Raw genomic sequence first — 144179 nt, forward strand, 5'->3', positions numbered from 1 at the left:
TCAATTATTCGGTATTCAAGATTTAAGAGGATGATACATGAATTGGTACAAGAAGTACCTAATATTTCTCAAATAGTACACAATTTGGTCCTATAAATATTCATATTCGATTATTTTTTGTACAAACAAAATTGGGATTTAATCTTGATTTCAACAAAGAAATTTGTTCTAATTGAGACAATGAGCTTGAAATTTACACTTTAAGCATATCTATCGATTCTTAGATTAAAAATTAGATGTTGGTTGTGTAATTGCAACTGGGAGATACATTATGAAATGATTTATGAATTAATCATCAAACTATTATGTTTAATATTAGTTTCATATATGTGTGATTTGTTACAATTACAAATACATTTTGCAAATATTTTTAAAGGAGTGGTTTGAAAAAGTGCTCAAATTTAGGCTTTCGGTACTTAATTTCTCCCAAGTGAAACCCAATTAATTTTATAAATTGATAATAAACTTTCTAAACTCGATTTCATGTCATTCAACAAGTACCTAATTTTTTTCATGTGATGATTGATGTTGCCCTTAAATACTAAATTTTTTTATTTGTTATTTCATGAATACCAAATAAGTCATTCAAGATTAAATTTCAAGTGTATACAGGAAAAATACACTTGAAATTTAATCTTGAATCACTTATTTGGTGTCTATGAAATAACAAGATGATATATAATGATATATAAAGTACCTCATTTTTGTCAGGTGATACTTGATGTGGCCTTTTTAAATACTAAAAATAGTTTTTTTCAGTGTCAAACATGCACTTGAAATTTAATATTAAATGACTTATTTGACGTTCATGAAATAACAAAATGATACCTAAAGTGATATAACAAGTTCTTAATTTTTGTCAGCTGATACTAGATGTGTCCCCTTAAATACTCAATTTCCGTTGTTTGTTCAGTCAAAAATACATTTGAATTTTAATATTGAATGATTTATTTGACATTCATTAAATAAAAATATTATACCCAAATTGGTACGTAAACTACCCAATTTTTGTTATGTGATACCTGATATGGCCCTTTAAATATTAAAATTTGTCAATATTATTTTGTCATTTATGAAATTAATGAATTATAAAATGCTCATTAATATTAATTCACAATATTTATTGATATTCATTGAATGACTTATTTAACAATTATGAAACAAAAAGAGGATACCTAATTTTTTTTAAAAAAAATAGCTTTTGTAAGGTGATACTTGATGTGACTTTTTAAATGCTAAAATTTGACAAAACTATTGGCATTTATAAAATTAATGTTTTATAAAATAATCATTAGTATTAATTCACAATACTTATTGGTATTCATTTAATGACTTATTTGGTGTTCATGACACAACAAAATGATATCTAAATTGCTACATAAAGTACCAAATTTTGTCAGGTGATATTTAATGTGGCTTTTTAAATACTAACATGCGTCAAATTATTTTGTCATTTATAAAATTAATGATTTATAAATGCTCATCAATATTAATTTACTTTTGATATTCATTGAATAACTTATTTGACAATCATGAAATAACAAGATGATACCTTATTAGTATTAATCCATAATACTTATTGATAATCATTGATTATACTTATCAGTATTATTTCATTAAACTTGTGAGTGTTCATTTATAATAATCATTAATATTCATTAAATAACAAGAGAATACTTTATTTGATATAATTCTTATTAGTATTCATACATAATACTTATTAGTAATTATTCATTATACTTATTGTTAAGAAATTATTATTACCCAAGAAGTTTTGGTGATCGACAAAATCAAAATAGCACCGGACTGTTTCAGGAAACAACTGCAATGTTTATGTATAACAGGTACATGTGAGAACCCGAAATTTTGAGAGTGAAATTTTTAATTATAGATGTAACGTCCGAAAAATCAGTCCACGTAAACCGCATGCATGCAAAATTATTTTAATTGCTTAATTGTTTTATTTAATTGATTTTATATGCTGGCATGATATTTATTATATGATTAAATCTACGATTGCATGATTAAATGATTATATGACATGATTACATGAAATTAAGGATTTCACCCTAATATTCGATAATAGGCAGGAGAAATGAGACCGGGGACGACCAAGACAAGAATATGTATTTTTATTTAAATAATGACAAGGCTTCCTAATATGATTAAAGATGATTTAATTTTTCTAAAAACGTTAGAGTTCGAATTATTTTATGAGTCGAGCTCGATTTTTCTCGGGAAGCCGGTTTTAGGCAAACAAAGACTTTTAAAAGATCAAAAATATTATTTTTGAGAAAATTATTTTATAATTTTTTATTATTTAATTAATTAAGTGTTATTGAGCCCAATTTTATTAATTTTAGTTGGCCCAATTACGCTTAAGCATGCAAGCCCAAAACCAAAGCCTATTAGCATATTAATTATTTATAAATAAGGGTATTAGGTCTTCAAACCCTCACAATTCACACCAATCAGCCGTAAATCACACCCCTGCACACACAATTCAGATTTTCGAAATTTAAGAAGAAAGAAAAGCTTGTATTCTTCGTCGTCCGTTTATCCTTTCTCGCCGACGATTGAAAATTCAAGCGTTATAAACGCAGAGGCACGTTTCTAAACTATCTTAAAACATCATACAAATCGTATTATGCATGATTTAATTGGTTTTGCATGAAAAAATAGGTGTTCGATAATTTTTACGGTAGAACGTTTATACAACGTTTTTATGAAAAACGTTTTTGAATCCAACGATACGCTGCCAAGGTAGGATGTTATATTATTGAAATATGATCAAAACATGATGAATATTGAGGGAAATAAGGCTGGAACCGTAGGACACAAGAAAGAAAAGAAGGGCCGAGAGTTTCTTTTTAAGAAAAAGTGTGTGTATGCTTATTGGGGTTCAAGGGGCTCGTTTCTTTGCATGGGGTCTTGGGGCTCGACCAGGGCTGGGGCTTGGGTCCTAAGGGTTGTGGCTAGGTCCTAGGAAGAGTCCTAGCATGGCTTGGACTCGTGGTTCAGGCTGGGGAAGAGTCCATAAAAGTTGGGACTCTCCCCAAGCAACTCCCGATCAGCTGCAGTGCAAGGGGGCTTCGGCTCAGTAGGGGTGCGGGCTAGGTTGTCTAGAGGGTGCCTTAGGAAGGTCCGGGGAGGGTAGGAAGGTCTGGACTCAGGAGGTGGCTCGGTTGGGTCTGGCTCATGAAAAACGTGAGGGTGGCAGCAGGGTGTACGCGCAAGTTGCTGTCCTTGGTTCAGGAGCTTCGCTGCTGGGTTCTAGGGATTGGGCTGGTCTGGGCTGGGTCTGGGCGTGGTCCAGGGATGGTTAGGGTCAGGTGGACTCGGTGATGGCTCGGCTGGAAGGGTCCTGGTGTCACTAGGAGTCTTTGGGCGTGAGTTTGTAGCAGCAGGGGCCTTAGTTGCGTTCAGTGAGAGTTGCGAGGGTTAGGGGCTTGTCCGAGGGCTTGGGCTGGTCTGGGACCAGGCTGGGCATGGTCCAGGGTCAGTGAGGCTCCGAGGTGGTCGCTGGTTAAGTGGCTGGAAGAGTCCTTGTTAGCTAGGATGATGGGCGAGTAGGCATAGCTTGTGCGCAGGTTTGGGGTAACTTTCCAAGAGGTTTTGAGCGAGCTAGGGCTAGGTTCTTTGGGCTAGGCTTGGTCAGTAGGGTGCATACGTGGGTTGGCTTGGGTTTGGCTAGAAGTGGCTCGGGCGTGGCTCGAGTAAATTGGAAGATGGCTAGGTGGGTTCATTAATGTGTCAAATTCGAAAATAATAAGAGAAAAATTAGAACCATGGGTCCACGGGCGTGGCTCATGATTTGAAAGAGTAGAATAAATAATAAAAATGTTATGTTTAAAATTTGGGATAAACATAATGAGTTTTTGAATTATCCCGGATTTAAGCGCTGCACAAAACATTAATTAAAGAATTAATTGAAAAGCCTAGTTTTAAGCTTTATAAAATTATGAAAAATTATATTTAAACTTAAATAATTATTTAGAATAATCTCATGTCATTAAAAGTGAGAAATATATATATATATATATGAGAATTTTTACGTCCAGAGACAAAACGATAATTTTACACATAGGAAAATACGAAAAAGCTTGGCAGCGTACCGAAGGATCATAACGCATGTTAAATGATATTATATGATTTAAAATGATGATTTTGATGATAATATGTATTTTTATGATTTATGGCAAGCTGTGCAATTTTTACCGTTGTCAAATGCTATTTTTGGAAGTTATGCTATTTTATGACTTTAAAAGAAAATAAAAAATATTTTGAGGGATGTGAATTGACTGTGACAAAAGATATGATTTATGATATATGATTTTATGGGGATTTCGTGAGGGGAAAGGCCCCAAACGGAACCCATTTACGGGAAAAGGTCCCTGAGGAAACCCACTTGTGGGAAAAGGCCACCGAGGGAACCCGTTTATAGGAAAAGGCCTCCGAGGAACCCCGACGATCGTATTTCCATGGTGGAGCCTAGTGCACACCCACATGGGCCATGTGGAGCTTAAAACTGATCAGTCGACCGAGAATAAAAGCTAGTCACTTTCAAGAATCAAACTTCACCCAGAATGATATATGACTGAAAGCTTATGATAAAAAATAATTCTTATGATATATGATTTATGATGAGGATTAAAGATATTTTTAAAATTATTTATTTATGCTCAAAGCTTATTTTAAATGATTTTTGAAGGATTTATTTATGCTTAAAGTTATTTTAAAATGATTTTACGACTTATGATTTAATTATGTTAAAGTGATTTTAAATGGTTTATTTATGTCCAAAAGCTATTTTAAATAAAAATATGATTTTAACGCATGTGAATGTATATGTATTATTTGTTATCCATTTTTAGAACGTGTTGAGTCTTTAGACTCACTAGGTTTGTATGATGTAGGTTTAAATGATTTATGGGATGTGCTGATGCTTGAGTGGATCGAGACCAACAGTACACAACCGATGGCCTTTATGTTTCTGCACTAGCTAGATAGATTAAGGATTTAAAGATTATGTTAATAATTTTTATTAACGATATTTTTATGCTTAATTTTATTGTTAGCCGATATTTTTAAAGATCAATTTAGGAATTTTGATTAGTCGATGATTTAGGATTTTACTTTATGCACTTGAAATTTAAATTGTTAAATTATTATGATTCATGATTATATTAAATTATTTTATTCAGTAATTTAAAATTTATGATTTAAGATTAAAAATAAAAAATAAAAAATAGAGGTCGTTTCAATAGACATGTATAAGAATTTACTTTCAAGTTATGGTATTATTGTAAAAATAATAAATTCGAAAATATTAAATAATACATGGTATCGAAAATTTCAAGCCAATAAATACATGAAATTTGAAATCCAGTGCAAGATACACGATAAATTAAGGACGGATATCTATCTAATCGGAAGAAAATATTACATACAAGGTAATTTTTCTCAACAAGAAAGCATTTCAATATTTATGGAAGGAGCATATCCAAATTATGGAAGGATATCAATCGAATTATGGTAAGATTTTTACCACCTCTCTATAAATAGTAGAAGCTTTCATGCAAAATTTACACCTCAATTTTCGAGTTTTCTCCCAATATTTTCGAAATTTCCTCTCCAAAATTCTGCTGCAGCCATCAAAGTTCTTTCCAAGTTCAAAAAATGATTTCTCTAGCCCACGTGCTCAGATTCCGATCTCCACCATTCATAATATACTTCATATGTTTGAATAACATATCAAAATTTCATCCAAATTCAATGATTAGTTTTTCGTTATAGTTTTCGCAAAACAATTACTCAGATTTTAGACGAGAACAGTATACCTACGATTTTTCGTCCATAAGCATGTTAAAACGACTTTTAAACCCGATCTCCACCGTTCATAATTTATTTGACATACTTATGAACGTACTGTAAATGTTTGAGCCCGATCCAACGGTTCAATAAGGCACAAGTAATTTTGTAAGGCGGCTGATTTTTCGGTAGATTTGCTGCTGCGTTTTCGAAGTGTCGGTTGCATGATTATTCTATGGTTTCCGAGTTCTTCACGTTTTCTTCCATTCTAAGGTAAGTGGGCTTGTTTTAAAATATCTTGTATATAAATTATTTCGTTTTCGAAAGTTTTGGTCGAACACCGTTATTCTGTTTCTACACCTTCTTGTTATGATAATTGTATGTTTTATGTTTTGGGCACTGTGAGGATTCAAATGGATATGGGTGGGAATCCTAATATGCATGATATGTTTATGACCCTTACAAGGTGGGATTGTAACCGTTATATGGCCTCGCCTCCTTAGAGGAATAAAAATTAGGGACTAATATCAGTAAACCATGGAAAATAGAGGAATCTCAGTGCCTTGGCCAAAATTATGTTTATGGTTATGATAATGACATGTTATGAGAAACATGTTATGCATGATATGATATGTGGTTTTTGAAATTCATGTGTATTTTTTATGTATGTGCTCGAACGGCCCCCGCTTACTGAGTGACGACCATATCACTCACCCTTTACTCTACTCTCCCCAGATAAGCCAGAAAAGAAAGTTGAGGAAGATGCAAAAGACCAGTTTTGAAGCTGATATTAAGATGAATCAAGAAGTTTATTTTACTTTTCGCTTAGTAAGTTGTAAACACTTTTGCATATTTTTATCGTTTTAAGAATTTATGTTGTTAAGATAATCTTATGATTGATTTGAGTAATAAACTTGTTTTTGGTTTATACTGTACTACGAGGCTTGTTGTTTCAATTGTGTGGTTGTAAAACAACGCCGGTGCCGACTAACACCGGTCCCGGGGCGTGACGGTACCAGTTCAACCGCTTGAACTTAAATTGATTGAACGGAACTTCAACCGCTTAAAGAGTTCAGACCGCCTATCAGCTCAACCGTTTAAAGTAGAAGAATTTCAATATTCTCAACCGGTTGTTCGAAGAACCTTATGTCGAAGTCATTAAAGAGCCATTTAATGCTCACTTAATGGAAAACATTCTTTGACCGGTTCATATCATTCAAAGGGCTTTGCACCGCTACAAGTCAACCATGTTATGCACAAATCCCAAGATTGATATGCATTTAAGTCACTATCCCAGAAGAGAAAGATTACTTATGTCCTACAAGTTCTGATGGTAAAAACAGTTGTCATAAAAAGATACCCAGCAGTAACTCTTCAAGGCACGTGATTCAAAGCTATGTTACCAAAGATAACATTAAATGCTTTGCTGAAGAACATTTAATGAAGTTGCAGATGATAGTGACACATCATTCCAAGGTTATAGATTTACGTTACTCTTATTTTTCCGACTGTTGGAATGATGACCTATATAAAAAGAAGCTGGAAGTATGCAAGCTAGGACGGGCACGATAACAACTTAATACAAAATCATCAAGCTTTCAACAGCGTGAATCATTTCAAGTCTTCATACTTAGAGAATCTAAGTGCAATCAAAGATCATATACCTCAATCGCTCATTCAAACATGCACTCAACAGAAATATATCTGATCTTTCAAGGATCATACTCGTGCTACCAAAACAAGATTGTTTGTCTGCATCAATAACCTTTTGGTTATCTGATTTATGGAAGTATTTGGTAAACCGAGGGTTCTTAAAATCCAGAAGTATAAAATGATCAATAAGAGTTCCAAAACAGGCAGTGTGATAAGTACTGATTGGAGTGGACAGTTGCAAAGAGTTTTGTAAAGCCAAAGTCTTTTAGTGGAATCCTTCCTACAAAGGAAGAAGGGGTGACGTATGAGTTTCATCTCCGAACATCAATAAAAATCTCGTGTCTTTACTTTTCACAAACCTTTACATTTCAAATTAATTCCTGCTGTTTAGTTCGTTAACTAGTTGAAAATATCATTAGAAATATTAAACCGTCTTCCGCACTTTTTTTGCGGTTCATATTTCTAATCGTTTGAGAGAAAAACTTTCAACCACCTAAAAACGGTTGAAAACAAATTTTAAAAGCAAATATTTTCAAAGAGTTTATTCACGCTCCCTCTAAACTCTTTCCCGATCTTAACAAGTGGTATTAGAGCGGGATTTTCTCAAATATCGATATCTACAACTTATACATGACATCTTTCAAAAAAATTCCTATGTTTTCTAAAGAAAATTATGATTACTGGAAGATTCGTATGCAGTCACATTTAGCAGCCCAGAATGATGACATGTGGTATATCATCTACCGACGGGCCTATGAAGATTTTGAAAGTTAACACAGCTGCGATTACAACTGAAGGTGATCCCCAAATGGTGGAAAAACATTGATTTGAATGGACAGCTGAGGACAAGAAGAAGACAAATCTTGACAACGTCACAAAAGATATTCTTTATAAAACTCTGGACAAGAACATGTTTGCCAAGATCAAAACTTTCTCCACAGCAAATGAGATATGGGAAAAACTCACACAACTATGTGAGGGCAATGATCAGACCAAAAAAAACAAACTGACAGTTGCTATCCAAAAATTTGACAATGCTAAGATGAAGCCAGGAGAAACTCTCACTGAGTTTGATGAAGTGCTATTATCATTGAACTGACCTCACTAGGAAAAGAATACTCTAAACGTGAAATCGTCCTGAAGGTAATGAGAGCTCTTTCCAGAGAATGGGATGCAAAGACAATAGTGATTCGAGAATACAAAGATTTGAACAAGCTGGACCTCCACGATCTCTTCGCTGATCTTAAATCATACGAGTTCAAGCTTGGTATACGAACTGAAGAAGAACCATCCACTTCTCAAACAAAGGCTCTAGCAGCTATCGCAGTCGAAACGACCTCGATTTTTTTTAATCATAAACTCAAAAATACTGATTAAAATAACTTAACATTTTCATAAATCATAATAATTTAACATTTAAACCTCAAGTGTATCAAAAGATCCCTAAATAATCGATTAACAAAAAATCTTACGTCGACCTTTAAAAGATCAACTAACATAAAATTAAAGCATAAAAATATCTCTAATAAAATCATTAACATAAATATTTTAAATCTTATATCTAACAATCTAGTGCGGAAACAAAAAGATCCCTCGGGAGTGTACTGCTGCACTCGATCCACTCAATCGTCAGCGCCTCCCATAAAATCATCAAATCCTGCATCATACAAACCTAGTGAGTCTAATGACTCAGCACGTTCTAAACATGAGTAGCAAATAATACATATACAATCACATGCATTTAAAAATCATATTTTTATTAAAAATAACTTTTAAACATAATAAACCATTTAAAATAATTAAAAAATAATTTAAGCATCGATAAATCATTTAAAAAGCTTTTAAACATAAATCATATATCATAAATCATTTTAATCGTAAAGCTTTCAATCATTTATCATTTTAGGTGAAGTTTGATCCTTGAAAGTGACTAGCTTTTATCCTTTGGTCGACTGATCAGTCTTCAGCTCCACATGGTCCATTGGGGTGGGCACTAGGCTCCACCGTGGAAATATGATAGTCGAGGCTCCCTCGGGGGCCTTCTCCCATAGATGGACTCCCTCTCGGCCTTCTCTCATAAATGGGCTCCCTCTGGGGTCTTTTCCCCTCACGACATCCCACCAAATCATATATCATATGTCACAGTCAATTCACATCCCTCAAAACATTTTTAATTTTCCTTTTTTTTAAAAAAATTTTTCATTTTCTTTTAAAAGCATAAAATATCATAACTTTCCAAAAATAACATTTTAAACAGTATAAATTGCACAGATTTACCATAAATCATAAAATATCATATTTTCATAAAAATCATCATTTTAAATAATAAAATATCATTTAACATGCGTTATCATCCTTCGGAACGCTACCAAGCTTTTACGTATTTTCCAAGAGTAAAATTACCGTTTTGCCCCTAGACGTAAAAATTCTCGATTTTATCTTTTTCTTACTTTTAATGACATGAGTTTATTCCAAATAATTATTTAAGCTTAAATTTAATTTTTCATAATTTTATTCGGCTTAATTCAAGGACTTTAAGTTAATTCTTTTTAATTAACTATTTGAGAGACGATTAAATTCCGGTTAAATTCAAAACTCATTATTTTGATCCCAAATTTTAAACATAACCTTTTTATTACCTAATATACCCTTTTGAGCCATGAACCAAACATGTGGACCCATGGTTCCAATTTTTTTTCATTAATTCTCGAAATTGACACTTATGTGAACAACCAGAGCCATCTTCTTATTTACTCGAGTCATGGTCGAGCCACCTCAAACCAAACCCGAGCCAACCCATATAGGAACCTCACTGACCAAGCCCAACTGTAAGGCCCGAGATGTAATTACTGTAATCAGACGTTGATTAATTGACATGATTGAGGTTGTACGAACTTGAATGGAGAAGCCGGGCGTCGTTGCATTGTGAGCCAAGATTTTGGACAGAATCTCTGGTGCCCGAACGGTAGCAAATAACCGCCCGAGCGCCAGTGTCACACAAGAGTAGGGTTTGGACAGAACCTGTTGCGCCCGAGCGGTAAAGAGTTACCGCCCGAGCGCCAATGGACAATAGCTAAGTATTCGGGCATAGTGTTCCGCGCCCGAGCGGTACATTTTAACCGCTCGAGCGCCGCTGAAGTTTTGTGGAAAATCAGCCACGTTTCAATTTCATGCAAAGTGATATATATATAGAAAGTGCACGTCATTCCTCTTCAGTATTTGAGAAAAGGGTTGAGGAGGATTATGAAATAATCCTTACGCCTTTTACCCTATAGATTTGTGATTTGCGAAAGATCCGCTCGTCTGATTTTCAATCCGACTTCAGTATTGTGTTCCTATCAACGCAGGCTACAACTGGACGTAAGTTTTGTTACGTTTAGACATGATTTGAAATTATGATATTGTCATAATTGAATATGAATCAGATATGATGTTTCTGCTACAGTAGGCACTATAAAATTGAAGTTAGATTAAAGAATAGACTGGTTACACAATTGTTATGATTTTCAGAGTTGAATTGATTGAGATTTGATATCAGAGTTGAGTTATTACTGATCTTAAGTGTACCGATATTGAGATTAGGAATTGTATTGGTACTGATTATGAATTCTGGTAGTATCTCTGTGATGTTGAGATTGACGGGGTTATCGAGACTCTATCGTTATGCCGTCGAAACATCCGTTGATTTAGATTGGTCAGATTCAGTAATGATTTCGATTGCATCGTGATATCGTTGATATGAATTAGATTATGCCTAGTTCAGATATGGATCAGAGTATGTATTGATTTGAGTATTGATCAGAACAAGTCTTGAATTGATTTGTATACTGATATTGTATTTATGCGATTGTCATTGCCAGACTGAGTATGGATAGATTGGAATACGAGACTTCGTCTTCATCAGACTGAGAAGAGAAAGGTATAAATTAATGTTGAGTTGGGATTACACAACTCGAGTGAGGTTTGACTCGAGTTTCCCTAAATCACATACTTTACCTTATTGTATTGATTTGATTGACGTACTTGTTCTCTTGATTTATAGACAGCAGGTATTAGACGAGTAATCTTGTGACAGAAGTGCCTGATAGTGGTGGGATCGCCACGGGCACATTGCACAATGTCACAAGATAGTGTATTGGCGATTGTGCCAAAGTCTGTCACCGGATGTTTGGCTATCGATGTGGATAGAATTGTAGCTTCTTCTATTACTGGTGATCGGTACCGTATCGATGTGGATAGAATTACAACTTCTTCTATTACTGATGATCGATATTATATCGATGTGGATAGAATCGAAGTTTCTTCTATTACTGGTGATCGATACTATACTGATGTGGATAGAATCCGAGCTTCTTCTATTACTGGTGATCGATACCCTATCGACGTGGATAGAGCTGGAGTCTTTTCTATTACTGTTGGTCGATATGGGAATACCCACATCTGGAAACCGGGATCCCTAGACTAGGATTGAGTCTAGTCTTAAATGTGGAGTCATGAGTCTAATTGACAGTTTATATTGAGTTATGTTGATTATGTTCCTGACGATGGTACATGTTTAGAATAGGATCTACTCTTGATATGGATTTATATTCTGATCTGAATACATGTTAGAAATATCTGTTATATGCTTTTATATTGTTTTTATGATTGCATGTATACATGATTTATACTGAGAATATAATTCTCACCGGAGTTATCCGGCTGTTGTCTTGTTTGTATGTGTGCATGGCAACAGGTGGGATAGGATCAGGGTCAAGAAGAGAACGAGGCTGGACTAGATAGCGTGGAGATCTGGGCTTCGAAGCAACTTAGGATTCAGCACTGATTTACAGTTGAACCTAGTTGAATTCTTGTAGATAATACAAGATTTGTATGTTTATGTTTAATATGTAATTTGAATTGAATTACATTACGTTTCCGCTTTGTATTTTAAAAAAAAAATTTAGACCCTGTTTATTATAATTGGTTGAATTATTCTAAAGACGATTAAGGAATGAATTAGCATCCGGGTCCCCACACCAACCCTTAGAACCAGACCCTAGCTCGCTCAAACACTCCTGCCCCTCAACCCGATTGCATGCATGTGTTTATGTGTGTATCCTAGTTGCACTAGGACTCCTAGTTAGCCTAGGACTCTCCTAGACGAGCCACCACCGAGCCCACCTGACCCTAACCATCCTTGGACCATGCCTAGACCCAACCAAGCCCAGCCCAGACCCCTGACCAGCACCGCGAGCCCCCTGCAATTGCCATCAACAGCCGCGCGCCTCAATGCTTCCTCACGTTTCCCACGAACCAACAGCGCACCCACCTGCACCAACCCCTGACCAAACCCCTACCCATCTCCTTTGGACCCTGATGGACTTACCCTCAGCCACCTAGCCCCAGCATCGAGCCCCCTTGGCCGCTGCTACACTTCCACCGCCGCGCGAGGAGTTCTTGCTCTAAAGGACCCCTCCTCGGCTGCAACCAAGGAGATAGGACTCTTCATGACCCTGACCCACGTCTATCCCAGGCCCCAAAGCCCTGGCCAAGCCGTGAGCCCCCATGAAAACCCATGAACCAAGGAATCAAGCCAACAAGAAAATTGCACCTTATGACACCCCTCGGTCCTCTCCTAGCCTTCCTACGGTTTCCAGCTTGTTTTCTATTTGAATTTTATCATGTTTTGATCACATTTCATTCAAATAACATCTTAATTTGGCAGCGTGTCCATTTGATTCATAAAGTTGTTCATATAGACGTAAAATAGACGTGTTTTTGAAGATATACGATCTACCGTAAAAATAATCCCACAATCATATTTTTCATGCATAAACAGTTAAATCATTCATATTATGATTTGTATGATGTTTTAAAAAGTTTAGAGAACGTGCATTTGCCTTTAAAACGCTCGAATAATCGATCGTTGGCGAGGGTGCGACGTTTGGACGACCAGACAACGAAGAACACAAGCTTTTCTTCTTCCCCAAATTCTCGAAATTATTGTGTGTGTGAGTGTGTTTTTGGCTGCTATGGAATGAAAAATATGGTGTTTTGAAAGCCTATGTAACTTATTTACAATTTAATCAACATGCTAATGGACTTGAGTTTTGGGCTTGCAAGGTTAATGGTAATTGAGCCTACTTTAAATATTTAAATTGGGCCCAATAACTCTTATTTAATTAAAACATAATAGTTTATAAAATTAGTTTCCCAAAAATAATATTTTTGATATTTTAAAACTCCTTGTTTGCCAAAAATCGGTTTCCCGATAAAAATCGAGCTCGACTCGTAAAATAATTCGAACTCTAAAATTTTTAGAAAAATTAATTCATTTTTAATCATATCAGGAAGCCTTGAAATTATTTAATTAAAATAATTATTCTTGTCTTGGTTGTCCCCGATCTCTTTTCCCCTGCCTATTATCGAATATTCGGGAAACATCCTTCAATTTCATAAAATCATGTCATATTATCATTTAATCATGCAATCATATTTTTAATCATATAATAAATATCATGCAAGCATTTAAAATCAATTAAATAAAGCACTTAAGTAATTAAAATAATTTGCATGCATGTGGTTTATCTTGGTTGGTTTTTCGGACGGTACAGCAGTGACTCTGTTGGAAACCAAATTTCGGAGTGTGAAAAACTGGGCGTGAAAATATTAAACAACTGATCAAGGAAACTAAAGGTAACTGAACTAAAAGTTCATTAACTGATAGTTGCCTGAACTGAAGATCAATATATAATCAAGGGCAACTGAACTGATACAAGCTAACTGAATCTCTTTAGTCAACTGAAGGATCAGTTGGGAATTGATCAGTCACACACATCAATTTATCCTATCGGCTAAAAAGAGTAAACTAAGTCATCAGCTTTACACGTCATCAGTGAAAATGATGTAGCCCAACAACCGATAGATTGTACAAAGAGCAGCAGGAACGCCGCATTTCAGAAATGCTACAGTGTACGACTGTCAGAAGAATGTTGATGTGGCAAACAAATGATATAAAGATTCAAAATGCATTCATTGTTACTATTGGAAGCAAAGACTATAAATAGTCAATCAGATCAGCTGAAGAGAGGTAACCGAATCAGTCACCAAGTTATCCATCCACTAGCTTAAAGAAACTCTGCACAAATTCTTTCAAACTCACTGTCAAAAAGCTCACGCTTATTATACACATCAATTGCTTTCAGGCTATACATTTTGAGCTAAAAGCACAAAACACTTACTGTTTTATTATTCGATCTTATCGAGATCAGTTGAGTACTGATAAATTGTATTGATACTAAGGGTTTCAGTCTTGGCAGTGTTAAGTCCAAATTGAAGTGGTTTTGTACAAATTTTTGTATAGATCAAAATTTTTTAGTGAATATCATATCTTCGAGATAGAAGGGGTGACGTATGAGTATTTGAAATCTCCGAACATCCACAAAATTGTGTGTTCTTTCTTACCTATTATATTTTATTTGTCTTTTGGTTATTTCCGCACTTTTATTAAGTTAACTGATTGACATTGACAACAAGATTCGTGAACTCAGTTTTTAACTAAACTGATTCAACCTTAGAAGAAGTTGTGAAAATTGTAGAGTGTTTATTCAACCCCCTCTTCTAAACACTCTTTTCTCACCTAACCGATCGTAACAAGTGGTATCAGAGCAGTTGAATCTTGTTTCTGAATATTTCTTACTTACTAAATCTGATTACCATATCTTCTTTCAACAAAATTCCAATGTTCTCGAGAGAAGAGTTTGACGACTGGAAGATTAGAATACAGGCTCATCTAGCTGTACAAGATGATGACATGTGGTACGTTATCACTGACAGACCCATGAAATAATGAAAGCAAATACTGCAGTGTCAATAACTGATGGTGCACTCCATCGTATTGAAAATCCCAGAGAAGAATGGACTGCATAAGATAAGAGGAAAGCCAACCTAGACAATGTGATTCTGTATAAAACCTTGTATAAGGTGACATTCAGTAAGATCAAGCTCTGCAAGATAATGAAGAAAATTTGGGAGAAATTAATCCAGTTGTGCGAGGGAAATGAGCAGACTAAAGAGATTTGGAAGTTTGATAATATCAAAATGAAGACTGGAGAGTCTATGCTAGAATATGATGAGAGAATCAGCGGCATAATAAACGAATTGAATACACTTGGAAATGTGTATTAAAATAAAGAAGTAGCGCTGAAAGTGGTTCGAGGTCTTTCCAAGGAATGAGATGTTAAGACCATGGCCATGCGAGAATCAAATGACTTAAATAAGGTCGAACTTCATGATTTATTTGCTGATCTAAAAGCCTACGAGTTTGAGCTACAAAAAAGAGAAGGAGAACCTTCTACACCAGCAGCTATTACCACTCTAAGTGCTCACAAACTGGACCCAACAGGTTCAGTTGAGAAATCTGTTGATCAGCTAAGTAATGAAGCAATGTCATTATTTGTAAGGACATTTGGAAAATTCATGAGGAGAAATCAGGGCTCTTACCAACGAAACTATCAGAAGAGAAATTCCAAGGAAGAACATAACTCTTACTTCAACTATGGGAAGCAAGGTCATTTTATTGCTGATTGTCCAAAACCAAAGAAGGACATCAGACATTCAACTGATAAAGGAAATAAATCAGTTGAGTACAAGAGAGACAAGTATGATAAGAGATCATTCAAGAAGAAGCATGAAGTTCTACTTGCTGAAGAGAGCAAATCTAAATGGGCGGAAACTGACAGTGAAAAGTCAGATTCTGAAAGCTCAGTCAGTTCAAGTGATGATGAAGAAGAATTTAAATGCTTAATAGGCAAATGAGGCAGAACTGGAGTCAACAAGCGAACAAGTATTTTACTTCAGCTCTACTGACTTTACACGAGAAGAACTCATAGACACTTTGCACGATATGGTGAATGAGTATCACAAGCTTGCTCGCTCCTTCGAAAAAGCTAAAATTGAGCAAACTGATCCCATAGAAAATAAAACTGAAACTGACGAGTCAGTTGAAATGTTGAGTCTAAAAAGGGAGATTGACAAACAAAAAGCTGAAATGAGCAAGATGCAATCTTTGATTCATCAGTTAAAAACTTAAATTTCAAAACAAACTGATTTGATTCAAGCTTGGAATAAGTCATCAATCACGCTGACTGAAATGCAGAGTCTACAAAAATCAATTACTGATATAATTGGTTTAGGCTTCAATTGCATTGAGGAAAACTCTGTAAGTGATACCATGACCAAGTTGAATGAGCACAAAGGTAAATTCATTAACTTTGTGAAATCAACAGTGGTACATGAATTATTTGAACCAAGTAAACCAAATGTCCAAGCGATTGAACCTAAGAACAAATCAAAGCGATTAGGAATTGGGTATAGCCCGAAGAGTTCAACTGATTCAAAAATCTGGACATTCAAGAAGTTCAATCAAAACTCTAAGGATAGCTATTACAATTACTATAACTGTAAGCCAGCTCAAAGAAGATATCAAGTAAACAAACAGTTAAAAAAGGTTTACAATCATACTATTTCATCCACATACCACACACCTAACACACACAAACAGGGAAAAGTTATTTGGAACATAGCAACTGGAAACTTAGTTAGACTGATCCAAGTTTGGGTTCTTAAAGGACTAATCAGTTTAGGACCCAAATAGATGTGGGTACCAAAATTATATATTGTGTGTGATTGAAGGTGAAAAGTACAACAAAAGAATCAATCTGGTACTTGGACAGTGGATACTAATGTCACATGATAGGGGATGCAAATTTGCTATCCCAACTGATCAAATACACTGGTCCAAACATCAGTTTTGGAGACAACTTGAAAGGAACTATGGGTAAGGGTAAGCGTATCCATGGTAACAATATCATTAAAGATGTCTTACTGGCTGATAATTTTAAGTATAACTTGATTAGCATCGGTCAGTTATGCGACAATAATTTATCAGTTCAGTTCAACAAACACACATGCACTTTTAAGGGCTCAACTGATGAAATAATTATAACTGGAGATCGTTGTGGAAACACTTATAAGTCAGTTGGACTAATCAACCTTATGCACCAGTATGTTTTGTAGCTTCAAAATCTTCCAAAAACTGGTTGTGGCATAAAAGATTGAACCACTTAAACTTTAAGTCTATTGCTCATCTGAGTAATCATGATCTTGTAACTGATCTGCCTAAAATAGATTTTTCAAAAGACAAAATTTGTTCAGCATGTCAGTTTGGTAAACAAGTAAGACAATCAAAACCTTTCTCAATTTTTATAAAATACTGAAATTAGGCATGAGTTCTCAGCAGCTAGGATACCTCAGCAAAATGGTGTAGCTGAAAGAAGAAATTGGACTCTTGAAGAAGCTACTAGAACAATGCTTGCTGATTCTGGTATTTCTCAAAGATTTTGGGCAGAAGCAGTAAACACTGCATGTTACACTCAGAACAGATCAATGATTAATAAAAATTATTTGAAAATGTCATATGAGATCTGGCATGGACATAAAAGTGTGGTATCTTACTTCATAATATTCGGCTGCAGATGTTTTATTCACGATAATGAAAAAAATTATTTGAAAGCATTTGATGCAAAATCTGCAGAAGGAATATTTCTGGGTTATTTTTCAATTAGTAAAGCTTATATAGTATTTAAAAAAATGCAATTTGAATGTAGAAGAGTCAATTCATGTTGTATTTGATGAATATGTACTAACTGATAAGCCAATTGATCCAATTGAGCTAGTTGACCGCTTTACAGATATAAGTTTGGATGATGATAGTGAAGAAGAAGCTCATATCAATCGAAATATCCTTCAAACACCTGAACCAGAAGTACTGGATCAATCAATTGAACAAGAAAGTATTCCTGAAAATCAGTTGATGGAGCAAAATGATGAAATTCAAATACCAACTGAAGCAGCAACAACTGAAACTGAAGAAAACGTTCAGTTACAAACTGAACCAGTTGCTGAAATCGATCCAATCAATGCTGAATACAGATGGAAGAAATCACACCCACCAGAATTGGTGATAGGTAATCCATCTGATCCGGTAAGAACTCGAAATCAAATGATTAATTTATTTATTTATTCACCTTTTGTTTATCAACTGGAACCAAAGGAAACTGATGAAGCTCTTGCTGACCCTAACTGGATAAATGCTATGCAAGAAGAGCTAAATCAGTTTACCCATAACAATGTCTGAAACTTAGTTCCAAGACCAACTTCTAAAACCATTATAGGTACAAAGTGGGTCTACAGAAACAAACTGAACAAAGAAGATTCAGTTGTGCGCAACAAAGCGAGGCTTGTAGTATAAGGATATAGGCAAGAAGAAGGAATAGATTACGACGAGACATATGCACCAGTTGCATGACTGGAAACAATCAGAATATTTCGTGCTTATGCCTCATTCAAAAACTTCAAAGTCTACCAAATGGATGTCAAGAGTGCATTTATAAATGGTCAGTTGCAGGAAGAAGTATATGTTGAACAACCACCAGGTTTTGTTAATCACACTCTTTCTGATCATGTTTATCATTTGAACAAAGCTCTATATGAAACACTTTCAAAATTTCTAACTGATCACGAATTTACTGTCGGATCAGTTGATAAGACTCTGTTCAAATTTTCAAAGAATAATCATATTTTACTTGTACAAATATATGTTGGTGATATTATTTATGGGTCAAATAACCCCAAATTATGTGAAAATTTTGCCAAGTTAATGCAGGAAAAATTTGAGATGAGTATAATGGGTGAACTGAAATTCTTTCTTGGACTGCAAGTGAAGCAACCGGAGGCTGATACTTTTATCAGTCGGACAAAATAAATGAAGGAATTGCTTAAGAAATTTTGCATGGAGACATGTTCACCTGCAAATACTCTCATGAGCTTATCAATTAAATTAGATAAAGATAAATGGGGAATATCAGTTGAGACGGCACTCTACAGAGGGTTAATAGGTTCTTTATTTACCGAACTGCTAGTCGTCCTGATATTGTATTTGTTGTTTGCATGTGTGCTAGATTTCAAGCTGGCAGTCGCATTATTTAGCTGCCAAACGCATATTCAAAATCTTAAAGGAACACAAAATGTGGGCTTATAGTATGCTAAAGACTCAGCTTTCGATTTAGTTGGATATTCAGATGCAGATTATGCAGGATGTAAGCTTGATCGTAAAAGCACCAGTGGATCATGTCAGTTTCTAGGAGATAGACTGATCTCATGGTTCAACAAGAAGCAAATATCCATAGCCACTTCCACAACTGAAGCAGAATATCTAGCTGCTGGAAGCTGCTGCGCTCAACTGCTCTGGATTCAGCAACAACTAAAGGATTATGGAATCATTGTAGAGGAATCACCAATCTTCTGTGATAACACAAGAACGATTGCAATTACATACAATCTAGTTCTTCACTCCAAGACAAAACACATTGATGTCAGACATCACTTCATCAGATATCATGCTTTGAAGAAGGCAAGCTGGAGTACATTTCAACTGAACAACAAGCTTCTGACATCTTCACCAAGCCACTTCCCAAGACTGAGTTTTATTACTTTTGAAATATTCTTGGTTTAATTGATTTGTCTTAATTTTATTCGTTTTATTTTGATATCTTGTTGATTACTCAGTTATTACCAGTTTGTATGCAGAATCTAACAATGCAGTAAAAGAAAGACAACAATAAACATAATAAAATTTTATTTATTAAAATAGCAGCGTACATGGGAGATTTAATTTTTAACTGCGAACCTCCAGGAGGACAACCAACAGGTTAATCCTCTAATAGAGGTACTTAGAAAGTCCTCCGAGATATCAATCTTTCTCAGAGTCTTCCGCTCCTTGAGGAGCATCAGAAGGTAGACCCCTTCATCAGTAAAGAAGTCTACATTATCTGCGATGCGAAGACATCGCCGATACTTTCTTAGTATTGCCACCCTTTTGGGGTAGCAACAAGTTCTTCATCTAGGAAGGACTGGAGGTCCTGGATTTTCATCCAGAACAACAATATCTTCTCGAAGACACTGTCCTCCATTGCGATCTTTCTCTCAGCAATGGCGGACTCCACAAACTCTGCTGCTAGATCGGGCTACTTTGAACTTCCTGCATTGTCATTGCTACTTCCTCAAACTGCTTTATCTGCTGATACTTGATGACTAACCATGTTACTCTTATTTATAGCCAAGTTTTGAGGCATCTGAAGAGACGAAATCATTATCCCTGACTATTCATCTTCTGATAATGAGATTTCTTTTATAATTACGCGATTATTAACACCATCGTTTCATTTTCCAGAATATAATTTCTTTTATTTATGCATCTATTTAGGGGGAATGATGATATTTAATTGATTAACTGATAAGACTATAGTCGGTTCGTCTTGAACTGAGCTGATTCAGTTCTCAATTGATAATCAGGTATTGACATAACCGATCTTATCCGTAAGTTAATTGATTTAACAAAATTAAACATTCCATATTAAATTATGGGACTGATATGATTACACATTTAATTATGTCTTTCATTAAATAGTAATTGAACATGTGGCCCCACGAATTCCAAGCATTTTTTTGGTCACGATTACACACAAGGTACACACGTTTTTAACTCAATTTATCTAGGACTGACAAATGTCCAAAAAAAATTCGAACATTCATCAACATAAGAAATAAACCCGCTTCATTTCAGTTTCTTACAAGCATTTTGATTTACAGAGCATATCAACTATCAAAGTTTTCTTTATCTTACGCAGATACTCAAACAACTCAAATCCCCTCTTACATGCTGAATGCTATTACCATTGATTTCGATTCAGTCCTTTCTATCAAGGATGAATCCATTCAAAGCATATTTCTGAAGTTGGAAGTTGCTGGTTTAAGGAAGTTTCTTGGGTCATCTATCCAGGAAATCTACTCTAAAGAGATTCAAGATTTCTACGAGAACAGTTCTGTATCTACGAATGGAAAGATCTCTACAACTATCGGCACCAAATTTCTGATTATTGACGAATAATCATTCAGCACATTCTTCGAACTACCTTCAGATGGTTTTTATTATTTCTCTGAAGTAAAATCTGCTGATATTGAGGAAATGAAAACACTTTTATCTGCAGATGGGAATAAGATAAAAGTCTCTGACCCCAAGAAGGAGCTGAAGCATAAATATCAGTTGTTAGTTAATATTGTGACCAAGGGTCTTCTCGCCAAGGCATGCTCTTTTGTTGCCCTAACTCTTGAAAAGTTCCAAATCATGGCTGCCAGAGAAAATGGACACAAACTGAACTGGTCGACCATTATTTTAAATTTTCTGAAAAACATGGTTCAGTCGACCAAGCAGTCGAAAGGGTATGTTGTGCTGATCAGCTACCTTCTCAAGGACAAACGTTTGGTGGATGATTCAGCTTTGAAATCATCCAAGTTCAAAGTCTTCACTGCGAAGAATGTACAGCCACCCAAGACAAAGCTGGACATATCTCCTGAGCAGTTCTTAAAAGTCAAGAAGGAGATTGGGCCGCAGGCAGCTCCCAAAAAAATCAATAGGCCAAAGGGCTTGACTAAGTCAAAAAAGGAAATCAAGAGGAAATTGATTGTAAGTGAATCTAAAATTGAATCGGAGAAAACTCCTTCTCCAAAAATCATGAAAAAGCCAAGGACCCAGAAAACCAAACCAGCTGCTGCTGTAGAAGACATCCCAGCTGAAAGACTGAAGCCAGCTGGAGCTCAACAGCCCATCAAAGACATACCAATCAGGGCCTTTCCCGTTTCTTCGTTAGCTGAATCTCCGCAACCTCCTCCAACTGGTCCCTCCAAGAAAATTATCACTGAATCTAGTGATAAACCAAAAGGTTGGAGTAAGTGCACTACTCATCACTATCACCGGTTATACTGCACTACCTGCTCCCAGACCAAAAGGTACAGTGATACGTGATAATGTGGATTCAACAGAATCAGGGCTGAGCCTTGCTCATGCCCTCACTGACCCAAAATGAAAGGGCAAGATGATTGAAGAGCCCTGACCAACCAACACGATTCAGGCTCATATTGACTTGATATGGTAACAGATACATGTGTTTTCTGAATCTAAGCTGAAAGCCTAAAATGAATGGGTCAGATTCAGGACTGAAGTGTTTGCCAAGCGGTTGCAAAAGGCCAAAGTTTTGGATAAATTCATCGCTTTGGAAACAATAGTCATGAAGGTAGTTAAAGATGCCACTATTGCTCAGGCGATGGAGAGGAAAACATACTTCTTTGATCAGACGCATGTCAAAAAGCTAGCTCAAGTCATTGCTCAGTTACGCACAAACTTTGATCCTACCAGTCCAACTGCCTTCAATGACAAAGCAGTTTATGACCAGTTGGACTCGAATCTTCTCACATTGCAGATGAAGATCAAAGACTGGGAAATGGGTCAACAATTAATTATTTCATCAAGTTCCCAGAGCTCATACTCAGAAGAGCAAACTGAACCTTCAACTCATCAGCCAGAGTCATCCATGGAAACAGGTTGCTGAAAAATCTGACCAAACAACTGACCCTTCTTCCAAGGATGCTCAACCATCCTTTTCTGCTCCTCCATTTCCTCCAGCAGGTCTTCAACTCTATACAGATGCTGAGTTGTCCTTGGCAAATATCGATGAAGTTATACAATCAGTTGCAGCTGACATTCAGCTAAATGTCTTATCTGCACAAACAGTTGAAGAACATAACAAAAGTGAGCAAATAGCCTCAGAGGCTATATTAGAAGAAATTGAAGAACCAGTTCAGTTGCCTGCCACGACTGAACAAATGGTCCAAACTGAAGCTTACATGACTCAGTTGCACTATGAACCAACTGAAGAAGTGCAAACTAAAAAGCCAACTAAAGTGTCAGCAGATGAACCAGCTAAAGAGCCTACCTGCCCAACTGCTGATCAGATTTCCACTCCTCCTCAAGAACCTCAACATGAGGTAACTGAAGAAATTGTTACACAAATGGTTACGACTGAGACTGAATCAATTAGGGCCTTGTAATTTTTAATCAAAAAGACAAGGAGCAAGAATCATAATAATATGAAGCCATGTCTCATCATATACCAACGGCTACAAAAACTATTATAGAAGATATTCAGTCCAACCTCCACCATTTAATGTCATATATTTCTGATGTGAAGTACGACCCAATTGCTGCACACTTTGAAGATTGATTCTATGAAGGAAAATACAATGAGGAACCTACAACAGGTTATAAAGGATATCACGTCCTTATTTTTCCAAATAGATGAATTAAGGAAAGACCGAGTGACAGTTCAAGCACATTTACAGACTCAAGACATGTTCAAAAATCGCATTGAGTTTTTGGAAACAGTAGTGACAAAGAGAATGGATCTGATGCAAAAAAAAATTATGGACGCGCTATCTAACATCACCTCGGAAGTCTGTGCCTTATCCAACAAAGTTGATGGGTTTGACAAAAATGGGGAAGAGGAAGAAAAACAGCAAGAGTTATCATCTAAGAAAAGGCCAAGTCAACCGACTGATCAAGGACTAGCTGATAAAAGAGCAAAGAAATGAAGAAGTCCAGATCAGTTAGAAGACAATCTTAATATTCAGTTGAGAATTTTGGCAGATTTCAATCGATTAAAAGATTCTTTGATTCAGAAATTCTTTTATTATTTGTACGAATTTGTACATCGAAAGAGTCATCGATAAATTATCTACAAGAGTTTAGTTTGATCAGTTCATATATTCCAGGTTTTGTCAAACACCTAAAAGGGGAAAATTGTTGGAAATCTAATTTCAGAGTTTGACAAACAGGGCGTGAAAATATTAAACAACTGATCAAGGAAACTAAAGGTAACTGAACTAAAAGTTTCGTAACTGATAGTTGCTCGAACTATAGATCAATATATAATCAAGGGCAACTGAACTGATGTAAGCTAACTGAAGCTGTGTAGTCAATTGAAGGATCAGTTGGGAACTGATCAGTCACACATTCATCAATTTATCCTATCGGCTAAAAAGAGTAAAGTAAGTCATCAGCTTTACACGTCATCAGTGAAAATAACGTAGTCCAACAACCGACAGATTGTACAAAGAGCAGCAGGAACGCCGCATTTCAGAAATGCTACAGTGTACTACTGTCAGAAGAATGTTGATGTGGCAAACAAAGGATATAAAGATTCAAAATGCATTCATTGTTACCGTTGGAAGCAAAGACTATAAATAGTCAATCAGATCAGCTGAAGAGAGGTAACCGAATCAGTCACCAAGTTATCAATCCACTAGCTTAAAGAAACTCTGCACAAATTCTTTCAAGCTCACTGTCAAAAAGCTCACGCTTATTATACACATCAATAGCTTTCAGGCTATACATTTTGAGCTAAAATCACAAAACACTTACTGTTGTATTATTCGATCTTATCGAGATCAGTTGTGCTAAGAAATTACACATCAGTTGAGTACTGATAAATTGTATTGATACTAAGAGTTTCAGTCTTGGCAGTGTTAAGTCCAAACTGAAGTGGGTTTGTACAAATCTTTGTATAGATCAAAGTCTTTTAGTGAATATCCTATCTTCGAGATAGAAGGGGTGATTACGAGTATTTGAAATCTCCGAACATCCACAAAATCATGTGTCTTACCTATTATATTCTATCTGTCTTTTGGTTATTTCCGCACTTTTATTAAGTTAACTGATTGACATTGACAACAGGATTCGTGAACTCGGTTTTTCACTTAACTTATTCAACCTTATAATAGGTTGTGAAAATTGTAGAGTGTTTATTCATTCTAAACACCCTTTTCCCACCTAACCGATCCTAACAGACTCTTTCGGTCGAAGAGTCCACAAGTAAGAAATCGGCTGAGCTACTGAACAATGAAGCCATGTCCCTATTTGTAAGGAATTTTAGTAAGTTTATGTGTAAAAATAAATCTCAGATGACTAAACCCTATTTCACAAAGGACCATACAGATGATGGTCAAAATTGCTTTAACTTTGGAAAGAAGGGATATTTTATTTCAGAATGTAATCGACCAAAGAAATATGAAAAGAAACCAGTTGATAGGAGATGATCCCAAGATGATAAAAAGTTAGCAAAAAGAGAAACCAACGAGTTTTGATTGCAGAAGAATATAAAGGCAAGTGGGCCGATTCAGATTCAGAATGGTCCATCTCCGAGGCATCCACTAGTGAAAGCGATGATGATACAGTAAAATGTGTCATGGCTAATGAAGATTCAGAATCCACGGATGAAATGGTATTTGACTTCGACTCTGTTGAATTCACATGAAAAGACCTTGTCACAGCCTTACACGACATTGTAAATGAGTTTAAAAGACTATCACAGTACTTCAACAAAGCTAAAACAGAAAAACAGGACTTGAAAAACAAGTTAACTCTCTCAAACTGCTCGCAACAAAAAGAGGTTGATGGTTTAAAAGTAAAGTTAAGTCTGCTAGCAGCTGAGAATGATGATCTGCGTAAATTGTTCTATGTCACGTTAAAAGAAAATAAACGGTTGATAAACACAGTCAACACATGGAACAAATCATCTGCATCTCTTGAAAGTATGCATAAGATGCAAAAACCAGCCGGAGACAGAACCAGGCTAGGTTACAGAATCAATGAGTACAACACCTCTGAAGCTAAAAATCAATCCGCTGCTAGAGAAAGACAATTTAAGATCAATTAAATTTGTCAGACCTAGTACGGTATATGAACATAACGAGCCTGAAGTCCAAAGCAATAAGAACGTAAGACTTGAGAAAAATGGAAGGCAACGGGGTATAGGATATGTCAAAATTGAGAATGCTTATTTCAACTGAACGTGGCTTAGACACAGGCCAAATTCAACCGCTCATAACAGTTCAAATATGTTCCACAGAAAGCCAAGTTCAACTGGCATCATTCAAAAATAATACCTAACCAATATCACAACAACCGACCAGTTCAAAAGAGGTACATATTGATTGATAATGACAGACAGCCAAGAAAATTGCACATACCAGCAGATTATGCACCAAACCGCATCCATCTTGGGACACACCAAGGAAAATATCTCATGATTATCCAAGTGTGGATCCCTAAGGGTCTAATCAGTTCAGGACTCAAATAGAAAAAGTACCAAGTTCCTACCATAAATGATTTCAGGTACTGAAAAAGAAGAACTTGGAAGAATCCATCTGGTTTCTGGACAGCGGTTGCTCCAAAAATATGACGGGAAACAAAAATTTCCCATAGAAGTTGTAAATTACAAAGGACCAAAGATCACATTTGGTGACAACTCTAAAGGTAAAATCGTGGGTAAATGTAAGATTATCCATGGTAAAATTATTATTAAAGATGTGCTGCTAGTTGAAAATTTGTGTTATAACCTGATCAGCATAAGCCAATTATGTGACAACGGTTATACCGTTGAGTTTCACAAACACACATGCACTGTTAAAACTGCTGTAGCAGTATTGTATTGATTGGGAATAGAGAGCATCATACATATAAGGTAAAGTGGAATGATGACAGTTTGAATGCACCTACTTGTTTCATTGCATTAAATGGTAATAAGAATTGGCTTTGGCATAAACGACTTAATCATCTTAATTTCAAATCCATTGTCATTCTTAGCATGTTTAAAGTGGTATCTGGTTTACCTAACATTGATTTTGCAAAAGATAGAATCTGCAATGCTTGTCAACTAGGTAAACAAGTTCGCTAAACCTTCAAGAATAAAGGAAGAAAATCATCAGCTAGATGCCTGGAACTACTTCACGTGGATTTGTTTGGACCCATACCGGTATTGAGCTTAGAGGGAATAAATACACCCTCGTGGTAATTGATGACTTCTCCCGGTTGGGTAATATTCCTAAGTTCCAAATATCAAACCGCTGCTCAGCTCATCAAACTTCTTAAGAGACTTCAAAATGAGAAAACTATAGCAGTGGACAAAATCAAGAGTGATAGATGAACTGAATTTCAAAACTAATTCATGTCATCCTATCTTGAAGATCACGGCATCAAGCATGAGCTCTCAGATTCAAAATCATCTCAACAGAATGGAGTTGTCAGAAAGAAGAAGCCAAACTCTTAAGGAAGCAGCTAGAACCATGCTAGCAGAATCCGGAATCTCTCAGAAATTTTGGGCAGAAGCAGTTAAAACTGCTTGTTATACTCAGAAACGGTCCATGATCAATAAGAATCATGAAAAGACTCCATATGAGATCTGGACCAGCAAGCAGCCCAAAATTGGATACTTCTGTATATTCGGCTTGATGTTGATATAGATTTAAGATGAACGGTTGAGAACATCTCTGAACAAAGTCCAACTGTCCAAGAACAACTACATCAAGCAGTTGAACCGGTGAACAATCACCCACAGGAAAATAATCAATTAGAAGAGGAAATGGTGGAACAAGAAGATGCAATGGCTCAATCAACTGAGCCCAATCCATATGGATCATGTCTCCGGTGGAAAAAGGATCATCCACTCGAGCTGGTCATCGGTAACCCAACAACTCACCTTAGAACCAGAAAACAAATGATTAATGAATTTATGCATGTTGCTTTCGTTTCTCAATTAGAACCTTAGAAAATCAATGATGCATTGAATGAATGCCAACTAGATAGAAGCTATGCATAAGGAACTTAATCAATTCAAAAGATGCAAAAGAAGACTGTTACAACTCCAAAAGGCACTAAGCGAAAGCTGGTTCTGAAATCCAGCTCTGATGAAGATTCCAAGGATGATGTATCGGTTTCACAAGTCTTCAAGAAGAAATGGCCAGAAAAGCCAAAATTTGAAAAAATCAAGATGATCAAGCATCTCTCTGTACCGTTGGTTCCTCCACCGATCCCCGCAATACGAGCAACAAAAATCAAAGGGATTCAGATTGCTGAACCGGAAATTACATCATCATTCTCAGGTATTTCTCTCCTTCATCCGATGGACAAAGGGAAGAAAATTCTTATCGAGGAGCCACCAAGACCAACTCCATTCATACTGTCATCATTCTAACAAGCGAACGAGTTAATGAGATCGTTCAGAAGAAAATGGAAATGTTTGATCAATGGGTACAATTTCAAACGGTCACATCATTCGACTCACTGATTCAAACATGCAAGATCAAGGTAGCTGCCAAACTTGAATTGTCCATACTGGCATGGACAGAAACATATGATATTCAAACCTCTTTGCTTCGTCGAGATTTCTTGGAAATTCATATGAAAGAAAGTTATCTCTGAGCACTGATTCAATTGAGACGGAAAAATTTTGATCCCACTTGTCCAACCGCCAAAGATGACTCGAATGTCATCTCTCAACTTGAAATGGACGCTCTCTCTCTCTCTTTTTCCATGATTGCAGCTGAGAAGCGACAGGAATTGGACTTACCTGCGATTGAAGGGAAGGGAAAAATCGACTCGGAACTAAACTTTGATAAAGAGCTGGGTTATGAGACATTCAAAGTTCATAGCGCAACTCAGAATCAACCTCCCTCTTCCTCTACGGTGCTAAAAAATTCTCCAACCTCGGAAGTGCCGGTTGAAACCGTTATGATCAGTAATGTGGTAAACATCCAACCACTAGATGAAACACTAATGCAAAAGGATATTCCCATTACTGAGCAACTCTGCCATCAAAATGAATCGAACCTCATGCCAGCCTTTCACACGATTCATGACAAAGATGCATCTGCTCCACCAACCGGCCCCACCATGTCTCCGGTCTCAGCACAAATCGGCCCTTCCGAAGTCCAACAGATTTCTGTCAAAGAAGGTATGAAATTTTTGTCTGATTTTGATCAGGACATGACTCGCTAAGAAGAATCTTCTTCTCTCCAGTTTACTTCTGCTGATGATCCTGCTAAAAGCCCTCTCTAAGAAAAGTTGGTGTCATCCCCTAAAGATCCACAGACAGACAAGGTAACTATTGCCTCCTTGCCCCAAACTCCCCTACATCTGAAGCTCCTTCAAACACTCTGGAAGCACTAGAAGCCACAGACAAAGCAATCCTTGTCCCAACGGATGAAATTGACTGAGTAATTGAAAATTTAGCCTATGAATTAGATGACCCTCAGTTCTCAAAGTCACCTGAAAAAGCTTTATCTTCTCAATTGGTCTCATTCAAGGCCAGATTAATTTCTTCATTTGATCAAATTGAACCAGAAGAAGAAAAATTAATGGAGGAAAACATCCAAAGGGAGATTTTGGATAAACTAACAAATATGGATCAATTGATTCTTGCTCTTAACCGCAAGCATTTTGATCTCAAAGAAACATTTCAATCAATGAAGTATGATCTATTCAAGGAATTTTCTGTTATGCATATAAGTGTTACCCTCCGGCAAGACAGACATAACTCTTCACATCTCAACATGTGCACTGAGCATTCAGGACAAATATCACGTCTTAAAGCACATGTTGATCAATGCATGGATGCCCAAGGAGCACAACTCACTGAGATCATGCGATTCCTTCTCCATGGTGATGTCAAAAAGGGAGATGGGGGAAAGGGGAAAGAGAGTGGCAAAAGGAAGCTTTCAGAGCAAAAGAATCAGTTAGGAAAAGGGTTTCAGAGCGTGCCAAAGCAGAACAAGCTAAACAAATCTAAGGACAAAAGAAAGGTTAATGTATTGTATTTGTTTAGATGTTTTTGTGTTCTGATTTTTCTTTTCAACTGGAGTTTGTAATTTCATTCAATCAATGAAATACAACTTTTTATTTAGCTGGTGAAATTATCTGTAACTGTTGTATAGTTCTGTAACTGGGTTTTGTCTTCACAAAAAAGGGGGAAATTGTTAAAAAATTATTATTACCCAAGAAGTTTTGGTGATCAACAAAATCAAAACAGCACCTGACTGTTTCAGGAAACTGTTGCAATGTTTTATGCATAACAGGTACAAGTTCAACCGCTTGAACTTAAATTGCTTGAATGGAACTTCAATCGCTTAAAGAGTTCAGACTGCCTATCAGCTCAACCGTTTAAAGTAGAAGAATGTCAATCTTATCAACCGGATGTTCGAAGAACCTTATGTCGAAGTCATTAAAGAGTCATTTAATGCTCACTTAATGAAAAACATTCTCTAGCCATTTCAGATCATTAAAAAGGCTTTGCACCGCTACAAGTCAACAATGTTATGCACAAGTCCCGAGATTGATATGCATTTAAGTCACTATCCTAGAAGAGAAAGATTACTTATGTCCTACAAGTTCTTATGGTAAAAACAGTTGTCATAAAAGAATACCAAGCAGTAACTCTTCAAGAAACGGGATTCAAAGTTGTGCTAGCAAAGAGAACATTAAATGCTTTGCTGAAGAACATTTAATGAAGTTGCAGCTTATAGTGACACATCATTCAATGTTACAGGTTTACGTTACTCTTATTTTTCCGACCGTTGGAATGATGACCTATATAAAAAAAGCTAGAAGTATGCAAGCGGGGACGGGCACGATAACAACGAAATACAAAATCATCAAGCTTTCAACAGCGTGAATCATTTCAAGTCTTCATACTTAGAGAATCTGAGCGCAATCAAAGATCATATACCTCAATCGTTCATTCAAGCATGCATTCAACAGAAATATATCTGATATTTCAAGGATCATACTTGTGCTACCAAAACAAAATTGTTTGTCTGAATCAATAACCTTTTGGTTATCTGATTTATAGAAGTATCTGGTGAATCGAGGGTTTTTAAAATCCAAAAGTGTAAAGTGATCACTAAGAGTTGCAAAACAGGCAGTGTGATAAGTCTTGATAGGAGTGGGCTGTTGCAAAGAGATTTGTAAAGCCAAAGTCTTTTAATGGAATCATTTCTACAGAGGAAGAAGAGGTGACGTAGGAGTTTCATCTTCGAACATCCATAAAAATCTCATGTGTTTATTTTTCACAAACCTTTACATTTCGAATTACTTCATGCTGTTTAGTTTGTTAACTGGTTGAAAATATCATTAGAAATATTGAACTGTCTTCCGCACTTTATTTGCGGGTCATATTTCTAACCGTTTGAGAGAAAAACTTTCAACCGCCTAAAACGGTTGAAAGAAATTTTAAAAACAAATATTTCAAAGAGTTTATTTACTCCGCCTCTAAACTCTTTCATAATCCTAACACTTATTAGTATTTTTTGTTTATAGTTGTGAATATTAATTTATAATATCATTAATATTCATTCACAATACTTTTTGGTATTCATTAAATAACAAGACAATACTTTATTTGATATCATCCTTATTAGTATTTATTCATAATACATATTGGTAATCATTCATTATATATATCAATATTCTTTCGTCATACTTATGATCATTCATATATAATAATTATTAATATTCATTCACAAAACTAGCTGATATTCATTAATATTAATATTTCTTATTAATATTCATTTTCAATACTTCATGGTGGTATTTGTGAAGTCAAAATATAATACTTAAATTGGTACATAAAATACATAATTCGAGTAACTAGGTACTGGATTTGTACTTGTAAATAACTAAATACCATTATTCAATTATTTGAGGATGTAAATAAACATAAGTGAATTCAAAATAAGATACCTAAATCGGTACATAAATTATCTAATTCGTGTCAGTATGTACTTGATTTAGCATTGTAAATACCCTTATTCCCTAATTTGATAGAAAAATACCTAATTCGAGTCAATAGGTACTTGATTTGGCCCCGTAAATACCCTTATGTCATTATTTGGGGATGTAAAAAAACATATGGAGTTAACCTTGAGTGACTTTTGTTGGTGACATATGTGAAGTCAAAATAATATACATAAATTGATATATAAAGTACATAATTCGAGTCAATATGTACTTGATTTGGCTCCGTAAATACCTTTGTTCCATTATTCGATGATGTAAAAAATTCAAGTATCACATTTTTACCAATTCAGGTATCACATTTTTACTTCACGAATCTCATCATCAAATGTCAATCGATATTAACTTCAAACTATATATTTTTACATCATCAAATAATCAAATTTGAGTTTTTAAAGGGTAAAATCAAGTATTTGTGGACTCAAAACAGATATTATATGTATTAATTTATATATCACATTTTTACTTCACGAATTTCATCATCAAAGGTCACTCAAATTTAAGTTTAAACTATATATTTTGACATCTACAACAATTGGATTTGAGCATTTAAGGAGTAAGATCAAGTATTTGTAGACTCAAATTAGATATTCTTTGTACAAATTTAAGTATCATATTTTTACTTAACAAATAACAACTTCAAAAGCCAAACAATATCAATTTCAAACTAGATTTTTTGACATCCCAAAATAATCAAATTTGATTTTTAAAAGGTAAAATAAATTATAAGTGAAATCTAATTATGTACTATTTGTAACAATTTAGGTATCACATTTTTATTTCACGGATCTCATCATCAAAGGTCACTCAATATTGACTTTAAATTATATTTTTGACATCCTCAATTAATCGAATTTGAGTCTTTAAATGGTAAAATTAAGTATTTGTGAGCTCGAATTAGGTATTATTTGTATTAATTTATGTATCACATTTTTTACTTCACGAATGTCATCATCAAATATCACTCGATATTAACTTCAAACTATATAAATTGACATCCCCAAATAGTTGGATATAAGTATTAAGGGAGTAAAATCAAGTATTTGTAGACTCGAACTGGATACTATTTGTACCAATTTAGGTATCATATTTTAACTTCACAAATGATATGATCAAAAGTCACTCAATATGACTTCGAATTATATTTTTTGACATCCCAAAATAACAAAATTTGAGTCTTAAGAGGGTAAAATCAAATATATGTGAGATCAAATTAGGTACTATTTATACCAATTTATATATCACATTTTTAATTCACGAATCTCATCATCAAACGCCACTCAATATTAACTTCAAACTATATATTTTGACATCCTCAAATAATTGAGTGAGTCTTTAAAGGTTAGGTACTATTTGTATTAATTTAGAAATTAGATTTTTACTTCCCAACGTATACAATGAATCCAAGAATCAATAGAATTGCTTAAATTGCAAACTTTAAGCTTCTTGCCTTCATTCGAACAAACTTTTTCATCGAAAGCAAACCTATATTTTAATGCAAATCAATAGAATATACGATCAACAAACTCAATTTTTGTTTAACGAAAATTCAACTTTCACTATAAAATCTAATAAATTTTTAAATTTAATCAATTAACTAGTATACACAATCAAATTTAAAAAATAATAGTTTCCAGAGAACTAATTGAAGGATAAATCAAGATGAACAAGATTTGAAAAATTACCAATGAGACCATTGAGCTGTCCATAAAATCGATTTTCTTGAAGAACCAAGTTTTTCAAATTCAAAAGATGGGAACATCACTACAACAAATATGGGTTTTCGCGGCGTGCATATATGCTATATGCGGCGTGCATTGCGACTTGCACAATAACAAGCTGTTGAAAGTCCCAAGATATCAAAGGCGTGCAATGCACGCTGCAATCGATATATTTTGCGGCATGCAATGTGCGCAGCAACTGATCGTATTCGCGACGTTCAATGCACGCTGCCATTAATGTCATTCTCGACGTGCTGATACTTTTTGTGGCGTGCCATGCGAGCTGCAATTGATAGTATTCGTGGCATTCAATGCACGCTGTCGCTAGTGCTATTTGCGACGTGCTTTGGACGCTACAATTAATATTTACCACGGCGAGCAATACACGCTGCAATTACTGCTAGTTGCGGCGGGCAAAGTGCGCTGTAATGGTGTTTATATTCGGATCATTCACATCGTACAAGGTGTGCGCTGCATTTAAGGTTATTCACGGAAAACAATATGTGCTTGCTTGTGAGGTGTTTGTATTAAGGTTATTCACGATGAGTGCTGCACGTTTCATTAATGTTTATTCATGACTTGCAATTGTTTTGTTAATGATGTAGTAATATCAGTGAAATAAAAGTAAACTAAAAAAATCTAAACTCAAACAATGATCATAACACATCCAACAATCAGCATCACACTTAACAATAAAATATAATTAATGTCTATTATTCATTTTCTAATAAGAGAAGAAATTTTTTAACACGTAACAAGAGTTCACTTAGCAATACGATTTTTATCCATAAAAAATGTATAACTTTCAAATCAGTAGAATCTATATCAATCACAAAACTATAAGTTTAGACAGCCATGCGATTGTTCTTCTTATTGCATCGTCGAGATAAAGCATTTCATCATTTGGTCGTATCAAGTCTACCTTCTCCACCAAAACTTTATCGACCCAAACTTTCCAACAAGATCCTCCAAGAGGAATGTGATGCACTTTTGCTTTTGGATCTGTTGATGCAACTCGACCTTCTGCAACAACTTCATCACCTCTCCAATGAAGTAACTTACATTTAGTATTATCATGGATATCTTCATTATTCACATTCTTCAAATTTTTCTGCATATAATTAAATAATAAAAATTTATTAATTCTATCATCTTTACTTAAACAAAAAATTTGGTTTAAAAGCCATACAATTTGAAGATAGTTACCAGAGCTATTGCTACATCTTGGATAACATTATCAACATTACCAATTTTTTTGCACCGTTGATATCACTACTACTGCCAATATCATTCCCAATACCGCTACTAATACCACCACTAGCAACCTAATTTGACATAAAAATTATGTCAAGTAATGTCACAATGTAAATCCAAGACTTTAACTATAAAGGCCCGAAAATTCGTGTTTGAAAATTTGCGAAAAAATTTAAAATTTTCTTTATAAAATAATCAAAATGCCTCATTCATAAAATAAACTGATAAATCAAGTTTAATGTTCAAAATGGCAGCGGAAGAAATTATTGTTTGCAAAATAACAAGTTAAAGTAATCCAACAACTGATAAAAATGTTTGAGCATAAAAATGGTAAATGCTGAAAATGAGGTCCTCGGGTTCCACTACTGCCGACCCGAGCTGGCTCACTGGTCCCCGCCCTCAGTCCCGTCCTCATCAGTACCTACAACAATCAAGTCTAGTGAGTCTAAAGACTCAGCATGCATATATCGTAAATAACAATTAAATAATATAATAAAATTGCATAGGAGTAAAAATATCATGTCATGAGGCATAACGTAAAAATAACTTATCATGAGCAATTATAATACGTGCATAATTGAACTTAGAATCATACGTGAAATGCTTGCTCAATAGTGCCATGTAATGAAATAGCACGTAATAATTTTCTGTTGAGATTATGTTCTACGCAAGTGGCCCCTGCACTGAACTGAACTGAACTGACCGGTAAGTGACCACCGGGTGAAGTAATAATCGTCTGATCAGACTAATGCCACAGTATACTGGGTGGAACTGAACTGAACCGGTAAGTGACCACCGGGTGATACAATAATCCCATGATAGTGAAATGGACACAAGCAATATCGCATAAATCTAAAAAAAATGAATATTTTATATTTTTATGCACGTAATATAATTAAATGGCATAATTAAATATCCTGTATTATTTTTACCATATGGGTTGGACCGTTCCCAGGCTCGCTGCTTCCTAAATTTAACATGAAAAATATGCAAATGATTTTCTTGACCAAACTTTGTAATTGAATCCAAAAACGAAATAATTACGCCCAACGACTTCGAATTTAATCATGACTCCGTGCCAACCCGAACCAACACCGAACCATCATTTAGTCATGATTAAAATACACTTAAAATGATGAAATAATGCTCCTAAAATGGTAAGAGCCGAAATTTTGGTGAATGAAGGCCAAAACATGAAACGCTCTTTCGAGAGTCAATTTTGCACATCGCATCATAATTTCTCGTACGACCTCTAAACTTAACCGAATCACGAACGGCCAAAAACATGACCTTCCTAACTCGATGAGGCACTGTCCAGTCCATGTCCATAGGCTAAAAGCCAACCAAGAACTCGAACGAGCCTCTGAACCGAAGCAGCAAGTTGCTGTCCAGAAATTCCAGCAACCGCACCTGTACTTACATCGCTTCGTTTGAGAGACTATTGGTCATTAGGGCTTGAACCACCAACCAGAGCCTCTTCCCAACATCCTAAGGTGTGGCTTGAACCATGGATAAGGGCCCTAGGCCAACCACAATCCAATCCAACACCTAGGACAACACCAAGCTTCAACTGAGAACTCAAAATATGTACTGGGATGTTTCTGAAATTTTATTTTGTTGCTGTCATGCATCATACCAGTGGCCATATGGTTGACCATGGCTTGATCTAGACTATCATGGGGTATGGTGTGAACCAGGGCTAAGGGCCAGAGGCCAACCAAGGTCCACTCCAAACCACCAAAAACCGAGGGACACGAGCAGAATTCAAAAGGGGTCGAAGGGGGCTGTTCTTTTTTTTATTTAAAAACCGATTCAACCATGGACCAAGCCTCGAAGGGGTGACTTGGTCACGTCTTAGACATAACAAGGAGATGTTCTAACCATGGCTATAGCCCATAGGGCAGCCAAGATCAAATTCATTTCCCTTTGACAGCAACATGAGAAAATCGATCACAAAAGGGGCATGCTTGGGGAGTTGCTGTCATTTCTGATTTCCAGCATGCATGGGCTTGAACTATTGGACCAATATGATCCTAACATGTCCTAGTACATGTCTAGATGTAGCCTTGGGAGCCTGGACATGAGCCAACCGGCTGAAACCACACAAACACAGAACCCGTGAAGTATGAAAGAAATCAGAAAATCTGCACATGAATTTTCGAAAAATGCTTCTTATGCATTTCGGTTTTGGCTTCAAAAAAATCATGAGTATGATGTTTTAAAATATTAATATGGCTTGATTGAGGAGTGAAAGAAATATAGACATGCCTTGGTTTCGTTTTGAAAAGAAAACGAACGAATATGACGACGCGGCGCGGAGGAGACGGAGTGATCTTCTTTTCTTGTTTCTACTCGATTTTTCGCTCTAGTTTCTCTATGGTTTTCTCACGATTTTTGCACTGAAATTTCCTCTGATTTTCGATGGTGAGGAATGGTTAGGAGAGATGAAGGGGAGTTGCAATATAAAAGGGATTCAAATGGCATGACCAAGTCTTGCTTTCTTTGAATTGTTGGATGAGGAAGTGGTTTGATATTCAAAAGATATTTGGAGGGATAATGGAGGCATGACCGATTCTACCATGCCAAAACAAGGCAAGGATAATGATTTATTATTAATTAATGGTGATTAAAAATGAAATGGTTATCATACTAAGAAATAACAAGGAAAGGGTCAAAGGTGGTGAGTTGTCAAAGAAATGCTTAATCACCTATGGGGTGGCCGAATCATGCTATTAAGTAGAGGGGAAATATTGCTTAGTTAGTGTATTTTAAATCTTTAGAGTCTTATCTACCCATTAAATAATTTAGTGAATTAACACATTAATTATGGAACTTAAATGAACTTATTTTCTACTTACCTCAAGTTACTTAAATAATTCCTTAAACATTCTTTTACCTTAAATTAACTTACTAGTTAGCTAAAATAAATTCTGGGAATGTTTTCTTAATATTAAATTTTATCTCAAAATTCCAACTCCAGTCCGGCCTCACTTAATTAACTGAAAAGGTAACAATTAAACTATTGCGTAAAATAATTAAATTTAAATAAAGGAATTTAAGTACTCATGAAATAAAAAATCATTTTAATTTAAGATACTAGGAATTATGCATGGCTTATACGTAGTCTGATTTACGGGTTCTACAACCCTCCCCCCTTTAACAGAAATTTCGTCCTCGAAATTAAAACTCACCGAATAACTCGGGTTACCGACTCCTCATCTCTGGCTCAGACTCCCACGTAGCTTCCTCCTCTGAATGGTTAAGCCATTTGACTTTGACTCGCTTAACCAGCTTGTTCCGAAACTTCTTCTCCTGTCTGTCTAAGATCCGCAATGGTCTCTCCTCATAAGATAGGTTCGGAGTAAGCTGCAACGGCTCAAAGTTCAAGACATGCGAAGGATTCGCCATATACTTCCTCACCATAGAGACGTGGAACACATTGTGTACTCCGGCCAGATTCGACGGAAGAGCCACACGATAAGCTAGCGTTCCAACTCTGTCGAGGATCTCAAATGGTCCAATGAATCTCGGACTGAGCTTTCCTTTCTTTCCGAACCGCATGACACCCTTCATAGGTGCTACTTTCACAAAGACATGGTCGCCCACGGCAAACTCTAGATCACTCCTCCTCTGATCCGCATAATTCTTCTGTCGACTCTGAGCAGTGCCTCATCCTATCACGGATCTTGACTACTACATCGGCAGCCTGCTGAATAATCTCTGGACCCAACTCTGCTCTCTCTCCTAATTCATCCCAATGAACAGGAGATCTACACTTACGGCCATACAGTGCTTCAAATGGAGCCATACCAATAGACGACTGGAAGCTGTTGTTATAGGTGAACTTCACTAATGGCAAGTTCGACTCCCAACTCCCAGAAAAGTCAATAACACAAGCACGGAGAAGATCCTCCAAAATCTGAATAACTCACTCTGACTGCCAATCTGTCTGCGGATGGAAAGCTGTGCTAAACAGCAACTTCGTATCCATGGTCGAATGCAAACTCTTCCAAAACAAGGAAGTGAATCTGGGGTCTCTGTCAGACACGATAGAAACGGGAATGCCATGCAGTCGAACTATCTCTCGGATATACAACTCTGCATACTGAATCATGGTGAAAGTCGTCTTAATAGGCAAGAAGTGAGCTGATTTGGTAATACGATCTACAATCACCCAGATAGCATTTGATCCTCTGACTGACTTCGGCAATCCGGTCACAAAGTCCATGATAATATTCTCCCACTTCCACTCGGGAATGGGAAGAGGCTTGAGCAAACCTGCTGGTCTCTGATGCTCTGCCTTCACTAACTAGCACGTCAGACACTCGGATACAAACCGTCTGATATGCCTTCTTCATTCCTGGCCACCAATACAATAACTGCAGATCTCTGTACATCTTCGTACTCCCGGGATGAATAGAGTACGACGACATATGGGCCTCTGATAAGATATCTGCTCGAATAGAACCACTACTAGGAACCCACATTCTGTCTCGGTATCTCACAATGCCATCGTTCACTGTATACAAGACACTGCCCTTGGCATCATCTCTCTGCTTCCACTTTGCCAACTGCTCATCTGCTGACTGACCATCCGCGAATACGGTCTAGAAGAGAGGACTGAATAGTCAAGGTAGATAGACGGGGAACTCTACCTCGAGGATAAGTCTCTAGACCAAACCTCTGCATCTCAGTCTGAAGAGGTCTCGAAACTGTCAAATGAGCCATCACTGCGACTTTTCTGCTCAATGCATCCGCAACTACATTAGCTTTACCTGGGTGGTAGCTAATGTCACAGTCATAATCCTTCACAAGCTCCAACCAACGCCTCTGACGCATGTTCAGCTCCTTCTACGTAAAGAAATACTTGAGGCTCTTGTGGTCGGTAAAGATCTGGCACTTCTCTCCATACAAATAATGCCTCCAAATCTTCAAGGCAAAAACTACGGCGGCCAACTCTAAATCATGGGTAGGGTAATTCTTCTCATGGATTTTCAGCTGACGAGAAGCATATGCTATCACCTTCCCATGCTGCATCAACACTGCGCCTAAACCGAGCTTCGAAGCATCGGTATACAAAACAAAATCTCCGGGCCCTGACGGCATGGCCAAAACTGGTGCTGAGATAAGAGCTTGCTTCAAAGTATCGAAGCTCTTCTGACACTCCTCGCTCCACACAAATTTAGCATTCTTCTTGGTCAATGATGTGAGTGGAACGGCAACTAGAGGAGAATCCCTTAATGAACTTCCGATAATATCCTGCTAGCCCAAGAAAACTGCGGATCTCTGATTCATTCTGCGGCACAACCCAATCTCTGACTGCTGCAACCTTCGCTGGGTCTACCTCAATACCGCTGCTGGAAACAATATGGCCTAAGAATGCCACATTCTCTAACCTGAATTCGCACTTACTGAACTTTGCGAATAACTTATGCTACTGCAAGGTCTGCAACACTGTGGTCAGATGTCTGCTGTGATCCTCTTGATTCTTGGAGTAGACGAGAATGTCGTCTATGAATACTATCACAAACTGGTCAAGATACGGCTGAAATACGCGATTCATGAGATCCATGAAGATCGCTGGCGCATTCGTCAGACCGAACGACATCACAAGGAACTCATAGTGGCCATAACGAGTCCTAAAAGCAGTCTTGGAAACATCGGCATCTTTCACCCTCAACTGGTGATAACTGGAACGCAGATCTATCTTGGAGAATATCGAAGCTCCCTGCAACTGGTCAAACAAATCCTCAATCCTCGGAAGTGGGTATTTGTTCTTCACTGTAACCATGTTCAACTCCCGGTAGTCAATGCAAAGCCTCATAGAGCCATCCTTCTTCTTCACAAATAAGACTGGCGCGCCCCATGGTGAAAAACTCGGGCGAATGAACTCCTTATCCAGAAGTTCCTGAATCTGCTTCTTAAGTTCTGCCATTTCTGTCGGTGCTAGTTGGTCGGCACTTCGATATCAGAGCCGTACCTGGCATAAGCTGAATAGAAAACTCCACCTCTCTCTCGGGTGGCATACCAGAGACGTCCTCAGGAAAAACGTCTAAGAAGTCTCTAACAATCGGAACATCTGCGGCTGACTGACTGGGTGCCTCGGGTACAGATATAAAAGTTGCTAAAAAAGCCTGACACCCTCTATGCATGAGCTTCCTAGCCTTGACATAAGGAATAATGCGCGGTAAGGGAAAGTACATGTCTGGCTCAAATAAGAACTGCGTCATTCCAGGCGGTCGGACTAGAACAGATCTCCGCTGGAAGTCAATCAAAACTCTGTTCCGCAATAGCCAGTCCATCCCTAGAATGATGTCAAACTCCGGCATCGGCAACACGATCAGATCCGCATAAACGAGGTTGCCATGAAGCTCAAGATCTATGTCTCGGATCACATTGGTAGCTGCCATCTCCTCACCAGAAGGCAATACTACTAAATAGACTACATCTAGCCCAACGGTCTTGACCTTGAGGAAATTAGCAAAGACCTCCGAAATAAATGAGTGAGTGGCCCCTGAATCTATCAAGGACTTCGTAGCGGAACCCGATATAAATATTCTCCCTGAAAGGTTGGAATACTAAGCTGAACCCAATAATCACAAGAACTAACTTATAGACATGCAAATGTCAAAGTTCTTCTAGCTTAAATTCCCAAAATAATACTGAGTAGAGCATGCAATCCTACTGCAATTCTATGTTCAAAATCTTAACCTAAAAACATTAACTCCCAAATATAAACTTAAAGCGTAAAGGTACCTGTCATAAGCATGGTCTCCGGGTTCGTTTCCGTAGCATGGAGAGCAAAAACTCTGCCTTGGGTAGCCAGATTCCTCTGAGGGCACTGCGGCAGCAAGTGGTCTGGGCTACCACACTTGTAACACTTCCCGGAACCATACATACATGCTCCAGGATGGCGGCAGTGAGCACTTGGGACAGACTGGATGCTCAAAAGTCCTCGGGGCTGGGCGTCCCCGCTGCTGCTGCTGCTGCTGACCTCTGTTTCTAGGCGGGCCGTGAAAAGGCCTCTTATTCTGATGCTGCTGCGGAGGAGGAGGAGGGCGGTGTGGTACTGGAATCGGTCGCTTCCCCTGGCGATCCCTCTCAATGTCACGCTGGTCCTGATCTGCAGCTAGAGCTCTGGAGACGGCAACATCATAAGTAGTAGGGCCAGCCACCCTAACATCACGGCGCAAGATCGGCCGTAGTCCGTCCAGAAAGTGTCTCAACTTTGCCCCAGCATCATTCGCAATTAGGGGCACGAAATGGTAACCCCTCTCAAACTTACGGATGAACTCAGTAACAGTCAGATCTCCCTGCCTCAGGGTCATGAACTCCCTAGTCAACGTTGAACGCACCTCATCAGTAAAATATTTGGAGTAAAATACCTCCGTGAAGCGTGTCCAGCTCAGCGTAGCCAAGTTCAGGGCTACCGACGCTCCTTCCCACCATAAGCAGGCATCTCTTCCTAATAAATAGGTGGCACATCGAACTCTGTCTGCATTTCCAAGCTCCATGAACTCAAAAATAACCTCGAGGGACTTGATCCAGCCCTCGGCAATCATGGTATCAGACGTCCCTGAAAACTCCTTCGGCCGCATCTTCATGAAGCGCTCATAAGTAGCCTCGGGCCCTGTCGGCCTGGCTGCCACAGCATGGTTCCCCAGAAACTGTGCGAAGAACTGAGTCATCCCAGCTAGCATCTGGACATTCATGTCAGGTGGAGGTGGAGGTGGTAAGTCCCTCTCCTGCCTCTGGTTCATGTCGTCCTCCTGGCGAGGCTCATCCTCTCTAGTGCGCTCAAGGATGCGTCTAGGGGGCATACTGTTCCATACATAACTCATACGTAACCAACATGCATAATTCCATAATTTATTTAAATTTAAATACTGAACAATAAAAATCTGGACGTAAAATATTTCATGAAAACATGTTGTCCGAATATTTCATGCTTTAAATAAAATGCGTAAATGTAAAACTTACAGACCGAAGACGTGACTCCATGAGCTTCTCGTGGTCAGTAGTAGTACAACCCTTTACAGAACCATTGCTCTGATACCAGCTATAAAGGCCCGAAAATTCGTGTTTGAAAATTTGCGGAAAAATTTAAAATTTTCTTTATAAAATAATCAAAATGCCTCATTCATAAAATAAACTGATAAATCAAGTTTAATGTTCAAAATGGCAGCGGAAGAAATTATTGTTTGCAAAATAACAAGTTAAAGTAATCCAACAACTGATAAAAATGTTTGAGCATAAAAATGGTAAATGCTGAAAATGAGGTCCTCGGGTTCCACTACTGCCGACCCGAGCTGGCTCACTGGTCCCCGCCTTCAGTCCCGTCCTCATCAGTACCTACAACAATCAAGTCTAGTGAGTCTAAAGACTCAGCAGGCATATATCGTAAATAACGAGTAAATAATATAATAAAATTGCATGGGAGTAAAAATATCATGTCATGAGGCATAACGTAAAAATAACTTATCATGAGCAATTATAATACGTGCATAATTGAACTGAGAATCATACGTGAAATGCTTGCTCAATAGTGCCCTATAATGAAATAGCACGTAATAATTTTCTGTTGAGATTATGTTCTACGCAAGTGGCCCCTGCACTGAACTGAACTGAACTGACCGGTAAGTGACCACCGGGGGAAGTAATAATCGTCTGATCAGACTAATGCCACAGTATACTGGGTGGAACTGAACTGAACCGGTAAGTGACCATCGGGTGATACAATAATCCCATGATAGTGAAATGGCCACAAGCAATATCGCATAAATCTAAAAAAAAAATGAATATTTTATATTTTTATGCACGTAATATAATTAAATGGCATAATTAAATATCCTGTATTATTTTTACCATATGGGTTGGACCGTTCCCAGGCTCGCTGCGACCTAAATTTAACATGAAAATATGCAAATGATTTTCTTGACCAAACTTTGTAATTGAATCCAAAAACGAGACAATTACGCCCAACGACTTCGTATTTAATCATGACTCCGTGCCAACCCAAACCAACACCGAACCATCATTTAGTCATGATTAAAATACACTTAAAATGAAGAAATAATGCTCCTAAAATGGTAAGAGCCGAAATTTTGGTGAATGAAGGCCAAAACATGAAACGCTCTTTCGAGAGTCAATTTTGCACATCGCACCGTAATTTCTCGTACGACCTCTAAACTTAACCGAATCACGAACGGCCAAAAACATGACCTTCCTAACTAGATGAGGCACTTTCCAGTCCAAGTACATAGGCTAAAAGCCAACCAAGAACTCGAACGAGCCTCTGAACCGAAGCAGCAAGATGCTGTCCAGAAATTCCAGCAACCGCACCTGTACTTACATCGCTTCGTTTGCGAGACTATTGGTCATTAGGGCTTGAACCACCGACCAGAGCCTCTTCCCAACATCCTAAGGTGTGGCTTGAACCATGGCTAAGGGCCCTAGGCCAACCACAATCCAATCCAACACCTAGGACAACACCAAGCTTCAACCAAGAACTCAAAATCTGTACTGTGATGTTTCTGAAATATTATTTGTTGCTGTCATGCATCATACCAGTGGCCATATGGTTGACCATGGCTTGATCTAGACATCATGGGGTATGGTGTGAACCAAGGCTAAGGGCCAGAGGCCAACCAAGGTCCACTCCAAACCACCAAAAACCGAGGGACACAAGCAGAATTTTAAAGGGGTCGAAGGGGGCTGTTCTTGTTTTTATTTAAAAACCGATTCAAACATGGACCAAGCCTCGAAGGGGCGACTTGGTCACGTCTTAGACATAACAAGGAGATGTTCTAACCATGGCTATAGCCCATAGGGCAGCCAAGATCAAATTCATTTCCCTTTGACAGCAACATGAGAAAATCGATCATAAAAGGGGCATGCTTGGGGAGTTGCTGTCATTTCTGATTTCCAGCATGCATGGGCTTGAACTATTGGACCAATATGATCCTAACATGTCCTAGTACATGTCTAGATGCAGCCTTGGGAGCCTGGACATGAGCCAACCGCCTGAAACCACACAAACACAGAACCCGTGAAGTATGAAAGAAATCAGAAAATCTGCACATGAATTTTCGAAAAATGCTTCTTATGCATTTCGGTTTTTGCTTCAAAAAAATCATGAGTATGATGTTTTAAAATATTAATATGGCTTGATTGAGGAGTGAAAGAAATATAGACATGCCTTGGTTTCGTTTCGAAAAGAAAACGAACGAATATGACGACGCGGCGCGGAGTAGACGGAGTGATCTTCTTTTCTTGTTTCTACTCGATTTTTCGCTCTAGTTTCTCTATGGTTTTCTCACGATTTTTGCACTGAAATTTCCTCTGATTTTCGGTGGTGAGGAGGGGGAATAATGGTTAGGAGAGATGAAGGGGAGTTGCAATATAAAAGGGATTCAAATGGCCTGACCAAGTCTTGCTCCCTTTGAATTGTTGGATGAGGAAGTGGTTTGATATTCAAAAGATATTTGGAGGGATAATGGAGGCATGACCGATTCTACCATGCTAAAACAAGGCAAGGATAATGATTTATTATTAATTAATGGTGATTAAAAGTGAAAGGGTTATCATACTAAGAAATAACAAGGAAATGGTCAAAGGTGGTGAGTTGTCAAAGAAATGCTTAATCACCTATGGGGTGGCCGAATCATGCTATTAAGTAGAGGGGAAATATTGCTTAGTTAGTGTATTTTAAATTTTTAGAGTCTTATCTACCCATTAAATAATTTAGTGAATTAACACATTAATTATGGAACCTAAATGAACTTATTTCCTACTTACCTCAAGTTACTTAAATAATTCCTTAAACATTCTTTTACCTTAAATTAACTTATTAGTTAGCTAAAATAAATTCTGGGAATGTTTTCTTAATATTAAATTTTATCTCAAAATTTCAACTCCAGTCCGGCCTCACTTAATTAACTGAAAAGGTAACAATTAAACTATTGCGTAAAATAATTAAATTTAAATAAAGGAATTTAAGTACTTATGAAATAAAAAATCATTTTAATTTAAGATACTAGGAATTATGCATGGCTTATACGTAGTCTGATTTACGGGTTCTACATTAACCGTACATACTTAACTTATTTTATCTAATGTTGGTTAATTACTAACATGTTCTTGATCATTTCGTTGCCTCATACTTTGGAGAAACATGGACATCATTTCTTGCATTTCTTGTTGAAAGTTATTCATCATACTTTGAAGTTGTTTAATAGTACTATTTTGTTGAATACAAGCGCCTACTTTCGATGGTGTAACTCCAAAGCTCATCCCATGCACTCTACCTCGAACTTCTTTGACAAATACAAGGCTTTGCGGGTCGCTACATTTACAATAAAATCATACAATGAAGTACTATCCCAAATCCCACAAAGAAGCCACCAAAAAAATTGTGGAGAACTAAAGTCATTTGAGAAGCAAAAAACAATATAAAAAAAAAAACATAAAAGTTATATAACCAGATTTGCTTGTGACAACTAAAGAAAATCATCAAACACTTGAAAGGCATGCCATTCGAAAAACATAGTTAAACTTGAAGCATAAATTCAAAATAATCAAACACATAAAAGACACGATCCGCAAACTACATACTCAGACTAGAAGTAATAACTCAAAATAAAAACTTTATATTTCAACAATTTAACATCCAAAATCGTCCAAATATATTCGATTTTTGAGTTGTGTCTTTCAAATTTAAGAAGAAAAAAAAAGGATGTCAACCATTACACCAATGAGCTTGACATTGAATTGCATTTTTTGATGTCAAAAAAGAATATGATTGATGAGCTTGGTAAAGGGGCCGATGGAATTGCTTGAGGCCTGAGGGAGCATACAATTATTTGAGTAAATGGGTGGAAGATTTATATTCAAGAAATATGTAAGTAATACAAGGGTAAAATTGTAAAGTTAGCTTGGTAATGAGTTAAAACTATCACAAATTATATTACATAGTTACTGAATTCTAACCTAAACATTGGCAAATGTATTTTACCTAAATTTACCGTATAAATAAACTAAATTTATTATAATCATATATTAAAAAAAATTAAATTTACGGATTCAGAAAAACTTATTTAAATTCAACGTACATATTAAAATTTTTATAATTGAAATAATATATAAAAAATAAAAATATAAACATACCAATTGATAAAAATATTATTGACTAGGTTAAGGCAATCATATTGATTGTCTGATATGGAGATTTGAACCAAATGTGTCAACTGCATTAAAAAAAAAAAAACAAATTATTGTTATAATTTACTAATATATTTAGATTTTAAATATTATCATAAATTTTCTTATATCACAAATGTTTATACTACATGAGATAACTCTTAGAAGAGGACAACAATTTTCTGTCGTTGAAATAACTTCTTTACCATCGCGTTTGATATTTTGTGAGTGCAATTGTTACTTATATAAAAAATAGAAAAAACTATTTAAAAAAATTATATATTATTTGTTCTATAAAATTTGTAAAAAATAAGTATCTTTCAAAAACTCAAAATTTTCGTCATTTATTAGATGTAGAATTTTGATTTTTTTAAATATATTTTTAAAAAAAATTATACTAAAGTTTTGATTAAGATACACAATAATAATAATAATTTTTATTTACATACAATCAATATGCAAAAAACTCACAATGACATTGTTCGTTAAAAACTTGAAAAACGTAATATAAAAAAGTGTATTTTATTATATCTTTTAGTAAAATTATATTTTTATAGATTTATAAAAACAAACATATATAAAATTACAAAGACCAAAAATCTTAAAGTTCTTTGCGAATTACATTGAGAAACACACAACGGTTTTTCAAAGAAATTCCTCATCATTTGTTAGATCAATGATATTTGAGACATTTGTATTTGAGCTACAAGGTATTGAAGAAGCATCTATGTCCATTCGGCTTGATAAGTAAGCTGCACAAACTAATATTAAAAAGAAATAAATCAAATAATAAATATTAGACAAAAATGCATGTAAGAAAAGTATTTCATTTAATTCTAAATGTAGCGACCCGTAACAGGTCACCTACTTCAAATATGAATGGCATGCAATATAACTTAATTAAAGCTTAAAACATGATAACTTAAATAGAGGAAGCAAAAACAAGACAATCGTTATACAAATCACGGACTCGAATGTGGGGACCCGGACGCTAATTCATCTTCTTCGATCATCATTAGGATTAATTGGGAACAATTAAATAAACTGGGTCATAAAATTTTTTTTTTTCTTTACAAGTTGAACACTTTATAAATAAGTGTACAAAATCTACCATAAGTTAGGTCACATCTCATTCAAATTTCAAGATCAAGTTTAATATCTACAACATGATCAAAGTACAAGTCTTGTACAAATGAAAGTCATAACAAACTAAGGTTCAACAACTACATATCAAGTGTTGAAAACCAGTTCTACATCTAGGCCCGGATCTCCACTCTAATCTCGATCTCTCAAGCTCTTCTTGACCCTGATCCAGTCCCACCTGTTGTCATGCACACATACAAACACAACAACAGCCGGATAACTTCGATGAGAAATATATTCCCAGTATAAACAACGTATATATGCATTTCATATAAACATAAATAAAAGCATATAACATATGTAAAACAATATGCATCGTAGCCTACGAAAGCATAAATCGATACAAAGCAATAAATCAAATTCTTTAACTCATAATCTTGACTCGACTCTTATCTCGGGATCCCGGTTGAATAAGAACGCAACAGTCTCCCACCTACTCTTCCCAGCTAGATAGTGGTACGTTCTTATTCTCAGACATTGGCTCTCTATATCGAATCTCTACAATAGGAGTCGATCTACTCCTAAGCACATCGATATACATCAAATGTCTAGTGACCTGGCACATCTGCCAAAGACTCAAGTCATGCTTTGCTATAAATCAATAGACTAAGCATATCAATATCATGAATTGCAAACATCAAAGCAATTAAAATAAAGTATGTGGTTTTGGGAAACTCAAGCTATCTCTTACTCGAGTCGTATCTTCCCGGTTTAACATTGATTTATACATTTTTTTTCGTAGATCAATCTGGTCAACGAAATCAAATATCAATCTGGCTTTGTTCAGTCTTCGAAGCCTTCAATACTAACTCTGGAATCATATATTCGAGAAGTACAATATCAATATACCACTCAAAGCAATACTGGATATGATCAGAACTCAATCTAATTCTGTTTTGACGGCATAACATCGCAATCTCGATATATCCAGCAACTCAATATCAATAGATACCAATCTCAACTCATAATCATAACAAACACAAACTAGAATTCTCAAATTCTGTATAATTTCAATCAAATCAATTCTGGAAAATGATAACAGTTTCATACGGTGTCTGTTCTTCGATCCGGTTTCGATTATACGATTACCACAATCTCAAGAACACATAATAATAATCATATCATGATTCCTTCAACGTCAAGTTTTCAAACCATAAAAGAAAGTAGTAAAACTTACGTCCTTTTGAAGTCTTTGACGAGAGAAACACAGAACTGAATTCGGATTGAAATTCTGACGGATAGATCTTGCACAAATCAAATTCTAGAACATGAAAACCTTGAAGCTTTCTATGGAGTCCCTCGGTTCTTCTGCTGAAATTCTGAAGGAATGAAGATGGAATGACTAGGTATACATGTTCCCATGCATGGCAAGACAAGTGTCACAATTTCATACCTCAGTGCTCGCGCATATGCGCGCCCTGTCTTCGCGCATATGCGCGAGACCTACTGTTTCGGCACATGACCAATTCTTCTGCTCGCGCATATGCGCCCCGTCTTCGTGCATATGCACGAGACCTACTGTCTCGACACTTCTGCTGTAACGCCCCAAAAATTTTAAGGTTCACGCAAACCACGTGCACACAAGATATTAAATTCTCTTGTATTTTAATTAAATGTTCTAATATTTGAGTTGCGATCGAAGAACGGAGACCGATGGCTGAAAAATAGAAAATGTTTTTATTAGTTAATTCTTTTTAATTATTTAAATTAAGGAGGATGCTTTTTCTTGTTTTTGAAAATAAGGGGTCTTGAGGTGATTTTATACGCTGGGACGTAATTTTAATCAGTGTTGGTTTTTCAACAAAAATACGAACTTTTTGGCAACCCGGCTATTAAATTCACGAACTTATTTTTACCAAAACTATTTTAATATTTAATTAAATTCTAATTAAAACTAATGGGCATAAAGTGTTGGCTTGATGGGCCTAAAGCCTTGTTAGTGTTTAATTAGTATATAATATACTTAAAACCCTCCCCAAACCCCACAATTCTTCACGCCTACTTTCTGAAATCTGCTCACCAAAGTCACGAACACACACGCACAAATTAGAAGAAGAAACGGTGGAAGCTTCAAGGAGATTTCAAGCCACGGTTCTTGCTCCGTTCTTCGCAATCGTCAATGGTTTTTCGTGCGTTTAAAACGCAAAGGCACGCCATATTCTCCTTTTACTCATCATCACACCATAGTATTTTATTTATTGAATTTTTGCATGAAAACAAGTCACACAATTCACAATTTCGTAACTATGCTCATGCTTGTGTTTAAACCTTTGTTATTGTATTCAAATCATGTTTATATGATGTTTAAAAGGCTGCCATGAACTAGGATATGAATAAGCATGTATTTACACAAGTTTAAAGATCTAGAATCACACATAAAAGCAACAAAACGCTGCACAATACAAAACAGAAAAGTGAAGCTGGAACTGAACATGGTGTTGTGTACTTTGAGGGCTCGGTTGTTGGGGAATAAGAGGCTAGACCTTGCATGGTTCGTCTGGGGTTAGGGCAGGGTCATGGTCTGAGTCCGAGAAGAGTCCTAGCCACGCTAGGACTCGAAATTAAGGGGCTGGGAGGAGTCCTTGTAAACAAGGACTCCTACCCGAGAGCAAGCTTCACTTCTGCGCAGGGTTTGCGCAGCTTGCTGGGAGAGAGGGGCTCGGCCAGGGGGTCTGGGCTGGGCTAGGTTAGGTCCTTAGGGTCCTAGGAGGGTGCTTGAGGGGATGGTTCAAGGAGTGGCTCCGATGGGTAGAAGCCTAGCATCAAAAACGTGAGATTGAGGCTCATGACAGCAAGTAGGCGAGAGGTTGATGTCCATGTTCAGTGGGTTGCTGCTCACGTCCAGGGGCTTGGGTTGGTCTGGGTATGGTCTGGGCATGGTCCAGGGTCAGTTAGGGTCAGGGTGGCTCGATGGTTAAGGGTTGGGAGGAGTCCTAGCCTAGATAGGAGTTCAATGGTTCAAGGACACTACACACACACATGCAGAAACATGGGTCGACTTCCAACAAGAATTTGAGCGGGTTAGGGTCATGTTTTGGGGCTGGGCTTGCACATTAGGGTCCCTAGATGAGTTGGCTAGGTTTTGGCTCAAGGTGGTTCGGGCGTGGCTCGAGTAAATTAGAAGATGGCTCGGTGTGTGCGATAATGTGTCAAAAACGAAAATAATAAAGCTAAAATTAAATCCAAGGGTCCACGGGGGTGGCTCATGACTTGGAAGGGTAGAATAAATATTAAAAAGGCCATGTTTAAAATTTGGGATCAAAATAACGAGTTTGGATTTATTCGGGATTTAATCGCCGCACGAAACGCTAATTAACGAGATAATTGAAAAGCCTAGTTTAAACTTTATAAAATTATGAAGAATTAGGTTTAAGCTTAAATAATTATTATAAGTCTAAGTTTTTAATTTGGGAATTTTCTATTAAGGTTTGGTTTAATTCGGGATTAAAACGCATTAATACGTCACATTTAAAGATTTAAATTAAAAGTCATCGATTTAAGCCAAATAAAAATATAGAAAAATTCGTGTAGGCTTAAATAATTATTTGGGACATGTTATAGTCAATGAAATTAAGAAAATGTCAAAAACGGGAAATTTTATGTCTAGGGGTAAAACGGTCATTTTACACCTAGAAATTAGTAAACGTCATGGCAGTGCCCTATTTGCTGTTGAATATGCTAATATGATTATTTCACATGCTTATGAATTTTTATACGTTGATATATGATTTTTAAAATGTTCATGGATGTTTATGATTTTTAATATGTTAAGTTATGATTTTTAAATGTCTATGATTTGTTTTATGATTTAAATTGGACATTTAAAAGATATTTTGCATGTTTGGTTTCAAAAATAAAATGATATGCATATACATGATTTTTATTAAGTGATGATAACATGCTGAAGGAAGTGAAGGGATTGTGACTACTGAATATGTTGGAAATATCGTGAGGGTCATGGTCCCAGTGGGAGCCCGACGATCGTGTTTCCGTTGATACGAATACGAATACGAATACGAATACGTGATACAAATATGAATTTGTTAATACGTAGGCCAAGGCCCAGTTGACCGGTGAGAGTGTTGCTGGTGTCCCCGCCGCCTAGTACTGGGGTTTTTTAGATGGATCCATCGCCCAATACGATTAAGAATACGAGTCACAATCTGAATTCAACAAACACGAACATGAATATGAATATGAATATGGACACGATTATGGACATGAATATGAATATGTTTATGTTATATGTTTATGCTTTTATGAAAATATTTTTATGCATCATGAAAATGTTTACGAAAATGTTTAAGTTTAAGTTTATGCATCTTCATGAAAATGATATTTTAAGTACAAGTATTTTTCATTGTTATATGTTAACTGTATTATGTATTACTTGTTATCAAGGATATGACGTGTTGAGTCTTTAGACTCACTAGGTGTGATTGATGCAGGTGATTATGATAATGTTAATGGAGGTCTTGATGGTTGATCTGACTGGACTGGAGGTGCACATAACCCAAGGGTCGACGCTAATTTTCCTGCACTAGTTATGATTTATGATTTTAAGTAATGTTAAAGATATTTCTACGTCTTTTATTTATGTTATGAGAGATTTTTGAGAGGTTATAGTATGGGCTATACTTTTCAAATAATGTTTTTAGGGTGGTAAAATGTTTGACGATTTTATGTTTTAAAATATTTTCCTTTGATTTTTAAATGGCAGTTGGATGTTTATTTTTAAAATGATGTCAAAAATATTTTATGGTTCGGCCGATGCTAAGTGAAGTTTAAAAAAAAATTCTAGTACTTTTTAAGAAAACGAATAAGCAGACGTTTCATCTGCATTTCACATGCTCGCGCATATGCGTGCCTAGTCTCGTGCATATGCGCGAGGTCTTCTGCCTCGGCACTTGCTTCTCGCGCATATGCGCGCCTCGTCTCCGCGCATGTGCGCGATACCTACTGGATTTCACCACTACAATCCTCATGCCTTTCCAAATCTGGTCTCGGGGTTGTCCTTATATAATCACATCAATTTATCAATTAATAACCTCGGATTAACAAAATAAAATCTCGGGCATTACATCGAAACAATAATAAACCCAAATATTATACAATCATATCAAAATTAGCAAAAATTGAAAACTTAAATAAACATCCTCCTTTTATCACTGCTGGCTCATTGCTTTCCCCCACGGGGTCTGTTCAATCTAAGACCTGCCCTGTGGAATTGATGTCCAAAAACATAAAACCGAGGATGTGAGCGATAAATCACTCTATATGAAAGTATGAGCATAAATTTCTATATGATACATGTATGCAAATTGTACTGGATACCGAGGATCATGCCAAAAACCAACATGCTTAGTTTAGACTCTGTGTTGTCACACCAGTGGGTGGCCCTCACACCAATCCAGATTGTGGACAACAGATGCCCCTAGCCACCATAGTCAAACAAAACAACTCCCGATGCCCGATCACCAAATGAAACAAAGGGTTGAGTTCCCCTCACCTACAGGGATATATCGATGGTATGATAGGTTCAAAGTGGTATGCATGAAGCATAATAATCGTGACACAAGATATGCACTAGAATAGCATGCCAAGTAAAATGCATCACATAGAAATGCACAATCAGCCATGATATCTCAGATAATACTTACGTATCTCTCAAAAAACTGATCTAGAAATCCTAAGCTCCAGTTCTAAACAATATAATAAATGTAAAGCCCCCCTGTAGGGTTCAAGACTTGGGGAGGCATGACTCCACCAACCAGGTGTGGAGAGTTATATGAGTAAAGTTTCATGGGCCGAAATTCACTCAAGGATCCCGCCTGGATCGAAGTTCACCCAGGGGGCTTTACAATAAACATATCAGTGTCACTAACTGATCATACTACAACCGATATACTCTAAATTTACATAAGGCTACAAAGCTATACATATATCCGTCGTTAGTCATCCGATGTTGAAATCCCAGTAGCTCGAGCCTAGCTTCGCTGTGACTTTACTAGAGCCTAACTACTCGCTGGCCCTGGGTAATATGGCTAGGAAACAATAAAATATGGACTGAATTCAAAGGGAAAACTTCATTTTCATGACAATTTATGAAATAAACATGGCCTATTTATAGGAATAGTTTCTGCTCCTTCAAAATCGTATAATAATGGATCATTATCGTGTCAAAACATCTCATTCTCCTTTGCCCCAAAAGGTGATTTTGGACCTTTGCGCTCAATGACTTCTGATAGCAGCTTGACGTCTCTGGTCATATGTTTGGAGTAGCCACTATCCAGATACCATATAAAATTTGTTAACGAATTTTCATTCTGTACATGCGGTCATTGAGACAAATGTTTGGTACTCAATCCTAGTTGGGTCATTATCGGATTAACCATTTCAGGACCTATACTTGAATTAGACTAATTGGCATGGTAGTGTGTGTATCATAAAGAGTGATAGACTGTTCAAAATTATATGCAGTGTTGTGTTGTATCCTTTATCTCACTAGATGTTGTTTAGATATTTTATCCTCGTCATTCAATCTACATCTCTTTTGAACCGACCTATAGCTATAATACAAGTTAGGTTTACCTTTAATAGAGTTATACAATTAGTTTTATTGTGAACCTAGATCCGGCTAGACTTATAACTCTCAAGTTCAACATAGCTAAGTCCTCTATGCTTAGCCTTGTTTTCAAAAGGTACAGTTCGATTGGTTTGGACTTCAAGCTCATCATGTTCATATATTGTGCTGGACTGAACAAAGTTTATCATTTTAAACTTGTCTTTGTGCAAACACAGTTGAGTAATTGCCTCAAAAGAATGCATTTATTGTTGCAAACTCTATGTCAGTTCTATCACCAGCTGGTTTTTAAAACTCATGAATTTTTCCCATAGAAGTAGAAGACTTGTTCCAAGAATTAGACAGTTGTGTCAATATTTTATTATCATTTATCATTACTTGAAACTATTTTCTCATATTGTCATTATCAACGGCCAGTATATTGAGTTTTACTATAAAAATATCAAGTTCTTTTCGTAGCATGCAAATAGAGCTACATGAATTTTTTGCTAGGCTTTTCTTTTATATCTTTATTTTCTCGGATGAATATGATAGTCTTTTAAACATATCTACCATTTCATGCAATGTAGTGATGAGATCCTTACTTGTAAATTCATCCGAGTCAAAGTCAAATACCTAATCATCAGCAATATCCATGGATTGGCTCTTCATCACTCTTGCTAGATAAAGTTTCTAAGCTATATGATTTGGAATTAGAGTCTGCCATTTGACATTTCTATCCTCGACAACAAGCAATTTATGGTTCTTTTTGAATTACTTCTTGGCATCCCTAGACCTCCTTCTCAAAAGATTTTTTCTCACCGTTATTGGGCTTGTTACATTATACAATAAAACGACATTTCTTGCCACATTTAAAACAAGTCTGAGCTTGGTCCTTTTATGATGATATTTAATTAATTTTGACTTGTTCTTTCTCATAAAATTTCCAAATTTCATAACAAAAAGAGACATGACATGAATATTTATCTTCTCAGCAGGATTTTTACTTGACGATTCTTCTCCAACGATTGAAACGACATTAATAGCAGCTAGAGCTTTGTTGGATTGTGGAGTAGGAATATCTCCTCAATTCTGATGTCCAACTCGAAATCATAGATTTTAAGATCATCAAAGATATCATGCAACTCGAGTTTAATGAGATCCTTGGACTCCTTCATTGCTAATGTCTTGACATCCATTTCCTTGGATAAAATTCTCTAAAACTTTCAGAGAAAGTTCACGGTTAGAATACACTTTGCCAAGAGCAACAAGTTCAATAAAACTATTACTAAATCATTCATCAAATTCATTTAATGTTTATCCATGTTTCATTTTAGCATTATCAAAATTTTTATATGAACAATGAGCTTATTCTCTTTAGTTTGATAATTTTCCTCACACAATTGTGTTATTTTTTCTCATACATCTTTAGCAGCGGAACACATTTTTATCTTGATAAACATATTCTTATCCAAAGTTTTGTAAAGAGTATCATTATCCACAATAGTCGAGGTTGGCCTTATTCTTGTCCTCGATTGTCCACTCAAACCAATGCTTTTCCACCATTAGCCTCAGAGATAACAATAACAATATTAGCTTTGAGGATCTTCATGGGACCATCGCTGATGATATATCATATGTCATTATCTTGAGTAGCCATATGTGCCTTCATACGTATTTTCCAGTCATCATAATCTTCTTTAGAAAATATTTAAATTTTGTTAAATGAATCAATGCAATATATAGATCAAAGGTCGAGAAAAATCGAGGATCTTCATGGGACCATCAAGGATGGCATACCATATGTCATCATTTTGAGCAGCCATATGTGTCTGCATACATAATTTTCAATCATCATAATATTTTTTTAGAAAATATTAGAATTTTGTTAAAAGAAGTTATTCAAATATATATATATATGAAAGGAACCTTCTATAGTACCAATTGTTAGGATCAGGGAAAAAGTATAGAGGTGGATGAGTGAATAATCTTTCAAAATTTTACAATAAACTTGAGCTGGCCTTAATAGATATCAATTATTAATGAATTTTTCTCGACCAACTAGATTCACTTAACTTCTTGAAAAGGATTTTTTCACAGCGCAAAAAAAGCGGGTTGGAACTACTGAACCAATGTATTCACTAGGCTGAATCTTTTAACAAGTTAAATATATAAACAAATGCAGTAGATAGATAATATAATGCTTAAAATAAATAACACAAGATATTATGTAATATAGAATCCAAAATACTTCTACTTCTCTCGTTCTTCCACTTAAATAAGGAATTTACTAGAAGATTCTAGTTTTACAATATTTTGTAACGAAACACTCCAGTTAAGACTTTTCACTGCCTAAAATAAAACTCCTAGTTTCGTTTGAACCCTAGGTTCAGACATAGTACACCACTAAATACCTTAAACTTAGATAGAACAACTTGAGTGGTTGTGTAGCACGAAGTCATCCTAGTTGATTGAATAATGCTTTAATCTTGTGCAAAGATGAAACATTTTGAGTGTTGTTGAGATTAGAGTGCTTCAGATCTTTGTTTTTCAGTAGTCCTTGATGAAGGTAAAACTTGTATTTAAATAGTTGAACTTCATCTAGTGTTCGGATTTCTTCAACGTTCAACAAAGGACTTTAGCATATATAAAAGCAACATGTCTTTTGTCTCATTTTCCTTCATAGGACGTGCAACGTCTGCTTCTTAAAATACAACTGAAATATTTTTTTTAAGCTATGAGCCAAATACACACTCATAAACATATAAATAAGTTAATCATGCGTTTTAAAATTAATCCAATCACTGAATAAAAATAACTGCAGTTACACAAAATCTTAAAATGTGACTTCATTGGGGAGTTACTGATTAAAAATGAACATCATCAATATCTATAATTCTGACAATCACCAGAGCATAAAAATCATGAACATGTGAAACTAATGTTTAAAACCCCAAACTCCTTATCATAATATGTGGAAGAAATGCAAGGTCCTCGGGTTATCAAGTGCACCCCCAGCTTCACCTACTCAGTCTTCAGCGCCTCCAGTCTCCGCATCCTCATGATCACCTGCACCAATCACACTTAGTGAGTCTAAAGACTCAACACACCTGAACCATAATAACAAGTACATATACATATCAAGCAACAATGAAAAGTATTGTAATTAAAATAAATTTCACGATCTTCAAAAGTATAAACATAAGCATAAACATATTCATTTCAGATCATGTCATATCGTATCATCATATACGCGTTCATTTTTCTTATTGAATTCAGATCATTAGTTGTGACTTTCGTATTAGCTCTAAGTCGATGGATCCATCTATGTATAACCATGGTACCCGGCGACGAGGACATCGACGACAATTTTACCCATCCACTGAGCCTTGGCCTTACATATTCGTGTTTGTGTTTGTGTTCGTATTAGTCACAACCAACTCACCTCCTTCAAAACATGTCATCATATTCATCACTTGTAAAATTCTTGCATATACATACTTTTTCTTAAAACAAAGCACGCAACGTGTTTCTAACATTAACATAAAAATCCATGTTCAACATCGCCGTATACAATTTAAATATGCATAAACAGTTGTCAAGGCACTGACAGAACTACTAACATCGGTTGCAAAAATGACTGATTCCCAATCACACTTATCGAACGCCTTAAAACATGTTTATAACCATTTCCTAGACATAAACTCGAGCATGTTATAGTACTTGGGTCAGATGTATATGTTATGGAAATACTCTTGTTATGCATATGATGACACAGTTAAAAGTCTCCATTACAAGGTTCTTATTTTTGGATGTGTCATGGGGTATGTTACAACTCATCAGACAAGTGAACGTGCGCTTCTGGCACCCATATATAAATTCGAATTCAAATTAAAGAGACTCAGGACTGTAATGTGTGGTATTGAGTTCCAATGCAACAACGATATGAAAAAGTTTAGAAAGATTTAGTACCATAGAATGACATTTTTTACATCATGTGCATAGTGAATTATATCCTATATAGTTTCTATTTTATTCAACATTTTAGTTGCAAAATATTAACTTATGCTTGTAGCTTACTGGGCCATTCTCAAACCAGTTCCTACACGTGTATATTTAATTTTGTTAATCTTTAACATTGTGTGTGCATTTTTTTATCTTTCACAAATTACCTCAAAATACTTTATGTTTTTACTTGGATGCCGGACTCTGAAATTTGGATTTGATAATAAATTTTTTTTTTACAATATTTATTTTTTGTCAACTCTCTTCCCCCCCCGATCATTTTAATCAATATTATTTTTTGACCTAGAGATTAATTTCTGTCCAATTTACTAATTTTCTGTTGAAAGTTTATCATCTGGTTCACATCTTCTCTATGAATAGAAATGTTCCAGAATACTTCTTGAGGAAAGAGTCCGTCAAGAATTTCTGAGGAAAATGAGAAATCCACAATTAGATCTGTTGAAAAAGAATGAGTTACTGAAACAAGTAGTAAAGAAGTGCAATGCTCTGGCAGGGAGTAAGAAGGCTCATAAGTGCTCCAGATGTGGACATATAAATGGTCAGGCACCCAATCAATGGCAAAATATTGTTGTTGAATTCATAAATTGGATGATATAAGTCTATGCCATTGAATATGTATGTGGTATATGAGTAAATGCTTCAGAGATCCAGGGAAATCAGTTATTACTGGGAACAACAAGAGAATGGTGTAGATATTAATTGCGAATATGAGGTCTTGTATAATAAAGAGAAAAGGGATTGGAAAACATGCAAGTTGTGTAAGAGGTTTATTGAAGGAGGAGTTTATAGGATACAACATCATATTACGTCTTGTTGACGGTGACAAGAAGCCCTCAATGATCTTTTATTGGGTGCTTTTAAACAAGCCAAAGAAGAAGACATTAAAAAATCTTTCAAAAAAGAGGAAAATGTCATCCCTATTTTGGAGATTATTGATGGAAGTTTAAGGGTAGACTTGATAGTCATTTGCATTATGCCGCTTACTTGATAGTCATTTGTATGATTATATATGATTATCTATAAAAAAAATTCAACCGCCTGGGCACCGCCTAAGCCGAGGCGGTAGGCTGTCAACGACCACCCCGCCACCGCCTCCTGCCATTTACAACATTGATCCCATGTTAGCCAAACAGAAGTTTCCGTTCCAATAAAATGTGGAGTCGGAAACAAACAACTTGGATACGGTTTTAATTCAGACGTAATATGATGTTTTATCCTATAAACTCCTCCTTCAATAAGCCTCTTACACAACTTGCATGTTTTCCAATCCATTTTCTCTTTATTATTAAACACATCATATTCGCAAACAATATAACTAGATTTGGCTTAAATTCCAACTCAGATTGTTTATCCTTTTCCGCCATTAATCTTCAACAATAAATCAATAATAATAGGGAATAAAAACAAATTTGATTTTTAAAAAAATCACAAAATCTGAAATATTATAAAAAGTATGTTAAATAATATATATACAATGCCTAACGTAAAGATTCTTGCTGATGGCGGCGGCGGCAGACGGTTTGTGTGGTGGACTTAGTGATTGATAGAGAGAACCAAAAGTTAAAAAAAAAGAAAGTGATGTCTTATTTAAATAAATAGGGTTTTGAATTTTAAAATTAATTTACTTTGACTAGGTTTTTAAAATTTGTTGACTACAACTTGGCCCGCCTGCTCACCGCCTCCACCCACCTCGACCGCCTACCCACTGCCCTCGACCACCTGCCCACCGCCGTATAGCTTGGGCCGCCTAAAACAGCCACCTCATGCGTTGGCAGGACGGTCGAGGGCCGCCTATCGCCTCGGCGGCCGCCTCGACCGCCATTTAGAATAATGCATAGGATACAGTACATTCTCTATTTCTCGTTTGCTGTTATTTGCACTTGTAGAATGAGTATGCCCTCAGTTTGTCTTATATTTGCTGCCGGACTTAGGATTACCACTTACAACTTGATGCTGAAATTTCAACTATTTCTGTACTGTAGGCATGGTAAAAAGGGCACCCATGAGAATCCAACTTAATCGTGTGAAAGTTGACGGTTACATGGATGAATGTCAATCTGCTCTTTCCCACACCAAGGATTTCAAGGGAGTTATAGATTTCTCTTACACACTTGATCCTAGAATAGTCCACCACCTACTGAATAATATGTTAGACGAGGTACTCTTTTACTCTTTTCAGCATCATCATAAACTCACGTCTGGTTTTATTTTCTCTCAGTTTCTGTAGTTCATGTTTGTCTTTTGGTTTTATCTTCAGGATTGTGAATTGCTTTATCTAAATGATAGGCCAGAGAAACTTATGATCACCAATATTCTTGTGCCACCAATTGCCATACGCCCTTCTGTCTTTGTAGATGGTGGAATACTGAGGTCAACTCTTGCATTACTATACTTCTCTCTCTTTCTGTTTATTCTGGTTATTTTTATGCTTGAGGGAGTTGAAATTGCAGCTTTTATTGTGATCTTGTTAGAAACTTGAAGATTGATAGCAGCTTGTTAGAAACTTGAAGATTGATAGCAGCTTGAGCTTAACAAATGCACTAGTTAAATAATAATGTACACACGAAATAAATGTTTGTCTTGCTCTCTAGAATTAACCAATGTTTTTTTTAAAAACACCTCTATGGTCGTGGCGAGGGGGTTGGCTGACGAGAATCAAGAAACGATGTTATAGAAGTGGCTATTATATCCAACTCTCAGTTTGTCTTTGCAAACTTGATTATGTTGATAGCATCTTGTGAATTAGTTTCAATCGAAAGGGGGAAAATCAAAATCTTGACAAAAAAGGATTCTCCGCTACAAAGCCCTAAGCTTTGCTTTAATATTTTTACCCTCTCCGATCGATCTACTCAATGCTGCTAGGAGTTTTGCAGGCGAATCACTAACCACTCTTCAAATTGCAAGGTCACCTAGATTTCCGTTAACATTACCTTCAACATTCAATTTCGTAGAAAAATAGTTCTTGTGTATTCTTCTGTTACAACCCTTTAAATAACCAGTCCATATGTACAACAGATTCCCTCCAATCAGGGATAATAAAATGATACCCTACCAAAAATAAATGATATTAAAATCTACAAGATTGATATCAAATATTCACAATTATCACAAACATTATCTAAATCTACACGACCCCTTAAGCTTGGTGATAGATGTTGATGAGTCCAGGCTTGGCTACAAGATATTCATACGAGTATTCCGACAGCCCTTTTGTTAGCACATCATCCAGTTGATGAGTTGTAGGTACATATTCCAACTTAATCATGCTTTTCTCCAGTTTTTCTTTGATGAAATATCTATCCCCTTTGACATGCCTGGTTCTATCATGGTGAACAGGGTTATGAACGATGTTAAATGTTGTTTTATTGTCACAATAAAGTAGTATTGCCCCTTCATCCTCCATGTTTAGTTCATTAATCATTCTTTGTATTCAGATGAGTTCACACACTTCATGAGCCATTGCCTGAACTCAGCTTCAGCAATGATTCTTGCAACAACAGATTGTTTCTTAATGCGCAAGTTACCAAGTTTTCCAATACCGAGGTACAGTATCCAGATGTCGATTTCCTGCCATGAATGGATCCAACCCAATCTGCATCAGTGAATGGTTTTACTCTACGATCACCAGTTTGCTTAAAAAACAAGCCTTTTCCCGGAGATTGTTTCCAGAATTTCAGAATTCTGTTAGAAGCGTCAAGTTGACCTTGGCATGGTGAATGCATATATTGATTCACTAGATTTACTGCAAAAGCAACATATGGGCAAGTGTGTGACGTCCTCCCACAAGACATAGCTTCTTTTATCCACCGGTTCACCCGTTCTTTTCTTCTTTCCAAGTTCAAATGGTGTTTTACTTGGTAGTGGGTTTGCAACCAAGCATGCTTGTTTTCTTTAGGAGATCTAACGTACACTTTCTCTGGGAGATAGAGATGCCCTCTTTGCTCCTAGCAATTCCCATTCCAATAAAGTATTTTAGCACACCAAGGTCCTTGACTACAGTCTACAAATCCCTTTGCCATTATCAACTCAATATCTTCTATCTTTTATTGTCATTCCCAGTGACAATGATATCATCAACATACACGGTGAGGATAATGTTCTCTCGTTGTGAATGTTTGACAAAGACTGTATGGTCGGCTTGTCCTTGAATATACTCAAAATTCTTGATCACTTTAGAAAATCTGTCAGACCAGGTATGCGGACATTGTTTCAACATGTATAGGGATTTTTAAGCCTGCAAACACTTGAACTTCCTAATCTCTCGTCAAATCCCGGAGGTTGGTTCATGTAAACTTCTTCTTCAAGCTCTCTTTATTGGAATTGAAACCATAACAGGAAATTGGAAAAGACGGTCTTGGACTACTCAGTGGGCAAGTCTTGAAGTGAGGCTCCATTTGGAAGAGAAACAAGTCGGCACGGAGTTCAGCACTGCCAATCGTCTTCCCCAATGCCATTTCCTGAAAAATACAAGAATCAACAGAGAATTTAGTAGTGCAGGGGAGGTCAACATTAATCTTGCTAACAGAGACAGTAAACTAAAAGTAATATCAGGGACGAAGAGCACAAATTGTAAGAAAATATCACGAGAAAGTTGTACAAAACCAACACCCAAGATCTTTGAACTAAAACCATTAGCAATTCGTACATAACAAGAGACCCCACACGGCTTGTAAGAGTTAAAAATTGAAAGACTACCCGTCATATGATGAGAGGTGCCCGAGTCAACAATCCATGTAGAAGACAAATCCCGATTTCAGGAAAATGCAAGGGGAAAATCACCTTGGTGTGCTGCATTACCCGTACTCAGAAGTGTCATGGATGAGGCAGAATTTTGAGCAGAAATCTGGCCAAACAGGCGCTGAAGGGCATCAAGCTGCTGTTGGGTGAAAGGTTGCTGCGAGACAGGGGAAGCAACATTGACAGTAGCGGAATTAGCACGACGTTCCCTATATGGTTTCCAATATGCCGGTTTGCCATGAGTGCACCAACAAGTGTCTAAGGTATGGTTTGGTTTCTTGCACTTGTCACACCATAGACGACCATTCTGCACGTGCTGACTGTTTCTGAATGCAAAATGCAGCGAATCGCGCGCACCACCGTCGGGACTAGAGGGAAACGATGGTCGAGTGGACGCAAGGGCAGAAACATCATTGGTAAGGGGATGAGAAGAGCCCAACATCAACTTTCGGCGACTTTCCTCATGGCGGACCTCGGAGAAAGCTGCACAGAGTCCTGACAGCGGTTCACGAACTTCATTGAGAGATGGATCAAGTCCGAGAAGGAACTTGAATACACGTTTGGTCTCCACAATCTCCTAGAATTTTGTTTCATCCATTGCACATTTCTAGTCGTGTGATTCGAATTTTGAACAAATCGAGCTACTGCTAGAGTTTGGTGAGGGCGGTGAAGTAAGTTGTGACCGTGTCCTCACCCCGGCGGACATCATGAAGGCAGCTTTCCACACTGAATAATTCAGAAGTGTTGTCACAGGAATAGTACGTATCCCGGACTCTATCCCTATATTTCTTTGACAGAATAATAGATGAGGAAATTTTCTCCAATGTCTGGGACCATGGAATTGATAAGCCAAGACATGAGCATGATATTCTCGGGGTTCCAAGATTTGAATTTGCCATAAGTAGTGGCTGGTCGTTTGGAGGAGCCAGAGATGAGATCTTTCTTTCCTTTGCCGCATATTAACATCATGACGGACCGGGACCGTTTCAGGTAATTCTGGCCATTGAGTTTGTGGCACGTAATGGATTGAAGTGAAGAGAGATCGTGAGTGGTTGGATGTGGCGGAGCCGATGGTTGTTTATCAGAATCCGACGACGAAGCCATATGGTCGTATTTTTTCATGGCGGCGGCTAGGGTTTATTCTTGAAGCTCTGATACCACGTAGATTGGTGTAAAATCTGTGTAAGGAAGAGAATTCTCCTTCATTATTTACTTGAAAGTACATGAAACAATATGAAATATATATAAAGAAAAGCCTAACAGCATATCCCTACAATAGTCAATTTATCCGAGTTTAAAGTTCAAACTTAAAACAAATATCTTAATTATCTTATATAAGATCTTCAACAAGGTATATAGGGGTAGAGAGAACGCTTCAAATAAGACTAATGTGACTGCCTGATGATAGCATGTTTTTCTCCCTTCCTTCAAGTTTAGCTCAAAATATTTTTCTCCCATAGTATCTACAGCCAATGTTGAATAATATGCACACAAAATAAATGTTTTTATCTTCTTTAGTTTAATTGTTCAATTGGTTTACACAAAATTGAAATTTACATGATGGGCTTTAATTCATGATTTGGTCGGGTTTAGCATGCTTGTCCTCTAAAAAGTTTAAAAGAATCCTGCATATGATTCCCATTCTGCCTACACTTGTCAATTTCCCTCTTGTGTGGCCTATTTATTTACTTCTTGTAAGCACGCTACCAGACATTCTTATGTTGCGTATAACATTTCAATGGACGACAAGTTGTGTAACCTATCGATAAAAAACTTAACATTAAAGAAAAGCTGCGAATGACTAGTGGAAAATGAAAATGCAAAAGGTATAATAAGGTTCAACTGACTTATAAAGATGTGTTGGTTAGTTAGGACTGTTTTTTTCTCTTTCAAGAATGCAGTACAATTTAGTTCTTGAGTTGATCACCTGTTAACATATTTGTTCGATTGTTCGTATGTAAGCATTTTCATGCTTATATGAACAACTGCCACTGCTTGCGTTATAAATTTCAGCTCTTTAGTTTCCATCTATTGAATATTTGAAGAATGAACAAACTGTAATACACCAAGTTCTGGAAAACATTTTTTCACGATTTCTTGGTTATTCACTGGTACTCGGATACTAAATTAGGATCTAGTTAGTAGAATTCAGTTAATAGAAATAACCTACTTTCCAAATGTTGTTGCTCATCTAGGGTCAACTAGGCCTGCAATCCATGACTTAAAAATGTCTATACCCTCCTCTTGAGAGAGAAATTATCCTGAAGACTTTTCTAATTCTTTGATGGTTGGTGCAGCAATGAGAATGACATTACAGAGAGACTAAAACGCATCATCCAAGCCAATGCTAGACTTCGGCAAGAAATTGAGGAAACAGGCCTTTATAGCAAAGACATGGTATACTTCGCTTCTTTATTCAACCTGGCTATCTGTGGTCTTCAAATTTTAAGTTCTGAGTTCTTATAGATTTCTTATATAAAGCAGAGCAAATACGTGTTTAGATGTTTTTCTTAGTTGCTATTAGATAAGGCAGAACCCGTGGTTTAACCAAATACCTGGGTAATCGAGGCTTTTTTTTCATGAAACAGCACTGATAGTGCTGAGTTGATTTCTCAGAATTTTCTTAGTCACTAAGGAGATACCGGGAAGTGATGATTACAGAAACATGCGAAGAGATTTTTTGTTGAAATTCCAGTTTAGAGTAGTTTTATTTCTCGACCAATTATTTTGTGGATGCATGGTGCAGTTAAGTATTTTCTGCCTTACAAACTACCAAAAACATAACACCGTAATCTTAAATGTGTTACTTACAAAAATGTGGGGCTAGGCTAGCTGGGATGATCTACAAACGGAGGTAGCACTGTATATTAATAGTGAAACCCGTGGAATGCCATCACGCATGGCTGCTACCAGGCCATTGAGTGGTTTTGTTCAGCGCCTTAATGGAAAACAAGGAAGGTTCCGTGGAAATTTGTCTGGGAAGCGTGTAGAATTTACTGGAAGGACTGTTATTTCTCCTGACCCAAACCTGAAAATTAACGAGGTTGGGCTTTTCTACCTTTCTTTGAATAAATTTAAGGCTCCTTCACCAGTACTTGACTTGCATTTGTGGACAGGTTGCTATTCCGAGCCTAATGGCTCAAATTCTAACTTATCCTGAGTGTGTTTCACACCATAATATAGAGAAATTGCGACAGTGTGTTCGTAATGGACCAAACAAATACCCAGGTGCAAAGTTTATTAAGCAGCCTAATGGTGATGAGATGTAAGTGTTTGCTTTTTGTTGCAATTTCAATAGGGGTGGAAGTGATTCTCAATGAACATGTTTGTTGTCTTGCAGATCCTTGAAGCGTCATACCAGGAAGTATCATGCAGAGGAGTTGAAGTATGGTTACATTGTCCATCGCCATCTTGAAGATGGAGATATTGTTTTATTTAATAGGCAACCAAGTTTGCATCGAATGTCAATTATGTGCCATAGGGTACCTACTATTATTCAATTTAAACGTTGAAATCAATTAGATGTCTTCATTTGCATTGTCTGATTCTTTTCATCTGTAGGCAAAGATAATGCCGTGGCGCACCCTGAGGTTCAACGAGTCAGTTTGTAACCCCTACAATGCTGATTTTGATGGTGATGAGATGAATATGCATGTACCACAAACAGAAGAAGCTCGGACTGAGGCTCTTACACTGATGGGGGTACATGCTGATTGATTTTACATTAGCTTAGCTGTGCTTGGTTAATCCCAGTTTGGACATGTAATACAAACAAGGGACCTTGTAATTATGTGTCCAGTTAGTTATCTTGTCTAATTGTCCAATCTTGCTCATAAACAATCACATCATAATTTTGGTCTTGGATACATTAGAAACTATTGTTTAATGTGGAAGCATCTTTAAATCATCGGATTTGTCATCTTTTACTGCTGTTTCCACAGCATGTCATCTAATCATATCGGACAAAATTACAATTCCTTTTTACCCAATGGAATCTATTTTGCTGAGGCCATCGATTTAGATTCTTACTGGTTTTAATTCCGCTGTATCGGTAAATGTTTAACAGCGGAACTGGTGTCGGTTGCATTGACATTTCTACTGTGCTGGTGGAATTTTTTTCGTCTTGATAGAAAAGCTTAGAGTGCAATTGGATTGATGAATTTGGAGATAAGGATTTCAAATCCATAATAATAAATCCATTTGTGTGTTTGGATAATTTCATCTTGCAATAGAATTCAAGTCCTTAAATTTTTAGTTTTTGAATCATGGTATTGGATTTCAAATCCACTGTCAACACCTACTTCGGGGGGAAAGTCATTCAAAATTCTGAGGAAGATAGTCCGAAGGAAGTCACAAGATTTAGCAGCTCACCTGTTCAATCCATGAACGACATAGGAGCCGAGGAGCAAGATAAGAGGGTCGATAACGATAAGTGACAAGTCACAAATGCCTTCATATGGGAAAATTTACACTCGAAGATTGAATAAAGACACTACAACAGTTAAGTCTGCCATTGACAAAGGCGGATTGCCAAGCTCAGATTTCTTGAATCTGAGGAAGTTATCAAGCTGGGAGAATTTGATATGGAAGACAAAGAAGAATGTTTGCTTAACGATTCTCAAGATGACTTGCTGGAGGAAGAATCTGAATCATCCGACACAGACAGCCTTGTTTTTGGAAAATCAGATGACTCAGTTCACACAGAAGGAGTGCTAGGGGATATTGAGGGGCTGTTTTCATCATCAAATGTTCCTCCAGCTAACACCGAGCCATTTCCAAATCAGCGGGACAGGTATTTTCCGGCTTCCAATCATCGATTCTTAACCATTCCTTCAAACTTCACTCCATTTTTCCAGCGTCTTTTTCTGTCCTCGGGTTGTCTAGTGGTCTTTTAGGTGGAGGGGTAACGAGGGTAGATGAGAAGTCGAGTACCGAGGGGGAGATTTTTAAAGGGTCTGCAAAGGCTGTCAAATTGGTCACAGAGATTGAGGTTCACGGAGGGAATTCGGAAGTAAATTGTTGTGGAGGCAGTTAAGAAATCTACTGGTCTTTTGAGTATAGAATTACAAAGATTGAGTTTTGGGGTCAATTACGAGAGAGGTTCGACATCGAAGGGTCCTAAAAAGTTATTATGAAAATTTGCTCTTGGAACATTAGGGGAGGGGGGTGCAGCAAGAAAGAGAGAACTGGTACGAACTGTCATTCGAAAGGAAAAACCGGATATCGTTGTAATTTTAGAAACAAAGCAACAACTGGTAGACATAAGTTTGTGGAAATATAGATTCGTGGATTGAGTCAGTCTACCGTCAGTTGGGAGATCTGGAGGTATTTTAGGTGATGTGGGACCCTAGAGTAGTGGGGGTCAGCAACAATTTGATAGGGGATTTTTCGGTGCCAATTGAAATAGGAGGGAGTGATCAGATCAAATGGTGGTTCTCAGCCATATATGGACAGGTTCAATCACGACAAAGAGAATTATTTTGGGATGAAATAGCAGGATTGCATTCTATCTGCGGAGACAAATGGTGCTTGGGAGGTGACTTTAATGTGGTTAAAAATACGGGTGAAATGTTAACAGCCTCTCCAACACCATGAGTATGGCATGTTTTGATAATTTGATTGGGGAGTTGAGATTACATGACCCACCATTGTTGAACGCGAAGTACACGTGGTCGAATTTCAGGGCTGAATCGATCTGTTGCCGACTTGATAGATATCTCTTTTCGAGGGGTTGGATGGACATTTTTCCAGACTACAGACAAACGGTACTACCCCGGATCACTGCCTAGTCTTGCTTGATATCGTTAAGTTGAGGTGGGGTCCTGCTCCGTTCAGATTTGAGAACACTTGGCTGTCCCATCATAAATTCAAAGATTTGGTTAGGTCATGGTGGATTAAATGGGTAACACGGGGGTGGGAAGGATATAAGTTTATGACGAAACTCAAAGGAATGAAAGTCGAAGTTTCTAAATGGAACAAAGAGGTTTTCGGAGATGTGTGTGTTAGATACACGGAGATGGTTAATAGGATTAATCAGTTGGATAAGTTGGAGGCTGGGGGATCTTGGTCTGAAAATCTTCAGGAGGAAAGAAAAAAAGTGAGGTCTGAACTGGAAGTGTTGTTGTTTACAAGATTTCAGATGGATAGTCAAAAAGCGAAAGTGAAGTGGCTGAGGGAAAGAGATCAGAACTCAAAATTTTTCCATGCATTGCTCAATAATCGTAGGAACAGATCAATTATAGAAAAAGTGGAGTTGGAAGATGGGTCTGTGGTTACGGAAGAGAGACAGGTCGAGGAGAACATTGTCAGTTTCTACAAAAATCTCTACAGGAAATCTGACGGGGAGGGTGGGGGTTTCGATGGATTGGAATGGAGTCCCTTAGCTACGACTGAAGCAGAGGAGTTGGAGAATCCATTTTCTGAGGATGAGATTAAAAAGGCTGTGTTCGGATGCGATGGGAACAAAGCACCGGGGCCGGATGGGTTTACAATGGCCTTCTTTCAAAAGAACTGGGATACGGTTAAAGCAGATTTATTTAAGGTGTTTGCTGAATTTTTTGATAGTGGCATTGTTAATGCCATTACTAATGAAACCTTTATCTGCCTAATCCCAAAGAAACAAGATGCAATCAAGGTAAAATATTTTCGACCAATCAGCTTGACAACGAGTCTGTTTAAGATTTTGGCTAAGGTTTTGGCGAACAGATTGAAGAATGTTTTGGGAAATACAATTGCAGAGAGTCAATGCGCTTTTATTAAAGGAAGACAAATTTTGGATTGCCGCCTGATAGCGAATGAGACAATAGAGGAACATCGCCCGGAAAAAAAGGGTGGGTGTTTATGGTTGACTTGGAAAAAGCATACGACAACATTGATTAGAGATTTATGGATTTTGTGATGCAAAAGAAAGGGTTTGGGACAAGATGGAGGTCGTGGATCAATGGGTGTGTTTCAAATGTTTCTTTCTCGATATTCATCAACGGCAGACCTCGGGGAAAATTCAAGGGGGAGAGAGGAATTCGACAAGGGGACCCACTATCCCCCTTCCTCTTTAACCTTGTGATTGATGGTTTGGGGCGGTTGGTCGAAAGGGCCAAGACAGTGAATAAAATAAGAGGATGGGTAGTAGGGAGAGACAAAATTGAAATTTCACATATCCAATTCGCAGATCACACGTTTTTTGTCCAGTCCGAAGGCATCTAATGGCACTAGTGGAAATTCTCCACATCTTCAGTCTTAAATTAGGATTGAAAATCAATTTGGAAAAAAGTGTGGTCTTGCGATTAAATGTTTCAAATGAGGAAGTTGAGGGTATGGCACTAGCAATTGGGTGCAAAAGAGAGAATTGGCCGATCAAGTACCTTGGGGCTCCATTGGGAGGTGATCCGAAGACTGCTGAATTTTGGGAACCCGTGTTATCAAAAATGTCAAAGAAACTTGCGAGTTGGAAGAAGTCTTTTCTTCAAGGGGAGGTCGTCTTATGTTGATTAAGGCTGTGTTAAGTGCGATGCCAACTTACTACATGTCTCTCTTTAGAGTGCCAATTAGGGTGGCAAAAAAAAATGGAAAAATTGATGAGGGATTTCTTGTAGGACGGAGCAGATGGGGAAACAGATTGCCATGTAGTTGGGTGGAAGCAAGTTTGTAAGCCAAAGGATAGGAGAGGTCTGGGGTTGGGGAATATTTGCTTGACGAACAGGGCAATTCTTGGGAAGTGGTGGTGGAGATGCTCGTTGGAAAAGGAATCATTGTGGAAAAGAGTTATCAAGAGTATTTATGGTCAACAAGATAACAGTTGGGGCGTGTAGTTGGCAAGGAACACAACTTTTAAAAGCCCCTGGAAATTTATCTCTCGGTCTTACTCGACTTTTCATCTCTTGATTAGGGCGGTTTTAGAAGGGGGAATATAATTCGTTTTTGGGAAGACAGTTGGGGGGAGGGGTCTTGTCGTTCAAAGATCGATTTCCATCTCTGTTTCTCATTTCCATATCGATTAATAAACCGATCACCAGCTTTTTAGATGTAACTGATCTTGGAGATAATAATAACTTTCATTGGGATGTGCGTTTCAGGAGATCCTTAAATGAGGAAGAGTTAGATGAATTAAGTGATCTTTTAGGGGTATTGGACACGGTTAGGTTGGAGAGGGGTACAAATGATTTTAGAATGTGGATGGGGGACTCGTCGGGGTTTTTTTCAGTTCGGTCCTTCTACGCTTCTTTTTTCCTGGTTACAGCTTTTCCTTTATTTCCGTATCACAATAATATTTGGAAGATACCGGTCCCGTACAAGGTTCAAGTCTTCTCGTGGACAGTGTCTTTGGGAAAACTCCCAACTTGCGACTCGTTGCAAAAAGGTGGTCTAGCTGCGCATTATGCCCGCAATGGTGTAGTTTGTGCCAGAAACATGAAGAGAATCAGGACCATCTTCTGTTGCATTGTTCCTTTTCGCGTGCAATTTGGACAAGAGTACTTCAAGAGCTATGTTTCGAATGGACCTTTCCACGAAAGGCTCGGGATTTATTCATCATAGAGACGGTTTTTCTGAACGGTAGAAGGAATAAGAGCTTTTGGTATTTGGTTGTCCACCGCATCTTTTGGTCGCTATGGTTGGAGAGGAACAGTAGAATATTTAAGGATTCGGCGGAGTCTTTGGAGGAAGTATGGGCAAAGATCAAATTCAGGGTCGCGATTTGGACCACAGTTCTGCCGGAGTTTAAACATTTATTTATTGCGGATTTGGTTAGGGATTGGAAGTTTGTATGCTGCTGATTTAGTTTAAAAAACTTTGTTTTTCATTATGTAATCAAGTTCACATGATTACTTCCCATTGTAATCCGACTTCTTATTTTAATAAAATTTAGTTTCGTATAAAAAAAAAGATAAATCTTTGTTGAAACCTAGGAACCTTTACTCTGTTGATATGATTCAGGTTTTTGCATTGTAGTGCGCGGGCCATTTGTCCGATTTTTGTATTATTAGTTTTAATTAATATAATATCGTTTCTTATAAAAAACCTAGGAACCTTTGCATGATGCTTTTTTTTATTGATTGCTGCTTTTCAAATAGGTCCACAAGTATGATTGATCGTCGTTTGACTTGGATTCGCATTGACATTTTATTGGCCCTATTTTTTTGTTCATGTTTCAGGTGCAAAATAATTTATGTACTCCAAAGAATGGGGAAATATTGGTAGCTTCGACACAGGATTTTTTAACATCATCATATCTTATAACAAGGAAAGACACATTTTACGATCGTGCTTCCTTTTCGCTCATGTGTTCGTATATGGGTGATGCCATGGACCCTATTGATTTGCCGACTCCAGCTATAGTTAAGGTTTGTCTGTGTAGCTCTCTCACTATTATGCTTCTAATCGGTAGATTATCACTCCTAACTATTCTGCATATTGGAACTCGTGTACCTTTTATTTCTTGTCCTTTTATTTGACCTTCCCGCTCCTTTAACTTTACAGTTCACTTTTCATTATTCATTTGCCTTGCCAAACTTTTGCCTAACATTTTTATCGTGATTGGTTTTCATTACGTGAGTTGTGGTCTTAAACAGTTAGTTTATTATCATTGCTTTTCTTCATCCTTGGGATTTGTTGGGTTTGAATATGCCTGAAACTTTTTATTTTATCGCCGATGATTATGTTTGCATGTTCTTATTTTTCGGCAAGTCTCTTTTTTCTTGGTGAGAAATTGCGAATTTTCAGGAGCGACCTCTAAAGATAATTTTTTGTGATTCAGTTACATGAAGTGGACTAGTGGTCCACTAATAGGAAATTATAAAACTCAAAATTAGCAATACACATAAGTCCAATCCCTTAAAAGATCTAGTGTTGATAAACTCTGAAAATCTTTATTAATTCCAATCCAGCTGACTATCTTGAATTTGATCTTCTCCCAACACTCTTCTGCACTGTCTTCCACATCTTCAAAGATTCTTCTATTTCTTTCTAGCCAGATGCCCCAGCATATGCCATGGATCACCACCTTCCAAAAAACTCTTATCCTCATGCTGGCAAGTGAATTACTTCAATTCCTAGCTTGCTCATTAATCTATGATACACAACTCTAGGAAGTCCCTTTTTGAGTATATCTCCCAGTTGATTGTTAGGCGACAGGAATGGGAAACAAATCAATCCTTTCTGAAGTTTCTCCCGCAACCTCAACATGTTTTGCACTATCATGATGTACAGGATTATGAGTGACATTGATGACCAGTTTATTATATCAACAGAGCTTTTAGGTTCCTTCACTTGACCTGTGTAGTTCCTCCAAAATTATCGTGAGCTACAGTTAGCTCACATGTTACTAGATGATAGATCTAAATTTGGCTTATGCTCTTGTTCACAAACATTTTATTTTTTGCTTCTTGAAGTCACAAGATTCCTTCCTAAAAGGTGTGATGCCTACATGTTGATCTTTTATCAACAACTAATCCTGCATAGCCTGCATGAGTATAAGCTTCAAGAGACAACTCAATGCCTTTCCTAAACAAGATTCCTTTGCTTGGTGTACCCTTTAAATACAAATTTATGTCCTCTTTGAGATGAATGTCTTTAGAATTATGCATCTATTGGCTTACCAAATAAGTCTCCCAACCAATCTTTGATAGGATACGTCAATCATACGAAATCCAATCTCCCAACCATAAAAGCATACGTTCAATCATACGAAATATAGTGTCTAAACTTTTAAAAACGAAACATAAATCTCATTAAAATAATCCTCAAAATCTTAATCAAAACTTTGATTATCAAAATATTTTGGAAAATGTAAGGTCTTCGGGAGTGTATTACCATGCCCGATTCACTCAAGCGTCCGGGCCTCCCTTAACATCATCTTCACCTGCGACTATTCAAACCTAGTGACTACTAACGACTCAGTACGTCCAAACCATACGTAACGAGTAATACATATACAGGCACATGCATCCTTAAAAGAATACTTTTAATAAAATAAGCTGACATAAAAACTCATAAACATATAAACATTTTCGTAAATCATTTAAGCGCATAATATCATAAAGCATTTCCTTATCGTAAATCATTTTAGTGAAGTTTGATCCTTGAAAGTGACTATCTTTTATCCTCTGTTCGATTGATCAATCTATAAATCAAGGTACCTAGCAACGAGGCGTCAGCAACTCTCGTCACTAGGCTGTGGCATAAAATAAAGTAAGTTCACCACCCTTTCTTAAGACGGATCCCCTACAAATCCTCAGTGTCACAGTCAATTTACATCCTTCAAAATATTTTTTTCCTTTCCTTTTATTTGTAAAATATCATATCCTCCAAAAATCGTAAAATAAGCATACTCAACTATAATATTTATCATAAAAAATCATAAATTCACCATAATCATTTTAAAAATCATTTAACATGTATTATGACCCATCGAGACACTGCCAGGATATTCGAACTATCCGGGACGTAAAATGACCATTTTACCCCGGACCCCGAACTTCTCGTTTTTGACTTTTCCTACGTTTCTTGACTTGAGCCTATCCCGAACCATTATATAACCTTATTTTTGACTTCTAATAATTCTTTTAAACGTAAACTCGTGCCCTTCGATTTATTCAACTTAATTGCTAAACCGTAATTCTGTTTCGTAACCCGATTTAACTCAAAACTTAATAACTTCTTCCCAAACTCGAACCACGACTTACTAGACCCTAGTCCACCCTCATGAGCCACGGTCCAGCCCACACAAGACCACGGTCCAGCCTCTTCCCTCAGCCCTAGTCAAACCGCAACGGTTTTCACACAATCGCACGTCATGGCCCTCTTTTCAATCAGCCACCTTCGACCAGCCACTAGCAAGACCAACTCCAGCCCCTTAGCCACCTTCTTAGGACCCTCCTGGACCGCCCTTGCACCAGCCTCCCGCGCACAGCCACCATGCGCAGCCTTTCTCCTTTCCTTTCCCCAAACCGTGCACCCTAGACCACAAACCGAGCCCTCACGCTTCCCTATCGTTCTACCCTTGTTTCCAGCCACGCTAGGACTCTCAAGGACCATGACTTGACCCAACACAATGCCTTGATCATGGTTGGACAGCCTGCATGCATCTCCTCCCTCATAAGTGCCAAAATCGAACCTCCCATGCAAATAATCTTAACCGAGGCTCGGCGCTTTCCCCTCTCGTTCCAGCCCTCTTCTAATCTACGTGGGACTCCCTTTGGGACTTCTAAACATCATCTCCCTTCCCCTTAATGGCAGCGAGTCCCTATGAATCATAACGTGACTCAAACATGCATTAAAACTTCGAAACTTTAAAATAAATTATTCAAAACATTAATTAAACTTGATCATCATGTTTCTTCATTCAAAAGATCATAAACATGCATAATATGGTTTGAATGATGCAAAAAGAAAGGTTTAGAAGGTGCCTTTGCGTTTAAAACACTCGAAATACAATTGTTGGTGTGGTGGAACGTCGGTGACGAACGGAGGACGATTTCTACCCTTTTTTTATCGTCAAAAACCCACCAAAAACCCACTTTGGGATGCAAGGGAGTTGGGTGATCAGTGTTGGAAGGAAGAACGAGGAAGAAAATCGAAGAACGAAGGAGAAAAAAATTCAAAACTTCTCTTGCAAGCAAAGAAGGGTTCGGTTGCTGTTTTCCTTTCATGTAAATTTGTGTGTTTGTTTTTCGGTGTGTGCCGCACTAGGGTTTAGGGTTTAATTATTAAAAAAAAAAGCTTTACAAATATATAATTAATGAGCTTAATTAATTAATTAGGCCCATTAAGATTAATAAAATTTATAAGCCTCAATTTAAAAGCTTTAAAAACACTTATTTCCAAAATAAATCCCTTATAAAATACATAATTTCCTTGCTATCACTAATTAATTTAAATTTGACCCTAAAAATATTAAAATTCTTAAATTATTTAAAATAAATGTTTTCTTAACTAAAAATAAAAATTTCGCTTTTAAATCTTTATATTTTAATCGTCTCCGGTCCTTCGTCCACGGCCAACCACCGATATTCGCCTGAAAATCTTTAAGTTATGCAATCGGGCAAACAAATTGAATTCCCCAATTTACCTTTGCCGTTGATAACTAATTTAATGGATTGGGCCCACTCGAATTGGATTTTATCATTCAATTTGTGAACGGTCAATTGAATTGGAGATTAGTCGAACCCATAGGAAAACACTGGAGTTGCAGCCACTGGTTTCACAATTTCATTTCCAGAAGCCATCAAACTCAGTTGACTTTCACGTCCGTCCATACTCAAAGCCGTTTTTGTTGGCTTAAAGGAGCTTCCAGTATTGGGCCTATAAAAATGCAATAGACCTTACATAAGGAGTCACGATCACCCTCTTGAATCTGCACAAGAAGAAAATGATTTTCTCTCATTGTCGCTCGTATTTGCGTCGACCACCACCACCAATGCTATGAAAGTTGTCGACCAGTGGGGGAAAACCACCACCAGTGTGGAGCATTGGCTCTGATACCATGAACACAAAGTCAGAGTGACAAGATTATATGGAAAAGAAGGAAGCCACGGAAAAAGGAAGAATAATACCTTATTCTCTTATCTATTGTCTTGATTCACGAGCATACAGGTACTGCCATTATATATAGAGATCATTCCTTAATTTCTGATGCTATCCCACAACCCCTTAACCTTAGGCATAGCATAATATTTAGCCCTAATTAGTTAACATATTTAGGAAATAAAATAAATTACAATATTTTAACAATATTCTAATTCAATATTCCTAACAGTTACACTTACACTTACATATAGAAAATGATTATGCTTTTGTTGGATCACACGATGTTTGTGACAGACACCAATGGTGGGAAGATGTCTATTCTAGTTGTGTGTGTGCATAGTTGTCAAAAGCGCAAGACGCATTAAAGCACTCAAGCGTCTTGGGGCTTCAAGTGCAAAGCGAAACACACGTTTTGCAGAAGTAAAGGACAATAAAAAAAATATTGTAAAAAACGAAAATAAATTCAACTTTTTAAAAAATATGTAACATAAGATATCAAATCTTCATTATCTTCATCTTTTAAGTATCAAATTTTAAAATGTGAGGGCAAAGGATGAGGTGACACAATGACAAATTAGTCGTATCTCACCCAGATTAACCCAACTCAAATCAAATTAAATAATATTAGTAGGGATGGTTACCATGAGGATGCCTGGATTTTATTGTGCTAAAAATTAAAAACAAAGAAAAAAAATATGGGGCTTTTTTTAGAATTATTCTCTTTTTAAGACTGATCTTAGGGATGATGAGGTGAGTGAATTGATTTTATTTTCTTTGTGCTAATCAGCCAATATCTTATTACTTTGACTCCGTGTTCAATAACTAATCTTTCTTGGAATCTTCATTTCCGGATGGATCTTAAGGATGATGAGGTGAGTGAATTGAGTTTAATGCTTGGCTTACTTGAGGGGGTTAGGTTGTGTGAGGGTGTAGTAGATTGTAGGAAGTGGATTTGGGAGTTATCAGGCAGTTTTCTGTGAAATCTTTCTCTCAGCCGTTTTTTATTAATAGCAATTACTCCGTGTTTCCCCTGTATCGAACTATATGGAAAGTATATATTTCATCCAAGGTTCAAGTGTTTTCGTAGATAACTGCGTTTGTGAAATTACCGACGTGTGATTTGATGCAAAGGAGAAACTTTTTTTGTTCTCTATGTCCAAGTTGGTGTGTGCTTTGCCGACAAGAGGTGGAGACTCAGTATCAGTTAGGCGTGGACCTCTGATCCACTTTTTGTTATTAAAGTATTCTATTAATATAACTTTGTTTCCTATTAAATAATTTCTAGAAAATAAACTAATTATCATGCAATCAAAATTAAAAATACTAAACAATCAATGAAAATTAACATTGGTGTCAGTTGACTTCACCATTGAAATTTATTAACTTGATGCAATAATATCAATTTATATTCGAATATTAATCATTGAAATTCAATTTCTATCTTGCTTTATTTTTAGTTAAATTGGAACATGTACTCTAATTATCCCTTACTAATCAAACAATCTCATGCAAGTCATAAAAAATTAATTTAATGACAACATTAAAAATTGTACGAATGATGAAGCTAAACAATACAAACACAAGTGGTTGCATTTAATGTAGTCAATTGCTTTCCTTATGTATTAATAAAATCAAAAGAAGAAAATTATTAATCTTAGTCACTTCACAAATTTGATAGATTAAACAGTTATGGATTTGAAATCTTATTTAGCAATAGACTATACTGTAAAAAACTAGTTGGCTAGTCTAGCAATTAACGAATAATCAATAATCATGAAAATAGAAAACAATTGATATTTAAATATAATCAATCAATGAAAAACGTATGTAAACCTCAAATCTCACAAGTTAAAAAAATTCAAGGTATCGACTTCCTCAACCAAGAATCAAAAAATTTAGCCACGTAAGACCATAAAACTCTAACAAGAATAAAAAATATGAAAGTGAAGCAAAAAGTGATAATAATTGGAAATCTAGATGCCTAATATAAATAATGCGCAAATATATGCAATAAAAAACTATGTTTAGGAACTATAAAATATAAATATTAACTTAACAATTAAAATTCACCTAATTACCATTCCATTCTTTAGTTTGCATTGATAATAAGACTCTGGTAACTATACTTATTAATGCTCAACGTTATTTTGTCATTCATACTGAAATGTAGTGGTTGTTGATGAAAAAAAATTTCTTCTGTGAGAATGCTGCTTGTGCAGTTATGTAGCTTTCTTGCTGATATTTTTCTTGTATGTGAGAAAGCTACTTGTGCATCTAATATAGCTTCTTGCTGATGCTTAATATTTTTTATTTTCTATTGAATAAGTTATTAAGTAGCACTTTCTATCGCAGCCATTGGAACTTTGGACCGGAAAACAATTATTTAGTATACTGCTGCGTCCACATGCAAAAATGAGAGTATATGTAAATTTTACTGTTGCAGAAAAGAATTGCCAAAAATCTGCTGAGACAATGTGCCCAAAGGATGGGTTTGTTTGCATTCGTAACAGTGAGCTAATCAGTGGCCAACTTGGAAAAGTTACACTGGGTAAGCCTCCTTTCTCTGACTTCTTTTCCCAGTCTTGATTGGTTGTGTATCTTTAAGCTAAATTTCTATCAAATATCTTGTCTAAAAAATTCTAATTGTTATCCCAAAAAATATCTAAGTTGATTTTGTATAAACAAGATATATTAGTTTCAGGTTTTCAAACTCATTAATTTCATTTTAATATAAAGTTTGATTTTATAAATATAATACAATTTTGTAAAAAAATTATTACTTATCTAATAATTTTAGAAACATGCTGTTATTTATAAAAAAAGGAAACATGCTGTTAAAATAATGCACCAGTTCTTCAAAATTATAATTAAGTGAAGTTAATCATTGGAGGTAATCTGGGTAAAAAATCAAGAAATTTGAAATTTGATTTTCTTGGTGCAGGAAATTGAAGAATAAAATAAAATTACTTGGGTTTTTGGATTTGAAAATCTTTTTAATTTATTTTAGTAACTTTTCCTGAATCAGTCCATCTTTGGAGAACCTTTCCTAGATTTTGGCTTGTGAATTTTAAGCTAAGTTTCTGATTCTTTTTGTTGTATGAGATCAGGCAATGGGAATAAGGATGGTCTTTATTCTGTTCTTCTTAGGGATTATGAAGCACATGCTGCTGCTGCTTGCATGAATCGGTTGGCAAAGTTAAGGTGTGACCAAGTAGCTGTAATTAACGGATTTTCTATTCAATTGTGTATAGGTTTTCTCCACAAATTTTTTAAGTTGTTGAACTTATGCTTATAAGCTTTGATTATATACTGTTTTTCTTGTATGTCACGGTGCCCCGAGTTGCTTTTAATGAATTATTCCAAATCTTGTTTTAGTTTGTTTATATTTTTTATGTAAGGATATCAGCCTGTCATATAAGTCCTCTAAGGTACCACGTTGTCAAATTTGTAAACTATGGGGTGGGGGCATACTTCTATATCAAATTCAACTCCTTTTACTTTTTCTCCTAAAAAGGATTGAAAACCATTCATGAGTTGGGATTGTTTTACACCATTTGAGTTCCATTTCATCTTTATTTTCTACTGAACAACAAGACATGAGTAGGGATAGCTTTGTACTAGGGAAATCTTATGTTAATTCTTTAGGAACTAGGTGCTTCAAATTACATAGCCTTTTCAGAACAAACGTTTTCAAGTTTTGAAATGCTTTTTCGAATTACAAAGTGAGGAAACTTTATTTATTGGCAGTGGATCATTTATAAAACAATGATCCTACAACTTTCTGAATGCGTTCATAAAACTGTTTGATGTAATTTCGTTAAGGATACATATGGATTCTAAATTATCTGTGGAAACTCTTGGTTTCGTTGATGTTGCAAACAAATAAAAAAATCTAGAGTGTAGACGGAAAATAGCAATCCGCGTGTGCTCACAGTATTTGACAGATGAAAACTTTTTTAACTAGGGGTTGAAATTAGCCTTTTTTTGTGTGGAAATAAGCCTTTTGGTCCTGGATGTTAATGATTTATGTGATGGCAGTCGAAATTTTTGGTAATTTTTGTTTCTTTTAGTCTCTTGTTAACTCAATATTAATGAAGTTTCTTAGGTTTAAACTCTGATTGTCTTGCTGTTACAGTGCTCGATGGATCGGAGATCATGGATTTTCTATAGGTATTAATGATGTCCAACCCGAGGACCTCTTGAACAAGAAAAAGAAGGATACAATTCATGAGCAGTATGGCAAGTGGTTCTATCTTTGTTTGTTTGATTACTGTTGGCTTTTAATGATTATATTCACAGTTTCTAAAAATTTTAAAAATGGCTACCGGGGGCGGACAACTTCACCTTGGCTTTTTTTGTAGAGTGCTTGGATATTATTAAAGAAGATTTAATGAAGGTTATCAATGAGTTTTTTGAAAGCGGAATCATAAATGGTGTAAATAATGAAACGTACATTTGTTTGATCTGGAAGAAAAATGAATCGATCAAAGTTAAGGATTTCGGACTGATTAGCGTTACAACAAGTTTGTATAAGATAATAGAAAAAGTTTTAACAGCAAGGATTAAGAATGTGATGTCAGAGACAATATCCGAATCTCAGAATGTGTTTGTTGAGGGAAGACAAATACTCGATTGTGGCCCTATTGCGAATGAACTATTGAAAGAAAGAGAGAGGAAGAAGAAAAAATTTGGGTATTGAAGGTGGATTTCGAAAAGGTGACAATGTGGATTGGGATTTTTTGGATTTTGTATTGAGGAAAAAGGGGTTTAGAGGGAGATGGAGAAAATGGATCAAAGGATGTGTGTCGAACGTATCATTTTCTATTATGATTAACGGAAGGCCAAGGGGTAAATTTAATGCTCATAAAGTGCTTAGACAAGGTGATCCATGTCTCATTTTTTGTTTAATTTGGTAGTGGATATGTTGGGGAGATTGGTTGATAAAGCTAAGGACAAGAATTTAATCAGAGGGATCGAGGTTGGAAAAGACAAGATAGAGATATCTCATATTCAGTTTGCGGACGATACACTTTTCTTTGTTAAGAAAGAGGTTCATATTAGGTTTTTGGTGAAAGTTGTGAGATTATTTTGCGATATGTCTGGATTAAAAATCAATTGGGAAAATAGTGCTTTGTTGGGTATCCATTGTGAAGAATTTGAACTGTTAGCACTGCAAATTGGATGTGGTAAAGAGAAGTGGCCGATTTAGTAGGGAGTGCCTATAGGTGGAAATCCATTACAAGCCTCGTTCTGGGAACCCATTCTGTCTAAGATGTCGAAAAAATTGGCAAATTGGAAGAAAGCTTTTCTGTCAAGAGGGGGAAGACTAACTTTGATAACATCAGTTTTAAATGCACTCCCAATTTATTACATGTCTCTTTTTAGGATGCCAAGAGGTATAGCGGACGTGATGGAGAAAATTTGAAGGAATTTTTTATGGGATGCAGCTGATGGTGAAGTACACAGTCACTTGGTTGCCTAGGAACATGTGTGCAAGCCTAAAGAAAAGGGCGGATTGAGTATTGGGAATATTATTTTGAGAAACAAGACTATGTTGGGGAAATGGTGGTGGAGGTTTTATGTGGAAAATGGGACATCGTGGAAGATCATGGTGAGTAAATACGAGTTACAAGAGAATGGGTGAGATGCAGGTTTAGCAAGAAACGTGACATTCAGATGCCCATGGAAAGTTATTTCCCGATCATACCTGACTTTTCAACATTTAGTTACGATTAAGGTTAGACAAGGTAACAAGGCTAGATTCTAGGAAGACATTTGGTGGCGGAATTCTTCCTTTAAAGACCTTTATCCGGCTTTATTTCAGCTATTTGTGATTCATAATATGCCTATATCACACTTTGTTCAATTTGACAATTCCTCGTCTTCCCAATCATGGGATTTGCATTTTCGAAGGGTTGTGAGAGACGAGGAATTTTTAGAGTTGTCTGAGTTATTAGGTTTGTTAAATAGGATTAGGTTGATTGAAGGGGTAGATGACTATCGAGTATGGAGTGGGGATCCTTCTGGTTTTTTCTCAGTCAAATCTTTCTTAAGTCACTTTCCCGTTTTTCCTTATTTCCATGTTATTTGGAAGGTCCCAGTCCCACTTCCAACAAAGATTCAGGTATTTTCGTGGACAGTGATTCTGGATAAGCTGCCGACCTCGGAGATGATGCAAAAAAGTGGCCCTCAATTGCAATGAGTCCCAATTGGTGTGCGTTGTAGGAATGATACGGAAGCATAGGATCATATGCTAATTCATTGTTCATTCATGAGCGGCTTGTGGGTTAGAGCTTTGAAAGAACTGGACTTGGTTTGGGTTGTGCCTAAGTCAACGAATGATCTATTCGCTATGGATCTAGGACAACTAATTGTTAGGAGAGGAAGAATTTTTTGGCAAGTGGTGGTTCACGGCATACGTTGAACAGTGTGGCTAGAAAGAAATCGAAGAATTTTTGAAGATACGGAAGACAATAGTGACGAGTGCTGGGATAAATCAATATCAAAGTTGTTATGTGGATTGGCACTCATGTTGAATTTAAGAATGTGTCGATCTCAAATATATTGAGAGATTAGGCTTATGTGTATCATTGATAGAGCATTGATTTTATGTAGTTTCTGTTGAAAGTTGACCACTAGTCATTGATTGTAATTAACTCTGATTATTTTATTAATAAAATATCATTTCTTATAACTTTTTTTTGTTGATAAAATGTGTATTTATAGTATCTTTAGAAATTTCTTCAGTCATTAGTTTCACCTTCTTTATTACATTTTAGACTAATATACTTATTGGACATGGTAAATTTTTGTTTGTGATAGGTTTGTATGGATAATCTGAATTGGAGGAACAGCCCCTTAATCATGTCACAGTGTGGTTCCAAAGGATCTCCCATTAACATTTGCCAGATGATTGCATGTGTCGGTCAACAATCTGTTGGTGGTCGTCGAGCTCCAAATGGATTCATTGATCGAACTCTGCCTCATTTTGAAAGAGAAGTGAAGGACCCAGATGTATACCGTCGTATTCGATAATTATTATTTTTATTTTTTGGTTTGTGGGATACTAGATTACCTTTGATTTTATTTTTATAGTTCTTTTAAAATAACTGGTAGGTTGCCTGAAATTGTTTTGTGAATGGAATGCAGACATACGATGAGGCCATATAACTTGGTCTCCATTGTAATAAAAAACCAAGGAAATTCCTAAAAGATGAATTGCCTAGGGAAATTTCAGGGCATTTAACTTGACCACCATTATAAACAGAAACCAGAGAAATCCTAAGACAGGTTGCCCCAGGAAATTTCAAGCAGTAGTATAAGCCTGATGACATTTCAAGATAACATGGATCAGTGTACATCCACATTGCCATGATTAAATAAAACACATGCTTAATCTTTCAAATAAGATAAAGTAGTGTTTATCATTAAATTATATATGCCTCCCAGTGAGCTAAGGTTTACAATTGATTGCTGTCTGTAAATAAGTTATCACCATTTCGTGAGTTCAACTCAAAGTCAAAAAAAGAATGTGTGCAAGACCTAACATCGATTTTGTGTTTTTAATGCAGGCTAAAGGCTTTGTTCAGAATTCGTTTTATTCTGGATTAACTGCTACAGAATTTTTTTTCCACACCATGGGAGGGAGAGAAGGTCTCGTAGATACTGCGGTAGGGATAAATTTTTTATTTTCTAATTATGGAAACGAAAGATAACAAATTGAAAATTTTCCTCTACGAGTGTGTGATGTGTCCCCAACGATCTCTGCATGCTTTTAGAATTCCATCAGGGATAAAAGTTAAAATACAGTTGACTTATTTGGCACTTCTATTTTCTGCATCTTTCTTTAAAGTTGACCATAGCCCAGTTACATTGTTAATTCTTGCACTCTGCAAAATATGTTGGTCTCCGGTTCACAAAAAGTGTAATGTATTGGGATTGAGATGCTTTGGGCTCGGTTTTTTGACCATGAGAATAGTATAATATCATGTGTAAACTTGGTCATACAAAATGTGTGTTTTGCTAGGCAATTTTGTTTTTTCCTAAATCCTGCCATCCATATTATTTTCCTTTGGTGACCTTGGTGTGTTTGGTCGGAGAAACTGCATGAGGTGAGAAATTAGATGGAGGGTACTTACCTAACTTTCTGTTGGTTGAAAACTTAGATGGTGAGATGTATAAATGAAGTGAGGTGGTATTTCCTTAATTTTGAGTTGTAGTAGTGAAATAAAGATATCTTATTTTAGTTGTAGTCATCATCTCTTTATAAATATGAAATATTGTAACAAATATGTAGGAACTATTCGTTTTAACTATTTACAGTCCAATCACACATCGTAATCTTAACAATATCAAATATGGTTCCTGGATGTATTCTTTGATTTTTTGCACCTCCTAAATTTGAACGTAACTGTTCAATTTAAAACACAATAAAATCTCGGAGAAAAACTTGCATGATGTTGTGTTCTAAAATATAAGAGAAATAGAGGCAGGCATACATATTATGTGAAGAAGCAACACACCTTTTTCATGCTTGAGTGATGTTATCTTTCTAAGCGGCCGTTGTTAATCCAGCTCAAAAGACTATTATTATTCTTGCAGGTTAAAACTGCTGAAACGGGGTACTTGTCGCGTAGACTAATGAAATCTATGGAGGACCTATCTGTTTACTATGACAATTCCGTTAGAAATTCAAGTGCTTGCATTGTTCAGTTTATATATGGAGGTGATGGTATGGATCCTGCACAGATGGAAGGGAAAAGTGGACTTCCATTGAACTTTGAAAGATTACTTATGAAAGTGAAGGTCTTGGAACCTGCCGTTTTTCTCCTTGTCTATTGAGGATATTTTTAGTCACCAACTAGCAACAAAGTCCTCACTTATATTTATTTGTCCTTTTCCATTATTAACTTGACAGGCCACCTGCCCTGCATTAGGGCAGCAGATTTTATCTACTCAAGATATTAAGAATATGATAGAGGAAATAACTGATGAAAGACTCTCAAAATTCAATGTCACTAAAGGGGGGTGCTCACTGGATTTGCCGCCTCAAAAAGGATGCTTGGAGACTTTTTCTGTGTTGTTATCGAAGTTTATCCAAGAGAATTCAGGAAAATCAACTCTTGCCCTGAAACTGCATGAAGGACAAGATTCCAGCGAGTATCAAGTTCATTTAGAAACTGTTGCTGCAAACACTGTAGGGATCACTAGGCAGCAACTACAGGTAATTTTATTTTCCGCTTCTCGATTCCTTCGACTAGAGGTGATTCTCACCTTTGTTTTGAATTCTCCCAAGTGTTTTTTGGATTATATTGGAAACTTAGTTGAAACATAGTAGCGCATTATTTACACTTTCAAACTTATATGTGTATATGGCTAAATTATTATTTTTTATAATTGTTTCTATTTAGTCAATATACCAAATAATTAAGCTTTGCAAGGGAGATGAGATTTGTAGAGTTGATGTGACTGTTTATGTACAACATTTTGGTTTACGGTTGGGAAAAAACATGGAAGTGCTTTATTGGGGATGTAGCTGAGATAAATGAGTTTGTTCTCAGTCTTCTCACCTATAAAATTGTCACCTTACTTTCATGGGTCGTCCATCCCTAATCTTTAATTCAGCGAGTAGTCTTTTTCAGCCACATACCTTCGCTTGTCCCACGAGCCAGAGCTTGAAATTCTGTGTGCCACCACATATTGCTTCTAGCATCTCCGAGTTAATTCTCCACAAAAATGTATAATACCCTGATGTAGAATGCCTTTTAGTGTGAGTTCCAGCCCAATCAGCATCGTTATACACTTTAATCTCTCGTGTCTGGATTTTTTTGAGGTATCTATGAACTCGGTATACAACATCCATCTGGGTTTTTCCAGGTCTATTAATAAACTGACCGATTGATGTCAGGGCGTGTGTTAGTTTTCCAACTAACCTTTGGTATCTTCTTTGTCAACCATAGGGAGGTCACTGTCTACGTCAAGCTTAACATTTTCTTCTATTGGCGTTTCTACTGGTTTGCTTTCCAACATTTCGGTTTCCTTGAAGACGTCTAGCACATATTTCCTTTGAGATATTGAAATCCCTAGAGATGATCTTTTCATTTCCATTCCCAGAAAGTATTTGAGAACCCCAAGGTCCTTCATTTTAGTTTCCCTTGAGAGTAAGGCCTTTACACTCGCCATTTCCTCAATATGATCTCCCGTAAGAACAATATCATCAACATAAACAATGAGGACTGGGATATTTCCTTCTCCGGAGAGTTTGCTGAATAAAGTGTGTTCAAATTGACCTTGTGTGTATCCATTTATTTTTAGAACATTTGAGAAACGATGGAACCATACCTGATGCGATTGCTTTAGGCCATACAATGATTTCCTCAACTTGCATACTTTATTGGTTGTAGACGCAGTCTCAAAACCAGGTGGGATATCCATGTAAATCTTTTCTTCCATATCATCATTGAGTAAGACGTTTTTAACAAGTTGATACAATGGCCAATCCAGGTTTGCAACTATCTTTAGAAGAACTCGAATGGTATCATGGTTGGCCACAAGAGCAAAAGTCTTTTGGTAGTCGGTATGTGATTTTGTATATCCATTTGCTACCAATCGAGCTTTGAGCCATTCGATAGCACCATCAGCTTTGTGCTTTAATGAGAAGATCCATTTACACTCAACTGTCGGTTTTCTATGAGAGAGTTCCCTAAGAATCCAAGTATTATTTTACTGAAGTGCCCGTATTTCTTCAAAGGTAATAGCCTTCTAGTTAGGAACTTGGTGAGCAACTTCTATGGTTGATGAAATCTGAACCTGGTCTAATCTGGATACAAACACTCGATATGCAGGTGATAATTTCTCAAGAGAAACAAATTTACATATAGGATGTTGTGTCATGACCGAACACCTTTTCCTAGTGCGATAAACATATCATCATCAATCAATCAATGATAATCATCATAATTTAAATTACTCATACCTTGTGTATCATCAATGAACGTTGGCTCAGTGGTCGAGTTAGCGCTCTATTGTATCTGTGTGGGGTGCTGTTGAGTATCCTTATGGTGCAGCTTCCTACTCGCATGGACTTGTGGTGGCCGATTTGCTGACTCGGTGATGGTGTGCGTAGTTTTGGCTCCGGTGAAGTGGTAGGGGCATCTAATGTTACCGTAGGTTGCAGTTGTGGTAAGGCAGATGTTTCAAGTTCCCAAGGATGAGATTCACTGAGTGCTAGCTCCCTTTTAATTATATAATTGGGATAAAACTTAAAAGGGCTCATGTTCGAAAAATGTGAAATCCATGGAAGAATAAAATTTATTTGTGATGGAAGAGTAGCACTTTTTTGATTTGCAGAATAGCCAAGGAAAATGCACACCTGATAACGCGGGGATCAAATTTACAACGGTTATGAGGATGTACGTTAAAAAACACCGAGCAACCAAAAATTTTGAGAGGGATATCTGAAACAATGTGAAGTAGGGAAATAGGCTTGGAGAGACTGAATGAGAGCCTTATACTGGAGGAAATGAGAGAGCATTCAGTTGATCAGATAAGTGGAGAGTAGGATAACATCCCCCAAAAATGTTTGGAACATTGTGAGTAAAAAGTAAGGATCTGGCCACCTCAAGTGAAGATGAACAGAGTTAAAGTAGTCCCGGTTGTTTATATATTTGAAGTTTTTTTTCCTCAATATATTATGAATTGATGACTTACTAATGAATTTTAGATGATTATATGTTTTTTTCTGGTTATGTGTAATATTTTAGATTTATTGTATAAATCACTTTATATATATTGAATTTTAAAATTTATGCTAGATGCGCTTTAATTCGACAAAGTGTGCCATTTGCCTTGCGCTTTAAGCTCTAGGGTACCCTAGCGCTTTAGTGCACCTTGCGCTCTAAATAACTATGTTTTATATTAAAGGGACCCTAAATGTCATTATGAATCAAAGAAAAAGGCTGCGATGGTTTATACAGTTGTGGTGAGAAAGAAGTCCATGTGTGTTTAGACAATTGACACATCACAATTAAAAACTTGTAACTTTTATTACGAAATATTGAAGGAAATAGTTTCTCAAGATGCGAAAAATTTGGGTGCCCTACACAATAATGCATGGGACAAAACTTTGAGGAGATACAACCCATCACAACAATCAGGATTGGCATTCGTCTTGCATGATGCCAAGTGCTGAAAAATACAAGAGTCATGCACAAATTTAGTGATGCAATTAAGATACCGATTCAGGCAACTGACAGACAACAAATTACAAATAAGATCTGGGACAAACGGAACAGAATGTAAAGATAGGTCCTTCGATATACCTATCGTCCCCGAACCTAGCACTTGGGGAGCAAGTTCCATTTGCGATTCTGACGGAGCAGGAAGTCGTAAACGGGCAGTAAGAATTGGACAACCTCAAATTCCCAGTCATGTATGTTGATGATCCTGAATCAATTATCTAGACATTGGAAAGAACTGTCTGGGAGTGTAAGGCAGAGGGGATAATCCCTTTGTGGACTGCACTCTTAAGTGTCAATTAGCTAGTTGCTAAACGGTTGCTGATCCTATTTACTGTCAGCTGTTGAAGCAGAATTTACCCTTCGATCACGGGCAAGCTTCTGATCTGCAGGCTTGCCGTGGATTCCAACATGTATCCAAGTATGTGTGGGTTTCTTGCACTTAGGACACAAAAAATGCCCCTGTCGCATGCTGTTGGAGGCATCCGAATATTGAGGAGTATTCCCAGCTGGGAAATCAGAGTGATCAGGAGTGGGCAGCTTAACTAGTAGGGTGTGATGGGAGGCCAGAGCAAAACCCTTCAATTGCGCAGCCGTAGGGGATTGGCCGAGCATTAGTTTCTGCCGGCTTTCTTCATGGTGGGTCTGGGAGAACGACTCACGTAGTGTGGGCAGTGGTTTCAAGGCAAGAATACACCTTCTCACTTCATCAAATTAGGTAATTGGGTAATGGGGCCCATTAAATTGAAAGATGTTCTCAATGATGGCCCGAAAACTTGTCCCATCAGCAGGGCACTTCCAGTTTTGTGTTTCAAACAAATCAAGTTGCTGCCAGTTTTTGTCAAGGCTCGTGAAATATTGTGTAACAGAGCCATCGACCTGGTTTAATTCATGGAAACGACTCTCGATCTCGAACAGTTCAACAACATTCTCTTTACATGAATGAGTTTCTCGAGTAGCGTCCTTGATGTACTTGGCCATGGGATAGAGCAGAAAGTTATCTCCAATCTCAGTTGTCATAGAGTTGATCAACCAGATCACCATATTGTTCTTTGATCTCCAGGATTTGAAAGTTTTATCATCTTTGGCCGGACAGCGAGCCACATCGGAGAGAAAATCATCCTTGCCCTTGCCACAAACAAACATCATAACCGATTGGGAGGATGTAGATAATTATGCCCATTGAGTTTATGATTTGTGATGAGAATGGATGTACTATCAGACAGAATGGAAGAAATGGGCGATGGTCGTGGAGGGGGGGGCTTCTGGTGCTGAGGCGGTGAGGCCATACCGTACTTACTCATGGACCGATGAAGGTCCCTGATACCATGTAGAGAGAAAACCCATGGGTTGGGAAGAGTCGAATTTTATTAGGTTAGAAATAAAGAGTAAAAAATATTCCTAATTCACTTGAACAAGGATTCCTAGTTCACTTGTACGAGGACTCTTATACTACCAGAGAACTAATCAAGTACAAATATTGATCTGTCTTGTCTATCTGAATATTTGAGCTTCAGCAATTTATATATGTATGTATATATTGTTCTTTTCATAATTTTCAGTAATCTTTCTTCTTTTTTAAATTTTCACTGGGCTGAAAGAAATTTAATTTTATTGGCTTTTCTCTTTATTCGTACTATCGAATCAGTCAAGCCCTTCAATCATGTGCTAGCACTAGTCATAACAAATCGATCATGGATATTTTCATGTGACATGACAGTATAGTTAGTTATGTTGAAGCCTTCTGCCCACATACTGAAAATGCTGCTTAATTAAGAAAAAACTAAATATATCTCCCAGTTTATTGTCATAATTCTTTAATGACTAATTACTTGGAAATAAGAAACAAAATAAAACTAAATCTAGGATTCTAATATTAATAAAAAAAACTAAATATTACATATATCTCTCCTAACTTTTAATAATTCGACACTCCCCCTCAAGTTTGGACGTAAATGTCATACATTCCCAACTTGTTACATAATTCATCAAAGTTAGGACCAATCAAAGCTTTGGTCAAGATATCCGCAAGTTGTTCACGAGTTGGAGTATACCGCAGTAATATTTCGGTACTCTTAATCTTCTCGGCAATAAAGTGACGATCGATTTCGACATGCTTAGTACGGACATGATGAACAGGGTCTTTAGCAATGCTAATCGCAACTTGATTATCGCACTTGAGGATCACAGACTCATGGTACGACATCTTCAATTCAGCCATCATTCTTCTAATCCATATCCCTTCACACATGGCTAAGGACAAAGCCTGAAACTCAGCTTCAGCACTGCTTCTTGACACAACGGGTTGCTTCTTGCTCCTCTAAGTCACCAAATTTCCCCATACGAAGGAACAGTAACCTGTAGTAGATCTTCGGTCAATACGACTTCCTGCCCAATCAGCATCTGAAAACATAATGATGTTACAATCATCATGTTTCTGAAATAAAATCCTCTTTCCGGGAGAGTTCTTCAGATACCGAAGCATGCGGTAGACTGCATCCATGTGGCATTGCTTCGGATTATGCATGAACTGACTTACGTAGCTAGCCGCGAAGCCAATGTCCGGTCGTGTGTGCGACAGGTAGATCAATCGTCCCACCAACCGTTGATACCGTTGTTTCTCGACGGGATCTCCTTCGGGTACACCTTCGGCCTCTCGAGTCGATACCATTGGTGTGCATGCAGGTTTAAAACCGAGCATCCCAGTATCGCTAAGTAGATTGAGTACATGTTTCCGCTGAAAACGGATATGCCCTTCTTTGAACGGGTAATTTTCATACCTAGAAAGTAGCGGAGAGGTCCCAAATCCTTCACCTCAAACGTCCGAGCCAACGTAGCGTTGATACTACTGATTTCCTCTTCATCATCTCCAGTTAATATAATGTCATCCACATACACAAAAAGGATGGCAATTCTATTATCTTGAGAATGTTTAACAAAGAGCGTATGATCCGTTTGGCACTGGACAAACCCCTGGTCTTTAACCACCGTGGAAAACTTTCCAAACCACACTCTCGGCGATTGTTTAAGACTGTAGATGGACTTATGCAGTCTGCACACTTGATTCCCTGGTTCATTCGGAACCACTAAACCGGCGGGAACTTCCATATACACTTCTTCCTCTTGGTCCCCATTAAGAAATGCATTCTTACTGTCTAATTGCTGCAATTTCCAATCGAGATTCGCTGCTAAGGAGAGGAGGATCCGGACAGTATTGAGTTTCGCAACCGGCGCAAATGTCTCTTCATAATCGATCCCATAAGACTGAGTAAACCCACGAGCCACTAATCGAGCTTTCAATCTCTCAACACTCCCATCAGCGTTAAACTTCACCGTAAAAATCCATTTACAACTCACCGCTCTTTTTCCAGGTGGCAATTCGATAATCAACCACGTACCATTCCTTTCTAGAGACGTGAGTTCGGATTTCACTGCTTCAGCCCAACTCGGATGCAGAAGTGCTTCCTGTATGATATTCGGAATGTAGATATTATCCAGCTTCGTGACATGCTCGGTAGGACTGGGAGAAACGTCCGTAGGAGACCCACCTATCAATCGGATGGTTAGTGCATGTACGAGTACCTTTCCGTACAGCTATAGGCAAGTCTTCCAGATTCTCATTCTGAGGGGCTGGAGTCGGAGTGCTTAGTGTAGTTGTCTCTGGAATTGGGATCGGTGTAGTGGTATCTTCAGCGGCAAGTGTAGTATGTGCTGGAGCTTCACACTCCCCCTGACCTCGCGTATAGACTTGGAGGTTTGGCGAGGTGGGTGGACTAACATGGGTTTCGGTAGCTGGTGGGTTCGGGTTCGGTGGGACAGTAGGTGTAGTTGACTCAGGTGGTTCGGGATCAAGAAAGATTTTACAAAACGGTACATCGATTGTAGGTTGTTTCTCCCCCTGAAGGACAGTTTTGGGATAATAAGGAGTATCCTCAAAAAATTTAACATCCATAGTTGTGAATGTTTTTCGAGAGACGGGGCAGTAACATTTGTATCCTTTTTTGTTAGAGGAGTACCCGATGAATACACACTTGGTAGCCTGAGGATCAAGCTTACTACGGGAATGAGGGTAGATGTGAACGAAAGCTGTGCAACGAAATATTTTTGGTGGGAGATGAGACGATAATGTATTAATATGTGGGAAACTGGACGATAGGGTTTGAAAAGGGGTGACATACCGCAAGACTTGGTACGGGAGCCGATTGATAAGATAGGCAACGGTCAAAACAGCCTCTCCCCACAGGTATTTCGGCACATTCATGGAGAATAGGAGGGAATGTGCGACCTCTAAAAGGTGACGGTTTTTTCTTTCGGCAATCCTGTTTTGTTGCGGTGTGTCGACCAAGAGCTGATTTGGACAATGCTCTGCTTGGTGAAATAGGATCCTAAGTTGGTGTTGAAGTAGTCACGGGCATTATCAGACTTGAGAACCCGAATGCGGGTATTGAATTGTGTTTGGATCATAGTGTTAAAGGCTGGAAATATATGGGCGAGATCAGATTTGTCCTTCATAAGAAAGACCCATGTAAGGCGGGTATGATCGTCGATGAAGGTGACGAACCACCGGGCTCCATTTATATTGGATATCCGAGATGCGCCCCAAATGTCACTGTGGATGAGTGAAAATGGTTGAGAAGGTTTGTATGGGATAGGATTATATGAGACCCGAGTGTGTTTTGCAAGTTGACATATATCACAATGAAAAAACCTCGAATTTTTATTAACGAATAAATTCGGATACAATGTTTCAAGATAAAAGAAACTTGGATGACCTAACTGAAAGTGTAAGCGCATAACATCACTTCCAGACTCTATATGAAAACCAAAACTAGAATTTGAACATGAATGGGAGCGATACTCGAGGCTGGATAGACTTGTATTGAGGAGATAGAGGCCTGAGCACATCCTAGCACTGCCAATCGTCTTCATCGATCCCAACTACTGGAAAAAACACACATTATTGGAAAAATTAGCCGAGCACTGTTCATCGGTTGTCAATTTACTAATGGACAATAAATTGCAATACAAAGAAGGAACATGCAGCACAGATTTAAGAGTAAGGTCGGAGGAAATCTGTACGGATCCGAAACCAGCAATCCGGAACTTGGTACCATCCGCAATCCGAACATGGAGAGAGTCGGTATTGGGTTGGTATGTTGTAAAGAGATTCCGGTTGCCGGTCATATGGTCGGAGGCACCCGAGTGGACAATCCAAGAGCACGAGAACTGCTGAGCGGAAATTAGAGCAAGAACTTCTGTACCTTTGGTAGCGTGAAGGCTGGTGGATTTAGATCCAGTAGCATGTTGCGCTAAGGTTGCACACATGATTTGTTGCAGTGCTTCAATCTGTTGCGGAGAAAACGGACTGTCGTTGGCCTGGTCGCCTGAGGGCTGAACTGAGAGGCCGCGGTTGGTCTTGGCAGTCGGAGGACGGGTGGATTTCCAATCAGAAGGTTTGCCATGGAGAACCCAGCAAGTGTTCTTCGTGTGCTCTGGTTTGGAACAGTGCTCACATGTTGGCCGTGACTTACGTACGCCTCTCTTGTTGAGTTGCTCCAGTAGCACCGAGTGAAGACCCGAGGAGGGCAGAACCATCAACCGAGGTAGAAGGTGGGCCCATCATGACCTTCTCGCGGCTTTCTTCGCGGCGAATCTCAGCAAAAGCTTCTCGAAGACCCAAGAATGGCTTGGCACTCATTACTCTGCCTCGAACATCATCTAGTTCTTTGTTGAGACCGAGTAGAAACTTGAAGGTGCGCTTCTGCTCCACAATCTTGGGACCATCATCCGGGCACTTCCAAGCGTGGGTTTCAAAAACATCAAGTTGCTGCCATTGTTTGGTGAGGGCATTATAGTACTGGGTGACACTGAGTTCTCCATGCCGGAGGTTGTGAAGGGCTGATTCAATAGCCGACAGTTCCGAGGTGTTATCGGAACTTGAATACGTCTCACGGACTGCCTCCTAAACATCTTTAGCAGTCTCGTAGAAAAGGAAATTCTCACCTACTTCCAAACTCATGGAATTGATGAGCCATGACATGATTAAGTGATTCTCCGTCTTCCACTTCTTATAGCCGGCATTAGTCCTTGCTGGGGCTTCAATTTCTCCGGTGAGGTACTTTTCTTTGCCGCGTCCACAGATGAACATTCTTACGGATTGGGACCATTGCAAGTAATTCGGACCTGTAAGGCGGTGAGGAGTGATAAGGAGAGAATTATTGGAAGGGTTGGGATTCGACTCAAGGATATCGGATTTTTCCTCCGAAGAGGTTCTTGTGGCGAGACTGTGTTTTACCATGGTCGCTCTGATATCATGAAGAATTTGATAAACTGAATTCTTGAATTTTATTAATGTCAAACATAGTATAAATACAAGGAACGGAGATCAGGAAATATCCTAAAACTAGGAAATAAAACAGAATCAAATAAATTAGAAACAAAATAAAACTAAATCTAGGATTCTAATATTAATAAAAGGAGAAACTAAATATTACGTATATCTCTCCTAACTTTCAATAATTCGACATCATGTTTAATTTATTTTCGAAATATCTTAATGTTTAAATTGAGCACTGTGCAACGATGAAGGTTTGCTTTTTCTTTACTGTTTTTGTTTATTTCCTATTCTCTGATGAGAGCAAGTAAAAAGGATTCAGTCGTGCAGTGTAACCCCTTTATTATCTTCTGGTCCTGGTTAACTGAACTTATGGTTGTGATGATTCCATATTTGTGCATTTATTCGTCTGTACAGATCTAAGATACTCCTTCATGCATTGATAAGTAATTTTGCATAAATTTTTAGGTATTCTTAGAAACATGTGTCTCTCGTTACCATTCGAAGAAAATTGAATCTGGGACAGCAATTGGTGCAATTGGAGCACAGAGTCTAGGAGAACCGGGAACGCAGATGACATTGAAAACTTTCCACTTTGCTGGAGTTGCCAGCATGAGTATCCTTCTCTGATAAAATATGCTTAACTAACATTATCTTCCTTTTTATTGTTTTTTCAATTAGTTTAATCTTAATTATACGATAGATGTTACCCTTGGGGTTCCTAGGATATTGGAAGTAACTAATGCTGCTAAAACGATCAGCACTCCAATTATATCTGCAAGACTTGAGTATGTGGACAACGAGATAAGTGCAAGAATAGTAAAAGGTCATATTGAGAAAACACTCTTATAGCAGGTAATCTTCATCCATATTAATTGAGGATTATGCAGTTGCACATAATGGAGATTCTGGGAGAATTTAGGGGAAAATGCATTGGGAATTTTTTGTAACAGTGCTAAGTAATTGGGACATGGCATTTGAATTGTTGTCTTTAGGCGGTGATTTTGTATGGTAAAGGTCCTGTTGCAGGTTATGTCTGCATCACGTTGTCATTGCCTTTATAACTTTTTATTTATCAGATTTTAGGCACATGCGTTTAGAGTTTTTGTCTCTATTATGATAATAGTTGGCTTAAAATTTGTGCAATGCCAGTTTGCTATCATCGAGCATCAAATGCCTTTTGAACAGTCAGGTTTTTCTGCTGACTTTAGTGTTTGTTGAAATTCGGCTCGTGCAACTCAAGAGAATTTTCCTTGCTTTGTGGTTTTATGTGATTGCGAAGTATCAAGTTGGTCCATTGACGAATTTATATCTGTACTCCGTAGGTGGCTAGAAGTATTAAGACGTCTCAAGCATCAAGGAAGGCATCCGTAGTTATAACACTTGATGTTAAAAGATTACAGGATTCACAACTATCTATTGATGCATATACAGTAAAAGAATCAATTCTGCGTACCCCAAAAATGAAATTGAAGGAGCAGGTATGAATGTGCCTCAGCTATCCATCCTTTTGTTTGTGTTTGTATAGAAGCTTGGCTTTTACTGATACTAATGCTGCAGCAAGTTAAGGTCTTGAATCCCAAGAAACTGGAAGTGGTTCTGCAAACTGATAGAAGTACACTTCAATTTGAACTCCGAGGGCTTCTGAAAAAGCTCTCCAAAGTAGTTGTGAAGGTGAGACTTCGAATTTTCTTTCTGAATAAGCCTCCGAAATGCTAATGTGTATTGCTGTTTTATGTCAGGGAATCAATTCCGTTGAACGGGCTATGATAAAGAAAACCGTGGAAAATGGAAAGGAAACTTTTGATTTGCTTGTAGAAGGGTATGTTTCTTGATGTTTAATTTGTTATTTTCCTTTTATAGGCTCAAAAATTATGATGAAAATATGTTATAATTCTGTTTGGATGCTTTCATTATTCAACATTCATTTTATGTTCCATTAGTGTTCCAGGCACCCAGTTGCCATACATACATGTATATATAGCATGTACAACTAAAAGTGCATTCATGGCATACAGCATTCAATATAGTGTTATTTAGATTATGTTGGTAAGTTGTTTTGCTATTGTTTTGACGTACAGGACTGGACTGCTATCTGTCATGGGCATTCAAGGAGTTAATGGGTGTAAAACTACGAGTAATCACGTTATTGAGGTATGGAAGACACTTGGAATCGAAGCTGCAAGAAAATCGATTATTGATGAGATGCAATTAACCATGTCAAGTCATGGAATAACCATAGACACACGTCACATGATGCTTTTGGCTGATTTAATGACATCCAAGGTAATTTCATTTTTCAGAATTTGATATTTGCTGGTATATGGTCTTTGAGACTGCAGTTGTCCAACTATGACCTTACTGCATGGCATCAATGCGGACAACTACTACCTAGTTGACCATCGTTGTCAACTATAATTTCTATTCAATAAGTTTCGCATTTTCTTTCAATTATATGCTCGTATTGGGCGAAGCTAACTTGTATACAATTTGTATGATTCATTTCATTATGAAGCAAGCTCACATTTATTTGTACATCCTAATATGCATGTGTGAGGAGAAAAACTGGAGTTTTGACCAAGAGGATAGAGTGAGAAAGTTGTCATATCACATAATCAATGAGCATTGGGAATTAATCTAAATTATCTGTTTTTTTTTTAAATCTTTCCAAGTTATGCAATTGTCAACCATGAAATATGGCAACCTTAAGTAAACTGCGTAGGCAATGAGTCAGGATGTTGTGGGCTCTCAAGCATATTGGGCCTAGAAAGAATAGTGGGCTGAAAACGAAATTAACGTACTAGAAGTAGGAACTGGAGGAGGGAAAATAAAAGGGGGAGAGTTGGTTGGGGAGATTCATTCAAGCACATTTTCAGAAATTGGCTAGCGGTTTCAATGGCAAGTGAATATTGTATGCTTTTTTATTTCCATGGCTGTGTAGAAATACTCGGATTGTTGAATCCATTTGTTCTCTTCTACATTCTGTTACTATATGTAACACCCTTTGACTTAAATGAAATTACAAAACCACAACTGAATAGATTGGAAAAAGGAATTCATTTTAATAAAAATTTGGAAAGATTTTCCCCGTAAAAGTAATTTGTCACTTTGGCTCATCTTCCACAATAATTTGAACTAAACTCAAAACATGAAAGTTATAGCTTTGTATTTACTAAAAATCACAGCTACTGCCACAATTTTTTCATATCGTTTTTGCGCTTCCATTACATATTTGGCTCAAGATCGACCTTCTATTATACTCATCCATTCTCATCTCTGTTCCATTCTATCACATTAATTACCATTCATACCATAACGTAAAGCCATAAACCATCATTCTATAATACTATAAATCATTAATAAAAGAAGAGCAACGATCGGCTATTAATAAATACTGTGATTTTTAGTTGTCTGGGAAATTAGTTTGCAGAACAGGCCTTCCTTTACTAGGTTTATTAGGTTTCGTTGACAACAAAGAATTTCTGACTGATATTTCCACAACTTTGGATTTTTAAACTTCATATTTTCACTTGATCAATCATGCATGATTTTCTTTTCAGGGTGAAGTCTTGGGAATAACAAGACATGGGGTGCAGAAAATGAAAGACAGTATACTAATGCTGGCTTCATTTGAAAGGACCGCAGATCTCCTTTTTAATGCTTCTGTGAATGGGAGGGTGGATAGGATTGAAGGAGTTAGTGAATGCATCATTGTGGGAACACCACCACAAGTTGGCACAGGAATGTTCAAAGTTAGGCAAAGGTATGCCTTCCAATGGGTTTGATAGTCATATGATGAAACTAATTATCGATGCATCAAACATACAATGACATCTATGTTGATTGACTTGTACCTAGTTGTGTACTTATTAATGTCAATCATTCTACTCATTTGTTGAGAACAAGCATATGATATCATTTTATTCTTGTTTCCTATGCAGTGTGCAGCCTGTGGAGTTAAGTTGTGGTTCTGATCCTATTATTAGCTAAATCGTCGAGGAGACTTATTGCGATGAGTTTATAACAATATATAGTTCTACAAAGTGTTGTGATAGTTCTTTATAAGAAGCACTGTGTATTTTTGTTACATATTTATTGAAATTCAGCAGTCAACATTTCTCACTAACCATAGCCAATCCCTTCCTACCTCATCGGTTCTTGTAGGATGCACATGCTGCAGTTTGTCATTTTTGTACAGAGTCCCCCACCTGCATGTCAAATAAATGAATCTGAAGGCTTGTAGCATTTGCCACAAGATGCATTTTAGCCTTGTTTTGGAGGTCTGAAGAGACTTCACCGTGCATTCCCGGGGCCGTGTAGGTAGGAGGGCTGATGTACATTTTCAATAAGATGAATCATTTTTCTTTCTACCAATGTTCATGTAAAGTACCAGTTTTGTCCCGCATTGATGAACAATAATGTAACGCCCGAAAACCCGAACAAACTAACCACATGCATGAATGAAAATTTATTTGAAATTATTTAAATGAGTGGTCTAGAAACATGTTTAAGTATTTGTATGATTTAATGATTATTTAATTGAATGTTATGAATGTGAACTGTTTGTAGTCTAATACGCGATTTACGGCAAAGACGAGAGAACCGGGGACGATTTTGATAAAGTTTTTACTTTTAAAAGTTACAAATAGAAACTCTATATTTAATAAGTCCAAATTAGGAAAGCGGCAATCTATTTATAGTAAGGGACGAACTTAATCGGTAACGAACTTTTATTAGGAAGTACGTTGATAGAAACGAGTGGAACCAAATATTTTCTTAATATTGTTGGGACTTTTTAATGGACAAATTAAGTATTTAATTAATTCTTTAATTGGGCTTAGATTAGCAAGGAATTAATTAATTAATTATGGCTCATTAGATAAACTAAAGCCCATTAAGAACTAATTAAATGGAATCTTACCCTATCACAAATCCTAATTCATGTCACTCACCTTGCAGCACACACAAAAACACACACTAGGACTCCTAGAGGTGTCCTAACCATAGGGCAGAGGAAGGAAGGAAAAATTCGCACCCCGTTCGTCTCTCGTAGCTTGTAAGAATAAAGGATCAAGCCATGTTTTCAAACCTTTTTTCAAGCACCATTCAATCCATATTATTGCATGTATGCTGATATGTGAAAAAATTATAAAAGTGATTGTTTTTAATCTCATTCATGTGTATCTCATGTTTCCATAAAAGATTGTTGATGTTTATTGAAAATTGATGAGGGAAGGATGCAAACCAAGGTATTCAAGGGCTGGTCTAGATGTTAGGAAGAGGATTGAAGGGACAAAAATGTGAACCAAACAGTCGCAAGGGGGCTGTGGTCCCTACACGCCAATCGCGTGCAGGCCGAGGGGAAGGGGGCACAGTTTTGGGGGATCAAATGGCCAGGGGGGTTGCATGGGACCCTAGCTGTGGTCTTGAAGGGAGGATAAGGGTCTTAGAAAGGTCTAGGGAAGGTTGGTTGGGTTGGTTGAGCGATGTAGCTGAAACACCACAAACATGCACATATTGTGCTTTTTTGATGCGTGGGGATTCTTAGGGCTGGGGTTGGTTTAAAGGCTCGTCCAGGGGCTAGAGATGTGCCTTAGGGACTTAGTGAGGGGCTGGTATGGGCCAAGGGGCGAGCCAAGGGTTGGGAAAGGAGTTGGTGTGCGAGGAAGCCAAGGTGAGCGTGAGGATATGTTTTACGTGTTGCTGGTCCGTGAGCTTCAGGGCCTTGAGCGTCGGGTCTGTGTCTAAAAGGGCCTGACCATGCTCTTATTTAGTGTCTAAGGAAGGGGTCTAGGGCCTGGTTCGAGGTCGTTTTGAGCCGTGGTCCGTTCGGGGTTGTAAATTGCCCGAACGTATCAAAATAGGAGCGAAGTGAGCCTAGGTTAAATTATAAATCCATGTTTTCGGTTTTTGGCTTGGGTTCTGGGACTTCCAGCAGCTTAAATCGTGCCTTAGGATGTTATTAAAGGTCTGGTCTCGGGTTGCTTCGAGTTGTAAGGGTAGTTTGGTAATTTGTTTAACCGAAAACGCAAAAAACGGTGGTAAACGATCCATCCGGTGAGTGAATTGAGTCGTTTTTGAAACGTAGGTCCTAAGATTGAATTTGTAGCAAGCTTCTGGGTATTTTTGGGGGGTTTTTAAAGTCTTAAAAATCGAGTCGTCTCCTTGAGTCAAAGTTTAAGGTCATCGGTGTATGTATAGCGTTGAATCTTGTGCGGTCGGTTCGAGGAAAGTCGAGGGCAGTTCGCAACTTCCTAAACAATTTCAAATCATGATAAATGTTAATTTTAGAAGTTTTAAAGTATATGTAGGATATATGCTATTTTTAAAAGTTTTAACTTATTTTGTACGTATATGCTAGCAATCTAGACGTATATGAATGATATAAAGCATATTTTTGGAAAATTTTAAAGAATATAGGAAGTTATAAATGTTTTATGAAATGATAAAGTAAAGAAAAATATTTTTTTGAGGAATGTGAATTAATTGTGACGAAAAATTAGTAAGGGATCCGTTGAAAACGGAAACGGTGAATTTGCAATGAAAAGGGAGTGAACCGTCGAAAATGAGGGCGGGAATCTCAATGATAATGTATATGTTGAGAAAGTGAACGGTGAAGTTATTTTTATGATAGTCGGTGGGATCGTCGAAAAAGTGAACGTTGAAACCGGTGGCCTAGTACTATGATTTATAGATTAATCAATCGAATGAATGTTGTCACTTTCGAGGATCGGACTTCACATAAAAAAGAATAATTTTAAATGAAAAATGTTCATATCCACGTATGATTTCAAAAGTTTCATGTTTGCATGAAAGAGACTATTTTTAGTAAAGGTAATTTTTATGGATGTGATTGTCTATGTATGTACTTGCTAAGTCAGGTTTGAGCAAGCTGAGTCATTAGACTCACTAAGTTTGAATGATTGCAAGTGATGATGATATTGAGGGAGGCGTTGACGCTTGAGTGGATCAAGTCCGACAGTACATTCTCGAGGGACTTTATTTTTCGCATTAGCTTGATAGTCAAAGTTTTAAAGATGTTGTTAATGATTTTATTAGAGATTTTTATGCCTTATTTTGAAGTTAGTATAATCATGTTAAAGTAAGGATTTAGAGATTTTTATCCACCGGAGATTTTAAATGTTAAACTATTTTATTTTATGAAAATATTAAGTTATTTTAAATGATGGAATTCGAAATTAAGTATGAAAAAAAATTCTAGTACTTTAAGTTTAAAAACGAGTTTTGGACGTTTCAAATAATCTGACAGTTTTGAGCATATAACCAGTTTGACATCATTTTTTTATTTGAAAAGCGCCACAAAATGTTGAAATAGTGGTGTTGCATGATTTTTGTCAAGCTTTAATTATAAGTAGAATATGATCCTGGATTGAAAATTTATTTTCATACTAAATATTGTAGTTAAAATAATCTAAATTTTAATTAGATAATCAAGTGACGATTTTGGCAATAAAATAATTAAAATATTTGTGTTGCCAAAGCATGTTCTTGTTCAACTCACTTGATGAATTATTTGAACAAAAGTGAAGAAAAGATCCTGAAGATATAATTTCAAATCGATCCATATTTTTCCTCAAGAAATAAAAAAAGTTGAAAATAAAACATGTTCTCAAACATCATTAATGTTCAAATGAAAAGAGAATCCGTCCTCGGATGTCGACGTATTCTTCTAATTGAAATCTCATGCTTTCGTATATAGCCTGAAATTTCTCTATTCTTTTCTCCTTCTCAAGTCTTCCAAAGTCCCCAACAACAATGTTCAAGCCATCTTTTGAACCTTAACCTCATAAGTGTTGGATGTTTTCAGGCCAGAAATAATGTGTAGGATTATTTGTATTCGAACCATCGGCGTTGAGGCTCTGATCGTCGATTTTTAATTTTCAACTTGTGTGAAACATTTCTTATCTCTTACTTTAAACAAATAATACTAGAATTTTTTTCATTATCTTCATAAAGACTGAACCATATCGAAATATAAATTCATATTTTAAATATAACGTATCGTATTTTTATACTACTTTAAAATTTGCGGAAAAATAAAAATTTTCTTAGATATGAAATAAACCTTCAAATTTCGATTAAAATAAAATGTTCATCCAAAAAAAAATTGCAATAAAAAGATCACAAATAAAGTTTGCTAAAAATACTTGTTCAAATAACGTGAAGAAATCTCGTAAAAGTCAGAGTATTAAAATCGTTATGCATAAAATCTTAAAACATTGGTGGTCCTCGGGTTTAGCCTCCTGCGCAGTCCAAGCCGGCTCATTGGTCCTCACCCCTCGTCTCCTCATACTCGCTCTCATCTGCATCGATTAAGTCTAGTGAGCCTAAAGACTCAACATGTATAAACTTGAGATAACAAATAATATGTAATAAAACCACATGTATCTTTAAAGTAGAGCGTACATACTTGAAACTTGAACGTAATAACATAAACATAGACGTGTCATCATCATAAAATATTTCATAAACACACTTGCATCATACATACTTGAATATACATAAACTTCATCATTTTGCGTAGAGATATGTTTCAAAGCAAGTGACCCGTAACATAATGCGTCTGATCAGACTAAACCACATTACTGGGCTGGCAGAGATGTCCACTACCACATACATGAGATTCACATACATGCTTTACCGGGTGGATTGGTCCCTGGTCATGCTTTACCGCTATCCAATCCTGATCTAAACCCGGTCATGCTTTACCGGGGTGGAGAGGTCTCGGCCACGTTCATCGACTTTCAAACCCGTTCATATTTGGTCACAAGACATTTAGCATACCTCAAAAATAAAACATTTTCTTTTGCACGTCGAACATACTTAAAAACGTCGAGGGCTTCGCTGGAATGCTCTGGACATGATGCCCTAACCAAAGCAGCAAAGATTCAGGAGATCCCAATGAAGCCTGCAACCAAAACTTGAGAAAACATGAAGAACATGCACAAATTTTCACAGCTTGAGCGGGTTTACGATAAAAATCATATCTCTCTCATTTCTTATCAGAAAATTACGAATTTATTGTCAAATCGAAGATAACACAGATTACTAAAAATCATGTGTTGAAAACATTTTCAGAAAACCAGCCTATAAGTCGCAGAATTCAAATTATCAGAGGGTGAAAAATTTCATGACACAGAAATTTCACAGCTTGAGCAGTCCCACAAAAATGATCATAGCTCACTCGTTTTTTGTCCAAAATTTACGAATTTACTGTCAAATCGAAGGTATCAAAAAGTAATACGTTTTATATGTTGAAAGTTTTCCAGAAAATTGACCGAATTTTTGCAGTAATCGAAATGACAACATACACGTTTTTAGATCTAAAATTTTTTATCCAAAAATCATTACAAACGTTTTTGTTCAAACCTTTTCATAACATACATAGATTTTCACGCATAATAAACATCACAACACATAATATGACGAGATCGATGGAAAAAACAAAAGAATATACACGCCTTTTGATATTTAAAACTCACGATAGCTTCGATTCCCAATTCCCATGGAAATCGATCACGCAAGCTCTCAACAAATCCTCCAAAATCTGAATCAATCGCTCAGACTGGCCATCTTTCTGAGGGTGAAATGCTGTACTGAATAGCAACTTCGTCCCCATGGCTGCATGTAAACTCTTCAAAAAGGATGATGTAAATCTCGGGTCCCTGTCAGACACAATAGAAACTGGGATCTCATGCAACCAGATTATCTCTTCGATAGAGAGCTGTGCATATTGAGTCATGGAGAAAGTCGTCTTCACCGGTAAAAAATGTGCTGACTTTGTAAGTCGATCCACTGTAACCCAAATGGCATTGGATGGACTGACCTTGGCAAACCAACAACGAAATCCATTGTGATATTCTCCCATTTCCACTCGGGGATAGGAAGCGGCTTAAGCATCCATGCTGGCCTCTGATGCTCTACCTTCACTTGCTGACAAGTGAGGCATTCAGACACAAATCGGCGGATGTCTCGCTCCATACCTGGCCACCAATACAAAATCTGTAAATCTCTGTACATCTTAGTGCCTCCTGAGTGGATAGAATACGGAGATGCATGTGCCTCTGTCAAAATATCCTCTCTGATCGAATCAACACTAGGCATCCCACATTCTCCCTCTATACTTCACAATACCATCGGATACTGTGTAGAGTACACTGTCCTTCGCTTCATCCTTCAGTATCCATTTCTGTAATTGCTCATCTGAAGGCTGACCTCCACGGATTCGGTCTAGCAAAGAAGACTGAACTGCCAGATTAGACAGCTTAGGAGCCCTGCCCTTAGGATAAACCTCTAAACCAAACCTCTGAATCTCTGACTGAAGAGATCTCTGCACTGACATCTGTGCTACGATTGCAACTTTTCTGCTCAAAGTATTTGCGACAACATTAGCTTTCCCCGGATGGTAGCTAATTTCGCAATCATAATCTTTCACTAACTCCAACCACCGTCTCTGTCTCATATTCAGCTCTTTTTGCGTGAAGAAATACTTGATACTCTTTTGATCAGTAAATATCTGGCATTTCTCGTCGTACAAATAATGTCTCCATATCTTTAACACAAAGACAACGACAGCTAACTCAAGATCATGAGTCGGATAATTATTCTCATGCACCTTCAACTATCTGGAGGCATAAGCTATAACCTGCCCATGCTGCATCAAAACTGCGCCTAAACCTAGCTTAGAAGCATCGGTGTATAGCACAAAATTGCCTTGTCCTGCTGGCATGGCTAGCACTGGCGCTGTAATAAAAGCTTGCTTCAAAGTATCGATGCTCTTCTGACATTCTCCACTCCATATGAATTTAGCATTCTTCTTAGTCAATGAAGTGAGTGGCACTGCAATCGAAGAAAATCCCTGAATAAATTTCCTGTAGTAGCCTGCTAAACCTAGGAAACTGCGGATCTCCGAAGCATTTTTCGGCTCAACCCATTCCTTAACTGCTGCTACCTTAGGCTGAATCCACCTCAATGCCACTGCTAGAAATTATATGACCCAAAATTGCTACTTTCTCCAACCAGAACTCACACTTACTAAATTTTGCAAACATCTTGCGACTCTGCAAGACTTGCAAAATTATACCCAAATTCTGACTGTGCTCCTCATGGCTCTTCGATTAGATAAGAATGTCTTCAATGAACACTATGATGAACTGATCTAGGTAGGGCTGAAATACTCGATTCATGAGGTCCATAAAAATTGCTGGAGCATTCGTCAGTCCAAACGACATCACTAAGAACTCATAGTGCCCATATCTGGTTCTGAAGGCTGTCTTATGAACAACGACATCTCTTACTTTCAGCTGGTAATACCCTGATCGGAGATATATTTTAGAGAACATTGTAGCTCCTTGCAACTGATCGAATAAATCCTCGATCCTTGGTAGTGAATATTTATTCTTGATCGTCACCTTGTTCAACTCTCGGTAATCGATACACAGCCTCATGCTCTCATCTCTCGGTAATCGATACACAGCCTCATGCTTTCATCTTTCTTCTTTACAAAGAGTACTGGTGCGCTCCATAGTGAGAAACTAGGACGAATAAACTTGTCACGGCCCAGCCCACTTGTGATATTGTCCGCTTTGGCCGAAGGGCCTCACGGCTTTAAAATGCGTTGCATCGTGCGGCGCCACTCACACTGGCTCTAATACAAAATTTCACGGCCCAGCCCACTTGTGATATTGTCCGCTTTGCCCAAGGGCCTCACGGCTTTAAAACGCGTCGCATCATGCTATGCCACTCACACTGGCTCTGATATCAAATGTCACGGTCCAGCCCACTTGTGATATTTTTCGCTTTGGCCCAAGGGCCTCACGGCTTTAAAACACGTCACATCATGCGACGCCACTCACACTGGCTCTGATACCAGATGTCACGGCCCAGCCCACTTGTGATATTGTCCGCTTTGGCCCAAGGGCCTCACAGCTTTAAAACACGTCATATCGTGCGGCGCCACTCGTACTGACTCTGATACCAAATGTCACGGCCCAGCCCACTTGTGATATTGTCCACTTTGGCCCAAGGGCCTCACGGCTTTAAAATACGTCACATCATGCGGCGCCACTCACACTGGCTCTGATAGCAAATGTCACGGCTCAGACCACTTGTGAAATCCCTTGGGCCAAAGCGGACAACATCATAAGTGGGCTGGGCCGTGACATTTGCTATCAGAGCCAGTGTGAGTGGCGCCACATGATGTAACGCGTTTTAAAGCCGTGAGGCCCTTGGGCCAAATTGGACAATATCACAAGTGGGCTGGGCCGTGACATTTGGTATCAGAGCCAGTGTGAGTGGCGCCGCATGATGTGACGCATTTTAAAGCCGTGAGGCCCTAGGGCCAAAGCGGAAAATATCACAAGTGGGCCGAGCCGTGACATTTGGTATCAGAGCCAGTGTGAGTGGCGCCGCACGATGAGACGCGTTTTAAAGCCGTGAGGCCCTGTGGCCAAAGCGGACAATATCACTAGTGGGTTGGGCCGTGAAATTTTGTATCAGAGCCAGTGTGAGTGGCGGCGCACGATGCGACGCATTTTAAAGCCGTGAGGCCCTTGGGCCAAAGCGGACAATATCACAAGTATGCTGGGCCGTGAAATTTGATATCAGAGCCAGTGTGAGTGGCGCCGCACGATGTGACGCGTTTTAAAGTCTTGAGGCCCTTGAGGCCAAAGCGGACAATATTACAAGTGGGCTGGGCCGTGACATTTGGTATCAAAGCCAGTGTGAGTGGAGCCGCACGATGTGACGCAGTTTTAAAGCCGTGAGGCCCTTGGGCAAAAGCGAACAATATCACAAGTGGGCTAGGCCGAGATATTTGGTATCAGAGCCAATGTGAGTGGCACCGCACGATGTGACGCATTTTAAATCTGTGAAGCCTCTGGACAAAGTGGACAATATCATAAGTGAGCTGGGCCCTGACATTTGGTATCAGAGCCAGTGTGAGTGGCGCCGCACGATGAGACGCGTTTTAAAGCCGTGAGGCCCTTGGGCCAAAGCGAACAATATCACAATTTGGCTGGGCCGTGACATTTGGTATCAGAGCCAGTGTGAGTGGTGCGGCACGATGAGACCCGTTTTAAAGCCGTGAGGCCCTTGGGCCAAAACGGGCAATATCACAAGTGAGCTGGGCCGTGACATTTGGTATCAGAGCCGGTGTGAGTGGCGCCGCACGATGCGAAGCCTTTTAAAGCCGTGAGGCCCTTGGGCCAAAGCGGTTAATATCACAGGTGGGCTAGGCCGTGACATTTGATATCAAAGACAGTGCGAGTGGCGCCGTACGATGTGACGCGTTTTAAAGCCGTGAGGCCCTTGGGCCAAAGCGGACAATATCCCAAGTGGGCTGGGCCGTGACATTTGGTATCAGAGCAAGTAAGAGTGGCGCCGCACGATGTGACTTGTTTTAAAGTCGTGAGGCCCTTGGGGTCAAAGCGGACAATATCACAAGTGGGCTGGGCCGTGAAATGTGGTATCAAAGCCAGTGTGAGTGGCGCCGCACGACGTGATGCGTTTTAAAGCCGTGAGGCCCCTGGCCAAAGCGGACAATATCACAAGTGGGATGGGCCGTGACATTTGGTATCAGAGCCAGTGTGAGTGGCCTCGCACGATGTGACGCGTTTTAAAGCCGTGTGGCCCTTGGGCCAAAGCGAACAATATCACAAGTGGGCTGGGCAGTGACAGTTAGTATCAGAGCCAGTGTGAGTGGCGCCGCACGATGTGACGCGTTTTAAAGCCGTGAGGCCCTAGGGCCAAAGCAGACAATATCACAAGTGGGCTGGACCGTGACATTTGGTATCAGAGCCAGTGTGAGTGGCCCCGCACGATGCGACACGTTTTAAAGCCTTGAGGCACTTGGGCCAAAGCGGACAATATCACAAGTGGGCTGGGTCGTGACATTTGGTATCAGAGCCAGCGTGAGTGGCGCCGCACGATGCGATGCGTTTTAAAGCTTTCAGGCCCTTGGGCCAAAACGGAAAATATCACAAGTGTGCTGGGCTGTGACATTTGGTATCAGAGCCATTGTGAGTGGCTTCGCACGTTGTGACGCGTTTTTAATCCATGAAGCATCTTGACAAAGCGGAAAATATTACAAGTGGGCTGGACCGTGACATTTGGTATCAGAGCCAGTGTGAGTGGCGCCACACGATGTGATGCGTTTTTAAGCCGTGAGGCCCTTGGTCCAAAGCGGACAATATCACAAGTGGGCTGGACAGTGAAATTTGGTATCAGAGCCAGTGTGAGTGGCGCCGCACGATGTGACGCGTTTTAAAGTCGTGAGGCCCTTGGGGCCAAAGCGGACAATATTACAAGTGGGCTGGGCCGTGAAATTTGGTATCAAAGCCAGTGTGAGTGGAGCCGCACGATGTGACGCGTTTTAAAGCCGTGTGGCCCTTGGGCCAAAGCAGACAATATCACAAGTGGGCTGAGCCGTGACATTTGGTATCAGAGCCAGTGTGAGTAGCACCGCACGATGTGACGCATTTTAAATCTGTGAAGCCTCTGGCCAAAGCGGACAATATCACAAGTGGGGTGGGCCGTGACATTTGGTATCAGAGCCAGTGTGAGTGGCGCCGCACGTTGTGACATGTTTTAAAGCCGTGTGGCCCTTGGGCAAAAGCGGACAATATCACAAGTGGGCTGGGCAGTGACAGTTTGTATCAGAGCCAGTGTGAGTGGCGCCGCATGATGTGACGTGTTTTAAAGCCGTGAGGCCCTTGGGCCAAAGCGGAAAATATCACAAGTGGGCTGGACCGTGACATTTGATATCAGAGCCAGTGTGAGTGGCGCCGCACGATGTGACGCATTTTAAAGCCGTGAGGCCCTTGAGCCAAAGTGGAAAATATCATAAGTGGGCTAGGCCGTGACATTTGGTATCAGAGCCAGTGTGAGTGGCGCCGCACGATGTGACACGTTTTAAAGCCGTGAGGCCCTTGGGCCAAAGCGGAAAATATCACAAGTGGGCTGGGCCGTGTTATTTGGTATCAGAGCCAGTGTGAGTGGCGCCGCACGATGTGACGCGTTTTAAAGCCGTGAGGCCCTTGGACCAAAGCGGACAATTTCACAAGTGGGCTGGGCCGTAACATTTGGTATCAGAGCCAGTGTGAGTGGCGTTGCACGATTCGACGCGTTTTAAAGCCTTAAGGCCCTTGGGCTAAAGCGGACAATATCACAAGTGGGCTGGGCTGTGACATTTGTTATCAGAGCCATTGTGAGTGGCGTCGCACGTTGTGACGCGTTTTTTATCCATGAAGCATCTGGCCAAAGCGGACAATATTACAATTGGGCTGGGCCGTGATATTTGGTATCAGAGCCAGTGTGAGTGGCGCCACACGATGTGATGCGTTTTTAAGCCGTGAGGCCCTTGGGCCAAAGCGGACAATATCACAAGTGGGCTGGACAGTGAAATTTGGTATCAGAGCCAGTGTGAGTGGCGCCGCACGATGTGACGCATTTTAAAGCCGTGAGGCCCTTGGGCCAAAGCGGACAATATCACAAATGGGCTGGGCCGTGACATTTGGTATCAGAGCCAGTGTGAGTGGCGCCGCACTATGCGACGGGTTTTAAGGCCGTGAGGCCCTTGGGCCAAAACGTAAAATATCACAAGTGGGCTGGGCCGTGACATTTGGTATCAGAGCCAGTGTGAGTGGCGCCGCACGATGTGACTCGTTTTAAAGCCATGAGGCCCTTGGGCCAAAGCAGACAATATCACAAGTGTGCTGGGCCGTGACATTTGGTATCAAAGCCAGTATGAGTGGCGCCGCACGATGCGACGCGTTTTAAAGCCTTAAGGCCTTTGGGCCAAAGCGGACAATATCACAAGTGTGCTAGGCCGTGACAAAATTCCTTGTCAAGAAGCTCCTGAATCTGCTGTTTGAGCTCTTACATCTTAGCTAGAGCTAATCGGTATAGTGCCTTAGAGATTGGCACAGTGCCTGGTACAAGTTCAATGGCGAACACCACCTCTCTCTCTGGTGGAAGGCCGGTGACATCATTAAGAAAAACGTCAGGAAAGTCTCTGACTACTGGTACTTCATATATCGATGGATTGGGTACGTCAGGAGCGGAAACGATGCTGGCCAAGAAAGCTTGACAGCCCTTATGAATCTCCGTGCTTGCATGCAAGAGATCATGCGAGGGAAACTCCTCCATCTATCTGGCTCAAAGAGGAACTGCTCCATGGCCAATGGTCTTACCAACACCGATCTTTTCTGAAAATCAATAAGAACTTTGTTCTTCGTCAGCCAGTCCATTACCAAGATGATATCAAATTCTGGCATCGGCAACACAATCAGATCGGCATACACTAGGTGACCCTGCAGTTCAAGATCAATGTCTCTGATCACGCTAGTAGCTGATAATTCTTCCCCTGATGGAACCGTCACTGAATAGCTCACGTCGAGTCCAATAGAATTGACATCCAGATGATTAGCGAACGTCCCAGAAATAAAAGAGTGAGTGGCCCCGAAATCTATCAAGGCCTTTGTGGCGATTCTCTTTATGAAAATATTTCCTGAGAGACGTTAGCACAACACAAAAAACTTATATCCAAAAATTCTAGTCTTAACCTCATGCATAGTAGAAATTCTCTACCTAAGTCACCAAAATACTATCTAGCACACTAATAATCCCAAATAAAAATTTGAAACATGCATAGAAAAGATAATGCGATGTTCAATAAAATAAGTTACCAGTCAACAGGATCGTGTCTGGGTTCGCCTTCTCTGCCTGCATGGCGAACACTCTACCCTGGGTCGGCTGCCTTCGCTGTGGGCAGTCCTTCAGCACATGATCGCTGGCTCTGCATTTGAAGCATTTTTCTGATCCCCATAAACACTGTCCTGGATGTTGGCGGTTGCACTTCGGGCACACCGGATGCTCTACCGGCCTCTGAGGAGCCTTCTGCTGAGGGATAAGACCCTTGTCTTTCGGCGGTCCCTGAAATGGCCTCTTCCCCTGTTGTCCCTAGAAAGGCCTCTTGAACCGAGGTCGCTACTGTTGCTGCTGCTGAGGTTCCTGATAGGGCCTCTTGCCCTGTCTGTCACTCTCGATGTCCCTTTGGCCCTGTTCTTCCGCCAAGGCTCTAGACACAGCCATTACATAGGTAGTAGGACCAACAACTCTCACATCACGGCGCAAGATCGGCCGCAAACCATCCATAAAATGCCTCAGCTTCTCACGGGCATCATTTGCAATTAGGGGCACAAAGTGACACCCCCTCTCAAACTTCATGACAAAATCTGCAACGTTATTGTCTCTCTGTCGTAGCCTCATGAACTCCCTGGTCAGTCTGGATCGTACTTACTCAGTGAAGTACTTGGAGTAAAATAACTCCTTAAAGCCATCACAAGTCAGTGTTTGTAGGTTCACTGACATAGATGCGCTCTACCACCACAATCTGGCGTCTCCTGTCAGTAGAAAAGTGGCACACCTGACCCGATGATAGCCGAGGGATGGATTAAGTCCATCGAGGTAATTTTTACGTTCATGGAGCCAACTGTAACATACCGTACTTTTAAACTATTTAAAATTTACGGAAAAATAAGAAATAAACCTTCAATTTTCGATTAACATAAACTGTTCATCCAAAAATATTTGCAATAAAAAGATCACGAATAAAGTTTGCTAAAAAAATATACTTGTTTAAACATCTTAAACACATCTCATGAAAATCAGGGTATTTGAACATGTATAAAGTCTTAAAACATGGGCGGTCCTAGGGATTAGCCTCCTGCGCAGTCCAATCCGGCTCATTGGTCCCCACCCCTCGTCTCCTCTTACTCGTCCTTACCTGCATCGATCAAGTCTAGTGAGTCTAAAGACTCAACAAGTATAAACTGGGCATAACAAGTAATACCTAATAAAATCACATGCATATTTAAACTAGGACGTACATACTTGAAACTTGAACGTTATAACATAAACATAGATGTACCATCATCATAAAACTTTTCATAAACATATTTGCATCATACATACTTGAACATGCATGACTTCATTATTTTGTGTAGAGATATGGTTCAAAGCAAGTGATCCATACATAATTGCGCCTGATCAGACTAAACCACAGTACTGGGCTGGCAAGGAAAATCCACTACCACATACATGAGATCCCCGGTCATTCTTTACCGGGTGAAGCAAGTGACCCATACATAAATGCGTCTGATCAGACTAAACCACAGTACTGGGCTGGCAGGGATGTCCATTACCACATACATTAGATCCCCGGTCATATTTTACCGGGTGGATTGATCCTTGGTCATGCTTTACCGCTTTCCAATCCTAATCTAAACCCCGTCATGCTTTACCAAGGTGGAGAGGTCATCGGCCACGTTCACCGACTTCCAAACCCGTTCATATTTGGTCACAAGACATTTAACATACCTCAAAAATAAAACATTTTCTTTTGCACGTCGAACATATTTAAAAACGTCAAGAGCTTCGTTGGAACGCTCTGGACATGCTGCCTTAACCAAAGCAGCAAAGATTCAGGTGATCCCAACGAAGCCTGCAACCAAAACTTGATAAAACCTGAAGAACATGCACAGATTTTCACAGCTTGAGCGGGTTTACGATAAAAATCATATCTCTCTCATTTCTTATCAAAAACTTACAAATTTACTGTCAAATCGAAGATAACACAGAGTACTAAAAATCATACGTTGAAAACATTTCTAGAAAACCAACCTATAAGTCGCAGAATTTGAATTGTCAGAGGGTGATAGATTTTAAGACACAAAAATTTCACAGCTTGAGCAGTCCCACAAAAATGATCATAACTCACTCGTTATTTGTCCAAAAATTACGAATTTACTGTCAAATCGAAGGTATCAAAAATTAATACGTTTTATATGTTGAAAGTTTTCCAGAAAATCGACCGAATTTTTGCAGTAATCAAAAAATGACAGCAGACACGTTTTTAGATCTAAATATTTTGATCCAAAAATCATTTCAAACGTTTTTGCTCAAACTTTTTCACAACATACATGGATTTTCACGCACAATAAACATCACAACACATAATATGACGATATCAATACAGAAACAAAAAAATATACATGCCTTTTGATATTTAAAACTCACGATACGGCGAATAACGAAGCTGGTGCGATGCGAGAAGCGATCCGACGACTAGAAGCACAGTTTTCTGCTGCTAAAATCACGAGTGATGGCTGAAATTTTTTTGAAGGTAAAGATGGTTGCTGATGTTGCACTAAGAACCCTAGGTCTTTCTTCTCAAAATAATGAAACAATAAAACACAAATGAAATGTGTATGTGTGTGTTGAGGTGTAGCCGTGGGTGGGTGTGTTTATTAGTGTTAACGTGTGTGTGAGTGTTAATTAGGGGTAATTAAGGCTAATTAGGTTAATTAAGTAACTAATAACCAATACATGATAATTAGAATGCTAATAATCCAAATTTAATAAAATACACATGTCTCAAATTCAAAGTTTTTAAAAAAATCTCTAGCAAATCAACTTAATATTTTGAAAGGCTTAAAATCACCTAATAATTAAATTAGACTTTAAAATGCTAAAATTAAATAAATCATTTAAAATGACCCAATCCTAATTGAAAAAAAATACCACATTTTAAAATTGCCAAAATAGTCGCCGATCTCTTTTCCTCGATCTCGCATCGAATAATCGCCTGAAACATGAAACTTAAGAAAACATTTTAACGTGCTTCACAGAAACATAATTAATTTAAAAAAATGCAAATTCATAAATCATGCATTTCTAAAAATCAATTTAAACTTAAATAAAAAATTTAACAATTTAAATAAATGCATGAGTTTTACATGTACTGATTTTGGGCTCTACAATAAAAAAATAGAATTTGCCATAAAAATCCATAAATCGTCAATCATAAAAGAATACGTCAATCATATGAAATCCATCATCTAAACTTTCAAAAATGAAACATAAATCTCTCTTTAAAATAATCCTCAAAATCTTAATCAAAATTTTGATTATCATAATATTGCGGAAAGTGTAAGGTCTTCGGAAGTGTACTGCCATGCCCGATCCACTCAAGCGTCCGAGCTTCTTTCAACATCATCCTCACCTGCGATCATTCAAATCTAGCGAATCTAACAGCTCAGCACGTCCAAACCATACGTAACGAATAATACATATACAGACACATGCATAAAATAAGTTGACATAAAAAATCCTAACATTTAAACATTTTCGTAAGTCGTTTAAGCACATAATATCATAAATCATTTCCTCATCATAAATTATTTCAGTGAAGTTTGATCCTTGAACGTGACTATCCTTTATCCTCTGTTCGATTGATCAATCTATAATTCATGATACCTGGCGGCGGAACATTAGCAACTATCGTCACTGGGCCGTGGCCTAAAATAAAGTAAGTTCACTACCTCTTCTTAAGACTGATCTCCCACAAATTCTCTGACTCACAGTCAATTCAAATTCTTCAAAATATTTTTGATTTCCTCTTATAACATATCATATCCTAAAAAAATCGTAAAATAAGTATTTTCGGGAAAATCGCTCAACTGTAACATTTTATCGTAAACATATCATAAATTCACCATAATCATTTTAAAAATCAATTGACATATATTATGACCCCTCGGGAGACTGCCAAGATATTATAACTACCTGGGGACGTAAAATGATTATTTTACCCCTGGACCCCAACATCCCGTTTTTGACTTTTTCCTACGTTTCTTGACTCGAGCCTATCCCGAACCATTATATAACCTTATTTTTGACTTCTACTAATTTTATTCAACGTAAACTCGCGCCCTTAGATTTATTCAACTTAATCGCTAAAACGAAATTCCAGTGGTAGCCCGAACACTCCCAGGACATTCGAACTACCCGGGGACGTAAAATGATCATTTTATCCCTGGACCCAAACTAACCGTTTTTGAAACATCTGCTTATTTAAAATGTGAAAAAATTATTTTTTTTAAAGGCTCACATTCGAAAATCCCATTCAAATATTTTGCATGTATGCGCTCCACTGAAAATATATCATTTAAAAATAATCGTAAATTTTTTACAGTAAAACTAGAGCAATTTAAAATGACCAAGCTCATCCAACAAAATATGCGTAAACATAAAGGAGTAAAAATCCTGAAAATCAACCGTGTATAAAATCCAGTGTATAAAAATGCTCATGCTCTCTCGAAACCCATAAAAACATAATGTGCGGAAGAAATGTGGCCCTCGGGTCGTGCACAAGAAACTAACAATCAAGAGGAAACTGATTGTTAGTGATGGTGAATCGGATAAAACACCATCTCCGAAAATTGTGAAGAAGCCAAGGTCTCAGAAGACCAAATCAATTGCTGTTGAAGTCATTCCAGCTGAAAAGCTGATGCCAACTGGAGCTGAACCACCTCTAACTTCTATACTTATTCAGGCAGTTCCAATTGCACAATCCACTGAAGAGACTCAGCAGGAGAAGCCAATTGATCCTCCATTGAAGATAGTAACCGAATATGGTGAGAAGATGAAACTTGTTGGAGTGCGAGCAACACCTATTGCTGTCACCAGGCCAACTATACTACCAATTGCTCGACCTAAAGGCGTGTTGATACGTGACAAGGTGGATGCGACTACCTCTGGCCTGAGTATCTCTCATGCACTAACTGATCTGAAAGGCAAGGGCAAGATGATTGAAGTTCCCAGGCCAACCAACCCGATTCAGACTCATATTGATCTCATTTAGAACAAAATAAATCAGTTTGCTGAATTGAAGTTGGAACGTTTTGATGAATGGGTTAGATTCCGGACTGAAGTGTTTGCCAGACGATTGAAGAAGAAATCAATCTTAAAGGAATTCATCGCTCTGGAAACATTAGTACTAAAGATAGTAAAAGCTGTCACTATTGCTCAGGCACTGGAGATGAGACCTTATTTCTTTGATCTGATGCCCGTGAAGAAGCTGGCTGAAGTAAAAGCTCAGCTAAAGTTGAATTATTATTATTCGATCAGTCCAACTGCTTACAATGACATAACAGTTTTCCAGCAGCTGGACTCAGATCTATTATCTTTGCGAATGAAGATCAAAGCGTGATAAATGGATCAACAATTGTATATACCAGTTGATTCCCAAATCCCAACATCCGTGGAGCAAGCTCGACCATCTGGAGCTCAATCAGAGCCATTCAAGGAAGCAGTTGTTGAATAGAGCTTTGAGCCGGCGATTATGCTTATCCCTCAGGGTGATCAACAATCATCATCCTCTGCTCCTCCAAAATCTCCTACAGTCAATCTTCAACTGTACACAGATGTTGGGTTGTCACTGGCCAATGTTGACGAAGTTATCCAATCAGTTGCCACTGACATCCAGCTGAATTTTGAAACTGCTCAACCAGCTAAGACAGTTGAAGACCAGAACTTATTAGAACAACTAGCCTCGGAGGATATGTTGGAAAATATCGAAGATATGGTTCGATCAACTGCCATGACTGACCAACATAATAAAGCTAAAACGGCCCAGTTGCACTCTGAATCAGAAGCCGGTTTACAAGTGCCAACTGATGTGCCATCCAGCTCTACTGCTACTCAGCCTTCTACCTCAGTTCAAGATTCTCATACGGAAGCAGCTGAAGAAATTGCTACAGAACTAGACGAAACTGAGACTGAATCACCACATTTAGACATGGTCATTTTCAGTGAAGAAGACAAGGACAAAGCACCAGCTACATCTGAAAACTTGTCTCTTGAAATACCGATGGTTACTGACCTCATGCTTGAAGAAATTCAGTCCAGTTTGCACAATCTTATTTCAACTGTCTCCGATGAAGTCAACTCAACTGTTGCACACACTCAAGATTGATTCTATGAAGGAGAATAAAATGAAGAACCTCAAGCAGGTTACAAATAATATCACTTCACTATTTCTCCTCGTAGATCAACTGAAGAAGGACAAAGTGACAGTTCCAGCTCTCTTCCAAACTCAAGACATTCTTGTTAAACAAATTGAATTCGTATAAACAAGTATGGCAAGGTGCATGGATTTGATGCAGGAATAGATGTTGAATGCCATATCACAAGTCAGCCCTGAAGTCCGTCTTCTATCAACTCATGTTGGTGTTGACAAAAAGCGGGAAGAGGAGCAGCAGAAGCAAATAAAGAAAAGACCAAGTCAACCAACTGATCAAGAACCTGCTGACAAAAGAGCAAAAGAATAAAGAGTATTAAAGATCAGTTGAAGACAGTCTTTATTCTTTTATTCTTTGATTTGTACGAATCTGTATAGTGGAAGAGCATTTTTCACAAAGTTCAGTTAGAAGACAATTATTTCATTCTTTGTATGAATCTGTACAATGAAAGATTATTTTATCTACAAATTTCAGTTCATATCAGTTCTTGAATTCTATGTTTTGTCAAACACCAAAAAGGGGAAAATTTTTGGAATCAGAATTTCGGGGTTTGAAAAATTAAGCGATTGAAAATTGCAGAACTGATCGACTCAACTTAACTTGCTCAAACTAAAATCACCCGAAATGAAGTTGTCCGAACTGATAATTAATATGTTAAATCATCGAAGGCAATCGAACTTATCGAAGGCAATCGAATCTATGAAGATAACTGAACTATGAGTTATGAGAGATCAGTTATACAGTCAGCTCAGCTAATCGGCTATATACTCAACTAATAATCAGTTGAATACATCACCAGCTGAAGCGTAGCCAAACAACCGACAATTTGTACAAAGCAGACTGTAACTGTATTGAGAGCGCTGCATATCAGAACGCTAAAGTTTAATATTGTCAGAAGAATGTTGACACGTTCAGAAAGGACAAATCAACGGATATAAATCCTTCAAATACATTCAATATTACCATTGGATACAAAGTTTATAAATATCCGAGGAGTTCAACTGAGAAAAGAACTTTTGCACATATTCATTCTAAGTGAATTTTTGAATTCAAGCTTTCAAAGATCAGTTACTAAAAAGGTCACATTTATCAGAGATATTCATAGCTTTCAGGCTATCTTTCGAGTAAAATTATTAGTACATCTATTTGTTGTATTCTATCTTTTGAGATCAGTTGTGCTAAGAAAAGAATATCAGTTGGTTACTGATAAATTTGTAAAGATACTAAGAGTTTTAGTTTGGTAGTGTTTAAGACCAAACTGAAGTGGGTTATTACAATTTCTATAATTAATCAAAGTCTTTTAGTGAATTCATATCCTTGTGATAGAAGGGGTGACGTAGGTGCATTTGAAGTCTGCGAACACAATAAAATCTCAATATTCATTATTTAAATTATTTTTGAGTATTCAATCTGTCAATCAGTTTGTTTCCGCACTATATTAGTTAACTGATTGACATCGACAACAAGAATCTTGAATTTATGAACTAATTCATCCCATCGAAAAGATTTGAAAATCTTAAAGTGTTTATACAACCCCCTCCCCATCCTTCTAAACACTTTCACCCTTATATTCGATCCTAACATGTACTTTTGTGATCTAGCTTACATCTTGCATAATCTATATCTGAATATCCAACTAAATTGAAAGAAGAATCTTTAACATACCATAAGCCCACATTTTATGTGCTTTTAAGATATTTCAATATACGTTTGGCAGCTAAGAAAGGCAATTGTCTAGGATCACTTTGAAATCTAGCACACAAGCATACAACAAACATAATATCAGGACGCATAACAATTAGGTATAATATTGAACCTATTAAACCTCTGTAGAGTGTCATCTTAACTGATATCCCCCCCTTCATCTTTGTCTAGTTTAATCGAAGAACTTATGGGAGTGGATGCTGCTGAACATGTTTCCATTCCAAATTTCTTAAGCAGTTTCTTCGTATATTTTGTCTGTCTGATATAGAAACTAGTTTCTAGTTGCTTCATTTGCAGATTGAGAAAGAATTTTAGTTCACCCATCATACTCATCTCAAATTTGTCCTGCATCAGTTTAGCAAACTCCTCGCACATTTTGGAGTTAGTTAACCCAAAAATACTATCATCAACGTAAATTTGAACAAGTAGAATATGATTTTTCTTCGTGAATTTGAACAGTATCTTGTCAACTATTCCTATAGTGAAATCATGATAAATTAAAAATTTTGATTAGGTCTTATACCATGCTCTGGGAGCTTGTTTATGACCTTATAAAGCTTTGTTAAGGTGATAAACATGATCAAAAAATAAATGATTAGTGAAACCTGATGGTTGTTCTGCATAAACGTCTTTTTGTAAGTGACTATTCAAGAGTTCACTCTTCACATCCATTTGACAGACTTTGAAATTCTTGAAGGATGCGTAGGCAATGAATATTCTGATATCTTTCAGTCGAGCAACTGGAGCATACGTTTCATCGTAGTCAATTCCTTCTTCTTGGTTATAGCCTTTTGCAACTAGCATCGCATTTGTTCAAACAACTGAACCATCTTCGTTCAGTTTGTTCCTGTACACCCATTTTACCTGCAATAGATTTTGAAAGAGGTCTTGAAATAAAGTCCAAACAATGTTATGAGTAAACTGATTTAACTCCTCTTGCATAGCATTTACCCAACTAGGATCAATTAGAGCCTGATACAATTCTTCAATCAAAAAAAGCAAACGCACTCAGAAACAGAGTCACGTCCTCGATTAGATGTAACAAAGAACTTTGTGTTGTCCCGATCTTTTGAAACAAGTAATGATTTTGTGATATTCAACTCTAAGCTATGAACTTAGCAACAAATATTCACGACTGAAACAATTGAAAATCAGAAGAACTTCAAAGAACTCGTCTTTGACAATCCGTATGAGATCAATCGACAAACGCCACAAAGAATAAATCCTTGATAAGTTAGATTTTTAAGAACAAAGCAAAAGCCTTGAAATGTTTGAGAGAAAACTCAAAATATTTTTGATAAACTGAAGATAATTGTTTGATAATCATCAATATTCGTGCATATATTGTTTACAAATCTAAAAGATAGCAAATAATAAGTTCCCAAATAATTTAGGAGTCTAAATTAGGTAAAGATAAATTTTCCCGCAAGGTGGCGCGCTCTGGTGGTAATGTTTGACCGCCCTAGTGCCAAGTGTTCTGGACTGGGCGTGCTCGAGTGGTAAGATTTCACCGCTCGGACGCTGAGGGTTCTGGAACTTGACAGTGACTATGATTCTCGAACGCAATCTTTTATCGCCCTAGTGTGGAGCTCTCGGGTCCAGAGTCTTGATTTGGCATCCTCTTCATAATTTAGTACTTGAATAACATTGAAATGTCTCCCAACTTCATTGTTATGCATGCCTAATTATTTGAAGCTTCAAATCTTGCTTGTATGATCTTAACAACGCAGCTGTCTGGATCTCCTCCCAAGATTTAGCATGTCATGATGATCAGATTCATATCAAAGCCTCAACAGTTTTATTCGGTTCTAATTGAGATATAAAAGCAGAGTGAACGAATAAGTTAAAAATTTGTTTTCTTGTTTTACCCGATCAGATAGGTTACGTATTACCAAATCATGTGGATGCTTTTTGCTCCATCTGTAGTTTGAGTTTGTCAAATTGTTCTACGTAACTGGTTCAGGTTGCAACTGACCAGTTTCTTCTGCTTCAGTTGGAATGACTTCAGGTTGGGTTTGGATATCATCTTGATGTTCCTCAAACTGATCATCATGAACCGCTTCATGTCCAACTGGTTGATCTACCACTTTGGGTACTGGTGTTTGAAGGAAGTTTCTGATAGTGTCAACTTCATCTTCACTGTGATCCTCCAAAATGATATATGTTAAGCGATTGGTTAGTTCAACTTGATCAGTTGGCTTTTCAGTTAGTACAATTTCATCAAAAACGGACATATATTGATTCTTAAGCATTAAATGTACGCTTATTAAATATTCTATAAGCTTTACTAACTGAAAAATAACCAAGAAATATTCTCTCATCAGATTTAACATCAAAAGCAGTTAAGTGGTTTTTACCATTAGAATGAAGCATTTACACCCAAATATTGGAATGATTCTTACTAATCATCGATCTATTCTGAGTGTAACATGTTCTGTTAACTACTTCTACCCAAAATCTTTGAGAAATACTAGATACATCAAACATAGTTTTAGCTGCCTTTTTAAGAGTATGATTTCTGCGTTCAGCTACACCATTCTGTTGTGGTGTTCTTGCAGCTGAGAACTCATATCGAATCCCCAAATTTTCAAGAAATTGAGAGATATTTTTATAGAAAAATTCATTTCCGTGATCGAATCTTATTTTCTTAATCCCAACCGATCTCTCATTTAAAAGCCTTTAGAAAAATTTTATCAAGCTCTGAAGGAGTTTGATCTTTATATTTAAGAAAAAATTACCCAAGTAAGTCTTGAGAAATCATTAACAGAGTAGTGATTGTAATAGTCATTCACATATTTCTTCTTGTTATAACTGGACCGTTAGGTGACTAGCTGTTTGAATCAGTTGAAATCTTTGGACTATATCCAATCCCTTGTCTTTTAGCCTTTTTCAATTTTTCAATTGGTTATTCAACCGGCTTACTTGGCTCAGATTGTTCATGTACCATAACTGATTTAACAAAGTGAATGTATTTCCCTTTGCCTTTATTCGGTTGTGGCTTTGTACTGCTTGACGAGATTCACTCTGGCTATTGAAGCCTAAACTAGTTTTCTCTCCCACCTGTAAACCTTGCATTTTAGTCAGTGTAACTGATGACTTGTTCTATACATGGATCAGATCAGTTAGTCTCTAGTTTTTAGACTTTAACTGCTGAATCACAGACTGGTTCTCATTCTTTTCAGCTGTCAGCTCAGCAATATCCTTTCAAAGATTCAACATATCAACTGATTGTGAACAATCGGTTTCATTTTTGTCGTCTTCTGGATTAGTTTTCTTAGCTTTAGCTTTCTCAAAGGAGAGATCAAGCTTACGGTACTCATTTACCATATCATGCAGGGTTGAAATAAGTTTTTCATGTGTAAAATTAGTTGAAATGAAATCAAACACGTGCTCGCTGTTGGATTCCAGTTCAGGATCATTGGCCATTAGGCATTTCACCTCTTCTTCATCACTAAAATTGCTCGAGTTCTCATATTCTAATGCATCACTGTCAGTTTCTGCCCATTTGAATTTGCTTACTTCAGCCACTAAGGCTCTGTGCTTTTTCTCGGATTATTTCTTATCATCCTTAGATCTTTTTTTGTGCTCAAACGGCTTCTTTTCCTTTTCAACTGATCCCATGATATCCTTATTTGGCTTGGGACAGTCAGCTAAGAAATGACCAGTTTTGTCACAGTTGTAGCACGCGTTTGGTTCGTCCTTGTATTCATTCATGTGGTATTGATTCTGGAATGATCCTTGGTTCTTCCTCATGAACCTTCCGAAATTTCTGATGAACAATGACATCGCATCGTTGCTCAGCTGTTCAGTGGTCTTCTGAACTTAAAATGTTGGCTCTAGTTTCAGAGCACCTAGGGCATTTTTGACTGTTGGAACTGATGGTTCACCCTCTCTTGTTTGCTGATCGAGCAAAACTTGCACTATAAAATTCTTAGTAAAAATTATTAATATCTAGGCTCGAAATAATCGAAAGTGCACGATGTCAAGTAATAATATAGTATACGAGAGTACGGGGAACGTTCCTCTAGAGATTGTATTTCGCAATTTTTATTCTCAGTTATTAAATCTTTAGCAACAATAATTTGGATAAATGTTTACTATTATAATGATTAAATAAAAAATCAATGAAATGGTTCAATGATTAAATGATGAAACAAATAAGCTAGAATGATTGATTTAAGTTCAATGAGAAATGAATTTGTTGGGAATCTCGGTTCACCTACCCCTCGCTAATATGCTTAATTCATTCGATAATGATCTATGTTTTCGAAGGGATTTCCTATCCAATTGAACACGCCCTCTCGCGCTATGCCAAACTAATTCGACTCAGTGAAGTAATTAAATCTATTTAATAATTTATCAAGGGTGAATTTCATGTCGTTCTATGAAATTCTCTAACTTTTGACCTACTGAACTATGACTATCGACATGTATCCAACTTCATATTTCTATGTAAATTGTAAATCCACGAATTATGCTACTCGTTCCTATCACGGGTTATTCTCTCAAACTCACTAAAAATATTAGCGTTATTAAAGTGAGCTACGCTTCAACAACGCAATGAAAATAACAGCACAATCAAGAATAAATCAAAAGTCGATAGATGAATTAACTATACTCGGTTTCGGGGATATGATCCCCTTAAATCCCAACAAATAATGAAAATTAGCTACTAGAATTCATGCTAAAATTAATCAAAACAATATTTAAACAAGAGAAATTAAACTAGAAATACTAGACGTGATGAAAACGAGAAGAACGTTACCCGAAAATCTTGAAAATCTTCAACTCAAGCTTTCTCCTTTTTTCTCTTCCATACCTTGGTGGCTGCTAAATAATGTGAATTTTCGTGCCCTAAAGTCTTTTGTAAATCCTCCCCTTGGAAACCTCTCCCGGAAGGCAAGAAATCATCTTCAATATTTTTTTCCAAATTGAGTACCGCTCAAGCGGTAAGTTTCTATCGCTCGAGCGCCAACTCCTCTATAGTTTCTCTCGCAATGTATGGTACTCGAGCGGTAAGATTTTACCGCCGTGCGCTGAGTCTTCTGTAATTCCCTCTTTGAAAGCACATCTCGTGCCCAAGCGGTAAGATGCTACCACCCGGGCGCCAACTCCTCTGTCCAAAAATCCCTCCTCATGCTCGAGCGGTAAGATTATGCCAAGTTTCTCTCCCTCTGTGTGTGGCTTGTGTATTTCCCTCCCGATTTCAGCTTTCCGGCCATTTTACCTGTAATTTTATCACGTATGAGTGAGACACGATCATATGCGTATGCTAATTTTAAAACGAACAAAATGTATATGAAATGCACACATATAATGCAAACACACACAAAACTAATGCAATAAAACCCGTAAAAAAACATATATCAAACCCCTCATACTGATCTTTTGATTGCGCTCAAGAAAAATAGGTCATAGACCTCAATTAAGACACAAAATATGACACCAAATAAAAGTACTAAAACAACCAAATCGATGGCGAAACAGCAACTGGCGTCTAATGCCTCTGCGGGTTTTTGAACTACATCTCATAAGTCAAATCACAACACCCATTGCCACCCCTTTTAAAGCACCGCATAGCCTTTTTATTTGGACAGAAAATTTGTTCGTGTGTGTGTTGTGGGTTCTACTAGATTGTACTTCAGATAGCTTTGTTCGTAGATCATGTGATTCACCAAATCAACAACTCACCGCAAGTTTTTACTCTCATGAGTTCCATTCCTATCCGTGACCAACCAGTAAACACAATGTAGTAGAATTTCATGGTTGCACAACGATATTTAGGGGGTAATGTCAACATGTGCTCAAATGGTCCAAAAAGATTGGGAGTACACCGATCGTTTTCATCATGCACTTGTCAAAATTTACATCTGACATTCCTCAACGCCTTACATCTCCATCTTTTCAGCCTAGGGATATGATTTCATCCCTTTTTGGCTCCCCCACACCTTACATCCCTTTTTGTTTTTCGTATTTTTTAAATTTTTTTGAATAAGTGAATAATTTTCTCATGTGTACTCCCTAGGCTATGAATATAAGGCATTTTCATTTATTTGGCCTAGGACGAATTTTCAGGTTCTATGCACGATTGGGAAGAAGGTTATTCCTGGTTTATTTCGATTTCTACTCGAGTTAATGTTACTGGTTAATCACTCCTTTCAACAGACATTCATTTAGTTCTAATCGCATCTTATGTCTCTCCAGTTTCCCCCACAAATTTTTTTAACTCGACTATCATTCATACAACTACCAAAACCAACTATATGTGCATATAAAAATTCACAGTTCATGCTGAAGGGGTATTAAATACGAGTGACAAGACTAAGAAACATGTAATTCATCAAGCCCAAAATCATCATCGGCTACCAACATACTTGTTTCACCATCAATTGACAACACATGCAGTACAAAAATGACCCTCGACCCCCTCATACTATGTGTGTGCAATGTCCTCATTGCACAAAAGACTTGAACACAAAAACGAAACAGAGATGCAGAACACAAAAACAAATGCAATGTAAATGACATAATGAAACAATGATGATAACAATAAAAACATATTGCAGCAGAAAATAAAAACAAAAAGAATAGGAAACAGTGAACTCCCCTAATCAATTCTCATCCTCGTCGTGTTCCGGCGGTGGTATCTCAGGTGCATCCACGTGGTGTTGATAGTCATACTAAAAGTGGAGCGGGGGAATAATAAACCAAAAACAAAAGTCTATCTCAAAAACTCAACTTATTAAATGGATAAATCAAAAGAATATATATATGATTGGGAAGGGAAAGAAATTAGTTCTCAATTTATAGTCGAGAGCTAGACTGTAGGTTCCCCTCATTTCGGGTTGTTTTGGATTCGAGCGACTCCAATTTTTTGCTCTACTGGGCCGCCCAAATAGTGCTTCAATCGTTGATCATTGACTGTGAATGACTCATTCCTCCAATCTCTCAAAGTCATGGCTCCCAAGGGGAACTCCTTGGTAATCATGTATGGGTCAGTCCACCTTGATTTTAGTTTGCCAGGAAACAGGCACAACTTGGATTTGTACAGCAGCACCGCTTCACCTTCTTTGAATTCTCTCGGCATGATGCGCTTGTCTGGTGCTATCTTTGTACGCTCTAAGTATACATACTTCAGGTGTGGAGGCACTGGTTTGGGCTCACGTATCGGCTGTTCCTCAATGCTTGACTTCTGAAGGGTCAAGTCTCTTTGATCCCCCAAATCCTCCAATTTCATCCTTACTGGCTTCTTCCATGGATGGTTGCCGTTAAAGTATGCCACTGTTTCAGATTTTTCTTCATCAAGTTCATCCTCCATCAATTCAGTGGTGAGAGTGGCTTCCAATGGATCCTTCATAGCATCCTGCACAAAATGACACGCAAGTGAATCCAAAGAATCGATGATAAAACAATCATTATTTTGCAGTGTGTGCTTAAGAGCGTTAAAAACATTTAAAGTGATTTCCTCCTTTCCCACTTTCAATCTCAACTTCCCTTATTGCACATCAATCATGGCCTTGCCAGTTGCAAGGAACTGATTTCCCTAAAATCAAAGGCATCTCCTTTTCTTTTTCCATGTCAAGCACCACAAAATATGTAGGAAATATAAACTTTCTCACTTTCACTAATACATCCTCTATGACTACTCGTGAATATTTGACAGATATGTCTGCTAACTGCAAAGATATCCTCGTTAGCATTGGCTCTCCCAATCCAAGTTTCCTACATACAGACAAAGGCATAAGGTTAATACTTGCACCAAGTTCACGCAAATCTTTATGAAAAATATCATCACCAATCTGCAAGGAATAGAAAAAGTCACTGGATCCTTGATTTTTGGTGGGATTTTGTTTTGCACCATTGCAGAGCAATTTTCAGTTAAGTTTATCGTCATATGGTCTTTCAACTTCCTCTTATTTTCTAAGATGTCTTTCAGAAATTTAGAATAACTAGGCATTTGCATCAAAGCATCAACAAAGGGAATATTAATGTGCAATTTCATAAATACTTCAAGGAACTTACCGAATTGCACATCAATTTTAGCTTTTTCAATGCTGCTGGAAAAGACAGAGGAATAACAATTCTAGATTTTGTAGTGGGTGCAAGTGTAGATTTATAAGACTTAACCTTGGGTGTTTTGACATGTTCCTCTTGCGAGTGGTTTTTTGCGTCCTCCTCTGACTCTAAAGTTTTCCCACTCCTTAACTCAATGGCATTCACTTGCTCTTTAGGATTATTCTAGGTGTTGCTTGGCAAGGTGCTCGGATCATTGCTCGAAATTATCTTGGCCAGCTGTCCTATTTGAGTTTCCAAGCCTTTGAGAGTTGCATCTTGATTTTGTAGTCTAGTTTCCGTTGCAGACGTAAATTGAGTCATCATCTGCTCTAAATTATATTTCTCCTCTCGAGACTCAGATCTATACATCAGTTTCTTCCCATATTGTTGGCCTCCTTGTGGCGACCCTGATTGTTTTGACCATCCCATGAGAAATTTGGGTACTGCCTCCATCCAGAATTAAATGTGTTGGAATATGGGTCATTCCTAGAATGGTTCTAATAGGATCGATTAACGTATCAAGAGTGTTTAGAAGGGGGAGTTGAATAAACACTCACAGTTAAAACTGGTCTTTTCTAATTTTGAGTTCAGTTTGGTGACAAACTGATTCTCGGAATCTTGTTGGTCAATGACAATCAGTTAAACTAAAGTAATTGCGGAAAATAACTGACTGAAAGATAGAATACGAAACTGAAATAAAGTAGGCAAGGGTTGTTTCTGGATGTTCGGAGAATTTAATTACTCCTACGTCACCCCTTCTATCTCAAAGATAGGATATCCACTAAAAGACTTTGATCAAATACAAGAATTGTACTGACCCACTTCAGTTTGGACTTAACACTGCCAAATACTGAAACTCTTAGTTTAACAGAATGTTCTCAGTGCTTAACTGATCTTAGCACTATCGAATTTCAACGATTATTACAACTTGCTAGTGAGCTCAAATTGTAGCCTTAACTGCTACGAATATATCAAGTAAGAGTGAGCTAAGATTTTGACAGAGTAACAGCAAGCTTTTGAATAGTGTTCGCTTCTTTTCTTCAGCTGTTCTTCTGTGATATTTATAAGCTTCTTTTCTTCAACGGTAACTTGAGATGAATTTGAATCTTTGTATCCGTTGATTTCTTCTTGATTATTCCTTGGACATTGTTTGCTTCATTTATTGTGATGCTGCGTCTTAATTGCTTTCGCCGAAATGCCTTTTTATAAGCTCTATTGATTGAAGTGCGGCGTTGCAATCTTCTATGTCTCTTGACGGTTGAATGTTCTTTTCCGAGACATGTTCAGTTGAAGGGTGCTTATCATACGACTGAATATATCAACTGATCAGTTGGAAACTGATCAGTCTTCTTTATTAGATCAGCTGATTTCAGTTGTTAAGTTCAGTTGCTGAGTTCAGTTTACTCGATCAGTTGGTTCGTATTTTCAGTTGGTTAATATTTTGTCAAACGCCGGAATTTAGTTCCCAACAATTTCCCCCTTTATGGTGTTTGACAAAACTAAGTAAATAATAATTGAACATCTGAACTCATTGTAGATAAAATAAGAGATTGAATAACTGAACATCTGAACTCATTGTAGATAAAATAAGAGATTGAATTTCTTGAACTGAAAGGGATCTTGATTTAATAACAGCTGAATCTAATAATCTTATTAACTGCTTCTGCTGTTTCTCAAGATGCTCTTTGATTTTTGATTTCTTCCCCCTTTTTGTCAAACAAATCCATCTTTTCAGATAATTTTCAAACGTCAGTGGAAAGAATTTTGACATCTGCGGAGATACTTGAGACAGCAGTTTGTAAACAAGTCTGCAGCAATTCCATTTTATTAGAAACAGAAGTTTACAATCGCTCAACTCGTTGACTGATTATATCCTGAGTTGTATAGAGACTTTGAGCTAGACCTCTGTTATTCTTCATCTCAAGTACAGTTCGGGTAAGAGACTTCATGTTTGCTTGAATGGCTTTCAGTTTTGCAGAGTCATGTTCAATTGAAGAATCCAATTTGACAGTATGAGAGAATTGTGTGGATTGAATTTTCTTGATTTCAGTAATCATCTGCTGCATATTGTGCTGCATATTCTGGATTTCTTCAAGAACAAGATCCATTTCTGTGGATTGAAGAGGAGGTGACTGATTAGATGTTCTTGGTTCATGTGAGACTTGATCAAAGACCACCATGGTCCTATCATATAATATCGTTTCAGAAACAGTCTGTGCTAGAATGTCTGTTGCAACAATTTCTTCGTGAATTTGAGGTGGTGAAAGTGGATTTTGATCAACAGATAACGCTTGGTCAGTTTCCACTGGTGCCTCTTGTTGAAAGTTTGCTGCACTTGGTTCTGGTTCCTTTGTTTGAATGAGCAATCGACTCATCACATTTTCAGCAACTGCTTGACCTGGAGATTTTTCTAGTTCATCAGTTTGAGTGACTTGTTCAGCAGAGATTTCTGGCTGGACTGGTGCTTCTTGTTGTTCTTGCATTGAATCTGGGACTGGCTCTTCAGCAGCAAGTGGTTCAACTAGTTCTTCAGATGGTATCTGAACTTCTTGTTCTGGTTGTTCAGTTGAAGGAGCAACTGACTCAGAATGTATTTCTTCCAGCTGAGCTTCCAGAGCTACAGCCTGAATGATTTCATCAATGTTTGCAAAAGATAGTTCAGTTTCAGAATACAACTGATGTTCAACCTGAGAAGATTGAGGCATATCCTGAACTGGCTTTTCATCAGCCGGTTGTGGAGATGGCTCGTTCTGTTGGGAGGAGGATGAATCTTTTTCTGCATTTGAATTGGAGGATTTGTCAGGAAGAACCAATTCCTGATCTTGTTCCCAAAATCGGATTTCCCTTTGTAGACCACTAAGATCTGAGTCCAGTTGGGTGAACACAGCTCTATCATTATATGCAGTTGGACCTATGGGATTGTAGTTGGATTTCAGCTTTTCAACCATTCTAGTCAGCTTTTTGGCTCGAATTTGATCAAAGAAATATTTTTGCCTTTCCAATGCCTGGCCAATAGTAGAAGCTTTGACTATTTTCAGCACAATTGCTTCAAGTTTAATAAACCTTTTCAGTTGGGATTTGTGCTTCAGCTCTTTGGCAAAAATTTCAGTCCTAAAACTCTTCCAGCTATCAAAAGATTTTAGTTTTGATGTGGCAAATGCATTTACCTGTTCCCAAACCAGGTCAATGTGAGTTTGGATGGCATTAGATGGTCTTGGCTTTTCAACAAGCTTGCCTTTCCTTTATCAGTAGTAAGAATGTGAGGAATATCCAAACCAGAGTGAGTGGTTTCCACTGGTTCCCTCAATATAACACCTTTAGATCTGGCCCGAGGCAAAATGGTAGGTCGATTTACATGAGTCACATGGGCTCTTACCTTAGCGGGTGCCTTTTCTTTAGTAACTGGATCATCAGGTGAAACAAATTGCAAAGGGATAGCAAGAATAGGCTGTTGGGCAGGTGATTGAGTCAATCTCTCAGTTGGAATAAATTCCACCGCTGTTATTGGTTTAGTTCTTTGCGTTCTTGGTCTCTTGACAAGTTTAGGAGAAGAAGTTTTCTCCGAATCTGATTCACTGATAATCAGTTTTCGTTTTGCAGTCTTCAGTTGGGCCAAAGTTTTGGTCTTCTTGATTGTTGTTGGAGCAGGTGGTTGCATTCCAACCTCCTGTTTGGTTTACAAAAATTGTTTGGGAGAAATGTCCAGTTTGGTCTTTGGCGGTAAGATGTTCTTGGCATTGAATACCTTGAACTTTGATGATTTTCCAGCATTGTCAGCTACCAATCCTTTTAGTTTCAGAAGATAACTGATTGGAATAGCAAAGCCTCTTGACTGTTTGGTTGATTGAAGCATATTCTTCAGAGTATTGAAAATAATATGCCTCCAGTTAGCTTTCTTTTCTCCCATGATGATGGTTATCACTTGGAATTTTTCAAGAGTAAGGGGCAGCATAGGAGCCTAGCCTTAGCCAATATGCCTTTTGCCACAATGTCGGCTAATAATTGAATTTCTGATTTCAGCTGTTTCTTTGGATCGGAAACTTTGATTTTCTGCCCATCAACAGAAGCAAAGATTGCATTTCCTCAATGTCAGATGTTTTGACTTCAGAAAAACTGACGTACCCATCAGTCGGCAGAGAGAAAATTTCTCCGAAGGTTTCTTCAGATAGGATCAACAACTGATTTTTGATAGTTACAGAGATGCTTCCATCAGCAGTGACAAACCCCTTCATATAGAATTCATTTACTTCCTTGGGGTATATTTCCTGCGAAGATTGTCCCAAAAACATTCTGAGACCAGCAGATTCAATCTTCAGAAACACGTTCTTAACATCAGCTTCTTGAACTGATAAAACTGAGTCAAAATCAATGGCCATAGCGTTCAACATGTAAGCGGGGATTTGATTCGGCATTTCGACAGATAAAATGATCTGAAATTCGTAAACGATAAGCTCTGGAATTAGTATGCTATTAGAAACTGATTGTATGCGTAAGAAGAGAACTGAATTGAACCGGGCTTAGTACAGTTGTTCGTGACATGTTCAAATTCGGGACACAGTGTCAGTCCATTAAAAATTTTGAGTAAAACTATGTGTACGTGTGTTGTGGGCGTTTGTGAAAGATGAACGGTTTAAAATAGGCCACATTATGAATCTGCAGTCACGTTAGTTGATTTGGAATATAATAAGTTTTAAATTTGTTAACTTATGTGAGAAGATTTGTAAAATATCCAGCTTAACGATCAGTTGAGAAACTGATTCATTTCAGTTGAGAGTTCACAAACAATTGTCTTCTCAGTTACCTCTTCAAAACTGATATTCCCCCTTAATCGATGCATAAAATAATTAAAGCGACGATATAAAATAAATTTAAAGATCAGAAAGATTATCGTTTGCTGAAGCGTTGACGACCCTTCATCTTCCATGACTCTTGGCTATAAGTAGAAGTGACATGGTTAGTTTCAGTCATATTGAAAAACATATTTAAAGTAAAAAGAATGGTAGATGCTAGTAGCTCGAGTGCTTCGCCATTTTCTTTGGAGACTAGGAAGGCTGTGATAGAAGATGAAGTCTTCTATGAGAGTTTTCACTACTGGGAGAAGCTTCAGAAGCTTGAGTTCCTGTATAATACTGGCGAGGCTACCACTCCCGAGCTGATGGCAGAGTTGAGAAAAGTGCGGGAGCACTTGCACATAGCTGTGTGGGTGGATATCTTCACAGATGGTCATATCTATCAGCTGATGCTTCGAAATGAGCTGAAGATCCTTAGGCGCATAGCTGGTTCTCACAGCTTTTCCAAGACATCTACGGGACCTTTATCTGCTTGGTTGAAGATGTGGATAATTGTTGTAGAAGAGAAATATAATGATGTAATCCAAGCAAATATTTATGGTTGAATGAAACATTTATTTTGGCTTAACTTTGTTTTTCTTTTTCCTGCAAATAATAAGTTTCATTACGATCATAAACAGATGAACTGATGACTGGTTAAGCGTTAAGTAATAAGTGTCAAACTGATATCAGTTGATAATGAACAACTGATAGTTAAGAAGCCTCGGTAAATGAGAAAGACGCTTCGGTTGATTTGAGTCTCTTCAGTTTCTTCAACATTTAAATTTCATCTGTCTATAAATAAGATGATAGAATGTGAGACAATAACAGTTCAATATGTCGGATTCAAGTAACTCTGATGCATGCAGTAGTTCGCATATTCAAGTTAATGAGCAATTAAGTCCTTATTTAGAAGAATTGAAGAAGACAATGGAAGAATATGTCTTGATGAAAGTGATGTCAACATGGTTCAAGATTCATGATTTGCAGAGGGTAAGTAGTAGTGGTGCTGTTCCTACTCGTGCTCAAGCAGCAACAGCAAGAAAATACATTGATTGTTTTGAAGTTAGGCATGTTACAGATCTGATTGATGATAAATGTCTGTTAGAAGCAATGTTATGGAAGGAATGACATGTTTTTTAGAAGATTTCTTCAACTAGGTCATTTTCTAGAATCCAAATTTATGAGTTGAATAATTGGATTAGAGAATGGCAGGATTCAGTTGGTTCTATGATATCTTCTGTAAACTGGGATCGATGGTATAATAAAGTATTATTTTCAATTTGTTGTGTTCTTATTTTCTGCAGATAATTCTATTAGTAAAGCAACATTAGTAATAATTTTAAGACAGATCAATTAAACCAAGAATATTGCGAAAGTAAGAGAACTTAGTCTCGGGTAATGATTTGGTGAAGATATCAGCTGCTTGTTGCTCAGTTGATATATACTCCAGTCTAATGTCCTTCTTCAAAGCATGATCTCTAATGAAGTGGTGTCTGACATCTATATGCTTTGTCCTTGAGTGAAGAACTGGATTATAGGTGATGTCAATTGTACTCGTATTGTCACAAAATATGGGCGAATTATTTGTAATTACTCCATAATCTCTCAGTTGTTGCTGGATCCAGATCAGTTGTGCACATCAACTACCAGCAGCAAGATATTCTGCTTCAGTTGTTGAGGTAGCTATAGATGTTTGCTTCTTGCTGAACCAAGAGATCAGCCTGTCTCCTAGAAACTGACAAGATCCACTTGTACTTTTACGATCTAGCTTACATCCTGCATAATCTGCATCTGAATATCCAACTAAATTGAAAGTAGAGTCTTTAGATTACCATAACCCAACATTTTGTGTACCCTTAAGATATTTCAAAATTCTTTTAGCAGCTGAGAAATGTGATTGCTTAGGATTTGCTTGAAATCTAGCACACATACACACAGCAAATACAATATCAGGGCGACTGGCAGTTAGGTATAACAATGACCCTATTAAACCTCGATATAATGTCGCCTCAACTGATATTCCCCCTTGATCAGTGTCCAATTTTACTGATGAGCTCATGGCAGTATTTGCAGCTGAACATGATTCCATGCCAAATTTCTTCAGCAGCTCCTTTGTATATTTAGTCTGACTGATGAATATGCCAGTCTCCAGTTGCTTTACTTGCATTCCAAGAAAGAATGTCAGTTCACCCATCATGCTCATTTCAAACTTATCCTGCATCAGCTTAGCAAATTTTTCGCATAATTTGGGGTTTGTTAACCCAAATATGATATCATCAACATAAATTTGAACTAATAAAATGTGATTATTCTTAGTAAATTTGAACAAGGTTTTATCAACTGATCCAATAGAAAAATCATGATCAGTTAGAAATTTTGAGAGAGTTTCGTACCAAGCTCTGGGAGCTTGTTTAAGACCATATAATGCTTTGTTCAAATGATATACATGATCAGGAAAGTTGTGATTTACAAAACCTGGGGGTTGTTCAACATATACTTCCTCTTGTAGCTGGCCATTCAGGAATGCACTCTTTACATCCATCTGAAAGATCTTGAAATTCTTGTATGATGCATAAGCAAGAAACATTCTGATTGCTTCCACTCTTGCAACTGGAGCATATGTCTCATCATAGTCAATTCCTTCTTCTTGTCTGTATCCCTGTGCTACTAATCTTGCTTTGTTGCGTCCAACTGAACCATCTTCGTTCAGTTTGTTCCTGAAAACCCATTTTGTACCTATGACAGTTTTTGAAATCGGTCTTGGAACTAAGTTCCAGACATTGTTATGAGTAAACTGATTTAGCTCTTCTTGCATTGCATTTACCCAGTTAGGATCAGCAAGAGATTCATCAGTTTTCTTCAGTTCTAGTTGTGAAACAAAAGCTGAATGGATAAATAAGTTTAGCATTTGATTTCGAGTTGTTACTGGATCTGATGGATTTCCTATTACAAGTTCAGGTGGATGTGATTTTTTCCATCTGTACTCAGTATTTGTTGTATCAGCAATTCCTTCAGTTGGTAACTGAACACAATTTTCTGTCTCAGTTGGTGCTTCTTCAACTAGTATTTGAGTGTTATCATTATGCTCTATCAACTGATCATTAGCAACGACTTCCTGTGCATCTGATTTATCCAGTACTTCTGGTTCAGGTGTTTGAAATATGTTTTGATTATTATGACATTCATTTTTGTCATCATCTTCCAAACTGATATCTGTAAATCGATCAACTAGCTCAACTTGATCAATTGGCTTATCAGTTAGTTCAGTTTCATCGAAATCAACATGAGCTGATTCTTCAACATTTAGGGTTTTCTTGTTGAAGACTCTATAAGCTATACTAACTGATGAGTATCCAAGAAATATTCCCTCTTCAGATTTAGCATCAAACGCTTTTAAATAATTTTTACCATTATCAAGGATAAAACATCTGCAGCCGAATATTTTGAAATAAGTAATTATACTTTTTCTTCCATGCCAGATCTCATATGGTGTTTTCATATGATTCTTATTAATCATTGATCTGTTCTGAGTATAACACGCAGTGTTTACTGCCTCTGCCCAAAACCTTTGAGAAATACCAGAATCAGCAAGTATTGTTCTAGCAGCTTCTTTAAGGGTCCGATTTCTTCTCTCAGCTACACCATTTTGCTGAGGAGTTCTGGCTGCTGAGAGCTCATGCTTAATTCCAGCATTCTCTAGAAAATTTGAAAGAGTTTGATTGATGAATTCAGTTCCTCGATCTGATCTGATTCGATCAATTCCAACTGATTTTTCATTTAAAAGTCTTTTGAAGAGCTTTATCAGTTGTGAAGCAGTATGGTATTTAGATTTGAGAAAAATAACCCAAGTAAATCTTGAAAAATCATCTACGACTACCAAGGTGTATTTCATTCCCCCTAAGCTCATGACTGGTATATGACCAAAGAGATCCATGTGCAACAGTTCTAAGCATCGGAATGAAGATTTACAACCCTTGTTTTTAAAATAAGATCGTACTTGTTTACCATACTGACATGCTGAGCAAAGTTTTTCTTTTGAAAAGTCTATTTTGGGCAAACCAGTTACAAGTTCATGTTTACTCAGATAGGCAATGGTTTTAAAGTTTAAATGGTTTAGTCTCTTATGCCACAACCAGTTTTTAGATGATTTGGAAGCAATAAAACAAATTGGTGCATAAGTTTGATCATTCCAACTGATTTTATATGTGTTTCCACAACGTTTGCCAGTTAGTATGATTTCATCAGTTGAAGTTTTGACTAAACATGAGTTTTTGTCAAAATGTACTGAGAATCCATTGTCGCATAACTGACTGATGCTGATCAAGTTATACATCAGGTTTTCTACTAATAGAACATCTTTAAAAGTAAAGTTAACATGGATAAGCTTACCCTTACCCACAGTTCTACCTTTGGAATTGTCCCCAAAACTGATATTTGATCCACTGTCCAAATACCATATTGAGTTCTTGTTTGTACTTGTTACCTGCAGTCACACACATAATATAATTTGGTACCCATATCTATTTGGGTCCTGAACTGATTAGTCCTTTAGGAACCCATACTTGGATTAGTCTAACAGACTTTCCAGTAGCTGTATTCCAAATGGTTTTTCTCGGCTTTTGTGTGCTTGTGTTTACGGATGATACAATATGTGTTTTAGCTTTATTCAACTGATTGTTCAGTCTATATCTCTTCTGAACTGGCTTGCAGTTATAGTAATTTGAATAGCCATTCGAATAGTTTTTGTAAAATCTCTTTGATGACTGACTTTGTGAATCAGTTGAGAATTTTTGACTATAACCAATCCCATATCTTCTAGCCTTGTTCATATTCTCAGTAGGTTGCTCAATCAGTTTACTGGGCTCAATTTGTTCTTGTACCACTGCTGATTTGACAAAGTGAATGTATTTCCCTTTGTCTATTGTTAGCTTTGGTTGAGTATCATTTGGATACATTTCTCCTTGAGTGTTGTACCTTAAACCAGTTTTATCAGAAAATGATTTTTGTGAAGTCTGCATCTCATTTAGTGCAGTAGATGATTTGTTCCAAGACTGAATAAGCTTAGTTTGTTTTGAGTTTTCAAGCATCAACTTCTGTATTAATGACTGATTTTTGTTTCTTTCTGCTTTTAACTCAGCAATTTTCCTTTTTAGACTCAACCCATCAACTGATTCATCAGTTTTGGTTTTATTGTCTGTGGGATCAGTTTGCTTTGCTTTGATTTCTTCAAATGATGATGCAAGCTTTTGATACTCATTTACCATGTCATGTAGTGTTAGAATGAGTTCTTCTCGTGTGAAATCAGTTGAGCTGAAATCAAATACCTGTTGGCTAGATGATTTTTCTGCTGCATCATTAGCCATCAAGCACTTTACTTCCTCATCATCACTAGAACTGCATGAGCTTTCTGGTTCCGACTCTTCACTGTCAGTTTCTGCCCATTTAGATTTGTTTTCTTCAGCTAAGAGAACCTCATGTTTCTTTCTAAATACCTTCTTATCTTCCTTGGGTCTTCTTTTGCGTTCATATGATTTCTTTCTTCTATCAGTTGCGCCTTGAGTGTCCTTCTTGGGTTTAGGACAATCAGCAATGAAGTGACCTGATTTGCCACAGTTATAGCAGGCATTTGGTTCATCTTTAGAATTGTTCCTTTGGTATGGCTTCTGGAAGTTCCATTGATTCTTTCTCATGAACCTTCCAAATTTTTTGATGAACAATGACATAGCATCATTACTCAACTGATCAGCAGATCTTTCGACTGAACTGATTGGTTCAGTTCTGACAGCAGCTAGAGCAGTTGTGGCTGCAGAGATAGATGATTCTCCTTCTCTGGTCTGCAGCTCAAATTCATAGGCCTTTAAATCAGCAAACAGATCATGAAGTTCGATTTGGTTCAGATCTTTGGACTCCCTCATTGCCATGGTCTTGACATCTCATTCCTTGGGAAGACCTCTTATTACCTTCAGTGCAATCTCTTTGTTGGTATACACTTTTCCAAGTGCATTTAGCTCATTGATGATATTGCTTACTCTTTCATCATACTCGTGCATCGATTCTCCTGCTTTCATTTTGATGTTATCAAACTTTTGCACTGCAACAGAAAGTTTATTTTCTTTGGTTTGATCATTTCCTTCACACAGCTGGATCAGCTTTTCCCAAATTTCTTTGGCTGCCTTACACATTTTTATTTTGCTAAGGTTACTTTGTCCAGCGTTTTGTACAGAATGTCTATAGCCACATTATCAAGATTTGCTTTTCTTTTATCTTCAATTGTCCATTCATCTCTGGGCTTTTCTATTCTTTGTGGTGCTCCTTCTGTAATGGCAAATGCTGTATTTATTTTTAGAATCTTCATGGGTCCATCAGTTATGACATACCACATGTCATCATCTTGTGCAGCCAAATGAGCCTGCATTCTGATTTTCCAATCATCAAATTCTTCTCTGGAGAACATGGGAATTTTGTTGAATGAAGTCATGCTGGCAAGTTTTTAGATCAAAAGTATTCAAGAACAAGATTCAACCACTCTGATACCACTTGATAGGATCGATTAACGTATCAAGAGTGTTTAAAAGGGGGGGTTGAATAAACACTCACAGTTAAAACTGGTCTTTTCTAATTTTGAGTTCAGTTTGGTGACAAACTGATTCTCGGAATCTTGTTGGTCAATGACAATCAGTTAAACTAAAGTAATTGCGGAAAATAACTGACTAAAAGATAGAATACGAAACTGAAATAAAGTAGGCAATGGTTGTTTCTGGATATTCGGAGAATTTAATTACTCCTACGTCACCCCTTCTATCTCAAGGATAGGATATACACTAAAAGACTTTGATCAAATACAAGAATTGTACTGACCCACTTCAGTTTGGACTTAACACTGCCAAAAACTGGAACTCTTAGTTTAACAGAATGTTCTCAGTGCTTAACTGATCTTAGCATTATCGAATTTCAACGATTATTACAACTTGCTAGTGAGCTCAAATTGTAGCCTTAACTGCTACGAATATATCAAGTAAGAGTGAGCTAAGATTTTGACAGAGTAATAGCAAGCTTTTGAATAGTGTTCGCTTCTTTTCTTCAGCTGTTCTTTTGTGATATTTATAAGCTTCTTTTCTCCAACGGCAACTTGAGATGAATTTGAATCTTTGTATCCATTGATTTCTTCTTGATTATTCCTTGGACATTGTTTGCTTCATTTATTGTGATGCGGCGTCTTAATTGCTTTCGCCGAAATGCGTTTTTCTAAGCTGTATTGATTGAAGTGCGGCGTTGAAATCTTCTATGTCTCTTGACGGTTGAATGTTCTTTCCCGAGACATGTTCAGTTGAAGGGTGCTTATCATACGGCTGAATATATCAACTGATCAGTTTCCAACTGATCAGTCTTCTTTATTAGATCAGCTGATTTCAGTTGTTAAGTCCAGTTGCTGAGTTCAGTTTACTCGATTAGTTGGTTCGTATTTTCAGTTGGTTCATATTTTGTAAAACGCAGGAATTTAGTTCCCAACAGGTTCTGAATCCCCACATGGTTAACTGGTGCCTCATTTTACACATAATTAGGATTCCTTGTCTCGCAATCTTTCGTGAAGTGCTCACCTCCCCAACCATCACAAAAGATCTCTTGCAATCTCATGACCGTACCACCAACATTCATATTATCTATTTTCCTACTCGAAGCCTCTAATTGTGCAGCAATCATAGAAAAATCACTTACCTGGTGAACTCCTGCACCCCTTCTCTGATTGTTCTTCTCAGATTGAGGATGTTAACATCTGGCAGTCATCTCCTCTAAGAATTCATATCCTTCTTCGGTAATTTTTCTCAACAAATTCCCACAGGCAGCAGCTTCTATCATAGTACGATTGGCAGTGAGCAAGCCATAATAAAAAGTTTGAACTAATAACCAAAGAGGCAGTTCGTGATTTGGCCATCTCCGCAGTAAATCTTTGTAGTGCTCCCATGCCTCGTATAAGGATTCTTGCTCAAATTGGGCGAATGTAGTGATGTCTGTCCGCAACTTCATGGTCTTCGAGGCAGGGAAGTATTTGATGATAAATGTTCTTGCCATGTCCTCCCAAGTAGTGATGGAACCTACAGGCAAATAGTTTAACCAGGCTTTAGCTCTTTCACGTAAAGAGAAAGGAAACAAACACAATCTAACAGCATCATCAGAAACTCCATTGAATTTAAAAGTATCGTAAATTTCAAGAAAGTCTGAGATGTGAGTGTTTGGGTCATCTAGCGAAGTTCCCCCAAACTGGACAGTATTTTGAACCATCTGAATAATGGTTGGTTTGATCTCAAACTGGTTTGCCCTGATGGTTGGTCGCACTACACTTGGACATGCTCCATCAAGCAAAGGCTGTGCGTACTCCAGCATGGGTATACGCCTTGGCTCCTCGACTCTTAGATCTTCATGCTTCTCTTATTCACACTCGTTCCTGTTCATCATGTCTTTAAGCCTCTGTTGTTGTCTTCGCCTGCGGAGTGTTCTTTCAATCTTGAAATCGAATACCTCAAGTTCAGATTCAAGTATGCACCAAAAGAGATATAAGAAAAGAAATTGAAGGTGTCAACTCAAATAAAACAAAATAAAGAATGCTAAGGTAAATAACTGAAAATAAAATTGTGGATTAACAATCCCCGGCAACGACGCCAAAAACTTGATCGAGCAAAACTTGCACTGTAAAAACCTTAGTAAAAGTTAATAATATCCAGGCTCGAAATAATCGCAAGTGCATGAAGTCAAGTAATAATATAGTGTACGAGAGTACGAATATCGTTCCTCTAGAGACAGTATTTCTCAATTTTTATTCTCAGTTATTAAATCTTTAGCAACGATAATTTGGAAAATTGTTTACTACTATAATGATAAAATAAAAAATCAATGAAATGGTTCAAGGATTAAATGATGAAATAAATAAGCTAAAATGATTGATTAAAGTTCAATGAGAAATGAATTTGTTGGGAATCTCGGTTCACCTACTCCTCGCTAATCTACTTAATTCATTCGAAAATGATCTATGTTTTCGATGGGATTTCCTATCCAATTGAACACGTCCTCTCGAGCTATGCCAAACTAATTCGACTAGATGAAGTAATTAAATCTCTTTAATAATTTATCAAGGGTGAATTGCATGTCGTTCTATGAAATCCCTAGTTTCTGACCTACTAGACTATCACTATCGACGTGTATCCAACTTCATATTTCCATGTAAATTGTAAATCCACGGATTATGCTACTCGTTCCTATCATAGGCTTTCTCTCGAACTCACTCGCAATATTAAATCGTTATTAAAGTTAGCTACGCTTCAACAACGCAATGAAAATAACAGCACAATCAAGAATAAATCAAAAGTCGATAGATGGATTAACTAAACTCGGTTTCAGGGTATAATCCCCTTAAATCCAAGAAAATGATGAAAATTAGCTACTAGAATTCATGCTCAAAATAATCAAAACAATATTTAAACAAGAGAAATTAAACTAGAATTACTAGACGTGACGAAAATGCGAAGAACGTTGCCCGGAAATCTTGAAAATCTTCAACTCAAGATTTCTACCAGCATTTTCTCTTCAAAACCTTGGTGGCTACTGAATAATGTGAATTTTTGTGCCCTAAGGTCTTTTGTGCAGCCTCCCCTTGGCAACATCCCCCGGAAGGCAAGAAATCATCTTCAATATTTTTTTCCAAATTGAGTACCGCTCGGACGGTAAGTTTCTACCGCCCGAGTGCCAACTCCTCTGTAGTTTCTCTCTCAATATGTGGTACTCGCGCTCGAGCGGTAAGATTCTTCCGCCGAGCGCCGAGTCTTCTGTAATTTCCTCTTTGAAAGCGCATCTTGCGCCCGAGCAATAAGATCCTACCGCCTGGGCGCCAACTCCTCTGTCCAGAAATACCTTCTCACGCTCGAGTGGTAAGATTCTACCGCCCGAGCACCGATATTTTGGCCAAGTTTCTTTCCTTCTGTGTGTGGCTTGTGTATTTATCTTCCGATTTCAGCTTTCCGGCCATTTTAACTACAATTTCATCACGTACAAGTGAGACACGATCATATGCGTATGCTAATTCTAAAATGAACAAAATGTATATGGAATGCACACACATAATGCAAACACACACAAAACTAATGCAATAAAACCCATAAAAACAACATATATCATTTGCATTTAAAATTCATATGCTTTCAGGTCAGCAAACAAGTCATGCAGTTCCAATTATTTGAGATCTTTTGATTCTTGCATGACCATTGTTTTTATATCCGATTCCTTGGGAATACCACGTATTAGTTTCATTGCAACTTCTTCATATTAATACAGTTTTCCTAGTACATTCAGTTCATTAACAATGCTGATTATTCATTCATCAAATTCGTTCATTGACTCACCAGTATTCATTTTGATGTTATAAAATTTCTTCACAACAACTGAAAACTTATTTTCGTTGGATTGCTTATTGCCTTCGCATAGCTGGATAAGTTTCTCTCAAATTTTTTTGGCAAATTTGCACATATTTATTTTGTTGAAGGTACTCTTGTCTAGCGTCTTGTAGAGTATATCATTGGCAACATTATCCAGATTGATTTTTCTTTTGTCTTTAGTTGTCCACTAATCGCGTGGCTTCTCCATGCGATGAGGTGCTCCATCAATTAGAGCGATTGCAGTATTTGCTTTCATTATCTTCATTGGTCTGTCAGTTATGACGTACCACATATCATCATCTTGTGCAGCTAGATGAGCCTGCATTCTGATCTTCCAGTCATCAAATTCTTCTCTAGAAAACATGATAATTTTATTGCAAAAAGTCATGGTTATCAGATATATGTGTATGGAAGAATTCAAGAACAATATTTAACCGCTCGGATACCACTTGTTAGGATTGTTAATACAAGTAAAGTATTTGAAAGAGGGCTTGAATAAACACTTTGGCTTTTTGAGATATTT

At 37.6% G+C, this 144179-nt stretch overlaps 1 protein-coding gene across 1 annotated transcript; it reads left to right on the forward strand.

Annotated features, from left to right (window-relative positions):
* The first annotated feature begins 28076 nt into the window (after positions 1-28076).
* On the forward strand, positions 28077-100222 carry LOC142519636 (DNA-directed RNA polymerase III subunit 1-like). Its single transcript, XM_075622673.1, is given in 32 exon segments — positions 28077-28338; positions 28779-29189; positions 29480-30036; positions 30310-30399; positions 59291-59468; positions 60913-61088; positions 61188-61300; positions 65965-66064; positions 66495-66710; positions 66784-66932; positions 67008-67149; positions 67229-67369; positions 72817-73005; positions 79541-79736; positions 80296-80389; positions 81324-81427; positions 82105-82374; positions 82574-82584; positions 82671-82799; positions 83013-83312; positions 84011-84202; positions 84760-84858; positions 85790-85993; positions 86106-86411; positions 96227-96374; positions 96462-96613; positions 97084-97239; positions 97319-97432; positions 97501-97580; positions 97840-98044; positions 99319-99521; positions 99700-100222. Coding segments are annotated over 32 exon segments (5736 nt in total). The 3' UTR covers positions 99749-100222.
* The last annotated feature ends 43957 nt before the right edge of the window (positions 100223-144179 follow it).

This window comes from Primulina tabacum, chromosome 11 (assembly GCF_025594145.1).
Source record: "Primulina tabacum isolate GXHZ01 chromosome 11, ASM2559414v2, whole genome shotgun sequence".
Lineage (NCBI taxonomy): Eukaryota > Viridiplantae > Streptophyta > Magnoliopsida > Lamiales > Gesneriaceae > Primulina > Primulina tabacum.